Source organism: Medicago sativa, chromosome 5 (genome assembly GCF_051527215.1).
Source record: "Medicago sativa cultivar Bolivia chromosome 5, Bolivia_mono, whole genome shotgun sequence".
Classification (NCBI taxonomy): domain Eukaryota; kingdom Viridiplantae; phylum Streptophyta; class Magnoliopsida; order Fabales; family Fabaceae; genus Medicago; species Medicago sativa.
Window position 1 is genome coordinate 21,238,822 of NC_140753.1, and position 121,896 is coordinate 21,360,717.

Genomic DNA, 121,896 nt, shown 5'->3' on the forward strand with positions numbered 1-121,896 from the left:
ACAATTTGGTTTGGGGTTCGGAGAATTAGAGAATTTAATTAGGCTTTGTTAGGTAAATGGTGTTAGAGGATGCATCTGAACCAAAGGAGTTTGTGATATATGATATTAGTGGCGAGATATAAGCATGAAGGTTGTTGAAACAGGGAAGGTGGGAGGTTAGGATCATCTTGGTGGAAGGATATGATGGGTGTTCGTAGAGGCGTATGGTTGGTTGTGGGTAGTTAGATTTAAGATAATTTGGCAGGGGTAGTGGGTGATGGGGCCAAAACGCTTTTTTTTGGCATGATGGGTGGTTGGAGGACGGTCTATTATGTGTAAGGTTCAAATGTATTTTTGAGTTATCCAAAACATGTTTGATTTTAGTTGCTAATATACGTTCCTTAGGTTGTGGTGTATGGGGAGCTTGTAAATGGTGGTGTAGGTTATTAGCATGGGAGGAATAGCGGGTGGGGGAGTGTTGTGAATTGCCACATAATAATATTTTGTAGGAAAGAGGGGAAGATAGGTTGATCTAGTACCTCATATATAGAAAGCAAATTTATCATTTGCTATCAAATGTGGATGAGAATGTGTGTTCAAATGCTACCGAGATTATTTCAAACAAATCAGTTCCGTTAAAAGTTGTTTTATTTTTTCCTTGTAGTTGTTACGGAATTAGTTACCTACTATGGATAACTTGGTTAGGCATGGAGTTATTATGTCTGGTATTGGTTTGTATGTGGGTGGTTGCGAAATGGAGGAAAGCGTCAATCATCTATTCTTTGGTTGACCTTTCTTTGGAGCATTTGGTATTTGGTTCAACAATAGGTTGGCATTTCATCAGCTAATCCATTGTAGCTTGCGGATCATTTAATTCAATTTGGAAATTTAGGGGGTTCTTTTAAATATGTTCAGGCTTCTATTTGTACTATTTGGCTACTGAAAGCAAAAAATGTAAACTTTGCTTTTGGCTACTCCATTTTTGGTTTTGTTTGTGTTGTTTTGTATCGTTTGTAAATATTTCTTTGTTCTATCGTTGCATTCCTTGAGCGGGATAGGATCCTTTGTGGGCTAATAATATACCTCACTTCTGGTCTGGTTTTTAAAGAAAAATGTGTTTTGTGCGCATTAAAAAATTGCACTTTTTATTGCTTCAAATATAGTGTCTACACATTTAGTCCCTACTCCAAAGCCAATGGCTTGTTGGCTATCTGAAGTCCATATGGTGGTACTGTTACATGTATTTTTCGCCAAACATAACACCACGTACATAAGAAAAATATATTATATTTATGGTTAAATATATGTTTAGTCCTTAAAAAATTCGTGATTTTTGGATTCAATCCCTACAAAAATTGTAGTAAGTAGGGAGAGAGATTGAGAGAAAGAGAAAGAGAGAGAGGAGGGGGAGAGAGATTTCTCATTCTCACCTTATCTCTCTTGCTCTTTATCTCTCTCCTTATAACTCCTTCCCTCTCACTCTCTTGCTCTTTCTCTCGCTCTCTTTCACCATCCATCTTTATCGATCTAATGTTTTAATATTATGTTTCTATTTATAATCTTAAAGTTCTCATCACCCTCCTCATTCTTGAATAAATTCGAAGCTCCATTATACCCTAATAGTAGTATACGAAGAAAAAACTCAAACAAACTTCAAGTCCATCCTATCCTTCGGAGTCAAATGAAAAGTGAAAAAACTCAATGCATATTGCATGAGTAAATAATTTGTGTGGTATAGTAGGTATAAGCAATATTTGGAAATATTAAAGGGTAAATATTGAAAGGTAAACGATAAGAAATAGTATAAACCTTTTGAAATATAAATATACAACTAACTTTAACTTCTTTATTATAACTAGCGTTCATACATACCTTTCGTATCCATCTATCCGGTTTTTTTAATATGTATAAATTACTAATAATAGTTTTTAGAGAATTTTGGCTTTGATTCAAATTATAGGTGTGGATATTTTACACTTTCATACTATAACAAAGTATACTTATCTTATTCAAAATATCAAATTATACTTATCTTATTTAATGAAACCTACAATATAACAAATATAATATAAATTCTTATCTTTTTAATGATACATAAAGATTTTATATATAAAAAATCAGCACATATGTGTTTGCAAAGGTTTCAAAGCAAGTTGAGCCTCGTGGATATTCTCCTAATCATAGACAAATGATGATACTTTTTGTAATAAAACAAGTCTCTCAAACTTATTAGGAGTATTATATGGCAGCTTAAAAAGTTTGGAAAGAATATCTATAGTGTAATGAGATTTTTTTTTATTAAATGTAGAGTAAGGAGATGTGTAGTAGTGCCACCATAAACTAACTCTACATGCAAATAACTAATATTATTCAAAAAAAAAATCTAAAATGCTAACTTTATTTATTTTATTTTTTTGACAAATAAAATGCAATTTTTTTTTTTTAACAAAAGACTAGCCGTTCAAGTTACCAAACAAACGTTCCTTTGTAATCTCAACACATCCTCAAAATATTTGTTGTGAACTAAGTTAACATTAAAAAGCACGACATCATATTTATCAAGAAATACATTCAAGTCTTGGTTGAAAATTCTTAAAACAAGTGTCACCAGTGGAGTATCGTACTATCCTTAGATATCGTATTATGATTCCACTGTTTCCTATTGATGAGGTATGTCATGTTTGTCGTAAGGCGTGCCTGGATACTTTTGGGGAGCATGTCGTTCATTGTAAGGAGCTTTCCTGGCTTTAAGTACATACATGACTTTGTTAGGGATGTACTTTTTGATATTTTCAGATGGGCGGGAAATATTAGTGAAGAAGGAGGCGTCTGTGAATTTTCTAACTGACCCACTAGATAGAAGATCAACACTCAGGGCTGCGGACGTTAAGGTGTACGGATGGGTAGGTGGAAAACATGTTTGTGTAGACTTGACTGGGGTTTCACCACTTGTGGGATTAGGTGTCGGACCTTTTACCGTAGGACAGGCAGCCCTAAAAGTTGCGTCAAACAAAGTGGCCAAACATAAGAAAACGTGTTTTGACAATCAACATGTTTTTATACCATTTGCTTTTGACACTTTCAGTTTCCTAACACCAGAGGCTGTTGACCTTCTACATAGAGTTCAAAAGGTCATGCATAGCAATGTCATGTCTCCTAGGTTCATGAATGTTGTATTCACGATGATTGGTTTTGCCATCCAAAAAGGTCTAGCGGCGCAGCTTGTTGCCCGCTTGCCTTCTATTCAAGTGTAAATAATGGTTTTAATATATTAAATGTTGGAAAAGACACTTTCAGTGTAAAATCGTAGTAATTAGGCTTACATAGATAACATTAAGTTAGACATTTTATGTTAATTTCATGGTTTCAATAATGGTTTCAATACATAATTTCATGGTTAATTTCATGGTTTCAAAACTCAAATTAGGCTTACATAGATAACATTAAGTTAGACATTTTAACATACAAATTTGCAAACCTAGCAAACATTGAAGGACGAAACTTCACAAAAAAGATAATGAGATGCATCAATTAAAGTAGTAGAAGGATCAAAGTTGTTACGGTTCAAACATAGAATTTCCTTGCAAGCATTTTTTTAATGAACCTTTGAAGTTCCTTATTTTACGTGACTTTCATAAAGATATTTTACATGCTCCAAATGCAATACAAAACCTCTAAAAGATAAAACGAGAAGCATATAATTATATTTTACGTGACTTTCATAGATATCTTATATAAAACTTTAATTGGAAACAATGAGCACGCCCAAATAGATTATCATTGAAACAACTCAAGAAAGATTGGAACTAAAGTGCTATAAGTGATCAAACTTAAAGAAAAAAATATGTGTATGATACAAATATATGAGATGAGATATAAGGTGTAATAAAATCAAACTTAAATGTCTAATAGAGACCAAAAAAAAATATAGTGTAAAAATGATTGATGTATCCAAATAAACAATTCAACTTTTTTTTTTGGGATAAAATTTGTTTTTCTATAAGGGTTTTTGTGCATAATCATTTTTTTGCGGCACTTTTCTTTCGTATTTTCTCTGCACATTCAAATTCCTCTCATTTTTCAAATTAAGTTAGGCTTTAGATTTCCTAAATTGGGTCGAAGAATAACATAAAAAAATAAGTATAAAAACGAAATTCTGTATTAAAACAGTTGTGAGTGAAGAAAATGATAAAGTTGTAAACAAAAAAAATCTCAAAAGTAAACTCCAACAATCCCAGAATTTAAATTTCACCCGCGATGAATCAAGTAATTATCAAACTAAATTACTAAACCTTCTCACCAGGGGCGTAGCCCTCTCTTATAACATGAGGTAGCCAAGGCTACCCCAAAATAAAAATTATTCTTGAATGGGTTGGTATATTTTTATATTTAACTACCCCAAATAAAAAATATTTAGCTACCCCAAACAAATTTATTTGTTGAAAATTAGCATAAATAAAAAATAAAAATATTACTACATGATTGGTAGATTTATTTGTATTAATTCGACACTTTCAGTCTCAACAATAAATATAGAGAAAACTTTTTTTAAGCATAAAAATTTGATAAACAATAGTCAAAAACAAATTAAACACATAAGTTTCTTATAAATAACTTATTTATTTATATTGAAAAGGACATTATTAGTCTATTTTACACATATCAATTATAAATAACATTGAATTTTTTAAACACGTTGTGCCCAACTTTTCTAAATAGCTTGCCAATTTTTATTTTCTTTATTATTGCTTTAACTTACATTTCATGTAAGTACAAATTATTTTGATTTTTTGTTAACATGTTGGTTAAGTTTAGGATTAAATTTGGACTTAGTCTCTAGAACACTCACAATTTTTAAGTTAAGTTCTTAAGAGTTTATTTAATGTTAGTCTTTAACTTGTTGTTATCGAAATTAAATGCATAACTAAAAGCACTCTTTTGAATTGTAAAAATTTGCGACAAAATTGAATAATTTTTTTTAGTGACTAAACCTAAAAAATTATAATTTATTAGACTAAAATTATATTTTATCTTTAAATTTAATATGTTAGTTTTTTAAATATTTTATTTTTTAATTATTCTTTAAAGTTTTTTTAAGTTTCAAATAGGTCATTTAAGTTGTTAATTTAATACACTTATTTTTAAGTTTTTTAAGTTTTTAAATTTTAAATAAGTCTTTAAAAGAGTATCAAAGATCTATTTGAAACTTAAAAAACTTAAAAGATTAACATGATATTTGACATATTTTATAAATACTATGCATCAATGGAGAGAGGGAGAGAGAGAGAGTTAGCTGTCTCCTAAAAAAATGTATGTAGAATTTATTTATTTATCATAGAGAAAATATATATAGAATTTGGTCCTTTAGCCTTCTATGCAGTGTTCCACAAATCAAGTGTTAACTCATAAAGTTGGATAAGTTTACGTTTTTGTGTCAAAATCGTATAAACTTGGAGGTAAAATCGTTTTTTATTAAAATTAAAATGTTAGACAAATTTGAGCGAGTTAACACGTGGTAAACTCGGGTAGAATCGTCCGAGTTTACGAATTAACACTTGAAAAACAATTATTTATTTTTTTACTTTTGAGCCATTTTTTCCGAGCCCGTTTTCTCTTCAAATCCAATTTATATTCAAGCCACTAGCTTAAATTATTTGTCTTTCCTTTATAGTTAACACTTTTTTGGATTGTCTTGACTTACTTTCTTCTAAAACCTTACTTTCTTCAAAATCTTCTTAAACGAACAACAAAACATACAATATTTTTTATTTTGCGAGTTAATTTTATATTTTGATGTGAAATTGAGTATAACGCTTTATTATAGTGGTTGGGTATACATTTTTCTTTATAATTAAATCATATTTTGCACTATTGATGACAGTTCGTCATTCCACATTTTTAGAGTCTTTTTATGATATTTTAGAGTTCACAAGCAAGCTTAAGCAGCAAGAAAAACTGAAGAAACTGAAAAAGGGAATTGTGTCACGATTACTGAAAAACGTGTCACGATTTTAGGAGCAGTTGTTGCCTATTTAAGCTGAAGACTATTTTGAAAACAGGGGTTACGAATTGGAGAGAGCAAAGTGCGATTTGGAGACCTAAAGACGGCTAGGAGGGTGATTTCTTCAACCTTCTATCAGTTCATTTATGTTTTGATTCCTATATTGATTATGCTATTTGTAAACTCGATTATTAGTAGCTAAATCTCTTAGAAATTAGGTCTGAGATGATTCTGTGTAACCCTAATTGAAACATGTTGCTGTGAAACTCTATCTATTGTGAATGACTATCTAGTTTTTATTCAATTCAATTGTTCTTAATGCTTTTTATATATTGACACCATATAAACATGATTTTGTAAGAATGAATGACTACTGACCATAGCTTTCAACTTAGACCTAATTGAATTGTTCAAATAAACAGGGTTAGTCTAGGAATGGATAATCTTTTATTTGTGATATTAAGTTAACGTTCTTAAAATCTTCAAAGAGTATTAGACCACCTAAGGAATTAGGGGTTATACTCTGAGAAGAGGGTCCTAAGTCAAGGGATTGATTAGGGCTATTTTGCTAACTATCGTGAAACTATAGAATCATTCGTAAGAAATAGGTGCAGTATACCAATTAGGGGAACTCAGTGGATTCGAAAGACATGATCTCATCTCTCTCCTTATATTTTCCAAAACTATCTTTATTTTCTGTTTATTTAATTTCATGCAATCAAAACTACTGTCTCGGGCACTAAAATAATTTACGCATCCTAGATATTAACCTTATTGCTAAATTGAGATTAACACATTCCCTGTGGATACAAACTTATAAAGTTTATTACTTCGGTAGTTTTAGTACACTTGCTAAAAGTATATCAAGTTTTTGGCGCAGTTGCCGGGGACTATTGAATCATTTCAATTTGATAATTTCGTTATTATTTAGGATTTCTGTCATTTTCTTTTATTTATAAAAAAAAATACTTACTCTTGTTGCTTTTATTTTATCTTGTGCGGTGCTATGATGGTATCCTTTTCTTTTTGTTGTTTCTGCAAGGTCAAACAAAATACTATTTGATTTAGGATTGGAGATATGCCATCTAGACGCACCTTATGGGACTATGGTATAGGAACACACCGATGTCTTATCACTCCTGGGTTTCAACCGGCGAACCCAGTTGCCTTCAACATAAAAAATTTAATTCTTGTGGGTCTTAGAGAAAATCAATATGATGGAGGATCACTTCAAGACCCATACGAACACTTGAGTATATTTTATGAATCTTGTTTGTTATGCTGCCCAGATGGAGTGACTGAAGATCAAAAGAAGTTGCAATTGTTCGATTTAACATTAAATGGAAGAGCAAAAGATTGGTTACATGCTCTGCCTAATGGTACAATTCAAAAATGGGATGAGTTAGAAGAGAAGTTTTTGAATCGGTTCTTTCTATTATCGAAGTTGTTGAAGAAGAGAGCATAACTTAGTGGTTTCGAACAAGATGATACAGAATCTCTCTATGACGCTTGGAAGAGGTTCAGACTGTTATTGAAGAGGTGTCCACCACATGGTTTTGATATACTGGAACAAATGCAAATATTTACACACGGGATGAATGTTCAAACTAGGATGTTCCTTGATGCCTCAGATGGGGGTAGTATAAGAGAAAAAACAGACCTTGAGGTTCAAACCCTAATTGTGATCATGGCTCAAAATGAGTATTGTGTTGAGATTGAGCAAAGTGTGATAGGAGTGCTTGGAGTGAATGAGAATAGTATTATCCTGGCTAGTCAGGCCTTGATGAGTAAACAAATAAAAGTACTTTCGAAACAGGTACAAGTCATAAGTATAAGACAAGTTCAATTTCAACAGATTCAACGAGCACAAGTTTTGAGGTGCGAATTTTGTGGTGAAGGACATGCTAATGGTGACTGTGTACTCGAGGGAGTGAGTGAGGAAGCTAGTTATATGAGAAATTATCAAGAAGAGAACCCTTACTCAAACACATATAATATGGGGTGGACACAATATCCTAGCCGCAAATATTCAAACAACAACACCTTAAACCCAATTACCTACCCATCCCAACAACAACCACAAACAAAACCAACCGCACTTGAAGAAGCCTTGACTAGTTTCATCAAATTAACTGAAACCAACTTCCAAGAGATAAAGTCAAATCAAAAAAGTGTGAAAAGGAACAATGAAGCTTACTTTAAGAACCTTGAAACTCAAATTAGGCAGTTGTCAAAGCTAATGGCAGCACAATCAAGGGGAGGTTTTGGTGGCAATACTTCCAACAATCAAAAGAATAACGCATGTTGGCCACGAACCTTACAGTGTTTAGATTTCTGGGAGTTGTGACTACCTATTTTTAACCGCCGTACACTTCGCTTCTGAAACACAAGTCACTCCTCCTTTTGAACTTTTGGAATACCTCTTGAACAAACATTTGTTACTAAACTGGAAAAAGTCAACAAAACAAGCAAATTCATCAATAATAAACAAGTGCAAGAACAATTACATCACAGGGGGATACAACTGAGTTAAACCAAAATGAAAATTAAAGACAAATTGTTTGACTCAACAATAGAAATAAAATACTGAAAATAAAGACATAATAAAAAGGATGGGTTGCCTCCCACCAAGCGCTTTATTTTACGTCATTGAGCTTGACGCACCAACACCCAAGTCAGGGTGGATATTTCCATTTTGATTCCACAAGCATTCTCTTTTCATTTTTATTTTTTTCTTGTTGCTCATTTCCAACTTCATCCTCACTATCCATTTCATCAACCTTTCTGTTGGCACTCTCAAGATTCACCGGCTTGAGCACTTTTCTAGTTCTCAATTCAATGACTTTGATATTTTTATTCTTTGAATATTCAACATTCTCCTTATTTTTACTGAAATGAGGATAAGGTAACTTCACATAGTATGGAATCACTTGAGGCTTATCACCATCCTTGAGGAGCTGACTTTTAGACTTTCTAAAAATGGAGCTTGCATCTATGAGTTTCTCTATTTTATCTCACTCCTTCTTCCATTCACACTCAACTTTCGTTTTCTTACTCTTCTCCACTAAGGATAGCTGCTACTCTTATGCATTCGACATTGGTGAAAACGTGTCACGATGGCAAAAACATGACACGATTATGGAAACCCTAATTTTGGTGGTTTGTTACACAAAGTAGAAACGTGTCACGATTTACTTAAATCGTGCCACGATTTAAGGAGCAGCTATTGCCTATTTAAGCTGAAGTCTATTTTGAAAACAGGGGTTACGAATTGGGGAGAGCAAAGTGCGATTTGGAGACCTAAAGACGGCTAGGAGGGCGATTTCTTCAACCTTCTATCAGCTCATGTATGTTTTGATTCCTATATTGATTATGCTATTTGTAAACTCGATTATGAGTAGCTAAATCTCTTTGGCTTTGTTTGGATGCAAAAAGGAAAGAAAGTAAAAGGAAAGAATGTTTAAGGAATGAAAGTGAGTGGAAAGAGAGTAGAAAGTAAGATGATTTTTTGGTTGTTTGGTATGAGTGATAGTGAAAAGAAAGTGTAAGGAAAGAAAGATGAGAATGTTTGTAAAAAGACAAAAATAGCCAAAAAAAATTATAATAAAAGTGGGACCAAAATGATGGAGTTGGAAATAAAAAATATGGGTGTTTATGTCTTTTCACTGTAAAACACCCTTTCATCCCACTTTCTTCACAAAATGGAGGGGATTGTTTTTGCACGTGGGGCCCACCAAAAAGTAACTTTCTTTCCATGCTGACATTTTAATCCAAACTATGGAAAGAAACACTATCAGCCATCTTTCCATCCTCATACAATCTTTCCTTAATTTTTCTTTGATACCAAACAGCCCCTTAGAGATTAGGTCTGAGATGATTCTGTGTAACCCTAATTGAAACATGTTGATGTGAAACTCTATCTATTATGAATGACAATATAGTTTTTATTCAATTCAATTGTTCTTAATGCTTTTTATATATTGACACCATATAAACATGATTCTGTAAGAATGAATGACTACTGACCATAACTTTCAACTTAGACCTAATTGAATTGTTCAAATAAACAGGATTAGTCTTGGAATGGATAATTGTTTATTTGTGATATTAAATTAACGTTCATAAAACCTTCAAAGAGTATTAGACCACCTAAGGAATTAGGGGTTGTACTCTGAGAAGAGGGTCCTAAGTCAAGGGATTGATTAGGGCTATTTTGTTAACCATCGTGAAACTAGAGAATCATTCGTAAGAAATAGGTGCAGTATACCAATTAGGAGAACTCAGAGGATTCGAAAGACCTGATCTCATCTCTCTCCTTATATTTTCCAAAACTATCATTATTTTCTGTTTATTTAATTTCATGCAATCGAAAATACTGCCTCGGGCACTAAAATAATTTACGCATCCTAGATATTAACCTTATTGCTAAATTGAGATTAACACAGTCCGTGTGGATACGAACTTATAAATTTTAGGGTTAATATGTCTTTACCCCCCTGTAATTTAGGCGAGTTTCGGTTTTCCCCTGTAAAAAAGATTCTTTCGATTCCAACACTGAAATATGAAGATTCTTTCGAAAACCCCCTGATCCCATCTGCCACACTCCAGGTGCTGACATGGCATGACATGGCGTGCCACGTCACCTTTTTATGATGACGTGGCACCCTGACTGTATAATTATTTTTATTTTTTATAGGGTACACGTGGCATTTCTGATTTTTTAATAAAAAAATATTTTTTTAAATTTTTTTTAAAAAAATAAAAAACGAAAAAAAATTCTTAACAAATAAAAAAAAATTAAAAAATTGGAAAAATTAATAAAAATGAAAACAAAAATCTGGAAAATTTCAAAAATAAAAAACAAAATCTGGAAAAATAAAAAAAATGAAAACATTCTGAAAAAAATTAATAAATTTCAAAAAATTCATATTTCCAGATTTTTTTCAATACAGGAAAAATGAAAAAAATTCATATTTTTTTTTTCGGAAAGTACTTGTCATTCAACCATATAACATGATTTATATATCGGTGTCAATCAATATACATTGTATCCTGTTATTCGGACATGATTTTTATAAATATGATTAATCTTCAAATTTTTGAAAATGATCAATCTTGAAATTTTTGAAAAAAGATTAATCATATTTACAAAAACTAAATTTTCGAAAAAAAAAGATAAAAACAATATGAATTTTCGAAAAAAATATGAATTATGTTTGACTCAAATACCATTGAAACTAGTAGACACTAACATACAAAATGTTTTGAGCAGTTTGTATGTTTTTCGAAAAAAATATGAATTATGTTTGACTCAAATACCATATTTTTTTTTTATCTTTTTTTCCGAAAATTTAGTTATTGTAAATATGATTAATCTTTTTTCAAAAATTTCAAGATTGATCATTTTCAAAAATTTGAAGATTAATCATATTTATAAAAATCATGTCCGAATAACATGATACAATGTATATTGATTGACACCGGTATATAAATCATGTTATACGGTTAAATGACAAGTACTTTCCGAAAAAAAATATGAATTTTTTTCATTTTTTCGGGTATTGAAAAAAATCTGGAAATATGAATTTTTCGAAATTTATTAATTTTTTCCAGAATGTTTTCATTTTTTTAATTTTTCCAGATTTTATTTTTTATTTTTAAAATTTTCCAGATTTTTGTTTTCATTTTTATTAATTTTTCCAATTTTTTTAATTTTTTCGGTAATTTTTTATTTTTTCAGATTTTTTTTCATTTTTTTAATTTGTTAATAATTTTTTTCGTTTTTTTATTTTTTTTAAAATATTTTTTAATTAAAAAAATCAGAAATGTCACATGCACCCTATAAAAAAAATAAAAAAAAGTATACAGTCAGCGTGCCACGTTAGCACCTGGAGTGTGGCAGATGGGATTAGGGGGGTTTTCGAAAGAATCTTCATATTTCAGGGTTGGAATCGAAAGAATCTTTTTTACAGGGGAAAAACCGGAACTCGCCTAAATTACAGGGGGGTAAAGACATATTAACCATAAATTTTATTACTTCGATAGTTTTAGTACATTTGATAAAAGTCTATCAACTATTGACCTATTTATGATATTTATATTAGCTTACATATATCATGCATAGAATAAATTTTATATAATTTTAATTTTAGGTAAACTCGTACGAGTTTAAGAGTCGAGTTTATCTAGATAAAACGAGTTGAGATAAACTCTCAAGTTGTAAAACATTGTTTCTATATGTACGAATATTTGAATTTTAATCACTATCATTTACTATTTTTTTTAAGGAATCATTTACTACTTATTACATGTTAAGTTAACATATTTTTTTTAATAATATTAAGTTAACATTAAAGAATCAAGAGATAAAAGTATAAAGATAAATTCCCTAAAAAAGGTATTAATATGAATATGAAACTAAATCTTCTTTTTTACCCTCCGTCCCCGAATATCTGACCCATTTTCTAAAAAAAATGTCCCAAAATAACTGAGTCATTTCAATTTTCAATACAACTTTCATCATTCCCAATACAATATAACTCTAATTAATACTACTTTCATCATTCCCAATACAATATATTCCACTTTCCCCTTTATTTATACATTTTTCTTAATCTGTGTGAAAAACCAAACTGACTCAGATAAAACGGGACGGAGGAAGTCCTTGATATAAAACTAAATCCAAGGAAGGAATACACAAAAATAAAGACAAAAATCTTACTGAAACTTGTAAACTAAAAGTACAAAGGTAGTACTGGCTAGCTAGTAGGCACCAGGTAGCCACCACGCATTACACAAAGGAGTGATGACCAAAACAGTGAGTTTGTTTGGCAGAATGGTGAGATTTTGTTTCGTTGGGGAGGGTAGCAGAGATAGCATGATTTTAGAGTAGTAGGGGTGCTTGGTTATTTTTGGATCCTAGAAGAGGTGTATATGGCAAAGAAGGTAGGACGCAAACAAAAGATGCCACCTCAGCTACAACGATATATGATAGAGAAAGTTAAAGAAAATACAAACTAGAGCCTGTTTGAAACACTTCCAAAAAACTCTTTTTTAATTTTTAAAAACTTTAAAATTAAAAATTTGTTTGCTAAACTATTTTTAAAATTATAGTTTTGGAAAGTGTTTTGAATTTTTTAGTTTTAGGAACTAAAAAACTAAAATATATAAAAGGATAACTATTATGAGAAAAAGACTTGTATATTTCAAAAATTGAAAACAAAAACTATTTCAAACATGCCCTTAGGGTTTTCTCTTACTAAGACTTAATAAGAGTTTTCTCTTGTGAAAAAAAAAAAAGAGTTTTCTCTTACTTTCCGTTGTAGTTGCGAGCTACCGTATAAATTATAAGTGATCATGCTAACAAATGTTACTATGATATTAGTTTAAAAATTGTTGTCGAATTAAAGATTTAGTTTGGGTATATCGATTGATAGCTTTTATCTTTAATTTTATTTCTTCGAATGATTGTGTTGAGGGGGATAAGTTGTACCTCATATGAGTTTTTTAAGTATCTCAAATAGAGTTACATGTTTTTGAAATTTTTGAGCTCGCGAATTAAGAAATTAGAAAAAAATAAAGAGAAAGGCATATTAGTAAATGGATAAAAATGAGTAAATAACTTGAGTTTGAGTGATTGTATGTCTTCTAAATAAATATACAAAATAAGTATTTATAGTCAAATTTAGTTCTATTGGCTAAATAACATGACATACAATGGTTAGTCTTACTCCGCTATTTACACGGGTAGTGCATAAGTTTCCTTCATTGAGGGGGTCAGAACACCCTACGTTCGTCTAGAAGCTTTCTACTTCATGTGTTGTCCATTGACAAAGTTCAATGTGCACAACCTCCCTTAAAACGTGTCAATGTACAGTCTAGCCCTAGTTAGTGTTATGATTTTCAGTCTCTTACGCTTAGGTGTTACTTTGAATTTAAGCATTTATTTGTTTCGAAATGATTATGATTCTTGTGTGTTTATCCTTAATATAACGTGTGAAAGCATCATGATATGTGAAATATTTATGTTGTGTGAATTGTCTAATTTATATGCAATGCGATGAATTTTGAATTTAAGTGAAAGCCAATATAAATTTGTATGTGATTAAAAATTGAGTGGACTTCGATAGTCATCTAAATTTAAGTGAAATTCAATATAAATTTGTATGTGATTAAAAATCGAGTGGACTTCGAAAGTCATCTAAATTTAATGGCAAATGCTAACTTGTGCCCTCAAGGGCACATGATAAAGAACCCATTATAGAAATATACGTATAAAAAGACGTGCGTTCAACTTCTTAAAAATTGTCATATTATGTTTTTCAATGCAAAATTGCTTTTTTTTGGTTACTTAACATGTGCTCTAAGGGCACGAATTAGCATGACCCAAATTTAATTAGGGAATTCATATACTCCCTCCGTCTCACAATATTAGTCGTTTAAGGTTTGTGCACGATTATTAAGGAAATGATTAATTGTGTTGATTTCAATGGTAAAATTAGTAGCATTTACTAAAATATCCTTATTAATTGTAGTTAGTGGAGTAGTTAAGTTGAATGAAATTCAATAAATAAGGGTATAATAGTGGAAAAAAGTAATAAATGCTGCATTGATATTGTAAAATGACAATTATTTTGAGAAAAAGAAAAAGGCTAAAGTGACAAATACTAAAGTGACAATTACTGTGAGACGGAAGAAGTATCATTTGTAATGAGATTTTGAGTCGTTATATTTTTGAAATTCTAGAATGAGAATTTTTTCGAGAAAATAGATTGTCATGTGAGTAGGGATGGGAATAGGCTAGGCCGAGCTAGGCTTTGCAAGGCCTAAGCCTGGCCTGTCATATTTTTGTAAGGCCTAAGCCTGGCCTGCGGCCTATCATAGACTTACTTTTTAGGCCTGAGTCTGGCCTTATGAAAGCCTGATTAGGTCTGCTGGCCTGTTTAAAAGCTTATTTCATATGAACATCTTTAAATAAGTAATGTGATTCAAGTTTAAATAGACTAACGAGCTAATAGATCAATGATATTAAACTCTCTTTCGATATTTAACATGAAATTTTAGAAAACTTTACAATATATTATATCATATTTCAATTCTAATTTATATAATACATTTTAATATGCAAAAAAATAATGTAAACTAATAAGATTAAATTATTTTAAAGGTTGACAAATTTACAATTTAATTCAAAGTAGAGTATATAATATAATAATCAATAATATTATTCATATTTACATAAGTAGGCCGACCTAATAGACCTAAAAGGCTTTTCTAATAGCTTGTAGCCTGGCCTTTTAAGCTAAATAGACTTTTAAAAAAGCCTAGGTCTTGCCTATTTAAGAAAAAAGTCTGGCCTGGCCTGGCCTGTCGTAGGCTAGGTCGTAGGCCCCTGTAGGCCGGCCTGACCTATTCCCATCCCTACATGCGAGTAGTGGTGTTCGAGTGTTCATATAGTTTTAAAAAAATTTAAGAGGGTATTGTCGAAGAATAAGAATAAAACATTATGAGTAACGTATGTCTTGAACCATTAGTGAATCAAGTTTGGTTTAAATTTTTCCTCTATTTAAACTACAACCAACACCATCACTTTGTTCTTTCAAAAAAAAAACACCATCACTTTGTCTCTCATTTCTCAAGAGGGCCGCGTAAACTTGATATTGATATGAAGTCTGGGACAAATCGTCACTACCAACATGTGATCCATCAACAGATAATCCTCTCCCTTTTCTCTTTTTACCATGGGTTTGTGCCCTATTGAATGGGATGTGATTTTTCTTGCTTTGTTGTTTAAAGTTCTTTGTTAAAGTGTTCTTAATCGTCAATGTGAACATGAATATGAAGAAAAAAAAAATTGTAAGTGGCACACGGATCCTCTCCCGCAATGTTCTCTCCTTCAATCTCTCCTGCACTTTTCACAGGCCTTGGATCAATCTGATGGTTGAGGGACAAAACACGTAAAACAATTAAAAAAAGTGATACACTAGTTTGCTTTGACTTTGTTTTCACCGTCTCAGCTTTTGCTACATGAGCACTCCCTTTGGTCTCTCAATTTTAGATTTCTTTCTTTATCCCGTTACGTATGTGATTATGTGTATGTCGTGGATATCACAGGTAAACAAATGGTTTGCTGAATGCTATCAGTTGTCCTCCCTGCTCCCAAAATACAAACACACGAATATGCATCCAAAATAGTATTTTCCGTGCAATCAAGTTAACCATTAATTTGAAATAACTTGTAATGTTGGCCTCTTAACTCAAACGATTTATACATATTGGTGATATCACAAGACTATAGTTGTGTAAAATCAGTTGAAAGAGAAATTGCTTTGTGGGCAGCACAATTTAGATTTGCAGATATACATCGAAAGAAGACATAACAACTCATCAATAAAAATTAGAGAGAAGATACACACCGAAAAAGAAGAAAGGTTCTATGCGCTATTAGGATTGTATTCTATTTTGTGGAATGTGTTTGTTTTAATAATATAATTTGTTCCTTCAATTTTTCATCCGTTAGATTAAATTAATGTTTGGATTTTATTGTTGAGAGGATTGAGAGAAAATACAGATTGAGAGGATCCGGATCCTTGTAAGTGAATCATGATGAAAATTTTAGCGATTTTGAAATTATTTCAAAAATATATTTTAAACGGTTAGATATTGGTTTACTTGGTTTAGTTTTCAAAAAAAGTTAATTTTTGCGAGGTCCAAAAATAAAAGTGAAAAGTAGTAAATTTTCGTGGTGTTTCATGTTGATATGAGTTGATCAATGGATTCTCCTCGTCAAAATGTTGACCATTGACTTCATATTAGAGTCTTGTCTTACAATTTGATGAATATTTTATCATTGCTTTAACTTTTTGTTGATCATCTTGAAGGTGAGAAAAAACACAAGAAGGGGGGGTTGAATTGTGTTTTGAAAAATTCTTCGTTTCTCCTAAAAACTGAACACACTGATCAGAAGCTAAGTGAGACAGCTTCTGAAGTGATAATCAGAATCTAAATGCAGCGGAATAAAACAGAGAGAGAGAGAAGAAGAACGACACAAAGCAATTATACTGGTTCCTTCCACAAACCGGAAGTAGTCCAGTCCCCCTTGCACTTCCAAGGAGATTTCACTAAGAGTAATATCTGATTACAATTGCTCAAGCACACAAGCAAGAGACTTCCTTTGCTCAAGCACACAAGCTAGAGACTTCCTGCTCAAGCACAACTGCAAGAGACTTCCTAACTAAACAAAATTACACAGAAAATTGTTTAAGGTTGAACACTTGATATACAATCAGAGGTGCTCACAATACAAATCAGATACAGACTCAATGGACTTAAGAATTTCTAAGATATGACTTTAAGACACAGAAATTCTAAGTGAATGCAGAACAATTTCAGCAGAGATTTGGCACTTGTAAAAGTATTGAGAGTCTGTTGTTCAGCATTACCAAAATCTCTAGATCTTCACTCCTTTAAATAGAGGTGTGAAAGAGACGTTGTGAAATTGCCAGCACCCAAAGAGTCGTTGTTGAAGCTTGATATTTCACCTTTGATCTTTTGCCTGATTTGGTTGTTGTCCTATGAAGAACTAATTTGAAATCCATTCCTTATCCAAAGGAACATCTATGCAGGCGAAGCCGTATTCTGGAGTTGTTTTCTTGTCTTGTAGCGTGGACACAAAACAGAGTAGTGGAGAACGTGGTTGTACAATTCGTACAAATGTCAACGCTTTCGTCCAAATTGCAAGCACATGCCTTCAAACACCTTTGAAATGACCGTTGCAAAATTCCACTAATCCTTTGTAGCATTTTCGAATCCAATAGACAGCTTTTGCAGTGATAATTCTTCAATTCTTGAATCTTTGCAAATCCAGTTGATATTCAGCTTCTGGTGAAATAGCTTCTGATGAGGCAGCTTCTGATGATGCAGCTTCTGATGATATGACTTCTGCAGCTTCTGATGATGCAGCTTCTGATGATATGACTTCTGGACCTCTTGTCTTCAGGAGCACTATTCTTACTTCAGAAGCGACTTAACTTCAGGAGCACGTTGCCTTCAGGAGCGTCCAAGCTTCAATTATGTTGTTTCCTTTGCTCTATATTTGCTCATTCAGAACCAATGATGATGTACCTTTTTAATTATGGTCCTGTACACTTGAACAAATATTAGCTAGTCCAATTTACAATTTTTAATACCTTGTTATCATCAAAACTCTTTAAGGTTCATTGTTAAACACATTTTGTTCCAACAATCTCCCCCTTTTTGATGATGACAAACAAAAGTATTTAAAAATTGATCAATTGTTGTTAATCTAATTAACAAGTTGACTTTGGGGTTCTGAGGTTTGTAAGCTCAGAATCTGAGGTTTGTAAGCTCAAACTCCCCCTGAGTCTGATAGTCTTTAAGGTGAGGTTTGTAAGCTCCCCCTAAGTTCTATCCAGGTTAATTAAATTCATTTTTCGCACAATAAAATTATCAGAGCTTTAAAGAATGAATCATTGAAAGAATTAATTAGGAGATAAGAAGAATGGTTCAATTAATTTTACTTGAATTTTGATACTCCTTCTTTCGTTCATAGCTTATACCAATAAGGTAAAAAATGATAGAAGTTTTTCAAAAAATTTCAAATGCCATTAATGGGGCTCAGAGCCTTTAAATACTTGTCACATATACTCCCCCTTTTGTCATTATCAAAAAGATTAAAAAATAAGCATAAAAGACAAAAAGATTTGAGAAAAACTCAAACATGAAGAGAGTATAATAGGAAAATAACTAAGTCAATCAGTGCATTGTACATAAATCAGAAGTAGCTAAGCAGTCAGAACCATTAAGCATTCAGAAACATAGAAAAACAAGATGGTTTCAGAAGCAAGAACTAAGAATTTAAAACAAACAACAAACAAAAGATAACACTAAGGTGTGCAACTAAGGGTTGGTTTGTTGTTGTTTCTTCATCTTCTCCATTTCTTCAATTTTCTTCTGCAACTGTTCTTCAAGAAATTGTTGCCTTTGGAGAAGAGCCTGTTCCCTTTCTCTAGCCTCTTGCTGCTGCTGTGCCATCTGTTTCTTCAGAAGCTTACACAACCTTGCTTCTCTGGTCAAGTAGTCCATTTCTAAGAAGAAAGGCTGGTTTGCCAGGAGCAGTGTAGGATTTCTAACTCTGAGACTCTGATTCAGATTTTCCATAAGCCTTTTGACTGAAGCTTGCTTGACTCTGATGCACTTAGCCTTTATGTTTTCAATGAGCTCAGTTGCCCGGTTCTGAAGTGATACCCAGGAGTCTTCATATGCGTTGGTGAGATCAATTGTCCTCCTTTGATCCACCAGATTATGCATTTGAGAGAGAATAGAGAGTAGCTCAGCATTAATATATCCAGATTCCAGGATGTTTGTGGGTGGTTGTTCAAGAATTTCAGGATCAGAATCACTAAGTTCAAGGTCTTGAACATGGCTAGAAATTGGAATAGTGATGTGTTGAGTTGGGGTTGAGGTTGATGGCTGGTCAGAAGCAATGTGTGCGGTAGAGGTTAGGTCTTGGACATTGACTTGAGAGTTGTCAATATCCATGGGAGTTGGTTGGGGTTCAATGTGGTCTGGTTGGGTTTCAGTTTCAGTTGGTGGTTGTTGTGGTGAAGTTGATGTTTGAGTGTTGAGTTGGGGGTCAATGGTAGCTGTTGGTGATTGTGGGGGTGTTGTGGGTTTATGTGGTTCAGGTGTGTGTTGATGGGGGTTTTCTGAAACAACATTTTCAGAAGCAGCTGCTTCTGGAGTTGGTTCAGAGGCTTTTTCTGAGGTAGACTCAACATTTTCTGGAGGAATCATGTTGAGAGGTTGAATGTTAAGGGGTTGAGGGTTAAGGCGAAAGATAGTATCAATGACTCTTTCTCTCTGCTCAACCATGTCAGTCAACTTCTCATTAATTATGTGACCAACTGGTTCATAAGTAGTTGACTGAGAGGGCTTTTTGTTGGTTTTGGTTGATGTTGACTGGCTTTTTACTGGTTTTTGAAAAAGTTGAGCTAAGGGTATATCATCATCAGAATCATCAGAATCTGATAATGATGAGGATGCGGAATCTGATGATATATTGATTACCTTTTCTGGTTCATGATCAGAATCCTTTTTAGCAGACTCACTGGTCATCAGCATCAGTTGCTTGGCTTCTGAAACTACAGACTTTTGTAGCTCAGCAGCAATTTCCAAGACTTTTTCAGCTGTTGCCTTCTTCCCTTGTAAGTCCTTTAACTCCAAATCAGAAGCAGCTTGAGCCGTCATGGTGATATGAGGAAAATCCTTGGTCCTCCTCAAGGCTGGCTTCCTCTTCCTCTTTGGTATAGCTGGTTGTACAGGAGCAATACCAGAACTTAGGACTACACAAGAGTTGTTGTCTTCAGCTACCTCTTCAATTGATGGCATTGCAGAACCACCAATCTTAAGCTTGACAGAAGCAGGCCTTGCCTTCTTAGCAGATTCTTCAACCTTCAGATACTCTTCTTTGGTCATTTTCCTCTTCACACTTCTGTTTTTTGCCAGAGGCACAGTACCACCATACATTTCCTCAGGTACCTCATCCAACCTGATGACCTCTTTGGTTGCCACATAGTGTTCCTTGATGTACCTCATCTGTACTTCAATAGGATCCTGCTTGCAGGTGGGTGGAAAATCCCTCATAAGATCAGACACGACATGAGATTCACTTAGATCAGTTCTAAGTTTGGTGACCTTGCTGATCAGCTTCATGTTCTGGAGAGTTTGAGCATTTATGAATGCTCCAGTTTTTGTATCCAGCATCTGATCTGTGTAGCCTTGAGCTCTGCTTAAACTGTCCAAGACACCTCCTTGATAGAATATCTCTGATAAGAGTCTTCCATAAGGAACCCAGGGCCTTGGTTTATCTTGCAGCTGACTCTGTTTCAGACACTCTACCAAGTACTTGAACATGTATTTGGGCACATTCACCTTTTCCTTCTTGATGAGGTGCTGGAGAAAGACCTTCTCAGCCAAATTTGGTTTCTCATTATCACCACATGGAAACAAATCCTCATTCTGAATCTTCAGAAGCATCTTGGTTTCCATGTTTAATTCAGCATATTTCTTCTCCTTTTCAGAATTGTATATAACCAAGTTAGCTCTTTCCTTCCAAATGCGTTGTTCAGCAGCACTTGAAAGATCAATTCCAGAGTAATATCCAGACGCTTCAACCAAGAACAGCTTCTATCTGCCATTGAGTAATTCTTACTGGAATACCGCAGATACTTGATCTGATTTCATCCTCAACAAACGGCGCAAGACCCATTTCTTCTCTTGTTTTCCCTTCTAATTCAGGATACATTAACACCATCTGACTTTCCTCAGCAAGGGATGCCGCTCTGTTGTAAAATTTTGCTCTTACCCAGAAGTGTCTAACCAGAGCTTCGTATGTTGGTCCATTCAACATTTTGAAGTAATGCATGAGTCCTTGCTCTTCAAAGTAGCTTCTGATCCAACACTTATGAAAACCCAGAGAATCAAAATCTACTGGATTCTCTATCTGAACTTGTAAATCCCATTCTTCCAATTTCATGCTTCTTCCTCTGTAGTCATATTCAGGGATCATTCGTGAAGTAGATATTGAATTTTCTCGTTGCGAACTTGATGATGCCATTTGATGATTGACGAAGATTTGAAGAAGATGAAGATTTTAGGGTTCTAAGGTTGAGAGAATGCGCTTACTTAGCAAGAAGTTTGAGAGCAAATGTGTTTGTTGTGAGTGAGTAGTGTGTGAATTGACAAAGTGTTAAAAGTAAAACGATTGCAATTCAAAAGAGACAAACAAACATAACATTAATGACAAAATTGGGGGCGCGTGAAAAGTACTTTCAAAGCTAAAATCATCATTGCCCTTTTTAGTTATACACCAATACATACAGGCCACGTAAGAAGTTCACAGAGTAACTACCAAGTTAGTGGGCCAGAAGTTACTTTTAAAAAGTAACTCCCAACATTTCCACTAATTCAACTATTCAGACGTAACAAATCCAGCTTCTGGACTTCAGATGCTGACGTCATCATCAGAAGCGAGTTTTCCTCAGAACTTCAATAAAGAGCTTCTGATGGGCTACTGCTTCTGAACTAACTTCAGAACCTAAAATCCTATTCAGGAGCAAGCAAACATCTAGTCAGACACGTAGTGCAAGTTCAAATTTTTCTTTATAAAATCAAATCTTTCAATAGTTAAAGGCTTAGTAAATATATCAGCCCATTGATTTTCAGTATCAATGAATTGTATATCTAAAATCCCTTTTTGAACATAATCTCTGATAAAATGATGTTTGATTTCAATGTGCTTAGCTCTTGAATGCAAAATTGGATTTTTAGACAAACAAATAGCAGCAGTATTATCACAATAAATGGGAATACTGTTAGCAGTTATCTGATAATCTTCCAACTGATGTTTCATCCAAAGTAGTTGTGTACAACAACTTGCAGCTGAAATGTATTCTGCTTCTGCTGTAGACATAGCAATAGTTGTTTGTCTTTTGCTAGCCCAGGATATAAGATTATCACCCAGAAATTGACAATTGCCACTGGTTGACTTTCTTTCAATCCTATCACCAGCATAATCAGCATCACAGAATCCAATTAGCTTATAATCTAAGGATTTCCTATAAAGGAGTCCAAGATTAGTTGTTCCTTTCAAATACCTGAAAATTCTCTTGACAGCAGTCATATGAGATTCTCTAGGATCTGATTGGAATCTTGCACACAAGCATACACTGAATAAAATATCTGGCCTAGATGCAGTGAGGTATAACAAAGAACCAATCATACCTCTATACAGCTTCTGATCTACTTTAGCTCCTTCATCTTCTTTGCTTAAGGTGCACGTAGGATGCATTGGAGTGTTCATCACTTTACAATCTTCAAGTTTGAACTTCTTCAGAAGCTCCTTTGTGTACTTTGATTGATGAACATAGACTCCATCTTTGCATTAATTGATTTGAATGCCAAGGAAGAACTTCAGTTCTCCCATCATGCTCATTTCAAATTCATCCTGCATTAACTCAGAAAATTCCTTGCAAAGAGATGCATTAGTAGAACCAAATATTATATCATCAACATATATTTGCACAACAAGAATATCTTTCCCAAGGGTCCTTCTGAAGAGTGTAGTATCAACCTGTCCTCTTTTAAAATCATTCTTGATTAAGAAATTACTTAGTCTATCATACCAAGCTCTGGGAGCTTGTTTCAAGCCATATAGTGATTTCTTCAGTTTAAAAACATGGTCAGGATATTTAATATCCTCAAATCCAGGAGGTTGCTTGACATACACTTCTTCTTCTATGACACCATTTAGAAATGCACTCTTGACATCCATTTGATATAATATTATGCCATGATTAACTGCATAGGAAAGAAGTAACCTGATTGCTTCCAATCTTGCAACTGGAGCAAACGTTTCAGTGTAATCAATGCCTTCTTGTTGACTATACCCTTGTGCAACAAGCCTGGCTTTGTTTCTTGTTACTTCACCTTGCTCATTCAGCTTGTTTCTGAATACCCATTTTGTTCCAATAATGTTCTTGTGCTGAGGTTTGGGTACCAGATCCCACACATCATTTCTTTGAAATTGATTCAACTCTTCTTGCATAGCTAGGATCCATCCATCATCTGAAAGTGCTTCATCAACTGTTGTAGGTTCAATCATTGAGATTAGTCCAATCATTGACTCTACTTGTTTGAAATGTGATCTAGTTCTTCTTGGACTATCTTTGTTTCCAATGATTAGCTCCTCAGGATGTGAAGACTTGTGTTTGAATGTGTTTCTGGGAGGATCTTCTTGATGTGAGTCATCTTGTGCTTCATCAGAAGCAGCTTCATCCTGCGCTTCTGATGTGGGTTCAGCTTCTGGACTATCTTCAGATTCAGCTATCTGATCAGGTTCTGGAGTAACTTCAGGAACCTGTATCTCTGCAAAACTTTCATCTTGCTTTGAAGTTTTGTCTTCAAGCTCCTTGTCATCAAATTTAACGTGCATAGATTCTTCAACACAGAGTGTTTCTGAATTATACACTCTGTATGCCTTTGACCTTTCAGAGTAACCTAAAAAGATTCCTCTTTGGGCCTTGGCATCAAATTTCTTTAGGTAGAGCTTGTTGTTCAGAATGTAACATGTACATCCAAATTGATGAAAGTAAGAGATATTGGGTTTTCTTCCTTTAAAGAGTTCATATGTTGTTTTCTCCAAAATAGGTCTGATATAGATCCTGTTTTGAACATAGCATGCCGTATTCACTGCTTCTGCCCAAAAATGTTTTGGTAAATTGTTTTCATGAATCATGGTTCTGGCCATTTCTTGTAAAGTTCTATTCTTTCTCTCTACAACCCCATTTTGTTGTGGTGTTCTAGGAGAAGAGAATTCATGGAAAATTCCATGTTTTTCACAAAAAGCTTCAAATGGCTCATTTTCAAATTCTCCATCATGATCACTTCTGACTTTCAAAATTTTTGATTCTTTTTCAGATTAAATTTGAGTGCAGAAGCTACTGAATACATCACACGCAACATCTTTACTCTTTATGAATTTCACCCAAGTCCATCTGCTGTAATCATCAACAATGACTAATCCATATTTACTTCCATATAAGGATGCAGTACTCACTGGTCCAAATAAATCAATATGGAGTAATTCTAAAGGTCTTGAGGTTGAAACAATGTCTTTGGTTTTAAAAGATGATTTCACAATTTTCCCTCTCTGACATGCACCACAGAGTGCATCTGAATGATAGTCAATGTCTGGTAGCCCTTTCACAAGTTGTAACTTACTAAGCTTAGAGATTAACCTCCAGTTAGCATGTCCCAACCTTCTGTGCCACATCCATTTCTTATCATTCACTGATAGTAGGCAAAACACCTTCTGATCAGCCAGTTCAGAAAAATTGATTTTATAGACATTGTCAACTCTCTTTCCTTTGAACACAATGGATTTGTCTTCCTTGTTGATTACTGTACAGTTGGGTTTTTCAAAAAGCACATCATAACCATTATCACAGAATTGACTAATGCTCAAAAGGTTATGTTCAAGACCATCTACCAACCATACATTATTAATTGAGGTAGAGGAATTACCAATAGTTCCTGTACCTATGATCTTGCCTGACTGGTTGCCTCCAAATTTCACATTTCCTCCCTCTTTCATTGTTAGGCTGAGGAACATGGACTTGTCTCCTGTCATGTGTCTTGAGCAACCGCTGTCTAGGTACCATGATCTTTGCTTTGGCACTGCTCTTAGACATACCTGCATCATTGACATTTTTAGATTTAGGTACCCATTGTTCTATGGGTCCTGGAAGGTTAGTACTTAAGGCTTTACTCTTCACTTCTTGTACCTTGTGCTGTGAGTTGGGTTGCTTCTGATTAACCATCACCTTAGGTTTTGGTACTTTAGAAGCAGTAACTGTCTTCTTCTGAAACTTAGACTTCAGAACCCCAGATTTTGGTTTCACCAGACTCTGAGGAATAGGTTCTGATCTTTTCAGGATCCTAACCTTTGAAGTCTTGGAATCAGATTTGATCATAGCCTTTGACTTAGAGTTCTTTGGCTTTGAAGTAATCTTAGCCTTAGAACTAGAAGCTTCAGGTTCTGATTGAACAACAGTTTCCAACTCAGCCCCTTCTGGTACAAAGAAGGTTTTCAGTCCTTCCTTGATGCATTCACAACAAGATTTTAGATTGGTTTTCTCAAGTTTCACTTCTGGAAAACCAATTCCTCTGCCATTGTTCTTGTAAATGCTATAAATCATAGAAGCTACTCTGCTTCTGTCAATGCCAGATATAATAAAATCTTCAAGAGCAATTTCATGGTTATTTAAAGGTTTTTCATTACACTTTTCTTGTAGCTTCTGACATAAGAACCTGAGCTGATCTTCATATGTTTTACACATGAAGTCAAAGCCCCTAAGTCCTTGTTCAGAAGCTTTCAGATCCAATAGAGTTGATTTTTGCTGTTGTACCAACTCAGTATATTTTTCTTTTAAATCCTTCAACTCATTGGTTCTTACTTCAAAATGTGTAAGAAATTCTTTAAGTGACTCAACAAGTTCATCTCTGGGAATTTTGGAATATACCTCGTTTTCATCTTCTGAGTCTGAATCTGATCCAGCTTCTGAAGTTGCTGTTGCTACCAACCCAACAAGCTACCTTTGCATTTTCATCAGCTTCCTCTTTATCAGATCCAGATTCACTACCCAAATCATCCCAGGTTGCCATTAAACTCTGCTTAATCTGCTTCTTGAATTTGCTTGGTTTGAATGTAGACCTCTTTGACTTGTCCTTTGACTTTTCTCTTTGAAGATCAGGGCATTCAGCAATGAAGTGTTCCGGCTTCTTACAGTTGAAGCATCCCTTCTGATCTTCTTTCTTTGAGCTTCTGGAGTTACCCCTTCTGGAGAGAAACTTTCTGTTCTTCTTGGCCAGATATTGAAGTCTGTTTGAGAGCATGGCCATTTCAGCAGCATCTGGTTCAGAATCTGAACTTGACTGTTCTTCCTCTTCAGATTCAACCACTTTGAGAGCTTTCGATGACTTGCCTTTGGATGGAAGAGCTATTGATTTACTCTTCTTAGTAGACTCATGTTCATTAAGACTTAACTCATGAACTTTGAGAGAACTAACAAGATCTTCGACACTTAAAGTGTTTAAATCTTTAGCTTCCTCAATGGCAGTCACCTTTGGTCTCCATCTGGCAGGTAAGCTTCTGAGTATCTTGCTTACATGATCAGAAGCAACATAGCTCTTCTTTAGAATCTGTAGCCCAGAAACTAAGGTTTGAAACCTTGAGTACATCTCCTCAATAGTTTCATCATCCTTCATCTTGAATAACTCGTACTGATGTACAAGCAGGAGAGCCTTTGCTTCTTTGACCTTCTTGCTCCCTTCATAATTTGAACAGAGAGAAGCAAACATAGCTTTAGCAGTGGATTTGTCACTCATCTTCATGTATTCTGCTTTGGGTATGGCAGTGACAAGGGCTCCTCTGATAATATGATGCTTCTTGTAGAGTTTCCTCAGTTCTGGAGTATGTTTCTTTCTATCCACAGCAGCTCCTTCTTCATCAAGGACTAAATCACCAACACCATCTTCCAGAATATCCCATAATTCTTCATCTAGGCTCATGATGTAACTGTAAAAGTTGGTCTTCCACCAAGAGAACTCTTCAGCATCTCCATTGAATTTTGGAATCTTTCCAACACTGGATTTCTTACTATCACTATAATCATGTGAGACATGTTTATAGCTAGTATCACCAGAACCATTAGGAGGAGGAGTAGACATGTTTTTCTCAGATCTTTGACTGTTGCACGGTTAAGTGTTACACAACAGACCAAGGCTCTAGATACCAATTGAAGGTGAGAAAAAACACAAGAAGGGGGGGTTGAATTGTGTTTTGAAAAATTCTTCGTTTCTCCTAAAAACTGAACACACTGATCAGAAGCTAAGTGAGACAGCTTCTGAAGTGATAATCAGAATCTAAATGCAGCGGAATAAAACAGAGAGAGAGAAGAAGAACGACACAAAGCAATTATACTGGTTCCTTCCACAAACCGGAAGTAGTCCAGTCCCCCTTGCACTTCCAAGGAGATTTCACTAAGAGTAATATCTGATTACAATTGCTCAAGCACACAAGCAAGAGACTTCCTTTGCTCAAGCACACAAGCTAGAGACTTCCTGCTCAAGCACAACTGCAAGAGACTTCCTAACTAAACAAAATTACACAGAAAATTGTTTAAGGTTGAACACTTGATATACAATCAGAGGTGCTCACAATACAAATCAGATACAGACTCAATGGACTTAAGAATTTCTAAGATATGACTTTGAGACATAGAAATTCTAAGTGAATGCAGAAAAATTTCAGCAGAGATTTGACACTTGTAAAAGTATTGAGAGTCTGTTGTTCAGCATTACCAAAATCTCTAGATCTTCACTCCTTTATATAGAGGTGTGAAAGAGACGTTGTGAAATTGCCAGCACCCAAAGAGTCGTTGTTGAAGCTTGATCTTTCACCTTTGATCTTTTGCCTGATTTGGTTGTTGTCCTATGAAGAACTAATTTGAAATCCATTCCTTATCCAAAGGAACATCTATGCAGGCGAAGCCGTATTCTGGAGCTGTTTTCTTGTCTTGTAGCGTGGACACAAAACAGAGTAGTGGAGAACGTGGTTGTACAATTCGTACAAATGTCAACGCTTTCGTCCAAATTGCAAGCACATGCCTTCAAACACCTTTGAAATGACCGTTGCAAAATTCCACTAATCCTTTGTAGCATTTTCGAATCCAATAGACAGCTTTTGCAGTGATAATTCTTCAATTCTTGAATCTTTGCAAATCCAGTTGATATTCAGCTTCTGGTGAAATAGCTTCTGATGAGGCAGCTTCTGATGATGCAGCTTCTGATGATATGACTTCTGCAGCTTCTGATGATGCAGCTTTTGATGATATGACTTCTGGACCTCTTGTCTTCAGGAGCACTATTCTTACTTCAGAAGCGACTTAACTTCAGGAGCACGTTGCCTTCAGGAGCGTCCAAGCTTCAATTATGTTGTTTCCTTTGCTCTATATTTGCTCATTCAGAACCAATGATGATGTACCTTTTTAATTATGGTCCTGTACACTTGAACAAATATTAGCTAGTCCAATTTACAATTTTTAATACCTTGTTATCATCAAAACTCTTTAAGGTTCATTGTTAAACACATTTTGTTCCAACACATCTGCGTATCAAAGCTTTGCATCGACTTCTCTTGAGCATTATTTTTTTTCCTTTGCTTAGGTCGTTGACTTTCAAGGCCAGAATGTTGACTTCAGAGTCAAAATTTAATTCTATTGTTCTGCAAACTCGAACAAACTTTAGAGTACTCAATTGTTCTTCTATGCATTGTTATCAACAAAACCTTAGAGGTATTGTTCTAAAATTCATATTGATTCAACATCCCACCCATGCCCGACCTTGGGGAGTGCAAAGAGATCAACCAAGTCGAGCCTCCAAAAGCAATGAGCCTCAAAAAATAAATTAAGTCTAATATCCACACACCCCCCCCCCCCCCCCACTTAAATAAAAAAAAATATGTTACTTCTTTTTCTTTCTTCAGTACACGTTTGAGTTTTTTTTTCTAGACTCTAGTTCTCCTTTTGGGACATAAATCGGATGCTATCAAACCACCCCTAATTTGTACACCCTCCGGTCACTATTATAAGCAAAATTTCACTTTTTAGGTTTATTCAATAAATGATGCATGTGGTCTATTTAATGGACCAAATACATCATTTATTGAATGAATCTAAAAAGTAGATTTTTGCTTATAATACTTCATTGAAAGAATCACAACAATCATTTCTTTTTTCGCATAAACCATTCATTTTCCCTTTCCCACAACGAAGGAGTGACAAATCCAAATGACATCGTTAGGTAAATTTCACCTCTCTTTCACTTAATTTTTTTTTATTTCGTTTCATGTTTAGAAGTTATTTTGATTGTGATTTTTTAATGAAGCTTATCTATACAAAAAAAATTGCATTTTAATTGTACTGGAAGCATATTTTAAAAAGAGAGTCAGGCTTCCTATTTCATAGGAATGACCCTGATCCCACCCATCATTTCATGGATGTTGGGACGAATGCACAACCAAGAAAATGGGGTCAAAAAAAAAAACATTGTATGTATACATATATAATGACATCTACACGTACGATGTATCCTTTGAACCATCCAAAATCACATTTGTTCACCGTAATTCTGACGATCTCACGATCAATCCAAACATATTTATCTTATTGTTTCCTCCATTATATAAAAAATTTCAATCCGTTGTAAAATTAATTACTAACTTGACATATAACGACATCTATACGAACGATGTATTCTTGTCTCCATTTTTGTCTCTACTGCTTATGAATTTATTAATTTATGGAAATGCCCTCCAACAATTCCTCCCAAATGCGCATGCATGTGGACCAAACCCATTCTTCTACACTATCTCAATTATGAAGTATTCATTATGAGAATGTAAGATGATGTAATTATAAAATGTAGTTGTGACAGACAATTAGACAACTATTAGTCATAATATTGAAATCACCTGTGAGAATTGAATCTGGCGATCTTATTAGATCAAACTGCAATGAGAGCACTATCCGTTGGATTAATGGTTCCATGTGTGAAAATTTAATTGCTTTAATTTGATTTAAATGAATGTTTTGAAAATCAGATTGGCAAGACTTTTGTGTCACGTGCAATTATTTGAATAATGTCAACTACAGTTTCAATTTATGTAAAAAAAAAAAAAAAACTACGGCTGGTTAACTAATAAAGAAATAGAAAACTTGTTAAAACAACTACATGCATGGTTCAACCGATTTAATCTCGACTCGACCTAACCATAATTCAAATGAGTTTGAACCAATCTGCAAAATGGTCGGTTTTAATTCTTTTTGTCAGATAAACGAAATGATAATAGTTATTGGAAACTCAAACACACAAGTAGAGACCTATTAAGTATCCACGTTAAGACCCATTTAAGTACACAAAAATAAATGTATCTATTGTGGATTCCCTATAACAACAAATGCCGAACTTAGGCCTTCTAAAATCTAACATGTAATTATATTTGTTGCTTATACATAAAACTAGAGGAACTAATAAGGGACATATCTAACGAGTGCCTAGTACTACTTTGAAACATGAGGAGAATGGTGGTTGGATCATCTCATGGATGGTTACTTTGGAGAGTTGGACGTGAAAGCTGGCAAACAAACGTAAAAGAGGATATATATTTTCTGTAATTAAAAGAATAAGAACAAAGATGTGTGTTTTATAAATTTAATAGTAATAAATAATTCAGCATTCACAAGCAAGATTAAAAGTGTAGTATGAGTTTATGGTAATTAAATGAGAAACTAAATATTTTTTTTGCTTCTCACGTAACTTAAAATTGAAATGGGTGTCAGGTCAGGAGGTCAACTTAAAACCACTGCATAATACAATCACCTACCACATTACAAGTACAACACATTTTATATTTTTATTAATTTGAATAATAATATCAAAATTTATATATTTATCTATAGTAAAAGTAAAGAAAATTTGACTGATATATTTATCTATTGCAGAGTACAAAAGAATGCGGCAATTAGATTTATAGAAGAATCCGTAGAGAGCGTATCCTGAAAAGATATCTGAACCGGGATATGCTGGTGCATGCTTGATAAAACATGTCTCCAATGTTATTTCTTCTATTCCTATGTATGGGTCCCATTTTCACACGAATTGAAGCTGTGAGAAACATCAGTAGCAGAGGATTTTAATGAAAAGCTGCCTGATAGAAATTGTTGTAATAGAGACAGTAACACAGAGAAAGAGAGAAAAAAGGCATCATTATTGGGATGAGACACGGGGTGTACAATTGCAAATGAAATATTGCAGGGATATTTATGATACAATAAATTGGATCTTCTACAACAACTTCACTGGACAGTATAGTGTACACTGTGTGTGTGTACAGCTACTATTGGATTTGAGATGTGTTGGACTAACTTTCCATAATCATAACTCCAAATAAATTTTACTCCCTCCGTCCCGGAATAACTGACCCATTTTCTAAAAAAAAGTGTCTCAAAATAACCGACTCATTTCAATTTTCAATACAACTTTCATCATTCCCAATACAATATAACACTAAATAATACTACTTTTATCATTCCCAATACAATATATTCCACTTTCCCCTTTATTTATACATTTTTCTTAATCTGTGTGAAATGAGCCAAGAGGTCAAATAAATTGGGACGGAGGGAGTATTTGGCAAACACACATGGATAATAACAAAAAATTTAAAAGATTATATTAAGTGATGTGAACAAATTATTATTTTTTTAAAATTTTATTTGCTATGTGTGTTTAAATTTTAAGGTTGTGACTACAAAAAAGTTGACCGTTATTTAGACACATAAAAATAGAATATTGCATCACACACACTTGAAATTTTAGTGTCATAACCAATGAAAGATAAAAAATAATGTAGTAAAAGTCATAAAATGTATTCGATATCATATAAAATATAACTAAGATGTGTATATGATCATGTTTGAATTAATATAAAAGTAGGAAACCATATTTATTTATCGTATTGATATCGGATTTTGTGTTTAAAAAATTAACATTTCTCAATATATTTAGGATACAACACAGTTAGAATAGGGATCAATTTGTTTACGTGATTTTAACTGAGTTGGTAGGGACATTGCATAATACATGCAGGGGCTGGGGTTCGAACCACAGACATCGACTTCTTCATATTTAAAATGTGTGAACTCCAGCCATTAAACTATTACCAAAAGAATAGAGATCAATTTTGAATTTCTCTATTCAACGACTCAACAAAACATATATTGCATGATGTAGTTGCATGCTACGGAGAATACAAGTTTGTATTACTATGATTCAACAGCTCTGCGATGTGCTATGAGGATATTTTTCATGAAAAGTGAATTTACACTAGATTTTTGTTTATCAAGTGGTTAGAAATTCACCCTAAATATGAAGAATTTAAAGTTAAACTTCGACCTCTACATGTTTCCACAATTGAGTTATGCTAACGAAGACAATTTACACTAGTAGATTTTACTGCCTAGCTAACTCATTTTTGTATCAATATTTTGAAACATAAATTATTTTACCGTAAATAGAACTTTTACTAAAGTTAATTTGACAAAAATCAATATAATCCTAATCAATTTTTGCCATAAAATAAACCAAACACATGTAAGTCCCTTATACACACTACACAGGTATGTACACGAAATGTTATATATTCACCTGCGGCTGCACGCATTTACCTAGGTTTTTGGTGCCTTATTTGTATTGTGTGTAGTAAAATCTAAGGCCACAGTACAAAGTACATGGATCCGTTAAGCTGGAGCAATTAACACCGCACATTCATTCTATTCCATGCTCTGCACATATTCGCAACCACTTCTGTTCCCATTGCTTTTCTATTTTTGACAATAGTTGTTTTTCAATTGTTTTTGTATAGTACTATCATTGTTATTGGTTGAGTTCTATAAAGATAGTTTTGATTTTATTTTTCTAATATTGCTTTCCCATTTTTTGAAATTCATTATCTAGCGAAAATACCGGCTAATCTGAGGATCAATCCTATTATTCATTAACAAAAGTTCAATTGAAGTCAAAACAAAACTCTTTATGAACCGACCCACCACATGAATTATTGGCATTTGGGAGATTCGAAATCAAGAAATTCCATTTTTAATTTTTGATATGTTCTGATCAAAATGATGGTATCCGACAAACAGCAGAGATGTGAGTTGAGAGAAGTATTCACAATCACTCTTACATTCAAGTTAGCAAGAGAGAAAAGAATGACAAGTTAAATGATAAATTGTGTGTACCTTGAGTTATGGGCCAATTACATTTTTACACAATAGGCAATGTGGCTATCGAAGTAGCCATTGGCAAGTACTACCTCCGTCCCGTTTTATCTGAGCCAGTTTGGTTTTTCACACAGATTAAGAAAAATGTATAAATAAAGGGGAAAGTGGAATATATTGTATTGGGAATGATGAAAGTAGTATTAATTAGAGTTATATTGTATTGGGAATGATGAAAGTTGTATTGAAAATTGAAATGACTCAGTTATTTTGGGACACTTTTTTTTAGAAAATGAGTCAGATATTCCGGGACGGAGGGAGTAGTTATTAGTCGGTGACGTCAATGATTTTAGTCGTCAACGTTGTTATATCTGAATCATTGGGGATGTTACATATCCAATGGATCCTTTCTTTTTAGGTCGTTAATGGATGATGGGTCGGAGTGAGCCATCTGTTTTGGCCTTTTGTTCCGGCAATTATACGCAAAGCGAGATGACATATTTGGGCCATCTTACAATTAAGTGCATGTTCGATAGCGGATCTTCAAGCATGAGCTTGACGCAAGTCCAACGTAGCTTCCCTCCAAGTCTAAATGTCATACAATAACTTTCCTACATATGTTGCTTAATAAAGAAAACTATTAGAGAGAAATAAAAGGAGATAAAGCTGAACCCAAAGGTAAATTTAGATTATATTACATGGTCAAACATCCACTCCCTAAAAAATTGTAATATGTAGAACATGGGTTGATCCCACAATGATAGGGTGATGATAGACATGGTTACTGATACAACTCCGACAATAAGGCGGTTTTAGGTTGTAATTTAGCTTAGGGGACATTTACTTTTCATTAAACATCTTAGTCATGACTTTACATGATGTAATATGGTAGGCCAAAAATGTGGCAAACAATTTTAGTTGTGCTTAGTTGAAGATTTGATTTCCACTTGCCAAAGCTTTGCAGATTATAAAGCTTTGAAGACTTAACTTATTCTTGAGAGCCAATTGTTCAAACTATGCGATTAACTTGCTTCATACATTTACTGGTGTGTTCAACTATTTCAACTAGAAGGTTGTTGATTTCCTCTTGTCATTATTTGTATCTGTTGTGAATTCGTTGTGAAAACCACACCAATAAAAACTTGATGCGTGAAGCAAATTAATACCAAGCAATCAATCAAGCGGGTGACAAAATAATTCAAACAAAAATAAACAGCAAGAGATAAAGGAAGAAGGAGAACACAAGAATCTGTTTACCCAGTTCGGTCTAATGATGACCTACTCTGGGGGAGAGAGCAGCTCTCCGTTCCACTATAATGATATGAGTTTCTTTACAAAGAGATATTGAAGGTTACAAGAATTAGTCTTCAAACCTAACTCTACCCTCAGTCCCAGCCTCTTCCCGTGACCAAGAGACTCAATCCTAATAGTGCTTTGTTCAAGGTGAATCAAAACAATCCCAACCCTAGTGTTTGTTGCCAAGAGAAATTCTCTATAAACCCTAGTTTGTATGTTGGCTTCTAAACCCTGTTTTACTACACACATAATCATCTGATACAAGGCTTATATTTATAGTGGAAATCATCCCTCAAAAAATGGAACAAAGCAGGCCTACAAGTTGTTTTATTTTTCTCCTCCTGCGCGAAATCGGCCACCGAGCTTGCAAAATCGGCCACCGATTTTTCCAGAAACAAAAGTCTCCAAAAAACAGGTCAAAATCGGCCACCGATTTTGACAGACAGGATGCACATTTTTGAGTCAGTTTTCAACAATTCTCCTCCTTGACTCTAAAATAGTGATGATGCCAATTTAACCATCAATCACCTTGCTGCTCTCTCCAACCTTCATCTATTCTTCAATAAAGTTAATCAAGTCCAAGCAATGCTTGAACCTTAATCTCGGTAATGATTTGGTGAACATGTCTGCTGGATTTTCTTCCGATGCCACTTTCTCCACCATGATCTCCTTTGTCTCAATCATGTCTCTAACAAAGTGCAAACGAATGTCAATGTGCTTTGTTCTTTCATGATAGACCTGATGATTTGCCAAATGAATGGCACTTTGGCTATCACAATGTATCTTCACACACCCTTGACTAATCCCCATTTCTCCAATCATACCTTTCAACCATATGGCTTCCTTGACCCCTTCAACAAGGGTAATGTACTCTGCTTGAGTTGTTGAAAGAGCTACAACTGATTGTTGATTTGCCTTCCAAGTTACTGTTGTACCGAACAATGTAAACACAAATCCTGACAAAGATTTTCTAGTGTCTACATTACCTGCATAGTCCGCATCCACTTATCCCTCCAAAGCATCCCTTCCTGGTTGTGACCTTGTATACTTCAGACCACCTGTCAAAGTCCCATTCAAATATCTCATAACCCACTTCAAAGCTTGCCAGTGCACTTGACCCGGATTTGCCATAAACCTACTTATCACACTTATTGCATAGGATAAGTCCGGTCTACTACAAACCATACCATACATGATGCTTCCAACCCCACTTGCATAGGGAGTACCCTCCATCTTGCTTTTCTCTTCATCGGATTGAGGACACTGCTTTATTGACAACTTTGTGTGATGACCAAGAGGAGTGCCAACGACCTTAGAATTTTCATTCTGAACCGCTCCACCACTTTCCTCAAGTAACCTTGCTGAGATAAGAACAACTCACCTTTGTTTCGGTCCCTTATGATATCCATACCAAGTATCCTCTTTGCATTACCAAGATCCTTCATCTCAAATTCATCATTCAATCTTTTCTTGAGCTTCTGAATCTCTTGCATGTCAGAAATTGCCATAAGAATATCATCTACATCAAGGAGAAGGTAGAGAATGACTTTCTCATTCCTCCTCATCATGTACACACAACTATCATAGTTGCTTCTCACAAAACCAACCTTTACTAGGAACTCATCAAACCGACGATACCACTGCCTTGGACTTTGCTTTAACCCATACAAAGATTTCTTCAACAGACATACTTTTGAATCATCTTCTACGAAACCTTCTGGTTGTTGCATATAGATAGTTTCTTCCAACTCTCCATGTAGAAATGCGGTCTTCACATCCATTTGTTCTAACTCAAGATCATACATGTTAACAATCGCCATAAGTACCCTTATAGAACAATGTTTTACCACCGGTGAAAAGATTTCATTGTAATCAATCCCTTCCACCTGAGTAAAACCCTTTGCTACAAGTCTTGCCTTATACCTTGGTGCTTCGACCCCTGGTATACCTTCTTTCTTCTTAAACACCCACTTGCTACCCACTACCCTTTGATTCTTAGGTAATGAAACAAGTTTCCAAGTCTGGTTCTTTTCCAATGAAAGTATTTCCTCATTCATTGCCTTCAGTCAGTCCTTGCTTTCTTTGCTTTCTAATGCTTCCCTGAAGTTCTTTGGTTCCGAGTCTTGCAATTCTTCAGCTGCATTCAAAGCATAACATATGAGGTCAGCATAACCGTATCTAACAGGTGGATTAATTTGTCTCCTTGTCCTATCTCTTGCTAGCTGATAGTCAGGATCAATTGTTTCTTGGCCTTCACTCTCATCAGGTACTGGAGTCTGATCCTCCCCTTCCCTTTCATCAGTGGTAGGCTCCACCTCAAACTGAATTTTCTCTACCCCCGTTTCTGAGCTTGTATCCAGGTCTTTGCACTTCATCCCCATGCGGGTCTCATCAAAAGTAACATCCCTGCTTATAATAAATTTTAATCCTCCAGGTTCCATCTTCCACAGTTTGTAACCTTTCACACCTTCTGGATAACCCATGAAAATACACTTCACAGCTCTAGCATCAAGTTTGTCCTGTCTGACATGAGCAAATGCTAAAGCTCCAAAAACTTTCAAATTAGAGTAGTCTGCCGGTCTCCCACTCCAAACCTCCATAGGTGTCTTGAGATCTATCCCTGTTGATGGACATCTGTTAATCAAATATGCTGCAGTACTAACAGCTTCTCCCCAGAAACTCTTGGACAATCCAGCTCCCAACAGCATACACCTCACACGCTCCAACAAGGTCCTATTCATTCTTTCAGAAAGACCATTCTGTTGAGGTGTGTATGCCACGGTTCTATGCCTCTTTATACCTCTTTTCCTGCAAAACTCATTAAACTGCTCTGAAACAAACTCCAGGCCATTGTCAGTTCTCAACACTTTCAGTTTAGTTCCAATCTGATTTTCTACAAGTGTATGCCATTCTTTAAATTTTTTAAAAGCATCACTTTTATTCTTCAGAATGTAAACCCATACCCTTCTAGAATAATCATCAATAATAGACATGAAATATGAACCTCCCCCATGAGTTTTAACTGATGCTGGACCCCAAAGATCCGAATGAACATACTCAAAAGGCCTAGTAGATTTATGCACACCCACCCCAAACTTCACCTTGTGTTGTTTGCCTAATGTGCAATTATCACAGAAATCTAGTTTGTTCAATTTTTCATTCCCTAGCAAACCTTGTTTAGCTAGCTCAACCAAACCCCTCTCACTGACATGACCTAACCTCAAATGCCACAGTTTAGTTATGTCCAGAGTGTCTACACTAGCAACCAATGCATGACCTATAACAGTGGAACCTTCTAAAATATATAAACCATGTATTTTAGACCCTTTAGCTATAACTAATGCACCATGATAAATTCTCATCATACCACGTTCAATTCTAGTACAATATCCTAGACCATCAAACATGCTTATAGATATTAAATTTCTCTTAAGTTCAGGAATATACCTCACATCCTTCAAAAAGAAATCACGGTCATCAAACATTTTGAGACGGATAGTACCCATACCTTGAATTTTGCAAGCCTTATTATTACCAAGGCGAACAACTCCACCTTCTTTCAGCTCCAATGTTTCAAAGTACTCCTTTCTCGGACAGATGTGATAAGAGCACCCAGAGTCTAAGACCCAGCCCTTTTCAGGTTCCCAACTTGTCACAGTTAGTGCTCCAGCACTCTCATAACCTTCCTCTTCACTTGCAATCTGAACGGATGGATTACCACTTCCATTGCCCTTTCTCTCCGGACAATCTTTCTTGAAGTGACCATAGTTGTGACAAATAAAACATTTGTACTTTGTTTTATTATCACCACCCTTTGACCTAGACTTTGACCTGGAATTCTTGCCTTTCCCATTTCCTCTGTTTTGACTTCTCCCCCTTGAGACATTCAAGCCTTCTCCACTATCATCAACCTTCAACTCTTTGAACTTGGTTAACTCTTTGGTTCTCAAAGCTGCTTGAACTTCCTCCAAAGTGATAGTGCCCTCTTTGCCATAAAGCATAGTATCCTTGAAATTCTCAAAGGACTTAGGTAAAACACACAGTAGGTGCAAGGCTTTATCCTCGTCATCCAGATTTACATCTATGTTTGCTAAATCATCAATAATCTTATTGAACTCCGTCAGTTGCTCCATTATAGGTTTTGACTCCACCATTCGGTAAAAGTAGAGTTGTTGTTTCAGACATTGTCTATGTGCCAAGGGCTTGGTCATGTACAATGAATCAAGTTTATTCCACATAGACACAACAGTAGTCTCCCTTGCTACCTCTCTCAACACCTTATCCCCAAGACACAGAATGATAGCACTGACCGCTTTATCATTCATCTCCGCCTTCTCAACAGGTGTCAGATGCGCAGGCATCTGTGATTCTCCCTTCAATGCTTCAACACACTTTTGTTGAATTAGAATTGCCCTCATCTTTACCTTCCACAACCCGAAGTTGTTACTACCGGTAAACTTTTCAATATCCCACTTCGAACCCATGATACCGGGTTATTGATTTGACCTTTGCCCCACGGTGGGCGCCAATTGTTGTGAATTCGTTGTGAAAACCACACCAATAAAAACTTGATGCGTGAAGCAAATTAATACCAAGCAATCAATCAAGCGGGTGACAAAATAATTTAAACAAAAATAAACAACAAGAGATAAAGGAAGAAGGAGAACACAAGAATCTGTTTACCCAGTTCGGTCTAATGATGACCTACTCTGGGGGAGAGAGCAGCTGTAACACCCATACTAGACGTATCTAGAAAGTCTAGCACGTGCGTTATCTGTAGTACTGGATACATTAAAAATTTACAACAATAAAACTTACTATGAATGTTTATACAACAACGTGCATTCGTACAAGAAATTACATCTTAACTTTTCTAATATATCATGTATACATCCTTGAATATCAACGTCAATCTGCAGCGGGTACGAACCAACACTTGTCGTAACCACCATCCGGCTTCTAGCTTGCAAACCATCCAGATATCTGAAACAAATAAGGATTGGGATGAGACATAATGTCTCAGTGAGTCCCACCTAATCCTAGGCTATAGGCAACCTCCGGGAAAAACCTATAGTCGCCACGTGACTACAATACAACCTGACGGTTGATTATACGTGTGTGGAGTCTTGCTTTCCTAGACGGTAGTGCATGCTAGACCCGTCATAGGCTTATCTTGTTATAGGCTTCTCATCTTACACATGTCATGGCGGTTAAGGGAAAACTAAAACCGCAATGCCAAGATACGATTTACGCATCAATGCCTTCACTTGCTAAAGTCATGACACAACTCTAAACTGGACGATTAGGGGAAACCTATGATCGTCGTCGGTATAACTCTCTGAACTTGCTTACTTGCTTACTTGAATATGTTGCATCTAACAACACATCATCTCTTGCCACAAAGTGACTCTTCTAGCTTGCTAGCTCTTGACTATCTGCTTTTATATTCTTTCTAGTTCTTGACAGTCTATGCCAAGGCTCTATGACATAACACCTAAATGTATGATGAATATGCATAGTCAGCTTCTTAGATTATGTTAGCATGTAACAAACAATATTATCTGAGTTCATTTTATGGATTAGTCCCGAGTGGAGTAACCCCGGAAGATAATCCCTTACTACCGGTGAAATGCTTAGCAAGAGCGCACCGGACTCCCTTAGTGAACGTGCGGGTCCCTTACGGCTTACCCCATTCCCCTTGGAGAACCTTTTGTACCCAACCTTGGAAGGAATACAAAAGACACGACACCTTAACTTAGTGAAATGCGGCTCCCTTGCGGCTTAACCATTCCCCTTAGGGAACCCCTTGAATCCAACCTTGGAAGCATTACAAGAGATATAACACTCTTTCTTTCTTATATGTCTTAGTCTTATGCATGAAAATTAACTTAAACATGCTAACTCTTTTACCTCGGATCCCTAGACGATCCTACTAGAGGCAACTATACGCTTGATTAACTTACTTTGTGAATGGATATAAAATCGATTCACGTCTTACCATACTCGTATGGCACATGCTTCTAAGCGAAGATAATACTCACATTACCTCGCGTCTTATCAAGCATATTTACTAATGCATAACATTCTATTTCTTTCTAACTATTCTAGTTCTCGATAACTATACCGAGGCTCTAGTTCTTCCCTTTCCTTTAAGATTAACTTGGTACCCGATTCACAAATCAAACTCTCGTTTACCATGCTTTACCCTACTTGCCACGTACTTGTTTCATTTATAAGAAAGTCTCCTTTTAAAACCTTAACAATTAGGATCTTGGTTTGAGGGGTTCACATTTGTAAAAAGACATCTCGGAGAAAACCGCATCGCGAATCCCCACGCCTGCCAAAAGCAAGCAAAACAGTGAGATGTCTCACTGTCTTACTCGCCATGGCGAGTAGATTTACTGGGGAGTCGAGCAGCAGCTCGCAGCTGCGAGTTGGGGGCGAAAAGGACCCCCTGTTCGGCCCTCTAGCTCGCCTCGCGAGCCATTTGCTCGCCGTGGCGAGCTGTGACAGTCCTGCAACCTCAAAATTGATATTTTTGACTTAAAAACCTCAAACCAAGCATCTCCAAGTGCTATGTGACCCTTAGGATCATTAGAAACCTGTAAAACAGTCGTGGAACAAGTGTACACAAGTATGACAAGCATGGTAAGAAAAGGGCAACTAATCTTATACTTTAAAACCTTAGAATGCAAAAATATTCTTACAAGAGAATCACATAAACTCAAAGGGTGGTAAACTATCTAAGGAACTCACCTAAAAGATTACACTTGATTCCCACAAGCTTCCAATCAACTTCACTTCATGCCTCAAAACCCTAGCTTTGGTCCTTATTGCTTTCTTGTTCAAACCAACTCACTCTTGTTGTTCTCTTGCAATCCATATCATCTTTATCCTTGCTAGTTCATCTCAAATCCATCCCAAAGCTCTATTCAACAAATCCTAGTTCTTGATTGACCAATATCCAAGGCCTTTGCTCACCAATCAATCTTCAAATCATCTTTCTATTTGTTTCTTAACCATGAAGAACCCATAACTTGCACAAGATCATGCTTCAATCCCAACTTGACCAAAACCCTAACCTTAATCTCTTCTTAGGTGAAGAAATCGAGAACCCAAACAAGACCAAGCTTCCATAAACTTAAGAGACCAAGAGAAGCAAGAATCTAGAAGTTACCATGGAAGGAGGAAGTTTGGAAAGGATAGGTGTTGAGAGGAAAGAGATCGATGGAGAGGAGGGAGGAGAAGAGAGAGCAAAAACTCTTTCTCTAACTTAGAAAGAGAAAGAGATAAGAAGAATATGATATTTTGGCCAAACACCAAATAAATATCCTTCCTCCTGTGAAATTACCAAATTGCCCTTGCCTTAAGCGTGTTATATCCATCTCTGATACTTACTCCGTAATAAGCTGATACTTCGTAATAATATTCTCCATTAACCTTTCTTTCGAAATAAGTCCTCTGGGACGATCGACTAATACAGTTCTGATACTGACAGGCGGGATATTACAGCAGCTCTCCGTTCCACTATAATGATATGAGTTTCTTTACAAAGAGATATTGAAGGTTACAAGAATTAGTCTTCAAACCTAACTCTACCCTCAGTCCCAGCCTCTTCCCGTGACCAAGAGACTCAATCCTAATAGTGCTTTGTTCAAGGTGAATCAAAACAATCCCAACCCTAGTGTTTGTTGCCAAGAGAAATTCTCTATAAACCCTAGTTTGTATGTTGGCTTCTAAACCCTGTTTTTCTACACACATAATCATATGATACAAGGCTTATATTTATAGTGGAAAGCATCCCTCAATAAATGGAACAAAACAGGCCCACAAGCTGTTTTATTTTTCTCCTCCTGCGCGAAATCGGCCACCGAGCTTGCAAAATCGGCCACCGATTTTTCCAGAAACAAAAGTCTCCAAAAAAAAGGTCAAAATCGGCCACCGTGTGGTACAAATCGGCCACCGATTTTGACAGACAGGATGCACATTTTTGAGTCACTTTTCAACAGTATCCTACACAGTTGAACACGTTGTCGTTGGACAAATCGATCTTTAGATTTGTTATCATCAAAACATCAACTGTAAGATAATGTACTAAATTGGTTTTTACATCCAACACTTGACCAATAACAAAATCAAGAAACAAAAATAAATGTTAAATGTGATTAATTAAAGGAACGGAGTCTCATTCCTCACAAAAAAGCGACATTAAGTTTAATTTTGAGAAAGAAGTTGATGAGAAATTAAAAAAAAAATAAACGATGCAAGGATTTAAGAACGAAAAAAATCAAGTATTGATGACCTACAATAAGACATGTTAAGACATGTTGCATACCACGTAAGACTTGTTAGTTAAAACTTATGTTTAAAATCCCCTTTTTTGGTTTGGATTTAAGATGCAAATTTAGATACTAGTAAACTCTTTCATTCTTTTACACAAAAATAAAATCAAATATTTTTTTTTATTGGATTGCACATGTTAAGAAGTGAAAATGAAAATAAATTATGAATTCTTTGTAGAAAAATAATCAATTTTTAAAGTTTCAAATGGTTGAATGCATCTGCGAGCCGAATACCTTAAAGGTATTAGTAGCATTTTTCTTTTTTATTTATAGAAAAACCAAGTGAACTTTTTGAGTAGTACTCCCTCCGTCTCATATTACTTGACCTATTTAGAATATTTGCACTATTCATGTACCATGTTTTGACTCTATTTTTCTACTAATATATAAAAACAAAATATAGCATATAAGATGTTGTTAGATTCGTCTCGATTAATATTTTCAAAATATCAAATTTTCGTAATTTTTTCTACTAGATTATTAAAGAAATTTAAGTTTAAAATTGTGCATTGTCATACGTGACAGAGTCAACTAGGTCAAGTAATATGGGACGGAGGGAGTATGCAACAAGAAAAGTAACCGCCTTAATTTATAAAAAGGCATTAGTTTGAGAGAATTCAGTTGTAATGCAAAGATTAGTCAGTTAAAGGAGTAACAAATTTAGGCAAAATTTGAGGGTAAGAATGGGTGTGATCGTGTGAAGTCTTGCCAAGTTTTTCATTTTAGTCCTTTTTTCTGATTTGAAATAGTATAAGCAGTAATAACTTTTCAGTTTATAGCTATCAACAACAGGACCTAAATAATCTCACATATCTTCATATAAACCCCTTTTTATGAGACAAGTCCATGTGATATTTAAATTCTTGGTTTTCACAAAATCAACATCAGTAAGGCAAAGATAAATAAGCAAATCAGCAAATGTTTTGACACTTGCTTAATCAACCTCACTAAAATGGAAAATGAAATTGAAGTAAATAACACCAAAATAAACCAAAGTAGGAGGAACAATTTCTGAGCGCCGTCAGTGTAATCATTCAAAATGATAATCACAGGGGATTTTTGAAGACTTCTCCAACTTCCCATAAAAAAAAAAAAATTTGTTTAAATTTTAAATAAAAAAATCACCTATCACCAAGCTAAAAGCAGCTTTATCACTACACGTCTACACCATGCTGAACATGAAAATCTCCGGCCTTTATTAGTACTCCATCTGTATTTTACCAATATTTTACGATTTTTTCCTCAAATTATTATCTCTTTAATAATATTAATACAATGTTTATTACTAGTATTATTTTTTTCAACTAACATATTTCTATTTATTGTATTTTAATTATTTAACAACTCGACTAACTATAATTTTTTTTTGAACAAATCAAAATGATATTAATAACAACCTTCGATGTTTCTCCCCGCACAAGGTGTGCTAAAAAGAGGAACACCGACAATATTTACAGAGTCTAAAGGTACTCACGAAGAGCAACAACCAAAAACAAAAAATTACAGACGTAATCCCATACAAAGAAAGGGATTTTTCCACCAGTCATGGTAGCTATAAATGAACATCTGTTTGGCTTTCAACCATAAAAAAGAATTTAACTTTACTTTTTCTAACAAAAGAAGAGATGAAGAGACTATCTGTTGGAATACCCTGTTGTTTCTTTCCTTCCAGATAACCCAAACAGTTGCAAACCAAATAATGTTTAAGTATAAATGAATAAAACGAGGCATGCCCGCCATCTTAGTAAACTGAGTAAAATGATGTCGAAGCTCACCTGCAGGCACCGAATAAATACCTAACCAGTTCCAAACCTGATACCAAAGATCTTTCGAAATATTGCAATGAAGGAAAAGGTGTTGAACTGTTTCGATTTCACCACACCCTCCCAAACAAGACGTGTCATTTGAGGCCAAAACTCTACGATGCAACAAGTTATCTTTCGTAGGAATTTTGTTTTGAAGCAAACGCCAAACCAACACGGACACCTTTGTAGGAATTGTCTTATGCCAAACGTCTTCAACAAGAGTCCTATCTAACATGATACCATTATTAGTTATAAATCGATAAGACTCCCGCACCGTATAGCCATGAACAGGATCCAAAAGCCACCGCCATGAGTCGTGAACACCATCCTGCAACACAATGTTATTTAATAAAAGAGAACACTCCCTCACACTCTCTTCTTCCCATGCAAACAACCGACGCCGCCACACCCACGCCTCTCCATCAATCCCCCAACCGCGCCATGAGTCGACTAACTATAATTAATAAGGTATTTTAATAAATAAAATATATTTTACTATCAAAATCAACATTATTAATCATTTTCTGTAAAACACAAAATAAATATCGAATTTAAAGCGGAAGATCGTATCTTTTGTTGGCTTATATACATAAGTTACTTGTATCAAGATCAAAATACAAACATGCTTAAAAAGAATGTTAACAACACTTATTTTAATACAATTTTTTTTAACATTTACGGTCCTTTTTAATTGGGTTAAATACTCTACATGAGTTCCAATATTTTATGTGGGACCCGCTCTCAATTTTTTTGACTTACATGTAGTATTTCTTTCGATAAAAGAATGCGTGTTAATAGTGGTTAAGTTACTTGTTTAAGTTGTTTAACCACATTTAATAAATTTTGACTTTTGATTAAGTAATACTCCCTCCATCTCATATTACTTGACCTATTTAGAATATTTACACTATTTATGTAACATGCTTTGACTCTATTTTTCTACTAATATATAAAAACAAAATATCGCATATAAGATGTTGTTAGATTCGTCTCGATTAATATTTTCAAAATATCAAATTTTCGTAATTTTTTCTACTAGATTATTAAAGAAATTTAAGTTTAAAATTGTGCATTGGCATACGTGACAGAGTCAACTAGGTCAAGTAATATGGGACGGAGGGAGTAATTACACTACTTTTAACAAAATGTTTTGAGGGCACTGTTTAACATTCTCCTTAAAGAGTTGATACATGTGATTATATCATTTTTTTTTTCAACTATTATTTTTTCTTATATTTCATTATGAAAGATTTTACAACTTAAATGTATTTAAAAAATACAAATTAAAATGAAATGATATCATATTTTAACTTCATAATAACAAGTGAGTAACCAAAAATATATATTTAACTTCAAAATTTTGACGTCAAAGTATATCATTTTTCATAAAATAAGTACCTTTTTTAAAAAATAAAATAAAATAAGCAATTATAATTCATACTTTACCGTTTTGAATTGAATAATATTTCAAGTTCATTTATATATCTTTTTTTAAAAAATTTCTCAATAATAAAACTATGGTTAAAGATGAGTACATTATTTTCATATAAATGTACTACTACTTTTCCTTTTTTTTTTTTTTTTGTCCAGGATCCTACATTTTTTCCCCATCTTTCCTTAAACTTGTTCCTTGCATTTTCATGGAATAGTGGGAGTACTAGATAGGAGCAATGTTATATCTCTAGAAAAATAACATCAAGAATTCTTCAACAATAAAGAGCAGTCAATTACAATGCACTATTTGCTACAATTTAAGGATATGTGGCTGAAAAATAAAAAATGAACAAATAAATCAGGCAATTAAAACTTGTCAGCTGTGTCTTAAAAAAAATTTAGACATTAAAAAATTAACGGAGGTGACCAAATTGACTATCGGAGCAAAACAAGAGGGACCAAAATGTTTATTTTACGAGTTTTGAGACCAAAATGAAAACAACAATTTTCTTGGGAGACCAAAAATCCAATTAAGCCTTGGGAAATTCTTTTCAATCATAAACTTTTAGACGACCCAAAAAGGCATGGTTCATTCCCAAATCTCACCCCAAAATTGTATCCTTTCTTGCTCTCTTGGAAATAGGCGATGGCAATCAATTACTACTAGTGAAGTGTGCTTAGCTGTCACAAATCACCAACAATCAAATTGCCACTTCCATTAATTACTAACCATATTTTATTTTGTGTGAGTGATTCAATATTGTTAAGAATTTTAAATTGAAAAGGGTCATGATAACCGATATCCTTAGACACGGGTTAAAGAAGTCAAAAGAATTTTTTTTAAATTTCATAAAATATTTTTGAACATTTTAATGAAGTCAACTAAAGGTCGCTTCTTTATTTCGACCAATCATCTTTCTTGTTCCCATGACAACTTTGACCCCTAGGATATTAGTAATAACATTATGCAAATGTGTTGGGAAACTGCTACTATAGTACACCTCTGATTTTGGTGGGCTTATTGCTTGTCCAAAAGCGGCTTCATAAGTACACCCTCCGGTCACTATTATAAACAAACGTTTACTTTTTAGGTTCATTCATTAAATGATGTATGTGGTCTATATATAGACTACATACATCATTTATTGAATGAATCTAAAAAGTGAACTTTTGCTTATAATAGTGACCGAAGGGAATAGATGAGTTATTCTACATCACTTGTGCTTCATGCTCACCGCCCTGAAAAATAAGAAACAATCATATGCAAATAACAAATGAGAAATCGCAGGGGCATTATCACATCTTACGATGCCATGGAGGTCTCCTCGTTGTTCAGCTAGTCGAATAAGTGCAAATAAAGGATCTCCCTGTCGCAAACCTCTAACAAGTATAATAGGCCCTACGAGCTCATTGTTCACTAGAACTGAATAGTCTACAAATTCGACACACCATAATCCATCGCATCCATTGAGAAGAAAACCCCAACTTTAACATATATCTTTGAGGTACAACGAGTTAATACGACCATAAACCTTGCTTATATCCAGTTCCATAGCAACATTCTTATTTTTATCATGTTTACTGATCTCGAAGAGTTAATCTCAACTGTTTTTCTTTTTTATCAAAATATTTCCAATTTTGGACTTCCCAAAAAGCTATGTTCGACGATCCAATACTAAGCAAAAACCCAATCTGATCGAAAAGGCCGAAAACATATCTGTAGCTGAAAAAAAACCTTTACCGAACATAGGCCAAATTTTGTAAAGGCCCAACTTATGCATCTGTGCATCTGCACCGAATGATGATCCTCAACAATCAGAAGTTTAAGATTCCCGATAATCTATAACGCTCTCAACCATCAATGACCCAATACTAAGCAACAACCCAATCTGATCGAAAAGGCCGAAAACATATCTGTAGCTAAAAAAACCTTTACCGAACATAGGCCAAATTTTGTAAAGGCCCAACTTATGCATCTGTGCATCTTCACCGAATGATGATCCTCAACAATCAGAAGTTTAAGATTCCCGATAATCTATAACGCTCTCAACCATCAATGACCGCCAATGTTCGAAAGTTACAAACCCGCCGCTCGTAACAACTCTTACACGACTCTCGCCAACAACCATATCAACAACCTTACAAAGGGACCTCAAATCGTCTCTTAGGTATACAGTCATTATCAAAAACTTGTCACTCTATATTATTTGACTTAATTGTCACAATGTTATGTACCCTCAAATTCGTCAGGAACATCATTTCTACATGTCAGATATCGTTCTTTAGATAAGAACATATCACTTATAAGAGTATCCATATTTATCCGATTTACTAAAAAAAAGGGTTGAATTGAAATTTTAAAGTGGGCAATAGTAATATGGCATATATGATAACTCCTATGGTTATTAATTTGGGTTATTTGATGATAATATATGATGTATTACAATATTCATTGAGGTGACATATAGGACTTGAAAAAGCAGGAAGGAGACAAGTGGGGTTGGGCAACAGTTGCCTTTTAAAAGTCTTCGGATGTAGGACGATAGTGGTCCGGCAATACTAGCCCTAGTTAAGGTAGAGATGCGCAAAAAGTTCATTGGATAGTAATGTTTTTTTTGAAATTTGAGATCATCTAAGTAACCTATATCCACATAAATCAGAATAGAACACTGTAGAGTATAATGTGATGACAAATAAGAAATTGTCATCATGTCATGCATGCACAGTAGACAAAGTCGCTTCTTAAACTTACAGAATGTATTGTACTCTACAATACAAAATCAGTGATTATTAAACTCTAAAAACAGACAAAATGGGACATAAACGCGTTTTATATTAAACTTTGGATTTTAAGCAAAACTATGCATGGTACGTTAAGGTGCTGTCATTTTATTTTCAAAAAGTATGTTAATCAAAACAAGCACGGCCTCTATCTATATTACTCGGTCAGCCGAGTAAATTAATTGATACTCCCTCCGTCCCGGAATAACTGACCAATTTTCTAAAAAAAAGTGTTCCAAAATAACTGACCCATTTCAATTTTCAATACAACTTTCATCATTCCCAATACAATATAACACTAAATAATATTACTTTTATCATTCCCAATACAATATATTCCACTTTCCCCTTTATTTATACACTTTTCTTAATCTGTGTGAAAAACCAAAGTAGGTCAATTAAACTGGGACGGAGGGAGTACTAGAAAGAAAAAAAAAAAGGTAAAAAACACGTTTTTTAAAAGAGTCACGAGCAAGTAGTTTACAAGTATTCATTAGGAAATTAATTTAAAAATGTTGAATGCACTATTTTAAATTGAATTATATGATTTTTATATTTCTTAACAAATATCGTAACGACACTTAGGTATTGTTTACTAGTTTGAAGAAGTGAGAAGAGAGTTTAAAAAAAAGGAGTAAGTGAAAGAAATAAAAGACAATGGGAGGATATGATTTTGAGGGGTATTTTTTTTTTCTTGATAAAACAATATCTCTTCATTTGGAGGAATTCAAAAGTTGTATTAGAGGAGTGTTTTGGGGAGTTATATGAAATTTTAAATTTAATCTATGTTGTTATAATATTATTAAAATGATCTTGCTAACGAGTGTCATAAAGACATTGATTAATAAATCCTTAATAGAAAATTTGTCTTATAAATACAAATTTTTACTTTTGTCTTATCAATAATTACATCATTTATTGATGCAAACTTACTTATTTTACAACTCTAACCAATCATACATTAATTTATTATTCTAAAAAAATAATTTTTTTAAAAAAATATAAAAGATTCCTTCATTTTCTCTTATTTTTCCCACTCCCAAAATCCCTCAATTCCCTTCTCTATAAACTCTCAGACAAAGAGTTATAAGCATTTCGAAAATCAAAATTAGTACTAACCGTCAAGTACATTATTGCCATATTTTGTCTTATTGATTTGATCATTATGGATTATGAAAACTTTGAGTATAATTGGTTGTTTTGGTATCATCATCAAATCAGAAACAATAAACAACGGGTTGTTTCAAACAGATGGCTCCCTCTTTGATTTCCATCACAAGAGACAAGAGCTACCTATAAATAATGATTGTACAACAATCCATCACAAAAGTTTTGTTTGAGATATTACATAAAATAAAATCTTTTAACAAAACATTTCACACAAAAAAGATGAAAATAAAATAAAAGATTACTAATTGAAGTAACATTTATTTCACATGAGTTAAAGATGAAATTTGAAATTTATCCTATAAATTTAGGGTGTAACTAATAAATGTCCACGGACACTCTTCAAGCATTATAAATTAAAAACTTATTTCTTTAAGAAAATAAATATTTCAATTTTCAATACATTAATTATACACATTTTTATAAAATTGGGTCATGTTAACCAGTGCCCCCGGGGCACTAGTTAAGGAAACTAAAAAAAGGAAGTTTAAAAATGAAAGTAACATTTTTCATGCTTTCGAAAAGTTGACAACACAAGTTCCAATGTAATACTTACCACATTTGACTCCTTAACCAGTGCCCTGGGGGCACTGGTTAACATGGGCACTGGTTAACATTACCCTATAAAATTTTAACATCTAAGACCTTTATAAAGAAGCATTTTCTTTAAAGTTTTTTAATTTTATTTTAAAAAAGCATTTTCCTTAAATTTATAAGATCAAACCCATATGATTTTTTTGGAAACTTGTGACACTTTGATTAATGAATTGAGGAATGCTAGCAATACTCTCTTTTGAGCACTCTCTCTAGCACTCACTCTTTTATTGGGTGAAATCAATATATGTCCCACCACTTTATGTGGGTTCCATATCCAAAGTATAGGTCCCACATTGATTTCACCCAATAAAAGAGTGAGTGCTAGAGAGAGTGCTCAAAAGAAAGTGTCGTTAGCATTTCTCTAATGAATTTGTTTAGGGTCTTGCTAACAAGTGCCCTAAGGGCATTGTTTAAGGAACCCAAAAAAAGAAACTATGTCTTGAAAATACAAGTCAAACACTTTTTAAAGTCATAACCGTACAATTTCCAATGCAAAAATTGCTACTTTTAGATGCTTAAACAATGCCCTTAAAGTACTTGTTAGCATTTTCCATTTGTTTATCATTCCTCAAGCCTTTTTTTTAATAAATAAATAATAATTATAATTAAACACCAATAGTTCAAGATAGAAAATAAAATCTATAACAAAAGTAGTACTCAATTGTTTTTCTTCTCTTTTACACAAAAGTAGTATTCAATTGTTTTTCTTCTCTTTTACTCCATCCGTTTCAAAATGAGTGTCGCTTTAGCAAAAAAAATTGTTTTAAAATGAGTGTCGCTTTCAGTTTTCAATGCAATAATAACTTTTTCTTTTCAATTGTACCCTCCAATTAATACTCTGTACACTACTTCCAATGTATTACTTTTAAAACTAACAAATAGTTAATAAGGATAATTTGATAAAATAACCATTCTCTTTCTCTTAATCATTGCATTTCTTAATATGTGTGCAAACACTTAAAACGACATTCATTTTGAAACCGAGGGAGTATTTTGGTATTCTTCTCTTATGATTATGGTTATTGTGCAGGACATACTCCCTCCGTCCCAATTTATCTGAGCCCTTGGCTCATTTCACACAGATTAAGAAAAATGTATAAATAAAGGGGAAAGTGGAATATATTGTATTGGGAATGATAAAAGTAGTATTATTTAGTGTTATAACTGTATTGGGAATGATAAAAGTTGTATTGAAAATTGAAATGACTTGGTTATTTTGAGACACTTTTTTTTAAAAAATGGGTCAAATATTCCGGGACGAGTACTATACTCCATGATCAAATCAATCACTTTCCTAACATCCTCTCTCTTTATCACTCACAAGATAAAACAAAATAAAATGAAAAAAAATTATTTCCACAACAAATCTCTCTGTAGTTGCTGAGTGCAATAACTCTCCACATCACAAAACACCTCTATAAATACCACCCAAACCGCACCAAATTCAAGACACTAAAAAACCCATTTCCCCATTCTAACGTTCCCTTTCAAAACCAAGAAAAATTCTAACCTTTCATCAACTTCAACTTCACTCCTTCAACTAAAAAAAATGGAGGAAGCACTCAACCGTCTCAATGGAACAACACCTCCAACACTCCAAGAACCTGACACAAAAAAATCTACCAACAAAAGAACCTCACGTGATAACACCGCCTCCGCTGCTGGCGGAGGTGGTGCACTCCGCTACCGCGGAGTCCGCCGCCGACCATGGGGCCGCTATGCAGCTGAAATAAGAGACCCTCAGTCCAAAGAACGCCGCTGGCTTGGAACCTTTGACACTGCTGAAGAAGCAGCATGTGCCTATGACTGTGCTGCACGTGCCATGAGAGGTCTCAAAGCTCGTACCAACTTTGTTTACCCTACTTCTCCTCCTCCTAACACTACTTTTCCTTCTTTCAACTTCCCTAAACATTCTCAAGCTTTTGAAAAAACCTCTACACATAACCGCCACGTGGCTTCTTGTGGTTGGTCTGAACCACATAGTGTTGATTTTACTCATCAAAGAAACCCTTCAACTTCTTCACTTGACATGCTTCTGTTTCGTGAATTTATCAACTCTTCAAATTCCAACTCTTCTTTTGTTTCTTCTTCTACTCATAATCACTTTCATGACAACTTTCCCTATTCTCACAACAAAAGTAGTACTAGTTCTGGTTCTGGTTTTGTTGCTGGTTGTTGTATGGCGAATACTTGTGGTGGGGGTGCAAATAGCAATCATCACAACACCGGTGTAGATGGAAATAATGGTTCTAAAGTTTCTACTGATGAAGACTTTGAGTTTTTTCCTAAAGAATCATCTGATTCTGGATTGTTGGAAGAGATTGTGAATAGGTTTTTGCCAAAACCTAAGCAAGAGATTAAGACAGAATTGCCAAAGACAACTTTCTGCGACACTTTTGCTCCTTCTGCACCTGTGTTTGATCACACGTTTGGAAAAAGTGTTACCAAGAACGAATATTCAGGTGTTGGGTTTGATCAAAATGGTTTCAATATGCAGCAGTTTGAGAATTTTAATAATGGGTTTAATGGATCTTTTCAGTCTCTGCCTCTTGGGAATGAACAAATAATGGTGAATCATGCTGAGAATTCTGTTATTCAGTATCAAGAGCTTCTTAATGCTTTTGCACTTAGGATGCAAAATGCTTAATTAGTTAAGTAGTTAATTGGGATTAATTTTACAAGTTCAGTTTCTAATTTCTATAGTTAATTCTATATATATCTTGTTGATTCAGTTTCTTTTGAACTTTTTAGGGTTTTGATGTTTCTAGGTTAAACTATGTTACTACTATGTACTTTTGGTTCTAGCTACTATGTTCTGAAAAGCAATATTGGATAATCTTGTAACAGTCTTATTATAAATATTTTATGAATGCTTTTAGGCAAGCATGGTTTTTACCTTTTCTTCTACTTTATGCCTTTTTGTTTTCTGTTCTGAAAATGGACAGTTGATGAATAGGGATTAATGAGAAAGACAAACTCTGAGGGTAAAGTGAGTTTCTTGCTTTGTCTTCAGTTGCTAAAATAATCATGACTTATGTATGTGGTTGACCTTGGAACTAGAAGTACCACTTTTTTCTCATGCTTTGTTTAATTGGAGAATGTACATATTGGTCTGGTTTGAGTAATGCCTTGTTGTATTGTCGTTTTTTTTTTTTTTTGAAGAATTGTTGTATTGTCGTTTTCTTCTTTGAATTGTTGTGGAATTTATAAAGTTAGCAACAAAAAAAATAAGAGAACCAAATTGAAGTATATGGGGAAAAGTGTAGAATAGAAGCTGCAGGGTGAGGATTTTTAGTTAAACGACGAAAGAACATGCAGGGTGTGAGGATTTTTAGTTACTATACTTGTATGTATATTTGTGTTGTGGCTCAAAGAATAAAAAAATTCAATACTAAGAAGAATGAAAAATTGATTCTACTATTGGTTGTGCAAGTGCAAGCGTTTGTTTCGGAGTAGCAGAGGATTGTTTGGTTGATTTCATCATCAACTTGGTGCTACCTAGGCCTATCTATGCCCATATAGGCCAAGTTGTCTCATACTTTGATCACAAAGAATAATGGACCATAAACATTTATGTTGATCAACATTTATAACTAGTTTATGTGTATGTGTACCTTTTTACTTTGCATAAAAATGTGTCTTTGTTAATGGCACTTAATTGACTGATCACACTGGCTACTATGGTAGGGAGGATCAGAAACGAGGTTTATTTGGTTGATCTTAAGTTGGGACACTTGGATTTGGTGTGCAAGGAGGCATCAACTAGTCAGAGGAAGAAATAGATGAATATGTTTGGACTGGTGGTGAATTTGGCAAGACTACATTATATATATATATATATATATATATATATATATATATATATATATGGGGTTTGCTAGGATACACCCACTAGTTTTTATTAAGGTGTGTTTTAGCAAAGATATAACTAAAAAGTTGTTAAATACACCTTAAGGTGAATGTTGCTAAAACACACCTTCTAAAAAATAATTGGGTGTATGTTAGCAACTCCTATAGGCATTTGCTAGGATACACCCACTTATTTTTTAGAAGGTGTGTTTTAGCAAGTTATAACTAAAAAGTAGTTAAATACACCTTAAGGTGTAGCTTGCTAAAACACTCCCACATAAAAACTAGTGGGTGTGTTCTAGCAAATCCCTATATATATATATATATATATATATTTTTTTTTTTTTGAGGGAAGCAAGACTACATTATATTGATGACATGATTTTGTGAAGTTTCAAAGAATAGTTTTTATTAAAATTACAATGTCAATCCAAACATGTACATGTTTGGACTGTAGTGAAATCGGTAAAACTATATTATATTGATGCCATGGCTTTGTGAAGCTTCCTAGAATAGTTTTTATCAAAATTACAATCTCAATCCAAACATACATGTACATTGAGTTCAAAAATTAACGGTTTTCATCCCTAATCAAAAGTATAATGTGAGAAAGTAGAAATAATTTTGTTGGATTATAGGGTAATTAATGGCTAAATTGAATCTTGTTTACCGTACTACTTTCTCACATGCTTTGACTTGATTTAGATCACATGCTTTGACTTGATTTAGATTAGTATTGTATTGTTGAAGTAAAACGAGTTTAAGACGACGTTGTAATAATCTTAAAATGATTTATGTTTGAATGTATTAATGTAAAAATGTATTTAACAATAAATTTAAGACTAAAAATAAAGTGTAGAAGGCAAAAACTACAAAACAATTGTTTGGTTAAGCAATGGTATCATGCGATTAAGCAAAAGCTAGGATTTCGCCTCTTAAAATCACGGTGAGACCACATTAGGATGCAAAAAAACATACAAATTTTTTTAACTTCATAGAATCAATTCTATAAACCAAATCATTTCTCATGTAAATGCTTCCAACATGATAAATTCAATTTTACAACCTTTGAATAAATTTTGATCGCTCCAATATTAAAATGGAAAGTGAGCTGGAGTACTTTAAAACACAATTTAATTACTTGGGAGAAACTTAACGTAGCACCATGAAGAAGGCATATGTTTCCTCACGTAACATTGATATTGGCAGATGACAACTAATAATAATTGGCATTTCAAAATTGCGTATGCTAGAATTTGAAACTTGAAAGAACTTGGCTATATGTTGAACCTCCATTTATGATATATGAGCTACCTTAAATTCTCTCTGTAAAAGATATTTCCTACTTCCCACAATATATATAATTCTCAGCCTTAAATCTCATTTTAAAAGGGTCAAAGGTAAAAAGTGTCTCTAGACACTTGTTAAGTGTCATTTGTTAAAGAATTAAATCGAGAGCCGTCCCTGATAATTCGGAGGCTCCGTCCTTAATACTATTTATAGTTACAGACAACTAAGTAATAGTTAAATATATGAGTAATGGTTTAAATAGATCTTTTACCCACAACCAAATAGATATTTACTTATGAATAATGCATAATTGACACAATAAAATTGTTGTCTATCAGACTTTTATCTAAAAAAAAAAAGACAATTAGTGACAGGTTTTGACCATATGCACAAGTTTTTTTTTCTCGCTTTTTTCAAATTTTGAGACCAAGGTCCTTGATGCACTTGTATAGGGCCGGCCCTGATTAAATCTAGAAAGAAGTGACAATTTTGTATTGAAAACAACTCATTTTCAACTTTTAAAAAGTAGAATACATAAGTTTTGAAATATATATATATATATATATATATATATATATATATATATATATATATATTAAGACATAAACTTTTTTCTTTTTTAATTCTTTAACAGGTGTCAATGAGACATTTGCTAGCGTTCCCTCTAATAAAAAATGGTAAGGAACCTTTTCAAACCAATGTCTGAATTTCGTTTAGGGATACTCATATTTTTTGTCCGACACGTTTCAAATAAAATTATTCCAACAAAAAGGAATGAATGAGAACCTAAAAAAAATCCATAGTTATGCTTATTAATTTATTCATATAGAAACAACTGATTGATTAGCAGCTTTCCAATTTAGTCTTGTTAGCATTTAAAAATGACTCTCGTCTAATAAAAATGTGACTCAATCTCAAGTTTTTACATTTATCATAAATTATATCCATCAAGTAATCTATTAAAATCTTCACAAGAAAAAAGGTAACCTATTAAAGTACTCTTCATATATATTTTTTGGATAAACCGGAAGAGAGGACAGACATCAAGTGATAACACCGACATCCAAACTAGGTTGGCACCCTGGAAACCTTCATCCTATGTATGTATGTATGTATGTGTAGCAAGTAAAGTGGTATTTATATTTACCTCCTGAGTGGCCTTTTATTGATCATAATACATTCATATCAACAAAATAATATGTTTGTCCATTTTTGTTTGAGAAATGAAGAAGGCGTGTCATAAAAACATTGGTTAAAAACCAAATTTTTTTTGAAATATGTTTTTTTTTTCCTAAAGAAGAAGAAGTAACAAGGAAAATTATGCGCAAATTATCAAAAAAGAAAATAATGTGCAAATTAATACTTAAGTTCTCATGAAGATATTTTTTTTTAAGAGAAAATAAATGCAAGTTGATTAGTTTAACGTTTTCCTATTGTTTCACTTTCATCCTCCCTTTAAACAGATTCCAATCTCTATGACGACTATTAGTATTATGCATGTGTAATAAGGATGCGTATCAAAAGTCAAAACTATAATGTAAAAATAAAGTAATTGCTACTGCATAAACTATTTAGTATTGGGCAGAATTTGTTCCTACTACTTCCGGCAAAAACTAACAACGGAAGTCCTTAATTGAATTAAAGAGAAATAATTATGCATGGTTATATAGAGAGCATTAGAGCAAGTACACAAGAGTAAAGGACAATTAAGGTCCTAACTATCCTATACATAGATAGAGCATCCATCTTCATGATCATCGTATTCATGCATATGTACATATAAGGAGTATGTTCATGTTACCACGTACTCATTTTTAGCCTAATTAATTGATTCATAGTAGTGATTAGTAACATAGGCTATGGGTCCATCTCGAATCTGCATAATTTGTCTAATTTTGTCTCTTCTTACTTCCATCCATATTTTGTCTCTTCTTACTCATAAGTTCCTACTACTATTACTACCCAACTATATTTTAATGTCAACGCACGGTACTATACGTAATGTGCCGAAACTAAATTAAAGCTTGCATATGGGTTGCTAGAACAAATGTACGCATAAACGTGTGCTCATCTTATGACTTTTCTGGAAAAGTCGCTTATGTGGCTTAATGGGAGAGTGCCACGTGGATGTCTTTTTAAATCGGTTATTTGGAAAAACGATTTTAAAAAGCTTTTGTTTTATATAAAAAATATTTTTTAATTTCTTTTTTATTTTTATTTTCATGTTTATCCCTTAGGACTGTGTTTCCTGCTCTGATACCAGGTTTGGAGTGGGTTTTTCAGCGGAATTTTCTCGAACTTCTTTTAACATTTGTTCGATTATTAAATAATCCTTGAAAAGGTTTTAAGAGTGTTTTAGCTCTTTGTTTTTGTATATGAGTAAGATTTTCTAAATCTTCTGTATCTCTTAATAGATCTTCAATATATTCTATATGATATATAACAAATTCTCTAGAATTGTAAAGAGTTTGTTTAAAAACAATTTTTTCATAATACAATTCTATTTCAGAGACTATGTCTTCTAGCCTTTTCTTGAAGAGTCTTAATTCTGTTATAAAATCTAATCCAGGCATTTTGACTTTTTATAGTCTTTGATTAATCTTATTAACCTGTATCGATAGAGTTTTTATAGAATCATGCAGATCCTTAAGCTCTTTTTCTCTGCTTATTTCGAAATCCTTCCTAGGAGGTTCGAATGAAGTATTATTTGAGGATGAGGCATCATCTTCAAATATAGTTTGAGAACTTAATGATTTATTAAAATCCTTTTGATCTCTGTTTGGTGATGTTATTCGAAGACTTTGGCTTCTAAACAATGGTTTTTCTGTTTCTTCAAACATATTCTTTTCTGCTTCTATCAAAGAAAAACTATTTCTTGTGATATCTTTAAATATTGGTGTTTCCAAAGTAATTAATGGTGTAAATAATTCATCAATATGAATTGTTTCTTTTCCTATGAATTCTATGCTATGATGTGAATTACTCAAAGCATAATTAATTCTGTAGTAAATTGTAAACGGATGATTACCTTCTTTCATAAATGTTGAATCTTTTAGTTTATAATGAAAAACTATAGATTTATTCAAATCTATATCTTTTAGGGATAATCCCATTTGTAAATTTATATCAAATTTTATTTTTCCATATTTTAGATTGCATTTTCCTTTTGCAATTACTGCTTGTTTCTTATTTCTAATTCTAGAGTCTTCTAGAGCTATCTCTAAAGGTGAATCAATACCTTTCATGAAGGTACTTTTAATTAAAATTTGAATGGTTGATATATGAATATAACCAATCTTTTTTCTCTCGTTCTCAGAAAATTTTCCAAGTCTTTTATCGATTTGTTGTTTATCTATAGTTGATATAACTATTTTTCCATTAGTTGTTTCGATTGGAATTGCTTCCTCTCCTACCATTATTCCGAATTTTAGAATATTTTTTCTTGACAGAAATTCCTTAAGTTTACTAAACTTTCTTTTAAAATTTTCTTCAGCAGTTAAAGATAAATTTGCTTCTTCAATTTTATTATCTATTATGCTATCAGCATGATAACTAGATGTTCCTTCAAAATATGAAACTTCAGACATATTTTATAATAATTCTTGATAAATTCATACCTGATTTTTCTTCAGAAATATGGGTTGTTTTGCTTCAGCAATCTGATCTTCTTCAGCAGTTTTTTCTGCTTGTGTTGAGTTTATCCCAACTCAGGGCGAATTCCTCCAGAGTATTACCTCAAGAATTCTCAGCTATAGTGTTTTACCACTATAGGACCACTAGTTCTTAGAACTAAGAGGCAAGCTCATATCAAACGATATAACTTATATTGCTTCAATTCATGGTGAATACAAATGAGCTTCGAGGCCCTTATTTATAGGATGAGAGACTCACAAGTTGGCCTTCATAGTTGGTGTAACACCCCGTTTTCCCAACGTAAAAATTTCTTAAATAAAATCAGAGTTTTTCATCATAAAACGGAATGTCACATTTCTTAAAAAAAACGTAAATGGAATAATAATTTATCCTTCAAAAATATAACAACATAATCTTTAAAACTTCGCAGCGGAATAGTTTGACAACTTAAATAATCTTTGGCACAAGGGCCTCAATATAAAATTTCATAAAACTTAGTTCAACATCAATTCTTGAAAGATTCATAAAGTAATACGTAAGGAACAGAAAGTAAAGACATAATCCCATCCCGTTACGTATCAGAGCACCTAAGACACACTTGTGAGGAGTCCACTCACGACCGCAACTAATCCTGGTTACCTGCAAGTTACCCATACGAAGAGCAACATTTCCAAGCAGAGGGGTGAGATTTCTCAAACAATAATATAAAGCATATAAATCATATAAAGTACATTCAACAACTTAAACATCGTATAGTTCATTAATCATATCTAACAACTTAAACTTTCTTAACTAGTGTCACTATTCTTCCTATATTAGTCATATACTTCATCTTATATTATCAATAATATCACATACATCATCACATATCATCATTAGTAAACATGTAGCATCATATCATAAATCACATAGCATCATACCATAAATCACATAGCATCTTATCATAAATCACATAGCATCTTATCATAAACAACTTCATAATCAATCATCATAAGCAACTTCGTAATCAATCATCATACACATCATAATCATTCATCATCTTAAGCATCATAATCATTCATAAAGCACTTCATTAATAGCTCATCAACTTGACATCTTAACATCTTAACATCTCGATAACTTGACATCTTAACAACTTGACCTGACAATGCATCTAGACTCGACTATGCAACTCTTAACGTCTTAAACCATCTTTGATCATCATGAAAATGCAAATGCATGTGGTACCATTTTAGGGCATAAGCCCTCATCATCGTGGTTGAGCATAAATATACTCCTAGGGCATAAGCCCTCATCGTCGTGGTTGAGCAAAAGCTCCATCGTCGTGGTTGAGCAAAAAGCTCCATCGTCGTGGTTGAGCAAAAGCTCCATCGTCGTGGTTGAGCAAAAGCTCCAAGGCATGAGCCCTCATCTTTAAATGAGTATGCATGGACTCAACATCTTACGTCTTAGAAACTTTATGAACATCTATGACATCCTAACATCTTGATATCTTGACAACATAACATCTTAACAACTTGATGACTTCATAACGACTCGACGACTTAACAACTCTTATCATCTTAACGTCTTAACATCTTAACATCTTGACAACATATGGATCACATAAATAATTCATGTCATATCATAATATAAAAATATCAAATGATAATAAACAACATCTTAAAACATCATATTCATCAATCATAAACAACTTCATATAACATCGTATTTAAACATCGACAATAATTCACTATGTATCTTTGTAAAAACATAATAAATTATCCACAACATACTTTCATGTCAAACCAAAGCTACTGGAAAGATATCACAAATATCAACAACTTTCATGTTTAGAACAAAGATCAATTCAAAACAGAAACGTATGAACAAAACGCAAAAACATGAAACAGAGAATGCTGTCACCGTACAATTTCGCTAAGACCTCCCTGTAGTATTTTAATCATAACTCAAAGACCAAACATTATTTTCACGTAAAACCAAAGCCACTAGAAAGCTAACAAAATTATCTAAAACTTTCATGTCTACGCCTAAGACCAATTCTGTACCGATCAGTACCAGTTTTTATTTTAAATTCGGAAAAGTTGTGCTGAAAGTCCATAAAAATTCACTGTGACCTACGTGCAGTAATTTGACCATAACTCAAGTTCTATAAATCCTATTGACGTGAGACCAACGGCATTAGAAAGCTAACATCCATACCTACAACTTTTGTGTTTACACCTAAACCCAGTTCGGAACTTAAACTTGTCAAACTGAGACAATAAAAACGCGTTTTGCACATTGACAGCAAAATCGCAGTTCAGCTGCGATTTCGCTTTGGGAAAATCTTTTCCACTTCTTATTCGATCCAATACTCTCCAAACTTGATCCTAATCATTACTCTATGATTGCCCTATCATTAGAACACTAATTATTCATCAACTTACTGTATGTAAATTCAAAGGGTTCTCAAATCTATTAACAACCTATTACAATTATTAAACCCTAATTCTTAAACTCACCAACATCTCATCCAATTTCATGGTTTTAACCTCAAAACTACATCCAATAATCATCCTATGGGTTATCTAAGGACTGTATACAATTTCTACATCAATTCAACAAGTTTTCATCATCTAATCATCAAATCTCTCTCAAAACCCTAATTCTCAAATTCTCACAAACTTTCCCCAACTTGTTAGATGCAATCTAATGATTTAACAACTTAATATTAATGCAAGATAGTCTCACCCTCACCTTAGATTAATTCTTGAATCAGCGGCAGCGTTCTTCTTTCCTAAGGTCTTCTCCTCTTCTCTTGACTTTTCTCTCCTTTTCTCTTCTTTCTTGTTCTCCTCTTTTCCAAAAAGCGGTTTCCGGTAAACTCTTTCTAACCTAAGCTTCTCTATTTATAATACTAAACGCACTTCCTAAATCTATTTTGGCCCAACAACTTATTCTTCTTTCTATTCTAACCCCCTTCTTATTTCTCTTACACCTCAAAACTACTCTATTCCTCATAATCTTATTTATTTCTAAATTAAATATATCTCTCCCCCATTTAATAATAATAATACACCAATAACAAATATATCTCTAACAAATAACAAATATATTTCTACACCAAATAACAAATATATCTATAACAAAGAACAAATATATTTCTACACCAAATAACAAATATATCTATAACAAATAACAATATATTTCTACACCAAATAACAATTATATTATGCTAGTAAATACCAACATATAACATAAGAAAATATCACATAAATCATGTAAATCATACCAATCATATAAATATATTCTAAAACTAATTAAAATAATTAAATAAAAAGGAGGGTATTACAGTTGGCACAACGTCTCTTTCCTTTACAGCACACGGAAAAGAAATGACATGACAGAAAGAAGAAAACGACAAAGAAAATTATATTACATAATTGCCTTAGAGATAAGGCTTATCTCTAAATGGGTCCCATGCCCACTAATTTTCTACATTTTCTTCGTTGTTTGGTGAAACGTCACTGTCATACAACGATTCTTTGTCTGCCACGTTATTTATGTCTTTTGCACACCACTTGCATTGGTGTCCTATGTATTTTTGAAAGTGTCGGCAGCACTCCTGTTGGATTGGGTCGGGTAGACGGCCCAAGTCTGCTTCAAGCCCACTAAAGTTTTCTTCGAACTTTAGAATTTGCTGAAGGTGTTCTTCTCTTGCTTGCTTCCTTGAGTCACTATAGACTAGAAAGCTTTCCTTTGCAGTAATTACCCTGAAGTTTGGTAATTTTACTCCAAATCTGATGAGAGTATCATAGAATTTTTCCATTTGATGCAGAAAACATTCTGGTCTTGGATCTACATCTCTTCCATCATTTGTTGGATATGAATGATTTGAAATGCCAATCTTGATTAAGTGTCTGGCTTTAATAACTTCATCGTCTTCAAACCATGGATAAGTTGAAGTAAAAGATAAAAAGAACTCTTTACCTTTTGCGAAGCTATTGTTGAACTTATAAGCGATTTCGCCTATATCTTTTGGAAGAAGTTCTAGTTCATGAATTTTTCTTCCTGCATCTTCTTGAAGATACATTGTTTTAATCATTCCACAATCATAGAATGATCTGACTAATTCTTTTCCTACACCTGGGACTGTTACGGCTTTTACTTCTATCCCATTGTTGCTAGGATAAAAACATTCTGTTTTTAACTCTTCTGAGTAGTTTGTTAACCATCTCCAGTTTTTGTAGTAGTCTCCAATGGTGACTTCTTTAACAAATTTACTTTCTCCATAGATAATTCTATCTACAGATATTTTCTTCTTAGTCTCCATCTTTGATGGCTGGACTATATTGTTTGCTGTTGTGACTTCCTTGTAAACAGCGTTGTAGGCTGTTTTTGCTTCTTCAAGGGTCTCATACCCTTTGTATCTGACATTTTTGCCGTTTGTATGTAACTTTGTGGTTTCCCAGTTTTGGTAGATACCTTTCATAGGTCCATCAAAAATTACATAAGCTTTCTTTTTGCCTCCAAGTTGACTGTCAATCTTTTGACTTGTTTGTTGATCAATGGATTCTTTTTCTTTTCCATTTTTTCTTTCATCTTCTTCGACTTTATCAGCCCAAGATGTTTTTGGTAAATCTGCAAGGACAGTTGTTGAAGATTTCCATCCTTTTGGTTCTATTGACTCAATTGGGATGTTTGACTCTTTTGGAGCTGAGTATTTTACATAGTAGTTGAATTTTCCAGAATCTTGACCTAGCAGATCCCAGTTTTCAGTATTTTTGGATTCTGAAACTGTTGATGTTTCTTTTTTGCATAGTTTTTCAAGGTTTTGAATTGTTAATATCATCTCCCCCTCTTCAGAAAGAAGAGTTTCTAGACGATTTTTTGCAGAGGCAATTTGCTCATGCTTTTGCCTAAGAGAATTCTGTAATGTCTTTATAGCTGCTTCCATTCTCTTGTCAATGCATCTGCAAAGCAATTCTTTTCAGATTTTATATATTCAATATATGGGTGAAACGGTTGGAGTTTCATCTGCCATCTTACAAGTCTTCCATATTTATAATTGACGCGAAGGTCATATTTCCAAAATCCAGTTACATATTTGGAATCTGTTCTTAGTAAAAATCTGGTTGGAATTAATTCCATTTGCCATTTTGTTAAAACTTTAACACAACTCAATGTTTCTAATTCATGAATTGGATATCTTGTTTCGGTATCTGTAAATGATCCTGAAACATATTTACAAAGTAAAAGATCTTCATCTTTTATCTTATTTTTAATATTTTCATAAGAATAATCAATCTTAGTATCTTTTGATACTAATTTTTCTGATGAATCAGAGAGTTTGTCCAATTTCTCTTTCGAGCTACTAGACTTAGCGTACTGGGTTGCTCCAGTATCTTTCATTCCTTGTTGATGGGTTACATCACCAACATAGTTTCCCGAATCATCAAGATTCAGTATCGCTTTACCATTAGGTAGAGCTTTCATACAACCTGCCCAGGTTGTTTTATCAGCATCAATCTCAACAATTAAAAAATCGTTTTCTGTTGGATTGTATAAGCTGGGTAAAACTTTAATTTTTCTTTTAATAGTTTTTACAGTTAGAGTATCTTGTTCAGTCCATGACCATGGAACTTTCTCAGATATCTTTTTCTGTAAAATCTTTCTTTCAGTTGCCAAATTTTTGAAAAATCCTTCATTGGCAATATAATTCAAACATCCTAAAAATCTTTGAATTTGTTTTCGGTCTTTCAACTCATCAGGGAAAGCTTGGATCTTTTCCTGAACATGTGGAGATAAATCGAGGGTGCCATTTTCTTTAAAAATAAGGCCTAAATACTCGATTTCCTTTTTGGCTAATTGTGATTTCTTTTTTGAAATAACAATTCCCTTTTCTGAAATTCTATTTAAAACAATTTCTACATCTTTAAGATGTTGTTCTTTAGTTCCTTTTGTAAAAACTAAAATATCATCAATATATGTCAAACATATATGTTCTAATCCTCTAAGAGCATTATCCATAAATCTTTGGTATATAGATGGTGCTTGTTTTAGTCCAAACGGAAGGACATTCCATTGGTAATGACCTTGTGGACATGAAAAAGCTGTTAAAGGCTTAGTTTCTTCTGAAAGTCTGATTTGATAGTATCCTGATTTTGCATCAAAAGATGAAAACCAATCACATCCTTTTATTTTTTGCAAAATATAATCCTTTCGTGGTAATTTATAAGAATCTCCGATTGTAGCATCATTGAGTTTCTTATAATTTATCACCATTCTAGCTTTTCCTCTTTTTATTTCATTGTGATTTGTCACATAAAAAGCGGGTGCTGAATGTGGACTTGCAGATGGAGTAATTAACTTCTTTTCTTGAAGTTCTTTTATATCCTTTTGAAATTCTAATTTATCTTGTACTGAATAAGGCATTTTATATTTTACATTAATCTCCTTATTAGGATCTCGTAATTTGATGGTAACAAGTTCATGATTTGTATTTTTCAGATTATCCAAAGGATCTTCTGAACATACAGCATCAAGTTTTTGTTCTATTTCTTCAAGATTTAAAAATAATTTACCTTCTTCCCAAATACTCTTTAGGTTTATAAGATTTTCAGAAATTAATTGAATAATCTCATTTCTAGTTATAATTTTTGTTGTTATAACTTTTGTCTTTTCTTTGGGGTTTGCTAAATTCTTCCAAAGTAAAGAAATAGTTTTAACATTTTGCACAAACGGTGCATATAACTTTAAAAAGTTATTTCCAATGATTAAATCTAATCCTGAATCATGGAGATAAATTGTTGGTATGAAGAATTCATGACCTTCTATAGTAATTGAGATGTTTTTCAAAACAAACCATATTTGATGTTTTGACTTATCTGCAACAATTATTTCTTTGGGTTTTCCTAATCTTTCCCAATTTCTTGATATGTTTCGTTTTCCAAAACATAATGTTGCGCCTGTATCTAAATATGCTAAAATCTCCTTCTTACGAAGTTTTATTTTAATAAAGGTAGCACTAGGGTTTCCTTTACTCAAAATCTTGGTTTTGCTCATCTTCGGAATCTGTACAAAGTTCATAGAAACTTTGATGCTCCCAATCAGAATCTGAATCTGATTCTACTGGTTCATAACCTATTCTATAGATCATGTTTAAAACTTGTTTCTTTTCTTTAGAAACTTTCTTTGGACATTCATTAGCATAATGTCCTATTTCATGGCATAACCAACATGTACATGATTTTTTACCTTTAGGACAGGTTTTATTTTTCTTAGGGTATTCTCTTTTTCTTCTATAGAATTTTTTCTTCCTATGTTTCTTTTTATCATAGGAAAATCTTTTAAATTTCTTTCTTCTAGGATATTTTCTTCTTTTCCTAGTTTTTTCACAACCATATGCTCCAATTTTTCCTTGGATTCTATCGCAGCACAAACCTATTCGTGCATCTCGTTTTGATTGTTTCTTTAGGCATTGTTCTTGCATCCAATTTCTAAGAATAGAAATTCTAGCTCCTAAAGTATTTTTAACCGTTCCTGAGGATACTGCACTGTTAAATTCAGTTTGAATTATTTGGGACATTGACATAGGTAATTTTTGGTAAAATAATTCGACAACCTTTTGGTTTTCTCTAGTATCCTTATTTAAGTCATAATATAATTGTGAAAATTCGCAAATATAATTTTCTATGTAACAAGGATTACATATGGATAAATTCATTATTCTCCATAATTTTTCAGTGTTAAAGGCGGTATTTGAATCTACCGTATCTTGCCATCCTTTGAATTCATTTAAAAGCCATTCAAAGATTTTATTAATCATTCCCATACTGTTTTCTGCAGTTTGTTCTTCTTCTAGTTTTTCGGCCAGAAATTTATATGCATTACCTTCTGTTCTACACAAAAGATAATTAAAAATTTGTTTTGGACTTAGACCTTTTAAGTCACTATCTAACTGTATCTGGATAGTATTTTTAATATACCAACTTCTTATGGCTTGGACAAGATTGTCAACACAATCAATATTTAAAATTCCACTTCCATCGTTTACACTATGTTTGGGAATATAACTCATAGGAATTTTTTGGTATTTAGCTTGGGAAAATTCCCTATGGAATTCTGCATTCCAATTATAAGAGGGTCCTCTTTTTGTTCCTGAGCTTTCGCCCATTTCTAATTGTTCTATTTTAACGAAATTTCCATCGTCTTTTGAATCATCATCAGAACTAAAGTCGTAGACAAAATCTTCTAGATCTTTAGGTTCAGGTTCTTCCTTAATGGAATCTTTTTCACTTATGTCTAAAGTAGCCATAAGTTGATCTAATTTTTCGAGTTGATACTCTATGTTTTCTTCTATACTCATCTTTTATAATTAGCAAATAAGGTTTTTTCTTCGATTTCGATTTTTTCCTTATTCTTCCCCCCTTCTTGAAGAGAAAGATGTTGTTTACAACAGTTTTTTATTAGATAATTAATCATATCAGTGATATTGTTTATCTGAGGATTAAAAGAATGATATATATGAGGATATTTATTATTCTCATTTTTATTGTAACACGGAAAATCTTTTTCCATATTTACCCAAGTTTCATGGGATCTTTCTAATCCTTGCTCATAATCTTTTGTAAACAAATTATTTTGTTTATAGATTTGAGGTAAGGTTTCAAGAAAAGAAATTTGTTTTTCAAATCTCTCATTTAATTTCTTGGTTTCGTCAAGCAAAGCTTTGACTCTGGTTGTGAGGGTATTATTTTCTTCACTCATCTAGCTAATTCTTTAAGTTTATTTCTTAAATCTTGAGCTAATCCTTTATATTCATTATATAGAAAATGATCTATATTTTCAAAATATTCAGCCGTTGTATTACACCATCTAATTTGTGCTTTAACTAGTGTAATATCTTGATAGTTTGGACATAATATAAAGGGTTGTAAAATACATTTCCCTGTTGGTCCTTTAATAAATTCCATTATTAAATTTAAACTTTTAAGGCCGGTTTTTGAATAAATTGATTTAAAAATTTTGACTTTATTGGAAAAGCCATTTGGGTGACTGTACCGTAGAATTCACCATGAATTTATCATGTAGATTCGTAACATGATATACTTTTGAAGTGATTTGGAAGCATATTTTTAGGAGGAATGTTAGCAACACATTTTTAAACACTTTTTCTTTGATTGTTTAAAATTCATATGAGTCCACGAAATCATGTGGGGCGCATATAAATTTGGTGGGTCCCATGTTAATTTTAACCGATCAAAGAGAATATATTAAAAAATGCATGCTAAAATGTGTGTTGTTAGCATTTATCTACTTTTAGAGTGGTTGATCAACGGTTTTGTAAAGTATAGTTTATATTTTGACAACCGTGTTAAGATTTTTGAGTTTTCTTTATCTTTTATTTCCAATACTTTATGAGCAGATGTTTTTCATGTTACACAAAAATTTCTAGTTTCTTTTTTGGGGCTTTAGGTTCTCTTTTATTATTTATTAAAAAAATTAAAAACAACTTAATCACTAAAATGTAGATGTGAGATCAATTTTATATTTTTACCTACCTAACGTATGTTATGTTTTTGAGAGCTAAACTTATGTTAAGTTAATTTTTTTTTTCGGTGCAGTGAATTGTCTCAAAATCGGTTGAAATTTTAAAATGTAGAAATTATTTTGAACAGATAATTTGCTGAACACAATATAATTTTTTGTTTTAGTGTAAATCAGATACCTTCCGCGTCCACTAATACCCTGAGCTTGTATGATTCTAACAGACGAAAAATTCTCCCTAATAATTTAAAGCTACTACATGTTTAAGACGAATTTGAACTCAAATTCTTGATAAAACTAGAATATACTCGTATCATTTCATCTACGCATTCTTGAATAATACTACATAATTTTAGATCAGTCAATTCACTCAATAAACTACTGTATGAAAATACAGAGGATGTAAACTCTAAATCTAAGATTATTTTTCAAGACAGTAATATTAATAATTTTTTCTATTAATTTGAAATGAGATTTATATTTGTTGACAATAATAATAATTTTTTTTTTGTAAAATTACACTCGTGATGTCTGAACTTAATTTCATATAACGATTTAGTCCCTTTTTTTTTTGCATCATTTTGATCTTTTTGATATGTTTACATATCGATTTTAAGCTTTAAATCTAAGATTTATATGGAAACATAGATGAAAAATCATATATTTGAAGACTGGGAGCTAATAGGAAAATAAACCATAGCTGTGAAACTTAGAAAATTCATATGCAAATGGTCAAAAATGACCAAAAAGTTATTTGAAATTAAGTCAAGAGATCAAGGATAGTTAGGATAGTCTCTCAGAAAAAAAAAAGGATAGTTAGGATAAAAAATAGTTTTGCCTTATATTCTTTCTCTTCTTTCTAAAGTTTGCTATTGTTATAGTAATTAAGTTCAATTACTTTTTAAATCGGTTTAATCAATCTTAAGCAAATGGTCAAAAATGACCAAAAAGTTATTTGAAATTAAGTCAAGAGATCAAGGATAGTTAGGATAGTCTCTCAGAAAAAAAAAAAGGATAGTTAGGATAAAAAATAGTTTTGCCTTATATTCTTTCTCTTCTTTCTAAAGTTTGCTATTGTTATAGTAATTAAGTTCAATTACTTTTTAAATCGGTTTAATCAATCTTAAGAATGTTCAACCGCAATTAACTACCACTGAAAAAGCCGAGCGGCAGTTAACTGCAGCTGGTATAGTTTTTGAGTAATTTCAAAAATGAGATGAGAAATTTTCAACAAAGACAAGTAAGGGTATTCCATTTGAAAGAGTCATCAAAATCGACCCAATATAAGGACCCATTCAATGATAATTATTATACATATCTTCAAAGTTTGTATTCATACTCCCATAACTTCTCCTATTTTCAAACATACTTTCATCTCCCTTTTCCATCTCTCCTTACCTTTACCGAACATCTACAATTTTATCCTATAGATGACATTTCTTTGAAAAATGATATTCAAACATCTATTTTTCAATAACTATTTTGACAACCCTATATACATAGGGGTATTTTTATGAAAACAAAAGGAAAAAAGCTTCAAAACATTATCCGAATATAATATATTGAGATATTTTGACAACTAGTATTTCTAAATTGTTCAAAAACTTGTCACAAAAGTGATGTCAATATATCATAACTCCAAAACTCTATCTCTTTTGGTGGATATTGTAAAGCTGACATTTACAATTAATACATAATTTGTATAGTACTAATATTTTCAAAGAAGTATATTTTTTTTGATGGATTTTCAAAGAAGTATATTAAAGGTCAAAATTTGAAAGAAATATATAAATTGAAAACTATAAAATTTACGTTATTTATTTAAAAAAAGAATTAATTTTAGGTATCATTTATTTTAGAAAAGAAAACTAACACAAATATCAATAAATTTATGTATACGCAATAAATTTGAATATTACAAGTGAAAAAATTTACCCTAAGCATTTTTTTTCCAGGTTGGGAGAAGCTATATGAAAGTGAGGTGACAAGTGTAGAGGCGTAATCACAAGTTTTAAAGGGATGAATAATATTAGCCTTGTTGTATGCAAGTTTTAGATGGAGAGGGAGGACACAATATTTTTTTATTTTTATTTTATAATACTTTTTTCTTGATAAATGTTTAAATATGCTGCTCTCTTTCTATTTTAATAGTTACAATTAGTTTCTCCAAATGAACATGTTTATTTTTTTGCCAATTTTTTTTTTTTTTAGCTATGGTAAAATAAGTTAATACATTATCACACAATTTGTTGAAGTATAATTCAAACATGATAATTAGAGTTTGGTTACAAGTTGGTTAGATAAGTGACTAGTTCTGTTAGTTAGTTAACTTGTGTGGCAAGTTAATATGTTAGTTTTATTGTAACTATAAATAACATTGTGCTATGGAGTGTAAGGAGCAGTGTCTTTTTGTTACTCTGATTCTCAACTAGCACCTTAAATCTTTTTAACACATTTAAACACCTTATCTATTGATTTGATCAGATAGATCCATAACTTTCTGCTATATTCATTAACAAAGGAAGTGAAATGCTTGTTAATGGTTCATTCACATAAGAACGTACCACTTCCAAAATTGAAAATGAACTTATTGGCAAGTAGGATTTGAAGGTATTCCTAGGTTGCTTCTCAATGAAGCAACGTTCACACAACTTCTCAGGCATTAAAAATGTAGGCAAATTTATCACCATTTCTTGATAAACTAGCTAATTTAAAGATCTAAAGTTAAAGTGTCCAAACCTTAGATGCCATAACCAGCTATGCTTGTTGCCAACCACTATTTGCATGCATTGAAATTCAACTATATTGATATTTCTTTGGAAAGTTTTGTTCTTTGCCAATGGTGATCTCAACACCAACTTGTTTCCAGGTTCACTGAGAAACCCTTTTCAACCAATTAACCTACACTTGACATATTACAATGCAGCAAATAACACATCTTTAATGATAATTGTCTTGTCATCATTTCTTTTGATCACCATGTTCTTTGCACCTTCAGCTCTGATTGACCTACTAAATGTCAATCTCACCTTGCTTCTTCTTGTGCTATCAAATTCAACTAGTCAATCTTTATGACAGTCATATGCTTTGAGCACATTGTGTCAAGGAACCATGCTTCAGTTTGAGGACCATCATCAGATATTGTGGCCATCAATACCATATATAGGTTCATTATTTGAGTCGTCTTGTGCAGGATTTGGTTCATTATTTCACCGCAAGTTTTCATGGAATGCACCAATGTTTAAAGTCGTGAGACATATATACATTGCAATCTTCTCATTTTCCCCCGTCTACATCAATTCATATTGTCATCTTAGTGATTGAAGTTGAACCTTCTTAACCTTGCCACCTCTTGAATAATAATTCTCAAGAAGATCTAATGCTTCTTTAGAGATTGTAAAATGCTAAATCTTGTCAACTTGTCATCATCAACACTTTGATGAACGAAAATATTGCTTTTCAATCTTTCTTCTTTGAGAATTTGTACGCAGTTCTTTGAGCTTAAGTAGGATTGGCACCCAGTTCTTGAACCCGATTGGATACGACTTCAAGAACATATTCAAAGGCGAACAAAGATTCAATCTCAACTTTTCATATTTTCCAGAATTACCGGTCTACAACATCAAGCTTAATCCTCATATGCTTGTATGTTGATGATCTATTAGTGACTGGTAGCAACATAACATAGATTAAAATATTCAAGCAACTTATGATGTCTAAATTTGAAATGACAGATTTGGCAACTTTGTCCTCTTTTCTAGGAATGGAGTTTCTCAACGCATGAAAATAATTTTTTCTACATCAGAGAAAGTATATAAGCAAGATTGTTGGTACACCAATTGAAGCAAGTCTCAGGTTTGAAAAATGAGTTGAAGATGAGAAGGCGGACTCGACACTTTTTAACCAAATTGTTGGTTCACTTAGGTACCTTTGTAATAGCAGGCCAAGCATATCTTTTGCAGTAGGGCTAATAAGAATATTTATGGATGATCCTAGAAGGTCTCATATGAATGCAGCAAGAAATTTTTTATGGTAGTTGAAAGGCACATTGAGCTTTGTATTTTGTCCCCAATTCAATGAGTAAATTGCAATGGATAAATGGCTGAATTAAGGGAGCATGTTGAAGTATAATTCAACCATGATACTTATAGTTTAGTTAAAAGTTGGTTAAATAAGTAACTGACTTAGTTAGTTAGTTAACTTGTGTGACCAACTAATTTCTTAGTTTTGTTGTAACTATTAATACAATGTACATGTGCATATGAATGATAACCCTATCATTTTGAAAAAGTTTCTAAGCACAGATCATTACTTTTATCTATTAATTCATCTCTTTCTTAAAGTGCAAGTTACCCTTCTGCATTACAGAATTAAGAATTTCGGCTATGTCGGTGTTCATCATTGTATCATTAGCAGCTTAATCTATGATTATTAGATAATTGATTTAATTATTTATTGACGATAAGCATTCCTTTCATTTGGCTCAACATAAAAATACAACAGTAGGAGATACATTATTGAAAATGAAGCATTATTTAGAATTCAATTTTTATGCAATCATAGTGCAAAATAATTTTAGACATATATCCAAATAATTTTAGAAAATAACATAACATTTAAATGGTTAGATTTGATTGGATATATGAGCAAAACTTTTTTACATGGTTAATGCAACTCAAAGACTTCTTTCACCATCCTCCTTTTTCCTTCTTGGTTGAAGAATTCTGTAAGAAACTCAGAGAAACGATAATTTCTGTACTTTGGAGGGTGTTCTTCATCTATCAATTCATGAATTGGACCAATTATTGTGTCTGGGTTTGGTCCATAAAACATCGCCATCGACATTCGTGGATGCATATTGTTGGTAACAGCTCTATGAAGTACACTTTTGTATCTTCCATTGCTTAGAACCTACATATAAATAGATCATGAATTAATTGAGTTCAAGAACTATGTACCAAAAGTGTAAAACGTTGTAAGAATCATGCAATAAGATTTTACTATGATGTCAATTTGTTATTGTTTAAGGTATGAGCAACAAAGTTTGGTCGTTGTTTAATAAAAGTATGAGAAATACTAATGAGTGCCTCCAGACACTCTTTAAGGAACTTAAATAATAAGTTTTTATGAAAATTTGTGTATTTGTTGGATTGGAAATTGGAAATTATAATAGTTGATTTTTTGAATGAATAATTTTTAAATTTAGGATACTTAAAAAGTGTCCCAGAGACACTCGTTAACAAGACCCAAAAACTAATCTGATAGTTTTCATTTTCAAGCAACAATTCATTACAAAAATGTAATATAGAACCATATTCAGTAACATAATTGAGACAATTCCATTGATGCATCAACCACTAATTTGCAATCTACTTCAATGGTAATTCTTTGAATACCAAATTCTTGTACCCAAATGTGTGTTAAAAAGTGTTTGATAGCATTTTTTACATATTAATATGGTGTTTGCGCAAAAATAATCACGAATATTGTGGGACTTGGTTAGAGACTAGAGTTAAACATTAGAGCAGATTGTGTTTGTTTTTAACCAAAAAAGAAAAAGACAAAAAAGTGTTGGTACTTGGTATATCTAGAATTTTCCTTATAATTTTTCTTTTACCAAATCTATAATTTATAACCTGGTTGACCGGTGGATTTGACTAGTAGGACACACACATGACACACCAGCACATTTATATTTTCCTTGCACACAAATCCAATTTATTCTAATCTTCAAACAATTTCCCTAGTTTTAGATAAGCCAAAACTACATATTTATCTTACATGTGAAAATGGATAGGAAAAGGACACCAATGACACATACCTCAATTTGATCAGCTAGATTGATGACAAAAGCATTGGGAATACAAGGAACAGAAATCCATTTTCCATGTTTGTTAACTTGAAGACCACAAACTTCTGATTGCAAAAGAACTGTGAGAGCATTGAGATCAGTATGTTCAAGGAGTCCCATGGTCAATTCTGGATTTGGACATGGTGGATAGAAATTTGCTTGTGCTCTTTGTCTAGGCTGCTCACCCAACTTCTTCAACAAACAATCCTCCTCTAAGCCAAGCCCTATTGATATCAAACTCAAAAGCCTTCTCACCAATGAACCAACCTCTTTTGCATATTCAGTGAAAGCCTCTCTGTGAAAAGCAAAAGTATAAGTGTTTGTTTTTGCGGTGTAAAATTGATTTTGACATTTAAATCGATTCTGATTTAAAGTGAGTTAAATGTAAAAGGATTTATGTGTGGATACATTTATCGAAAACTACGTTTTTTTTTTGTTTTTTAAGTAAAATATGTTTGAAAGTGAGTAGAACTAACAAATTCAATGTTTAAAACCAATTCTAGTGACAAAAGTTCTAAATTATAGATTCAAATTACAAGCATACACCTCTAGAATCAATTTTAGAATCTTCAAAAGTAAAATCAAGCATAGACTAAATATATTAGCTTAAGATCAACTTTTTTCTAAAACATGTTCGTGACCAATATTTGGTTCTTTGAGATCAAAGTTTTTGATATGTTCGCTACCACAAAACAAACACAATTGAGATTGTGTCAACCACATTTGACTGCGATTCTTGCAATATAAAAGGATCCGATGCATTATATCAGTCACATTAATAGCAACTACCTTATCATTTTGTTCAACTAAATTTATAATGTCAAAGTCGATTGGGAATTTTTCTTACCTGTATTGGGTTCCAATTTTTTGTGGTAGAAGCTGAATGATATCATCAAGAGGATACCATTGATGAGCAAAACATTCACTCCACATCTTCACCTTTTCTCCACCATCCACTTGAAGGTAATAATTGAACAACCTTACATTCTTGGTATGATCTGTTGATGAAAGATGTTCTCTTTCCTCTGGTGCCAACTCAAAGAAGTTGGTAATTGCTTTCATCATTTTAGTGCAAACTTGGTCAGGAACACCATGGTTCACAATTTGGAAGAACCCAAATTCCTCACAAGCCTTTGAAATATTGTGAACTACTTCCATAGATGAAGGGTTGTTGTCATCACAATAATTCAAATCAATTATTGGTATTGAGTCTGAAAAAGTAACCTCTGAAAGGCGTGGTCTTTTGTGTTCAGGGAGGATAAAATTAGAAGTTAAGGATAGGGGAGAAGACTCATTGGCTAATTGGAAAGACTCCATCTTGTGTAAGAAAATTTGAGATTAAAGGGAATTGAACAAACAAAGGGAATGCATATATATATTTGCCATGGAATTAACCTTATTCTTTTTTATTAACAGTATGCACATTTTTACTAACAGATTAATGATCGAGTATTAATTATTCATATAGTTATTGATTGATTATTGGTCTTGATTAAGTTACATATGCCTATGAAAGATTATATCAATTATAATAATGTTTAGGCAGTATTTTTATATACATAGTCAACGAGAAGAAAACAACTAGGTTAAGTAAAATGGAGTAGCACTTTGGTGACATTAATGTCACCGTGACATTAAATCTGGGCCACACAACACACATTGTCATTGTATCTGGGCCACACAACACATCTATCTTAGCCTTTCTGTGGCCCAGATTTAATGTCACGGTGACATAAATGTCACCCAAGTATTTCCCAGTAAAATGCAAGACACAACCACCAGCCAACTAGAATTGACCAGAAGGAAAGAGAGAACTATATATTAGCTAGAGTAGACTTTTCACTCTTTCTAGTCTTCTTTATTTATTTATTGTTTGTGATAACTGAGTTATTTAAATTTGGTGGGGAGGATAAAAAAAGTTTTAACGTAAATATAAAATGTAATCGACCATTGACAACTGAATCTGCTAGCTGAAAAAAGTTCCCAATTCTTGTTATGTTCTAATCAAGTTTTTAATTTAACAGTTATGCAAAGAGTTGCACTTGCTACTCAAGCATCCTAATCATGTTTGAGGTTGATTTAATGGCTTTGAAAGGTGTATAGATCTAGCAACGAAAGAGTGCTTGTAGCTAATTATAAAATGGGGTCCTCGCAAGCAGGCGGTGTGATTTGTCCCCTCAGATTAGTAGGTTCTTAGATCGGATACCGGATTTAAAAAAAAAAACTAATGATGACGAGGACAACCAAAAGACTCATAACATTAGGTTCATTTTCTATAGCAATAGCCTTGCCTATATAATGCATCAATTTAATTTGTCTAGCCTCATGAGACTCTACTACTAATTTATTGGCATCCTGCGGTTTAGAAACTTGTTTAACTATTTCTTGTTCCTTAAGTGCCTCTTCAAGTCTCAGCACCACTGCCCAATCTCTCATAAATAAAGTTGTGGTGTACATGTGTATATGAATGACAACCCCTATCATTTTGAAATAGTTTCTAAGCACAAATCATTGTTTTTATCTCTTAACTTATCTCTTTCTTAAAGTGCAAGTTACCCCTTTGTATTATCACAATTAAGATTTTCGGCTATATTTGAAGCCAATATCTTTGATCATGTAGTATATACCGTCAACTAGAGTGGTTTCACTATGTCAGTGTTCATCATTGTCTCATTAGCAGCTTAATCTATGATTAGATAATTGATTTAATTATTTATTGCCGATAAACATTACGATCATTCTTTTGGAAAGGAAAACAGTCATTTTTATTTAGTTAACTGCCCCCGACTCAATTTTGTATATTAAACACAATCTGTTAGCCATAGTGGCCTGTGTTGTTAGTTTTGGGCATTAAATCTACCAAAAAAAAAAGCTGAGTTGCATTTTTTTGGAGACAAATAGGAGGTGAGGTGACCGTAGAGGGACCAATATGACAGAAACACATGTGTCTATTCTTTTTAAATCCCTAAAATCACAATTCTGAATATCCCAAATTATTCCGGTTCTCAGATTTCCATCAAAGAATATTAGGCAAATTAACATGCATATGAAAGTTATGTGAGCCAAATTCATTTTCTCAGTCTGAAAATTTCCAAAAAACAAACAGATGATGTTGATTGTCAAATGAAAACCAAAGCAGTTAACAAATAACAAGACACATTTAGATAGATGCAATACACTGTTGTGGTCATCAGTAATAGAGGAAGAATCAAAACTGCACTAATTTTTGAAGAGCAGTTTGTAAATTGTAACCATCTAGCAGAACCCAGGATTCACCAATCTGGATTGTGATTTGTGTTCTGAATGTATTCATATACTTCACCCAGTTTGTAATTTGTGTTCTGAATGTATAACTCCCATCAACATGAAAGCAATAAATCAAAACAAATAAAATTTATCTTCAAGGAGCATCAATAATTGCAAAGTAAAAAGACTACAATCTGATTTGAATAGACATGTATGTTTCTGTCATATTGATCCCTGATGCCACTTCACCTCTTAATTGTTTCCAAAAAAGAAATGCCAGCTAAGCTTTTATGTAGACTTAACGCCCAAAACAAACGTCGGGGGCCACAATGGCTAATGGATTTTGGAGTCTAGGTTTTTTTTGTGTTTTCTCGAGTCAGGGATTAGTATGGTAGCGAGGTGCATATCCAGGAACCAAAGTAATTTTTTGCCCTATTTATTTATTTTCTAACGTGGCAACTCAAAGGTTTCTTTCACCATCCTCCTTGTTCCTTTATGGTTGAAGATTTCTTCAAGAAACTTAGAGAAACGATAATTTCTGTACTTTGGAGGGTGTTCTTCATCTGTCAATTCATGAATTGGCCCAATTATTGTCTCTGGGTTCGGTCCAAAAAACATCGCCATCGACATTCGCGGATGCACATTGTTGGTGACAGCTCTGTGAAGTACACTTTTGTATCTTCCATTGCTTAGAACCTACATATAATGTTAAAAAAATTACATTTCACACTTTCTATTTGTTTCACGTTATCTCTCAAATTCGCATAAATTTTTACATAGTAATTTAAATAGATCAAGGCAAGTAAATGAATTATTTAGCTTTAAGAACTGTGTACCTAAAGTGTAAAACGTTTTTACAATCATCCAATTATATTTTACTAAGATGTCAATTTGTTATTGTTTAAGATATTGCCCTAAAGTGTAAAAGCGAGTGTGTTGAAAAAATATGTGTTTTTCTTTTGACATTAACAAACTTATTTCGTTTTCAAACTCAAAATGTTTGTACTAGAGGATAGGCTCAAATCAAAGATTTTGGGACTAGCATAAATCTTTGATGCCCTTCAAGGGTATGAGCAACAAAATTTGCTTGTTGCGTAGTAAACCTAGTCCTATAATTTTCATTTGGAACCATATTGAGTAACATGATTGAGACTTCTCATCGACCACTACTTTACAATCTAGTTCGATAAATGTGAGTTAAAAAGTGTTTGATGGCATTATTCAGTTGGCAATAACTATATACAAATTATACTGTCAGTATAAGAGTAAAAAATCGTGTGCATGATGCCAACTTACCGCTCTTACAATAATATGGTGTTTGTTAAAATAAACACTAATATTGTGAGACTTGATTAGAGAGTTGAACATTACAGAAAGTGTTGGTATATCTAGAATTTATGACTTGGTTCACCAATGACACATACCTCAATTTGATCAGCAAGATTGATGACAAAAGCATTGGGAATACAAGGAACAGAAATCCATTTTCCATCTTTGTTAACTTGAAGACCAGAAACTTCTGATTGCAATAGGACTGTGAGAGCATTGAGATCAGTATGTTCAAGGAGTCCCATGGTCAACTCTGGATCAGGACATGATGGATAGAAATTTGCTTGTGCTCTTTGTCTAGGCTGCTCACCCAACTTCTTCAACAAACAATCCTCCTCTAAGCCAAGCCCTATTGATATCAAACTCAAAAGCCTTCTCACCAATGAACCAACCTCCTTTGCATATTCATTGAAAGCCTCTCTGTGAAAAGCAAAAATATTAGTGTGTTCGGTTATACGGTGCAAAATTTAATTTGGATGGATGTATTTTAATTGATTCAGATTAAAAGTGAGTTAAATGAAAAATGATTTGTGTAGATATGTTTATATAAAATTGACTGTTCTTTTAAAGTAAAATATGGTTATACGTGAGTAGAACTAACAAATTCAATCTCTAAAATAAATAATAGTGACTAACAAATTCAAAATGAGTGGATACATCCAAACATGTCAAAATTAATCATACATATCTAGACTAAAATATACTAGCATCGGACTATTTCTAAAAAATGTTTGTGACCGCGAACAACATCGAGATTGTGTCAACCACATTTGATTGCGATTCTCCGCTAAATCAAAGGATGTGATGCATTATATTGGTCCCATTGACTGCAACTAGCTTATCATTTTGTTGAACTAAATTTATAATTTTCCTCACCTGTATTGATTCCCAATATTTTTTGGTAAAAGCTGAATGATATCATCAATAGGATACCATTGATGAGCAAAACATTCACTCCACAACTTCACTTTTTCCCCACCTTCAACTTGAAGGTAATAATTGATCAACCTTACATTCTTGGTATGATCTGTTGAAGACAGATGTTCTCTTTCTTCAGGTGGCAACTCAAAAAGGTTGGTAATTGCTTTCATCATTTTAGTGCAAACTTGGTCAGGAACACCATGGTTCACAATTTGGAAGAAACCAAATTCCTCACATGCCTTTGAAATCTTGTGAACCACTTCTAAGGATGTAGGGTTGTTGCCATCACAATAACTTAAATCAATTATGGGAATTGAGTCTAAATATTTAACCTCTGAAATGTGTGGTCTTTTATGTTCAGGAAGGATAAAATTAGGAGTTAAGGAAAGGGGAGAAGATTCATTGGCTAATTGGAAAGACTCCATCTTGTGTAGGAAAATTTTGAGATTGAAGGGAACTGAACAAACAAAGGGAATATTGTATATTTGACTAAAAATTTACATATTATTTGCATAAGTATATAATACTAATTATAATAATGTTTAAATGGTACTTTTATATACACAGTCAAAGAGAAGAAGAAAACTAGTTTGTAGTAACGTGCAGGGCGATATCACCAGCCCACCATAATTGATCAAATGAAAGGGAGAGTTACTGACGAATAGAATATTCATTCACTCTTTCTGTTCTTATTTATTTTAAGTAAAAAAGCTGTAAATGTCTCGAAATCAAAATTTTATAAAAAAATATTGCTATGTGATCTGTCTGGTGAAAACAGATGAGTAGCAACGGCAATAGAGAATGCTCCGGTGTGACGGTAACGGCTTCCGGTTCGGTGGCGATGAGTCTTCGCGGTGGAACGAAGGGTGCCTGCAGGCACGTTAGAACTCCAACGCTCAAGTCAGTAATAAGAACTGAGAAAGAGTGTGTAAGAAGTGTTGTGGAAAGTGATGTGTACCTTGAGGGTGAAGCAAGTTCACCCTTACATAGGCGCGCATGAGTCATAACGGTCTCCGAGTTATGCGGCGTATGATTAGGAGCGGGGAAAGACGTGTATGGCGATCCTCGCGCGAGAGCGCGCTCCTGTGTGGCACGGTGCACGCAAGCCGGCGTGCTCCTTGAGTGCGGAGCCTTAAGGCGGCGTATCTTAGACCACGTGTAAACGTGCGGTTGGTCTTGTGACCGGTCCAGAACACGTAAATGTATTTGTCATTATAATCGAAATCAAAATTTTATAAAAAATTATTGCTCTTTATTTACACACGCTAGAATAAAAGAGTTAGACGAACACATGCGTGCATGTCTGAACGTTGGTATATATAAAACACAGTTAACAATTGACAACTAAATCTACTAGTTCCTAAAAAAAAAACTGACTTTTCTAGTTAGAAAAATTGAGAATGATAATTAACACGTGAGAATCTTTTGCTCGGCGATGATAATTGATGATAATTAACGACAGACAATTGTCATCCAGACAAGCTGCTGTGTGGACGATTAAAACGAAGGATATCAAATTGGATTGAAAAGAATAGCCACAATAGCCTTTGAATGTATCGAATTTTTAAAATATCCGTTGATTATACACTCTGTTAATCAAAATGAACATTTGCTTATTATCATTCAATATACTCACTTATTGTAATTTCAATACCTATAAATATTTACTTAGACCATCCACAATGCAGCACCCCATTTGGGTGCTTAAACGGATCCCGACTGTATACGTCATTCGTTTTATAATTAATACGTAATAAGCACCAAATCTCTTCAACCCAGCACCTCAAAATAATTATTAATTGGCTCCCAGCAATAACTCTATATCATTACATTTTAACAATAATTTTTATACTCCTTCATAATTATATAATTTTAAAATATTGAAATAATTTTATTATAAATTATTAAAAAAAAAAAACAAATTCAAAGAAGGAAAAAATAAAGTAATTAAGTACAGATTTTTCTTTAAGGAGTAATTGAACACAAGAAATGTCAACTAAAATTTCCAACGGCTATGCTACAAGCAAATTCAAATTCAACTATTTTTTTTAGGTAATCAAATTCAACTATTATTTACAACTATTATATAATTATTTTTTAATATCAAAATAATACAATAATTAAATATATAAAAAAAAATAGAATTAATTATACATGTGGGACCCATGAGTAATAGGAGAGAGAGAGAGTGCCTATACAAGCACCCACCTTCATAAGCACCATATTCATTGGTGTCACGAAGGGGGTGCTTATTTACAACGGTGCTTAATAGAGGAAGGACTCCTCATTGTAGATGATCTTATTATCATATAATATAAAAGAGAGTTATTATTAAAATTAAGTGACTACTATTTTGACTAACCAATACATAAGTAAAAAACTTTTAAATTTTTTGATATATTGAAGCTCAACAAATTGGTCATTAAAATGATTTTAACTAATCATTTTTGTCAAAAATAAGTCCCTGTTCATTAATACGCCTTTCATAGGTGATTGGGCTCAACATATATCATCAATACAATACAACAATAGTAGATATATTTTTTTTTTTGAAATAATAGTAGATATATTATAAAAAATCCAACATAAATATGGATTTAATTTCTATGCAATCATAGTGCAAAATAATTTTACATATATATTCAAGTAATTTTAGAAAATAATTATACATTTAAATTAGATTTGATTGGGTATGTGCACCATCAAATACATACAATTTAAATTACATCATTTCCCTTTATTTTTTAATGTGGCAAGTCAAAGACTTATTTCATCATACTCTTTGTTCCGTGGCAGTAGAATTCTTCAACGAAATCAGAGAAGCGATAATTTCTATACTTTTGAGGGTGTTCTTCATCTATCAATTCATGAATTGGACCAATTATTGTGTCTGGGTTTGGTCCATAAAACATCGCCATCGACATTCGTGGATGCATATTGTTGGTAACAGCTCTATGAAGTACACTTTTGTATCTTCCATTGCTTAGAACCTGCATATAAAGTATAAAAATAATTACATTTCACACTTTTTGTATTTGTTTCACGTTACCTCTCAAATTTGTGTAAAAGTTTATATTGTTATTTAAAAGGTTAAATATGTTTTTAGTCACTATAAATATACAAATTTTTCGATTTAATCCTTCTAAAAAATTTCTTCGACTTTTAGTCGCTATAAAATTTTCAATCACCATTTTTGATCCCTATTTTTAAATTAACTCATATGTATCATTTGTATTTTTTAATGAAATTGTGCAGAAATGTGTAGAATATTGTAAAAATCTTTCTAAGAAAAAATTATAATTTTTTTAAACAAAACATAGATTAAATATGAATTTTTAACTGCTAAAAATATAATAATTCATGTTTTGTTAAAAAATTCTATTTTTTTTTGGAAAAGATTCTTATCACATTATAAACTTTTCTCAGGGATGGAACTGGAATACTACAATCAAGAAAGAGACAAGTGAAGAATTAGTTGATGATGAAGTGATAGAATTCACTGATGATGTACCAATGAATGAGGTAAACCTTGAGATCCTTGAGAACCTTGAAAATGGATCTAGAGTCATCTGATGAATCTAAGCTTCACCCTGAGATACTCTATCAGATCATGAAGAAGAAATGGATCTAGAGTTATCTGATGAATCTAAGCTTCCCCCTAGAGCAAGAAATCCTCTCAGTTATCTAACTAATTATGTGACAAGAAGAGAATCAGAAGAGGGAGAAGAGTAGTTGAATAATTTAGTTTTATTCAGTTCTTCATCTGATCCCAACACATTTGAAGAAGCCTTACTAAGCTAAAAGTATGAAGGGAAGCTATGAAAGATGAAATAGAGTCAATTTAAGCAATAACACTTGAATGCAAGAAAATTGGTGTTAAATGGATATACAAGACTAAATTAAATTAGAAAAGGGAAATTGAAAAGGATATACACAGAAGCTTGGGATAGACTACAATGAAGTTTTTGCTCCTATGTCTAGATGTGATACAATAAGAGCTATACTAGCTGTTGCAACATGCAAAGGATGGAATGTTTATGAGCTAGATGTTAAAAGTGTTTTTCTTCATCGAGAGCTGGTTGAAGATGTGTACGTGAAACAACCTTTAGGTTATCAAAATGATGATATAAGCAAGGTATACAAATTGAAGAAAGCTCTGTATGGTATGAGACAAGCACCTAGAGCCTGGTACAGTACGATAAAGTCTTACTTTATTTAAGAAAATTTTATGAAATGCTCTCCTGAACACACCTTATTTGTTAAGAATGAATTTGGAGGGAAAATGTTAATTGTTAGCTTGTATGTGGATGATCTCATATATACTGAAAATGATGTTACTATGTTTCAAACTTTAAAAGCATTCTATAAAGGGAAAGTTTTCTCTGACAAATTTGGGAAATATGAGATATTTTCTTGGAGTAGAAGTTAAGCAAGATGATCAAGGAATTTTCATCGGTCAAAGTATGCTACTGAATATTAACAAGGTTTGGTATGGAAATTGCAATATGGCGTGTAGTCCTATAGTCACCGGTAGCAAGCTAGTGAAGGATGAAACTGGGAAAGTTGTGGATGCAATCAAGTATAAGTACATGGTTGAATGCTTGATGTACTTACTTCACAAGATCAAGTGGCAGATATCATGACAAAGCCTCTGAAACTGGAAACTTTCTGCAAGCTGAGGGCAAGGCTGGGAGTTACTGATGGTTTAAGTTTAAAATGATGTATACTTGTGAAAACTTTTCTTTGAGAAAGTTCAATTTAAGGGAGAGTATGTTAGGGTTAGTACTTAGTATTGATTAGTTTTGTGTTTAACTCTAAGCTTGTAGTATTACTTGTAACGCATGTAAACTAGTTAGTACCAATTTGGTTCGGTTTGAACTGTCAGTTTCGTTGGTTTTGTCCAAACCACTTACACCCCTAAATCTCTATATACTTTGCTATAAATTAGTATCTCCCTCATGTATTTTGAATGCAATGAATATTAACAGAAACACTTTCTCCTATCAAGAATAACATGTCAAGGTTAGTAAATGAAAACAATACTTTAGCTTACAACTCGTGGTTGGACCTAATACAACCCCACAAAACCGGCTTGTGAGGTGAAGATTGCCCCCACTTATAAACACATTGTCATGTCATCTCCTATCCGATGTGAGACTCTTAACACACTCCCTCACGCTCAAGACTAGACATCTGAAGCGTGAACATAAATGATGGGTGACCCGATAGCGAAAACCTGATAGCAGGTGGTCCAATGGATCTTGGAGGAGGCTCTGATACCATCTTAGAACTCGTGATTGGGCCTAACACAACCCCACAAAGTGATTGGGCCTAAAACCCCACAAAGTGATTGGGCCTAACACAACCCGACAAAACTGGCTTGTGAGGTGAGGATTGCTCCCACTTATAAACACATTGTCATGTCATCTCCTATCCGATGTGAGAGGATTGCCCCCACTTATAAAAACATTGGCAGATCATCTCCTATCCGATGTGGGACTCTTAACACTTTATGGGTACAAGTATTTTGGACTGACTTTGCGCTACAATTTACACCAGGAAGTAGCAAACCATTTGATTAATTTTTATTTATAAAATGGATTAATTCTTTTTCTTTGGAAAGTAGATTTTCTCTCTTTTTCAAAATTTCTTTGGAAAGCCAATCTTCATATTTATCTTACACATTTCACCTTGATATACTGTAAACTAATTAACCAAGATTTGGAAATGGGTGGTAGATAGAAAATGAAAAAGAAATAGAAAACCCAATTTCAGGAGCTACTTTTGTGAGAGAAATCTTAATAGATCTTTGTTTACTTGTATGTTAACATCTTTCACTTCAATTGTGTTTTAAAAAACATTGTTGGAATGTCCATAAGGGTTGAAATTAAATTTATTTTAGGGACATGTAAGAGGCCATTATTGCCAGTAACTAGTAATATAACAAAAATTATATTATTGATTTAATTTTTACTATCAAAACATGTGAAAATGTATAGAAAAAACACACCAAAGGCACATATACCTCAATTTGATCAGCTAGATTGATGACAAAAGCATTGGGAATACAAGGAATAGAAATCCATTTTCCATCTTTGTTAACTTGAAGACCAGAAACTTCTGATTGCAATAGGACTGTCAGAGCATTGATATCAGAATGTTCAGTGAGACCCATAGTTAACTCTGGATTTGAACATGGTGGATAAAAATTTGCCTGTGCTCTTTGTCTAGGTTGCTCACCCAACTTCTTCAACAAGAAATCCTCTTCTAAGCCAAGCCCTATTGATATCAAACTTAAAAGCCTTCTCACCAATGAATCAATCTCCTTTGCATATTCGGTGAAAGCCTCCCTGTGAAAAGCACAAGAATAAATATGTATTTGGTTCCGTTTTTTATTATTTCAATTATACCATTAAACATATGATTTTCTATAATAATTATGTTATTTTGTTCGTGTTTTTAAAAAATATAAGAATTTTATGATATACGTTATAGTATTATTGATGTCATTGAAAAAAAAAATATGGTTTGTTGACTTTCTTACAATTTGAAAGTCACAAATATTTATGTTTATAATTTTAATTAAATTCAAAATTTCATTTAAAATACCATTTATATTTTATATTCTCACCTGTATTGTGTCCCAATATTTTCTGGTAGAAGAGAAATGATATCATCAATAGGATACCATGGATGAACAAAATTTTCACTCCAAAACTTCACCTTTTCTCCACCATCTACTCGAAGTAAATAATTGACCAATCTTACATTCTTGGTATGATCAGTTGATGAAAGATGTTTTCTTTCCTCTGGTGCCAACTCAAAGAAGTTGGTAATTGCTTTCATCATTTTAGTGCAAACTTGGTCAGGAACACCATGGTTCACAATTTGGAAGAAGCCAAATTCCTCACAAGCCTTTGAAATCTTGTGAACCACTTCCAAGGATGAAGGTTTGTTGTCATCACAATAACTCAAATCAATTATTGGTATAGAGTCTGAAAAAGTAACCTCTGAAAGGCGTGGTCTTTTGTGTTCTGGGAGGACAAAATCTGGAGTTAAGGAAAGTGGAGAAGACTCATTGGCAAATTGGAAAGATTTCATCTTGTAAGAAAAAGTGAGAATGAAGTTCAGTCAACATACAAAGGGAATACCAGAATACATACATATACTGGCATTTGCCCCATTTATGTTTATTAACCAATATGCACATTTTTGTATTGATCAATTATTAATATAGTTATTGATTGATTATTCTTGATTAAGTTACACGCTATTGACTTAAAATTTATATATCATTTGCTTAAGTAAGGTTATACCATTCTAATATTGTTTAAACAATTTTTTATATACATTGCCAGCGAGTTTATAGTAACATGCAGGACACCACCACCAACGCACTATAATTGATCAAAAGGAAAGGGAGAATTATTAGAGGAGTAGACCTATTCACACTTTCTAGTCTTATTTATTTACTTTATGTTTGTGATAATTAAGAGAGTTATTTAATTTTGGTGAGAGGATGAAAGAGGTTTCAATGTAAATATAAAACTCAATTGACCATTCACAACTGAATCTATTAGTTAAAAAGAGTTATGGGTTGGGTTTGAGCTAAGAGAGAAGTTAAAACCTAGATGAAAGAGTAAATAATAAGTTCATAGAGAAACTCAAAACAAAGAGTACATATATATCTCAGCCTTTGTAGCATCGACACTTATTAAAGGAAAGTCTAATGTCCCATACCGACATACGTGGTTACTTACATTCAATAATTCCATGTTCTCAAATTATTATTGGATGGTATCGGTGTATACATGTCAGTGATGTGTGCAGTATTCGTGTATGTGTCAGTATTTCATAGATCACAGCGGTTGATCCATCCATGTGTCTCTAGGAGCTTTTCTAATGCCGAGATACTCTGCAACATTTTCAGAAACCCCAGCAACATTATTCAACAATGAGGCTCCCCACACCAGCCAACCTGGCTGTGCTTGCTGATTTTGAGTTTCAGCCATGTTTTTCTGTCGCTCTTCATCAATGTGTTCAAGCCACCGCTTAGCCATGAACTCCTTCATCGCCTCAACTCCTTGATTTAAAACCTCTAAGGGCGGAACAATGATTGGATTCTGGTCCAGGTTCAGCTTTGTTAGCTTTTCAAGCCTGCAAAACGCGTAAGGCAAAGCTCGGATTTGGTTGTTGCTTAGGTCTAGCTCCCTTAAGTTAACCAGACCACCAACTGTTTCAGGAAGTTGCGTCATGTCATTGAAATTACTACTGATGTTTAGATATTCAAGATTTGTTAGCTTCCCAATAGACTGAGGTAGGCCATGAAGTTCATTGAAATGAACATCAAGATATCTGAGAGATTTCATTTCTCCAATGGACAGAGGAAGGAATCGTATCTTATTCAAATGGATCGAGAGCTTCTCGAGGTTAACGAGTCCATAGGCGATGTTTGTTGGCAAACACATTAAGTTGTTAAAGCTTACATCCAATTCAACTAGTGACCTACAATTTGCGTTGAAGATAAACTTAACAGAAGTAACAAAATAGGAGAAACAAAAGTGCTGCGAATATCAATATCAAGTCTAGGGAAATTCGGTTTTCGAAACTAAAAAGAACCTGCAAAGAGAAACGGATTCAGGAAGAGTGGTTAGCTTGTTCCCTGACAGATTAAGGACTTTTAGATTGACTAGCAATCCAAGACAGTCTGGTAGAGACGATAAAAGATTCGATGACATATCAAGCTCCGCAAGCTTTTGTAATCCTGTTATTGAATCAGGAATCACCTGTTTTGAGGGCAATGAAATTGTTCAGTTACAAGATACAATGAATAAAACTATAATCATTTTAAAATGAAATGCTCATGAATAAATGAATAATAGAGCCGGCGCAGTTCCATTTTTCCTTTCTTATTTCATATATGGAAATGTATTAAAGTTTGATGAAATGCAGATACTTCATTCGCATGGTTGTTCCAATTATACTACACTACGCTATAGAGCTATAGCATTGCTAAAATTGCTATCTGACGACGCTTTGTACTAAACAGCATATACAAATTTGTTTAAATTCAGCAACCGCGAACCAGTTCACGGTTCTTTCACGAACAGGTTCGCAGCGAACCAGCCTTTTTAAGTGCTAGAATAAATGAAAAATAAATAATTAAACTAATTTCTTATGTAATGGAACAGTAACTTTTCACACCGCATTACAAATTTATTTTTAGTCTTTCAAAAAAAAAAAAAAATTGTAATGGGCAGTGAAAGGTCAATGTCACCAATACTTATACACAGAAACCAAATGCGTTGCTTCTAGTACTTTGAAGTAAGAACAAATAGGTGTATGCTCCCTCTGTTTATAACTCCTTTTGCAACCAATGTTTTACTAAATAACCGATGTGGGACATTTTAAGCTACATTATTTCTATTTCTATCTTTATCTTTGAGAGATTGACAAATACTTTACATTTTCACTAGTATTACGAACCGACGCATACCGAAGCTCTATACCCCTATACCTACCAAATTCTTCTCATGTCGCGTACCACGAATGCGAACCCGTACCGCGTACCAACATGAATTGCGTATTATGTGACTAGGATTTGGATTGACTTATTTATATATATACTGACATAAGCAAGCAGTTGAAGACTATTCGTGAGAGCTTATAGAAACAGCTTACGACATGTGTCCATAAATTGTTTTCAACTTATTTTCATAAGCTCTCCGAATAACTTATGAAAACAGCTTATATAAAAATTAAAAATAGTTTTGCTATATTTTATTTTTGTTATATTTTTGCTATACTGATTAGCACTTATACTATAAGCACTTAATTAAGTTGTTGTGTATTCAAACAAGTCTATATGCTATCTGACAACACTGATCATACCCATACAAAACTCCAAAAAGTTTCAGCTAGATAGAACTTAGAAGAGAATGAATACCTGTAACTGATTATTAGCCAAATTAATCACAACCAAACTCTTCACCTTTCCAACCTCATCAGGAAAAACGGTCAACTTCATCCCAGAAAAATCAACTTTCTCAACAACCTCACCCTCTTCACCTTTCCTCAGCAACACACCAATCCCTTCATCCACATCCTCACCACCAACCTCTTCCTTCATCTTCTCCACAAAAGCACCATAACCCTCAACCAATTTCTCCTCAGCAACCCTTAACTGCTTCAAACACTCATCATGCATATCCTGCACCCTCAACAAAGCCTGGTAGACATGAACATCAACGTCACGAGAAGCGGCGATAGAAGAAGGGTTTGGACGAGGACCGAGGGTGGTGAGAAAAGAAAGAGTTTGTGTGATATTGAGGTTGGTGATGAGGTGTGTGAGTGAAGGTAAGAGTTTAGGGTTGGTGAAATGAGGGATGTTGGTTAGGAGGTTCTGGTGGAGTTGTGGTGGGAGAGGTGGGTGGGTTTGAGGGTGGAGATGGTTTAAGAGAAAGCATAGAATGGGAAAATCGTTTGGGTTGGGATTGGAATCCATTGAAGAAAGAGAGAAAGAATGAAGGTGTTGTTTTGTGAAGTGAAGTGGTGTTTGGTTTCGTTTGACTAATATGGAGGGAGAATTGAATTGGTCATTTGAAGTAGGTAGGGGGGCACTAGTCAACCTTGTTACATGACTAATTCTACATGGTTCAATATACAATTGAGTAATTATTTTTTGGAAAATCCTTGTCTAAAGAAAAAAATTGTATTTGGATAAGGAATTAATTTGTTTGTTTTTAATATAGGATAAATTTAGAGTGAAATAATGATGTTTAAGGTTCAAAAATATTTACAAATGTATTTATTTAAAAATAAATAAATAGTTTTAAGGGTTAATTGTTTAAATTGACCCTGTAATATACCTCATGTCTGAAAATTGACCTCGTAAAATAAAAAACACATATTATAACCTTTTAATATGAAATTCTTCTTATTTTTGACCCTATAATATACATGTATATATTCTAAAAATGTGACCTATATGTTGAATTTTTTCATGGTTTTTTCCAAGCATGTTTGGGACATTAAAATACGGCTTTACACAAAAAATTAGATTTTTTCGACTAGGGACAAATTAGTTATAAATTTTAGGCTAAATACCTTCCGCGGTCCTTTAAGTTATATGTTTATAACAGATTAGTCTTTTTAAGTTTTTTTTTGTTATTGATTGGTCCTTTAAGTTATTTTTTGTTACACATTGGTTTTAAGTCATAGAATGTTTACACTGTCATCCATTTTTTCAGCCAACTTCGTTAAAAAGTGCATATAGACACATTAAGATGGTAGGTCCGACAATGCTTATGACATCAAACATGATTACTTATACACATTTTCTTGTTGTTTTTGAGTTTCAAGCCTAATTTTACATACAAATATTTGACAACAATATTATAAATCAAGTAATCAATCAATTTTGTTTTGAATCAAGACCAAATAACACACCTATGAGCTCTAGTTTTGAGAGCAATGAATTTGGAGAAACCAACTTAAAATGAACATTCACATAAACACTTTTTGATTGAGGTTGATGAAATTAGGATAATGGTGCAAATATTTTATGGCATAAAGGACCAAGTTGTAACAAAAAAAAATTAAAGGACTAACTTGTTATAATCATGTAACTTAAAGGACCACAAATGATATTTAACCTAAATTTTAATTTCCCATAATTATGAATTTTTTTAAACAATTCATAATTAATCCGTCTCTCCTTTAAAAACTCCAAAATTTCAAAGTGAAGGTTCTTATAATGTTCTAACCATGCCTACAAAATTAGGGAACAAAATTTGACCCGTAAATATACGCTTACTCGGAACAAAATTGCAATTTTGCGCCCTTTGGTTGAAAAATAAAAATAAGTCGGAACGTCTTCAAAATACTATGAAACTTTGTAGATATTTTTTTATGTATTTTTATAGATGTCTCTGCAAACAATCATATCAAAATTCGATTTCAAAGTCAGAGATTTCCATTGTTTTGTTTTTGAGTTTTTGGCGCTTGAAAAATTCATAATTAATTCATCTCTAGTTGAAATCTTTTAATTTTTTTATGTAAACTTATATTTTAATATGCCTAGAAAAAATTCACGAAAAAATTCAACTTCTAGGTCACTTTTTTAGACTTAGTATATATTAAAAGGTCATACGTAATAAGAATCCCAACTTACAAGGTTAGAATATGTGTTTTTTATTTTACAGGGTTATTTTTTAGACTTCGCGTACAATTCAGGTCAATTTCAACAATTTACCCTAGTTTTAAAGTATATAAAAGTTTTTTGCATTGATCTATTCTAATGTATATTGACAAAGTATTTGACCTTTAGGAAACATTTTATTTTCACACACACACACACATATGTGTGTGTATATATATGTATATATATATATATATATATATATATTAAATGGGGAAAACTATATATTTAGAGCTTAATAGAAATCATATTTTATCGCATAAGTCCTAGCTCAACTGGCAAAATGCCGAAATTGTTAGGCCGGATGTCATGATCGGGGTTCGAACACCGATACCTTCACTTTTTGTGTGTGAGTTTATGATGGCTTTGCCATCTCGTCTATCTACCAAAACAAAAAAAAAACCATACTATAAAGCATTCAATTAGAGTTGAATTTAGCGAAAATTGTTAGACTCTCGTAATATAGTGAACTAAATTTAAATCTTGATGAAGAGATGTAGTCACATTTATTGTCTGAAACCCTTAAATGGAATACCTTTGGTAGAGAGAATTTATAAATAAAAAATAATTTAGAGTAGAACTTTTATTTTATGTTGTGTATTGGTGGATTTATGAGACAATATACAGTAGCTCTATTATTGGGCAATTGTATTTTTGAACACAATACATGCATGTTGGAATTTTGCAAGAGAACCCTTTGAAATTTTGGGTGAAAATAGCACGTTGTTGCTCTTAACAAAGTCTGATGATCGAACTCAATGATGCTTTCCTGAATGTCCCAACAAGACAGAAAGAAGTCTTCAAGAAAGTATTCCAAAAAAATTAAATATGCAAGGTGGGGTTTATTTTCCTATATGGGGAGTTGTGGACTTAACATTTGTCTACTTACTTAAAACCATAGTAAGTCAATAGAAATTCCTCACCAAAGGTGAGGTTTTTTCTATTTTCCTATTTTCGGAATTGAATTTAGATATTTACTCTTCTCCCATATGTTGTTGCTCATTTCTGTCAAATAGCCGAGCGTGAGTTGACTCATGCAGGTGTATTTTCAGTGTGAGTTGACTTAATAGAAGTTCTTCACTATAACCATTAAGTTGGATGGACGGTTGTTCTATGCGCCTATTGAACTGCTCAACTCTTAAAATAAGTTGATCGAAAGATAACTTTTCAGAAGAAAAAAAAGCCGTTATATCTCCCCATACATTTTGGGTTATATGAAGGATTTGTTTATTGCACTTGTCTACTTTTGTATGCACTGCAGCTACCCTCTTGTTTCTTAGCATTTCTTGAGCTTAATGTTGATTATTATATATAATCTTATTGGCACTTTAATATGCCTATGTAGGTGTATCACTATTTATGAAAGTTAATTTCTCAGCAACAACAATAAGTGATTCTTGTTGTGTATAGATTTAGCAATGAAAGAATACTTGTAGCTAATCATAAAGTTCTCAAAGCCATATTATGCCACTGATGACTAGGACAACCAAAAGCTCATAGCATTCGGTTCATTTTCTATGGCCATAACCTTTCCTATATGATACATCAATTTAATTTGATGCGTCACAAGACTCTCGTCGTATATAGGCGGAACACCTAAAATAAACACCATAATCAACACCCGAAACAGACATCATCTAACAAATAGCTACCTTCAACAACCACCAAAACCAACTTCAACACCCATGAGAAAAAAAACCCATCAAAACTAACTTCACCTCCTAAATCAAACTCCATCGAGAACAACCACTAAAAATGAAAATCATAAACACCCATCGCCAATTACTCTCCCCAACAAAAACCCCTCTAAATCTAGCATCCTTTTCTCATCACCAAAGTCGAGCCACGCCTGTAAATGTCATATTCCAACACTGATACGGCTTCCACCACCTCTCTGCCACTGGTCCACCAAAGAAAAACGCCATAATTATCCCAAAGCAAACTTGAATCAAAGAACTGACTCCCGATCTCAAATCAAAAGCGATCGGCCCACCAGACTCCAAAAAACAAATCAGTAAAGTACCCCTCATCTCCGATGCACCGGAAAGACACCATAACCAACCGAACAAACTTGTAACTAGACACTAATTCCCGATCTCGAAACAAAATTAATCGACCCACTAGAATCCAATATGGGCGGTGTAGCCAATATGAAACGTGATACCTATACTCAAAGCACCCAAACACAAAAGCAACAATAGCTAGCGACGGTGGATATGGATCCAAAACAGAGGCGGCCAATAACAAACACACCAAGCGCTCATCAACACCCATAAAACTCCATTAAAACATTCATCTCCATACCTAAAACAGCGGTTACCACCCCCTCTTACTCAACACCCTACCACCAAACGTTCAGAAGCCAAATTCGAGTCCAGATTATCCATGACCACCCCATCCACAATCACCCCACTACAACCACCACAAACCTACATCTGCATTACCTCCCCCAACCACCTCATAACACATCCACCACAACAACAACCAAGCAAAAACCAACATTAATGTGCAGCCATCCGGTGAGCCACCAGCACATCCACATAGCCACCACACAACCACCATGAAAACACTCCAAAAACCACCTTTCACCACCAACCCACCACGGACCGCCGCACCAACAACCATCTTTCACCACCATTTCTGCTGCACCACCGATAACGCTCTATCATCACCTACAATCCACCACTGCACCACCACCGCCACCTAACAAAAACCCCTACCCGAACCAGCCACATCACCACCTCGACACAAAACCTCCACCCTAACCACCACCACATCACACCCATAATTCGTGGAAGGGGTCAACCAAATCTGAAACAACCAAATCAATCGGCTCATGGCCGCTCGTCGGACGAAACCTTACAAACCTTTGACGACGACGATAGATGAGAAAGACGAAGGGAACGCCAGAGGGATGAGAAAGCGACGGTGAAGCGGAGAAGATCACAACGATTGAAAAACGAACTAACAACACCTAATAACAACACACCAGACCGCTGGAGAACAACAGTAACACTGCCGCCGGAAGATCTGACAAAAGGGGTGGTGCAAAGGACAACCCTCACTCGTCGCACCACCATCCTGAACAACTACATCTTGTAAAACGAGGATTTGGATTAGGGAGGAAGAAGATGCAAGCAGTGGATAATATTGCTTTTCTAGAGAGAGGCGAGAGGTTCTTTTTTAGAGAGAGAATGTAATTACTTATGATGTTTAGAAACTTGTTTAACTATTTCTTGTTCCTTAAGTGACTCTTAAAGTCTCAAAACCATAACCCAATCTCTCACAGATAAAATACTTCTCTTGTTTAATTTTTCTAGAATCAGAGATATATTTGTTCATGGATGATTGATATAATTGATAATTTTCACTTTATAATTTAGACTATGTTGGGATATTTTAAAATGAACAGATGAATTGAATAAAATGATATAGATCGTGGAATATAATCGAATGGAATTACTACAAAAAATAGTTACAAATACCCATGAAAATATACCTCAAGAGAGTATTGGCCAAGGGAAATTAAAACAAAGTTACACAAATGTTAAAAGGTTGCAGACATATTTGATATGATGAAGTGTGAATTCGAGTTCAGAATTTTCCATTTCTCCCCTTATATATGTGTTCTTGACCGGCCCAATGTCCAAGCTTGACACATACCAAACCCAAATACATATTTGGCCCAAACACCCACATTGAGAAAAGGCCCAATCATAAGAGGGTCCAAGCACAATATATGTTGTGCCTTCTTCAACATCTCACCGCCTCAGTCCACCAAGACTATCATGATAGCCACACCACTAGTTGTACAATCCTTGGACCACAATCAGGTATACACGATTTATCCAATTTTTTTTTACATATGGTATTGACTTGAACATCAGAGTGTTTGGAGTAGCCCTAGTTCTCATATGGACGGTTGCTGCTCAACAAAGAACATCATTTTAATCACCCATGAGAGTTTTGTCGCTAAATCCATTAAGATAAAAAGAAGTATAATATGAGTCATTTGATAATCAACAATTTTATAGGTTGGATTCCATTTTATACACTCCAAGTTGGAGGAGGGTCAATATAAGAAGATGATATATAGAATGAAGTCGAGTGAATCTCAACATGCTGCACTCCATTGCAGTCATTTATTAAAAGAATTCAAACAATAAAACCTCATTTCACTACATTCCATTCTACCAATAAAACCCCATTTAACTACATTCCATTCTACCAATAAAACCTCATTTCACTACATTCCGTTCTACCATATTCGCATCTGGATGGTTGCTGCTCAACAAAGAACATCATTTTAATCACCCATGAGAGTTTTGTCGCTAAATCCATTAAGATAAAAAGAAGTATAATATGAGTCATTTGATAATCATCAATTTTATAGGTTGGATTCCATTTTATACACTCCAAGTTGGAGGAGGGTCAATTTAAGAAGATGATATATAGTATGACGTCGAGTGAATCTCAACAAGTTGCACTCCATTGCAGTCATTTATTAATAGAATTCAAACAATGAAACCTCATTTCACTACATTCCATTCTACAAATAAAACCTCATTTCACTACATTCCATTCTACTATATTCGCATCTGGACGGTTGTTGTTCAACAAAGAACATCATTTTAATCACTCATGAGAGTTTTTTCGCTAAATCCATTAAGATAAAAAGAAGTATAATATGAGTCATTTGATAATTAACAGTTTTATAGGTTGGATTCCATTTTATACACTCCAAGTTGAAGGAGGGAGAAGGATAATATGAGAAGATGATACATAGAATGAAGTCGAGTGAATCTCATCTTACCGCACTCCATTGCAGTCATTTATTAAAAATCCAAACAATAAAACCTTGTTTCACTACATTCCATTCTACTATATTCAATCCTAACAAAACATAGAAGTGAATCACTCAAATTCCTTTATCCCATAATTAGCACAAAATCAAAATTTATGTGAACTCAATGATCAAAAGCAAAATAGTATGATTTGTGAACTCGTTACCGACACATGCACAATGTCGGTATAAAAATAAAACTTTGCACAATGTCGGTATAAAAAAAACATGTACATTTTGTCACTTTCCCGAGCAGATATTTTTTCTTCAATCAGGTTTCTTTTGTTTTTAGAAAATTCTTTGTTTTTGTAAGAGAAAATTATTTTATCAGGTTAAGTTTCACGATCCACAGTCAAATCTTTTACTGCAACAAATGTTGATATAGTCCAAAATTTCCACTCTTTTTTCTTAAATATCCTTAAATCTTCTTCCAAAAGTTCAAACTTTGTTTGGCATTATATTAATTAATTTTTTTTTTCACTACCAAAAAAAAATTAATTAATAAAGTTCATTAAATGATTCAGTGTGAACGGGTATGCGAATATATCTTACATTACATGTATCTCTCTTTCAAAATTTAGACAGATAGAGGAATTTTCTTTTGAATGTTACATGAGTGGAGGACATTTTGTTTCCATATCATTCTTGGCCATCTTTGCGGAAGGGATGGCCCTACTTTTATTAGATTTTCTTCACACTTTTATGTTACTTTTTCTTCTTTCTTGATAAGTATAACATCATTTTATTATATTTTCATTCTCATTCTCATTATAATGAGGTCATTATTTTTCTATATGTGGCATAAATGGACACTTCAGTGGTCCCCCATGGCCAATGATTTGCGTTTTCAGCCTCGCATCCATACGTGTTAATATGTAAGAACTAAGAAACCATAATGTCTACGGTGCTGGTAGTAGTTCTTAGTAGCACTTCCTTTGAGTCTGACCCTAAATTAGTTAGTTATTCAAAAGGAATGAAACCTGAAGAGACAAGAGGAAACCACAAACAACTAAAGCTTATAGTTCAAGCAACATATATATATATATATTTTTTGTGACATGTTCAAAACAACATAATTCTTTTTTTAAGGAAAATTAACAACATAATTCTTATTTCTTAGGTATACACCGGCGCCAAAAGCAATAAAATTGATCTAGTGAAAATGGACTATATATGTGCGTGTTTGGAATCACTATAGGTTTAAAGAGGAGCTACATTGATTTTGTTGTGATTTAGTTCAAACTTTAAAATGTAGTTTTTATCAAAATTACGATGACATGTAATTCTATGAAAGCCACTATGAATCAGGAAAAAATGAAATTGATTTTGTAAAATTGATATTAGAGAAAACCGACTATATATGTGTGTGTTTGGTATAAGTTTAAAAAGTACATTGATTTTGTTGTGATTTCGTTGAAACTTTAAAAAGTAGTTTTTATCAAAATTACATTGACATGTAATTCCATAAAACCCAATATTAATCAAAGCATGCACGTCATTGTAAAGTAATTTAGGATTAAATAAATTTCTATGAAAGTAAAAGTTACAATTTTAAAATTCATTCCACAAGTTAAAAAATTCTAGCAGAAAATCAATTTTATAAGTATAAAATCAATTTTTTTCTATTCCATAAAGATATATCCAAATATGCAAACTCTGTTTTGAAATGTAGGGCTAATGTTTGTATTTATCTCTCTAAATTGAGAGTGTCTAAACTTTTTATGGAAGATGGATTCATCAAAGATCAATGACTACACATAATCATCAAGCTTAAAGTCGTCTGATCATGATCAAACAATTAAGATTTTAAAATAAGAATTTTATATTAGACAAAAATATAAAAAAAAAAAAAAAACTCCTTAAACTTTGAATCATCTATCCTTATCCGACGATTCTGAGGTGCTAACTGCAGTTGGTGGTGTGCATTAACAACTATACCTAATCCAAATTCTTGGGAGAGGGGGTGGAGTGGGCAGCCAAATCTTTATGGAGTAGAAAAACTTACAAAAGATGCGCACCAAAACCATATTGTGTAACATTTTTCACTCTTCAATTAAACCTGAAATCAGAAGTGTAAAACTATTGATCAATCCAACTTATACAAATCCTTAAAAAAAAAATAAGTTGTAAAAACATAAAAATTTTAGGGGGAAAATTGCAACCGTGATTGAAAGGGGAAGAGGATAAGAGTGAGAATATAGGCCATAGCCAAAGCACAAGAAGACGAACATGTCCATAATGAAAAATATGTATCAAGGATTTTTTGGCCATGAAACTAAACCCATCCCCATAAATAAAAAAATCCACCAAGATGACAGAAAATAGAAAAGGACGAATGAACTCACCATCACTACAAAAATGGAGGCAAAAACGAAAAAGGAGACAAATTCATTAACAAGGATCACAAGCTAAAACCTCAATCCTTCTCAACCATTTTACATCACAAATATATCCTTCACAACTTTTTCTTTCTCCTCTTCTTTTTTCTTCATTTAATCTTATCTATATTATCGTAATTCGTATCCCTAATTAACATTATATGCTTCTTAATCTTAGTGCATGTTTGATATCGCAGTAGGGTCGCCAGAATCATAGTAATACAAAGATGTTACAGAAACTATAGAGCGTAGCTTTTGCAAAATCACGTAGTGAACACACTGTAATACCAAAGATGTACTTAATCTAGGTGGTTCCCTTGAAATTTAATTCAAATTCAAACGAGCGTAGCGTTATTGCCAGTGGTTGCCGTTGTGAATCAGATAATTTTGATCAGCGTTCCTCTGAGATTGGTAACCGCTGCGCGGTAGAGGAACATTCCTCCCAGACGATCTCTCCATGTTTCCATGATTCACAGTCTGCTGTGACATATGATGAACGCATCGGTAAACTACAGGCTGTTCCGTCGTGTACTTCTGGCTGGAACCTCCACCATTAAGGCTGCTATACGATGATGAAGACGACGTTGATGACACGGAGGATGATGAAGAGACAGATGCTGATTTTGACAGAGACGGTAACGGAGGTTTAGAAGCTTTGTTTGAAGATCTTGGTGGAGAAATGAAGGCTTTGATCTTTAACGGTGATTGTGGTGATGCTGTACGATCGTATTCTTCGATTAGATTGATGAGATCTTCGTCGGAGGTGATGGAAACCAAAGCGTCGAGGTCTTCAGCAGGTAACTGACAGCGAAGTTGCGTCACGGATGAACTGCAGAGCTCTTCCAGCTTCAATAGCAGTTCTGTAACAAAAACAGCTTCAAAATCAATTTCATATTCTGAATGAAAATTTGAACTTATTATTGTAACTAACTATTACATCTAATAATACTAACCGGAAAATTGGATAGAGCGATCGACGGAGAGAACGCGAGTATGGCCACCGAGGTAACGGAGTTTGCCATCGGGGTAGCGGGGGAGGATTTTGCCACCATAGCTACAGAGGAATTTGATGGTGGATTTGGGAGAACCCGAAGCGGGTTCGGAGAGTCCGATCATGATAGGTTTGGGTTCGGATTCGGTTTGAGAAAGGTTCAGTTTAGGTTTAGAGATGAATTGTGTCTATGGGTTGAGTGAACTGTATGAAGGAAAGAGAGGAAGGTGCTGTGGATTTTGGTATGGCGCCTTCAAATCTATTTGTGCTGCCATATGTCCCTTATTTATAGGGATATTTTTCTCTAGGGGGGATAGTACCCTACATGAGGTTGCTTATTGTAGAATCTTAAATTTTGAAGAAAGAAAAAGTAAATCTAATAAGTCAAAAAAGAAAATCATTTTGAAATTTCAAAAATTCAATAAACAAAATTAAATTCCATAATTAACGTACAATTTTTTTTAAAAAAATTATTATGGTTAGGAAAAATTATGATTGAATATTCTTTTCATTTTAGGTTGGCTAATATTCCTTTTCATTTTAGGTATACAAAGATACCTAAATTCAAAGCATACATGACTTTTTTGTCAAACAAAAAAAAATACATGACTTTGGTACCATTCCCAAAGCTTTGAGATTATTCTCAATAAAGCCGTTTTGAAAATTTATAAGAGCGTGTTTGAATTTTAATTAAAATGTTCAAACACTCTCTAATTGAAGAGTGTCATTGGTTGATTAATACTTTTTATATGACTAGACGGCAGCTTTGGGCTGAGCCCACTAATTTGCTAGGTTGCTTCTAGGGTCTTTGGTTGTTTATTGTTAATTTTAATGTTGTGTTCCAATCACATGAGAAAAGAGGGATGCGCGACCCTTCTCGCGACCTCTTGTCGTGATTTTTTAGCTTGGTCGGATGCAAATCTTTTCTCTCATCGACAACTATTGGTGTTCAGTTCACTTGGTTCTGTGGTAGATTGGATCCTGATAGCGTTGCAGTCCGGTTGGATAGGGTTATTTTTAATGAAGCTTGGGTTGACCGTTGGTGTAATGTCTCCTCTTCTGCTTTAACTTGTCATCAGTCTAATCACCACCATGTGCTTGTATATCAAGAATATTTTTTGGTTATTTATTCTCATGTGTTCAAAGAAGGTAATTGTTGTGCAGACAAACTTGTAAATCACAGTCATTCAAGTTAGGGTTCGAAATGGTGGGATTCTTTGCTGAGCTTTAATAGGCAAGACTTTTTACGGGATCGTTATGACCTTCCTAATTTTAGATTTATGTAATACTTTCTTTTGTCTCTTTGATTTTCTTTTCTTTTTCTATTCTCTTTCTATGAGGTTGTAGGCTTGGTCCCCATCTTGTAATTATATTTTTCTTTTTTTAATAATATTTTGATGAGTGGGCGGTTTAAGATGGTGGTACTTGGGAGATGTCAACCTAATTAGGATGTCTCCGATTTTGCTTTATGATCTCCATCTCTTAGTTCATCCAAAAAAGACATTTAAAAAAAAAGTTTGTTTTGATGAAATAATTATAAATTTTAAAAAATTTAGAGTTTCACACGATTCAAATGCTTCAATTGATTTTTTTTTCATTTCTAAATATTTTTGTTTGGATATAATAATAAAAAATTTCATTCTTTAAAATTGATAAATCAATTTAAAATATGAAAAATAGGTGGACCAATTTGCATATTTTGAAATATAGGGACTAATTTACAAAAAAAAATTAAATTCAAAGGCAATTTTTGAAAATTTAAAGTACGATAATTAAAACCCTAAATGTTTATGTAGGTATTTAAACATTCTAAATTCAATTTTGACAAAATACTTCATAAAATTCATTCATTTTTAAAACTCTAAAAAATTATTATCCAAATAATGGATTTTATTACAAAGAAAGATTTGAATTACCCTCTAAAATTACATTACCTCAAAAGATTATCCATCCAGACATATTATAAGTATTGACAGCATATTCCTTGAATGAAACATACTTTAAATAGAATCATGTACATATCCACGTAATTCTCACAACATTGTCTCACCTTTTTTTATACCCTTCATCTTTTATAGAGTATCTATGAAATATTTTATAAGTATCCGATGAATTTTTTAAAAAATTATAAAAAAAAAGGAATTCCTGATACTACTACGATACATATCCACGAAGTATTGATGTCATATATATATAGGTATGTTTCATTTTTGGAGTATTCAATCTTCGTATCTGAGAGTTTGAGAGACATATCAACTTGGCCGGAGAGGAAAAAGAATATCTCACTCACTACTAATTCGAGGATTAGTTTGAAAGAAAGCTCAAAAGACATAAAGTCATAGGGATATTTTAAACGTCTATTGGGGGTCAATAACTCTAATTTTGGTGGGTTAGTAAAAGAAACATGACTTAATTACAGTTTTGGTCTTCTTATTTTAACTCACTCACGAAACTGGCCCTTTTATTTTAAAATTACAAGGTGTTGGTCACTTTATCATGTTTTTGGACTCGAAGATGATGATGCGACATATTTTAATTGATGTGTCACAACTTGATGATGTGGAATGATCAACAACATGAAACATTTATTTATTTAGGGAAATGTTAACTTGTGCCCTTAGGGCACATGTGAAGAACTCCACTAATAGAAATTATGTATCGGAAATTGTGTTAATTTATTACTCAAAATGTTTAATATTAATCTTTTTTCAATAAATTCTTACCATTAATGGAATGACATTAATGCTTAATATGTGCCTTAATGGCACAATTTAACATGACCCATTTATTTATTATTGGCAGAAAGAGTTAGATTGATCAAATTCTTGATTGAAAAGAGAAGATTTAAAGGCCACATGAATTCCTCGAGTGAAAGCCAAGTATTTGAAGATCGATAAGGAGAGGATGGCAGAATATGAAAATTGTCATAAATATGGAATTTAACTGTAAATAATACCCCATCACAAGAGTTTATATGGTGTAACTATAAGGCCACGTCTTGCTTTGCAACAATATATAGCCACAATCCAATTCATACTTGGCAATTTAGATGGAACTATATATTGTGGGTTCCACATACAGTTGGTTTGAAGGGATAATAACATTGACCCGGCGCTGAGAGATTCTTCATGGGTCTATTTCCGAGATGGCATAATGCTCTTGGATGCCATCTTTCTTTTTTAATATAATACTCTCTCCGTCTCTATATCTAACCATCCATTTGATTTTATTTTTGTCCTTAAATCTAAACTCTTTTTCAAATTACTAGATGCATTTATTATTTTTTTCCTAAACATACCCCTAATTAATACTACTAACTTGTTTTGAAATTTAAAAAGTCAAATTTAATACATATATAAACAAAGGACAATATGGTAATATTAACACACAAAACAGACATAATAATTACATTGTCAGTTTTTCTTAAGAAATGTGAAAAAAGCAAAGGGAGGTTACATTAAGGGACGGAATGAGTAATATATTTCTATTATATGTTAAAACAAATCTTTAATGTATATATCCATATCCTTTGTAATCATTGCAAATGACGTTGGTAATGTTGTTATAAATAAAAAATAGAAAATGACTATTATAATTTTGATTGTATTCTTTAACCATATTATTATTATTAGTGTAAGGTATCTACTAATTTTAGGTGATTAATTCACGTCCAACTTATGGTGTATTGAACAAGGGAATGTGGGCTCCATTACTCATTCTGCCCAACCATGGTTTTGAATGTGGAGGGCAACATTTTAACAAATTCTAGTCAAACAGATTTTGGTACGTCCATTCTCAATTTCTCATGATCGACGTTCTGAGTTTGATTTCCATGGGAGTGTAGGTGTTTCTAATATGCTCCAAAAATACTTTAAGCTCTTTTGGTTGAGATAAAAAAAAAAAAAAAAATTAACCTCTTTTGATTAAGATCAAGTTGGTTGAGATAAAAAAATTAACCTCTTTTGATTAAGATCAAGTTGTGATTAGGATATTCTTATATAAAATAGAAATTAGTTTGCAATCTTACTATCGTTTATAAGTTGGCGCCAAGTTTAACACCGGCCTTTCCTAACTCATGCTTTAGGAGTATTTTTTTAAGGACTTAATCTTTTTTCCTTTCCAATTTTTTTCTTTTTCCTTCTTTTCTCATTTAACAAAAAAGCAAAATTACTAGTATATTGTAATCATTTTTTTTTAAGGAAGTAACGAAAAAAATCATTAGTATATTATTTGGCTTTTTTTTTTGTTACAGTATATTATTTGGCTTAATTTCAGATGATACACATAATTATATGCTATTATTATTTTTTCAAAGGAAAATATGAATCGTTTTCTAGTTTTATTTCTCTTTTTGTGATGCTGCTTTATTCTTTAAAAAACTATCTTCTATAAAATACCAAAAAAGGAAACGGAGGTAAACCAAAGATATGGTGCATAATGCCCGGAGATGATGAAGGGAGAGGATGCATGATTTAAACATATTTAGCGTTTTTTAATTGGAGAATGGATCATGTGGTCCTATCGATCAATGAGTGTGTAACATGGCATAGTTTTGAAACTCGGCTCAAACCGGCCGGTTGGACCGGTCGAACCGGGAACCGGTGGGTAGACCGGTTCGAGCATGCCTTCGGATCGGCCATGCAGTTGGCTCGACGAGAACCGGTCAAAACCGGTCAAACTCGGTAAAAACCGGTGACTCAGCCGAGTTATGGGTTGAACCGGTTCTTCTCTTTTTTTGTTTGTTTTGCTTTTAACTTAAATCATGTTACAAAAAATGCCACAGATGGGAGTTGAACTTGTGACCCACCCAATAAGAAACAACTTCCTAACCACTGAAGTGCTTGTTCATTTTGTTTTAAATTTTCTTTTAATAAGAATATATTAAGCAAATTTTTGGATAAGATTATAATTGTCAAAATATTGAATACTGTACAATGCAAATACCCATCAATTATTATTTATTTTCTTTTAATAAGAATATATTAAGCAAATTTTTGGATAAGATTATAATTGTCAAAATATTGAATACTGTACAATGCAAATACCCATCAATTATTATTTTTTAGTTGATTAAAATGCCTCACAAAATTAACGTTTAATACTTTACAAGGCAAATACCTATCGATTTTTTTTATAAAAATAACTCACAATATTAACGGACAAAATCATAGACATATATAATTATAAAGCTTCCCTAACAAAAATATAATTATAAAGCTCAAATATTTTATTTAAAGCTCATGAATAATTACTCTTCGCTTTTTTTATCGCATGAATAATTAGTCTATTAAATTATGTTTGTTGGATATTTATTTTTATTTTATATATATTATTATTTTAGTTGTTGGAGTAATCGAGTCACCGGTTCAATCCGATTTAATCTAATTAAATACCTATACAAATTTAATCTTAACACCGGGTTATCTAACCGAGTCATCCGATTCTGTCGTGCGGTTCAACCAATGACCAGATGGTTCAACCATCGACTCAGTGACTCAGTGCCTCTGCCGAGTCAATGACCGAGCCGAGTTTTAAAACTATGTAACATGGTGTATACTCTATGAACTACACAATAGACTTGGAGACTTACCATTAAACTATTAAAGCTAGTCAATGAAAATCTTAGAATTACCATTACAGCTTTATTTGAAAGTTTGGATGGGAGTGGAAGGAAGGACTTTTGTGCCCCCCCCGGTGTTTTCATCATACCAAACACCTTCATGTTTTCATTTTGCTTTTGAAGCTCAGAGTTCATATCATAATCAACACGAGACAACCAACTTTTAAGGCGTTATCTTGCTGCTTCTTATAAGAATCTCTTTCAACCCTAGGAGCCCCTTGAGAAATGAGATTTTTTTTTCCATTTTAGAGGACAATCCTTAAGTTTCGGTGTCAGTCCAGATAATTTGTTCCAAACTTCTTGTCTTTCTCAAAGATTGATTACAATATGTTATTTGACGTGTTTGTTGTCATGGTAGTCTACATTAAAAAATGTGAATAAAGTAAGTATCATGATTTAAACATATTTAGTTAATTCTTTAATTAAATAGGTTTCCCACTATTTTACTCGAATCAAATGATCCTCAATATTTGGTTTGAAAAATCCTGTAGGAAGATTTTTTAATGGGCTGAGATCCATATTTCACTTTATTTTAAGTCGACGTTGCCTGATCACCCAAATTTAGATAGAAACTCCTTTCAATTGTATCTCATACGACTCTTGAATATTATTCATTTTTGGAAGTAACTCTTTATAATCTTATCATATGAATTGTATCTCATACAATTCCTACTATCATATGAGTTTTCCCAACTCTTGCTTCTAAACTTTATAATCTTATTACATTTAGTTCAGTTAGCAGTTGGATATTACAATGATCCCATTGCATCTAATTATTGTATAGAAAACACACTTTGCATCATCAATCCTGATATTAAAACGTATTGCTATTTTCTATTTATGATCATTGAAAAACCAGCAGGAATTTAATTATTGTGACCTTTGGATATTTTATTCCACTACGGTGAATTTATCTAATGAAAGTACTTTATGACTCTTTGGTGATATAATGTTGATTTGTGTATCCTTGTTATTAAATATATTATCATTGTTTAAATTTACCTATGGGAAACACGGTGTTACCAAAACCACTATAATTCTTTGTGTCTTTTCTCTTCCACACTCTTTATTTTTCCGCAATTGTTCATACCTTCAACACTATTTTCCAAAAAAATAATAAGAACGCTAAACTCCGAAAAGTCAAAAACCTAATTCACACCTCATTGGTGACTCATGAAACTTCTTCCCCAATATTTGCTAGCAATGAACCCAAGCTCGTTCGATTGTATGACCCATACTAGAAGTCTTCTAGCGATGTAGTTTTGGCCTCCTACTCTAGAGCTGCATCTTCTTACGCCTTCACAGAAAATATGCAAAATGTCCATTCAACCAACCATAACAAGCATCAATGGTTCAAAATAATTAAATAACAACTAAAACTAATTAGACTCCTAAATATACAGATATTTGATTATTAAGGTCATGTAATCACTCGAGACACCATTAGATTATAACAATAAAGTAAAGGTAATAACCATATTTTCATGTTTATCAGCCTCCTACCTTTACTTCAATCCCCCATGGATTAAAATCTAAACTTTCACGAACTCATTTCATATTTCTTCCACTATATTTCAAACTGAGAGTTTTTTTTTTCCTTCAAAAAAGAGTAGATACAAAGGCTTTAATATCCCTTAGAATGAGTTTAAAAATATAGGTTAAACGACTAGGTCATGTTGAATTCTCTTCTCTGAATTATTTGGTAACTAAACACGATGAACACAATTGCATGAATAACTTGATTTTATCCCATTTGAACAAAATTGTTAGGCCAATGTCTTGCTCGTTTGGGATTTGGTTCAATCATCTGACAAACTATGGGTTAATCTCATCTCTAACAAATATGCAGCCGGTAATAATGTTCTTCAAGCAAATGCGAGTTCGAGTAGCTCTTCTATTTGGTCCTTTATCATCAAAGCTAAACATGTCCTTAAAGAAGGGTACTCTTGGTGTGCGGATTCCGAATCTTCGTCTTTTTGGACTCATAAGTAGCAGTTAAATTTAAACTCTGTAGAGGACTTAGATTGTTTCAAAAATTTAAAAGATCTTACTCCATGATAAGAGATATTAAAAAAAACACTGAGATGTAGAGATCTAACAACATTGAATAATAATCATACATAAAAATCAAAACGACACGTCAATCTCATTGGAGCTAGGCTCCACCAATTAATTCATTAATTGTTGTTTCTTAATTGATGATTAATTGATTATGATGATGATGAGGTGACCTTAGTTATCCAAAGCTAAGATAGATGTTCATCTTGTCAACTCCCACTACGTACAAACAGGGTCCTCCTCTTACGTTTGCTCTCCGTCTTTTAATTTGTTCTTTTGTATTTTTATTTTAGAAGGATAATGTTTTCAAGATAAAAGCTAAAAAAAAAAGTTTTCAAGATAATCTAAAAACAATAAATATAAATATACAAATACAAGGCTACTATTTAATTGAATATAATAATATAATATGATTTTGTTATTATTCGTGTTCCATTTTATAAAGACTGACCACAGCCACCTTCTTCTCCTTGGTCTGATGCATTACTTCATCAATCATCATGCAATTGCAATTTAGAAATAAAAGATTATCATCATCCAAACTTAGCAGTGTTACTCTATCTAAATTTTAATCATTGGGCAGGTTAGGTACCACACTTTTTGTCATGTACAAACATGGATAGAGTTAAATCTAGCTAACATAATAAAATTTTCATATAAAAAAATAATGTTATTCAATTATCTTTTTTTCTGTCAAAAAATTATATTCTTTTCTAGAATTTCTTAAACATTTATTTCCCATGGAGTCTCCAAAATCAATCCATTCACCATCGAGTTGGATTAGTTCGGATATGACATAAAAAATACGGATTTTTGACTCAACTCAAACTCATTAAACTTGATTGGGGTTCGGTTATAAGTTCGACCAAAACGACTCGACGTGTGAGCATTCATACTCTAAAGTTAAGAGTATATTCTATCTCAAGCTAAGAAAAAAAATGGCGCAAAAATTTCAAAAACTGTGTGTTATACCTGCGTGACCTAAGTCACGTGGGACTTACACCTGCGTGAGTTAACGTACGTTGGCCCAGCGTGAGTTAACTCATGTTCAACCTGCTTCCTAAATTGACGAGCCAAAACTACTCGACGTGTGAGCATTCATACTTTAAAGTTAAGAGTATATTCTATCTCAAGCTAAGAAAAAAAATGGGGCAAAAATTTCAAAAACTGTGTGTTATACCTGCGTGACCTAAGTCACGTGACTTACACCTGCGTGAGTTAACGTACGTTGGCCCAGCGTGAGTTAACTCATGTTCAACCTGCTTCCTAAATTGACGAGCCAAGCCCAACAACCAGCAAAATCAAATGAATTTAGATGATACATTACTTGATTTTTTTATGTTTGATGAGCGTAGAAACTTCCTGACGATTTGCAATAATTTGAAGTGAAGATTTCCACCCTAAAATTCACGTTTTTTGGGTTGTTGGAGGTGAAGAGGGAAATATAATGGTTGTTGGAGTGTGGGACTGATGAGTTTTGTACCAAAACGATGAGTTTTGTACCAAAACAATACATCCTTCCATGCGAGTTAAGTCACACTAAGTTACAACTTACACGAGTTAAGTCACGTTTATGAAATTACGAGCATGAATTAAGTCACGGAAGGGTACTTTCATCGAATCAATTGAGATTAAGCAATGTATGTAGTGAGAAGAACAATTTTTTAAATAGTAATTTCGCAACTGAAAAAATATGATCACCAATCTTTATTCATATTTAAAGCGATAATCATATTATATAGATCCTAGGATCAAAGGAGACGGCGCTACCCAATTCTTTGACACTGGAATATATAAAAGGTCTTGTTAATGAGTACACTGGAATATACTCCCTCAGTTTCAAAATGAGTGTCACTTTAGCAAGAAAAATTTGTTTCAAAATGAATGTCGCTTTACATTTCCAATACAACTTTAATTTTTTTCTTCCAACTTTACCCTCTCAAACTTTTCTCTCACACAATTTTCAATGCAACTTTAAGTTTGTCTTCTTCTAATAAAGTAAGGACAGTTTAGTAAAAGCGTTATATCCAATGATTATTTCATTCCATTTCTTAATCTATGTGTCAAAGCCTAAAGCGACATCATTTTAAAACAGATAGAGTATAAAAGGTCTTGTTAATGAGTACTCCAGACACTCTTTAAGCATTCCAAATTAGAAGATTATTTATTAAAAAAATCAAATAGTTCAATTTCCAAAGCATTCATTACACAACTTTTCATAAAAAGTTACTACTTTAGATGCTTAAAAAAAATACGCCGAGGCACTTGCTAACATTTCCCAATTAGATTTTCCGCTATTACTGTAACGCCCCATTTTTATTCTATTATTTTTAATAGATGTGTGAATATTTTTATATGACTTTATTTGTTATATATATATGATTTTGTGTGAAATATATATTTTATATGATTTTTGTGTGATAAATATTATGATGCTATTTTATTATATGATTTATGGAGTTGTATTTTATTTGAATGAATGTTGTTATTATTTGATAGAAATAATATGAGAAATAGAAATATTATAGAAATAGTATTTATTTTTGTTTAATGGGAATTAAGTGGAAATTAATAGAAATTAAGGGAGTTGGGTGAGAAAAGAAAAGAGAGATATTTTTGAGGTAAAAGAAAGAAAAGGGAGAGAAACATTTTTCACATAAAAACATTAGAAGAAAACTGGTTTTGGAGAGAAAACCTAGAAGAGGCCAAGAGAGAGCTAGGAAGGAATCGATTGCGGTAGCTTGTCGTTTGGTGTTGCTGAACTAAGGTAAGGGTGGGATTCCTTTCAATAATCATGGTATATAATTCTGATTTTTGATGATTGTGGTGTTTTGGGCATTAGGGTTAGAAAGTTTTAGGTTAATTGCTTAATATGATGAATTGTGTTGTTGATGCATGTTTCTATGTTATTTGATTGCTATATTGCCTAATTGAGCCTGAAAACTACTGTTGAAACGTATTTTGGGTAATCAGGGATCAAAAATTGGGATTTTGATTGAAACGTCGGTGTCTGAATGTTCTACAGACAAGTGATTATGTGAGGTTGGGAAAACGATTTTTTTTTGAGTGGTTTAAACTTGAATTTTCCTGTAGAATATGATAGAGCTTAGTATCATGAGCGCATGAGCGAAAACGGCATCGAAAACGGATTAACGGTTTAGGTTTTACGCACGAAAACGTGAGAGGTAGAAAATCTGATGTTGTCTGTCGAACTATGAACGTGCCACGATGGAATCCCAACGTGCCACGATTTTTCCAGGAACGAAACCATTTTTAGGCTGTCCAAACGTGCCACGATGGTACCTTAACGTGCCACGATGAAGTATTGACTTAGACTATTTTTGACCTATTTCTATGCCTCTAAAGGGGTCCTAAGATGTATAGTAAGACCCCAAATCAATAAACTTAAGTGTTAGGGATTTAGTTGAGGTGTTTTATGGATATTTGACTTATGTTCTATTGATCAAAACTTAATTGCTTTTGGGGGATGTTTTAGACTTTGAGATGAATGTAATTGATTTATAAATATATACTATGTTGTTGATTCCCGTTGTTGACGTTGTTGTAACGTCTAATGTCAAAGTTGGGGAGTGTGTCATAATTGTTGTAGGCACATATGTTGTTGTTGTAGTCGTTGTTGAAGTTGTATGTTGATATACACAAGTCGAGTCCATATGCATACTCATGTTCTGTTGGGGGCTTATGCCCTGGAATGTTTATCATTCAAATTGTTGGGGGCTTATGCCCTGGAATGTTATCATTCACCTGTTGGGGGCTTATGCCCTGGGATGCTTTAACCATCCAAATCGTTGGGGGCTTATGCCCTGGAATGCTTAGCATTCAACGCGCGTAGATTGGTACCACCCGCATGATGCATTAGTTGTTGTTGTCGTAGCATTGTCGAGTTGTTGTTGTCATTGTAGCATTGTCGAGTTGTCGTCGTTGTCGCATTGTCGAGTTGTCGGTGTCGTTGTGGATAACGTTGTTGTTGTTGTTGTTGTTGTTGCTGTACCTTGTTGCTGAAAATAATTATGTCGTTGCTTATGTGTTTATTTATATACATTATTAATGATGTCTGTTGTGATATGCTTGTTTGTTTTCATTAATTTGATGAATTATATATATTATTATTGGATAAATTTCTCACCCCTTCTGCGTATATGTTGCCTCGACCGTGGGTAATGTGCAGGTAATGATGGCTTGTAGGTTGATTGGCTCAAGTGTCTAGGGCTCTGATACATATTAGGATGGGGATCGTCGCGAGTGTCTTCTCATTTCTCTTATGTATCACATATTTTGGAAAAGACTTGCTATTAGAATAAAGCTGAATTATGTTGTGGCCTTTGTGCCAAGATTTTTATTGATGTTGAATTTGGTTGAATTTATATTTTAAAGAATTATTCCGCTGCAGTTTGTAAGATAATTTAAATGTTGGTATTTAAATAAATAGACAATTTTCTATTTATGAATTTTTGAAAAGTAGTGTGACACTCCGTTGTGTGATTACTTTGATTATAATAATTAATATTACGTTGTTGGGAGAACGGGGTGTTACAATTGGTATCAGAGCAAGTCGGTCCGTCCGGCCAATTAGTAGAGTCGTGTCGAGCCTAGTAGTGTTGTGTGACAATTTTGTATTGTCCTTGTTGTCCTGATTGTTGTTTGTTGTTTGTTGTGCAATCCCTAGTATGAACTGGTTGGAGTACAACCATGTTCATATTAATTGTTTTAGAAAGACGGTGTACTTTTCTTCTGCTGAAGAAGAGAGTGGAGCATAATTTTTATCTACCAAGCAGCTGAAGCAGTTAGAGTATGATGGAAACTTGATGGCGTATTTGTCTGTAGAGAATCAGTCGATAATTGATAGATTGCCGTTGTGAATGAATTTCCTGAAGTTTTTCCTGATGAGATTCCAGATGTGACACCGGAGAGGGAGGTTGAATTTTCGATTGAACTAGTGACGGGTACGAAGTCGGTGTCGATGGCTCCTTACCGTATGTCAGCTTCAGAGTTGGTAGAGTTGAAGAAACAGTTAGAAGACTTGCTTGATAAGAAGTTTATAAGACCAAGTGTGTCACCTTGGGGAGCGCCTGTGTTGCTAGTTAAGAAGAAGGATGGTAGCATGAGATTGTGCATAGATTACCGTCAGCTGAATAAAGTGATGATAAAGAATAGGTATCCACTTCCGAGAATTGACGACTTGATGGATCAATTAGTGGGTGCCCGAGTGTTTAGCAAGATTGACTTGAGGTCAGGTTATCATCAGATTAAGGTGAAGGATGAAGATATGCAGAAGACGGCCTTTAGGACACGGTATAGACACTATGAATATAAAGTGATGCCTTTCGGTGTTACTAATGCGCCTGGTGTGTTCATGGAGTATATGAACAAAATTTTTCATGCTTTTCTGGATAAGGTTGTTGTTGTATTTATTGATGATATCTTGATTTATTCTAAGACTGAAGAAGAGCATGCAGAACATTTGAAGATTGTGTTGCAGGTGCTGAAAGAAAAGAAGTTGTATGCAAAGTTGTCAAAGTGCGAGTTCTGGTTAAGGGAAGTAAGTTTCCTTGGCCATATTATTCCTGGTAGTGGTATTGCAGTTGACCCGTCGAAGGTTGAAGCGGTATCACGGTGGGAGACTCCTAAGTCAGTTACGGAGATTAGAAGTTTTCTTGGTTTGGCCGGCTATTACATCGAAGGATTTTCGAAGTTGGCACTTCCATTGACTCAGTTGACCTGTAAAGGTAAAGCTTTTGTGTGAGATGCTCAGTGTGAGAGTAATTTCAATGAGTTGAAGCGAAGATTGACGACGGATCCAATTTTGATTTTACCAGAGCCAGATAAACCTTTTGTTTTATATTGTGATGCGTCCAAGTTGGGCTTAGGTGGTGTGCTTATGCAAGATGGCAAGGTAGTGGCTTATGCTTCGAGACAATTGAGATTACATGAGAAGAACTATCCTACACATGATTTAGAGTTGGCTGCTGTGGTTTTTGTGTTGAAAATTTGGAGACACTATTTGTACGGTTCCAGATTTGAAGTGTTTAGTGATCATAAAAGTCTGAAATATTTATTTGATCAAAAAGAGTTGAATATGAGGCAGAGAAGGTGGCTAGAGTTGTTGAAAGATTATGATTTTGGCTTAAATTACCATCCGGGTAAAGCTAATGTGGTTGCAGATGCCTTGAGTAGGAAAACGTTGCACATGTCGGCTATGATGGTTAAAGAATTTGAATTGCTGGAACAGTTTAGAGACTTAAGTCTTGTTTGTGAATTGGCACCTCAGAGTGTACATTTGGGTATGTTAAAAATTAATAATGATTTCTTGAAGAGTATCAAAGAAGCCCAAGAAGTTGATTTGAAATTTGTAGACTTGACGGCTGCTAGTAATCAGAATGCAGATGATGATTTTCAGGTTGATGATCAAGGAGTGTTGAGATTCCGAGGCAGGATTTGTATCCCTGACAATGATGAATTGAAAAAGTTGATTTTAGAAGAGAGTCACAGAAGTAGCTTGAGTATCCATCCGGGAGCTACAAAGATGTACCATGACTTGAAGAAACTGTTTTGGTGGTCTGGATTGAAGCGTGATGTCGCACAATTTGTTTATGCATGTTTGACTTGTCAGAAATCGAAAGTTGAACATCAGAAGCCTGCTGGTTTGTTGACGCCTTTAGATGTGCCTGAATGGAAATGGGATAGCATCTCCATGGATTTTGTGACTAGCTTACCAAACACTCAAAGAGAGCATGATGCCATTTGGGTTGTTGTCGATAGATTGACGAAGTCGGCACACTTTATTCCGATTAATATCACCTATTCAGCAGCTCAGTTGGCGGAGATCTATATTCATAATATTGTGAAGTTGCATGGTGTCCCATCGAGTATTGTGTCGGATAGAGATCCGAGGTTCACTTCGAGATTTTGGAAGAGCTTGCAAGAAGCTTTGGGCTCTCAGTTGAAGTTGAGTTCAGCGTATCATCCGCAAACAGATGGTTAGTCAGAAAGAACGATTCAATCATTAGAAGACTTGTTGAGGGTGTGTGTACTTGAGCAAGGTGGAGCTTGGGACAGTCACCTACCATTGATAGAGTTGACGTACAACAATAGTTACCACTCGAGTATTGGTATGGCACCTTTTGAAGCTTTATATGGTCGAAGGTGTAGAACTCCTTTATGTTGGTTTGAGTCGGGTGAAAGTGTTGTGTTAGGGCCTGAAATAGTTCAGCAGACTACGGAGAAGGTCAAGATGATAAGAGAGCATATGAAAGCGTCGCAGAGTCGACAAAAGAGCTATCATGACAAGCGTAGGAAGGACCTTGAGTTTCAAGAGGGTGACCATGTGTTCTTGAGAGTCACTCCTATGACCGGTGTGGGTCGTGCATTGAAGTCCAAGAAGCTGACTCCAAAGTTTATTGGTCCTTATCAAATATCTGAGAGAATTGGCACGGTGGCTTATAGAGTCGGGTTGCCACCACATCTTTCGAACTTGCATGATGTGTTTCATGTGTCACAACTTCGGAGGTATGTAGCGGATCCTTCACATGTCATTCCTAGAGATGATGTGCAAGTTAGAGACAACCTTACGGTAGAAACTTTACCTTTGAGGATCGATGATCGTAAGGTGAAGACGTTGAGAGGCAAGGAGATACCTCTAGTGAGAGTTGTTTGGGGAGGAGCAGCTGGTGAAAGTCTTACTTGGGAGTTGGAGAGTAAGATGCAGGAGTCTTATCCTGAGTTGTTTACTTGAGGTAATATTTCGAGGACGAAATTCTATAAGTTGGGGAGAGTTGTAACGCCCCATTTTTGTTCTATTATTTTTAATAGATGTGTGAATATTTTTATATGACTTTATTTGTTATATATATATGATTTTGTGTGAAATATATATTTTATATGATTTTTGTGTGATAAATGTTATGATGCTATTTTATTATATGATTTATGGAGTTGTATTTTATTTGAATGAATGTTGTTATTATTTGATAGAAATAATATGAGAAATAGAAATATTATAGAAATAGTATTTATTTTTGGTTAATGGGAATTAAGTGGAAATTAATAGAAATTAAGGGAGTTGGGTGAGAAAAGAAAAGAGAGATATTTTTGAGGTAAAAGAAAGAAAAGGGAGAGAAACATTTTTCACGTAAAAACATTAGAAGAAAACTGGTTTTGGAGAGAAAACCTAGAAGAGGCCAAGAGAGAGCTAGGAAGGAATCGATTGCGGTAGCTTGTCGTTTGGTGTTGCTGAACTAAGGTAAGGGTGGGATTCCTTTCAATAATCATGGTATATAATTCTGATTTTTGATGATTGTGGTGTTTTGGGCATTAGGGTTAGAAAGTTTTAGGTTAATTGCTTAATATGATGAATTGTGTTGTTGATGCATGTTTCTATGTTATTTGATTGCTATATTGCCTAATTGAGCCTGAAAACTACTGTTGAAACATATTTTGGGTAATCAGGGATCAAAAATTGGGATTTTGATTGAAACGTCGGTGTCTGAATGTTCTACAGACAAGTGATTATGTGAGGTTGGGAAAACGATTTTTTTGAGTGGTTTAAACTTGAATTTTCCTGTAGAATATGATAGAGCTTAGTGTCATGAGCGCATGAGCGAAAACGGCATCGAAAACGGATTAACGGTTTAGGTTTTACGCACGAAAACGTGAGAGGTAGAAAATCTGATGTTGTCTGTCGAACTATGAACGTGCCACGATGGAATCCCAATGTGCCACGATTTTTCCAGGAACGAAACCATTTTTAGGCTGTCCAAACGTGCCACGATGGTACCTTAACGTGCCACGATGAAGTATTGACTTAGACTATTTTTGACCTATTTCTATGCCTCTAAAGGGGTCCTAAGATGTATAGTAAGACCCCAAATCAATAAACTTAAGTGTTAGGGATTTAGTTGAGGTGTTTTATGGATATTTGACTTATGTTCTATTGATCAAAACTTAATTGCTTTTGGGGGATGTTTTAGACTTTGAGATGAATGTAATTGATTTATAAATATATACTATGTTGTTGATTCCCGTTGTTGACGTTGTTGTAACATCTAATGTCAAAGTTGGGGAGTGTGTCATAATTGTTGTAGGCACATATGTTGTTGTTGTAGTCGTTGTTGAAGTTGTATGTTGATATACACAAGTCGAGTCCATATGCATACTCATGTTCTGTTGGGGGCTTATGCCCTGGAATGTTTATCATTCAAATTGTTGGGGGCTTATGCCCTGGAATGTTATCATTCACCTGTTGGGGGCTTATGCCCTGGGATGCTTTAACCATCCAAATCGTTGGGGGCTTATTCCCTGGAATGCTTAGCATTCAACGCGCGTAGATTGGTACCACCCGCATGATGCATTAGTTGTTGTTGTCGTAGCATTGTCGAGTTGTTGTTGTCGTTGTAGCATTGTCGAGTTGTCGTCGTTGTCGCATTGTCGAGTTGTCGATGTCGTTGTGGATAACGTTGTTGCTGTTGCTGTACCTTGTTGCTGAAAATAATTATGTCGTTGCTTATGTGTTTATTTATATACATTATTAATTGATGTCTGTTGTGATATGCTTGTTTGTTTTCATTAATTTGATGAATTATATATATTATTATTGGATAAGTTTCTCACCCCTTCTGCGTATATGTTGCCTCGACCGTGGGTAATGTGCAGGTAATGATGGCTTGTAGGTTGATTGGCTCAAGTGTCTAGGGCTCTGATACATATTAGGATGGGGATCGTCGCGAGTGTCTTCTCATTTCTCTTATGTATCACATATTTTGGAAAAGACTTGCTATTAGAATAAAGCTGAATTATGTTGTGGCCTTTGTGCCAAGATTTTTATTGATGTTGAATTTGGTTGAATTTATATTTTAAAGAATTATTCCGCTGCAGTTTGTAAGATAATTTAAATGTTGGTATTTAAATAAATAGACAATTTTCTATTTATGAATTTTTGAAAAGTAGTATGACACTCCGTTGTGTGATTACTCTGATTATAATAATTAATATTACGTTGTTGGGAGAACGAGGTGTTACAATTACAATGGAGATGGTATGTGAAAAACAGCTATGCATGTTTATATATAGCCTTAAGCCTCATCTCATCTCTCATACTAGCGATGTGGGACTAAATATGAGTGAGTTGTGAAACTCATAGTCATGTCGGCTCTGTTTGGTAAAAATAGCGGATAGCTTATAAGCTAGCTGATAAGCTAGCTGATAGCTTTTAGCTGATAGCTTTTAGCTGATAGCTTATAGCTGATAAGCTAATTAAAGTGTTTGGTAAAAATAGCGGTTGAACTAGCTGATAAATGTAAAATTACATAAAAGGACATTATTAATTCATATAAAATTTATACTACTATAAATTAATATTTAAGATATTTAATAATTTAAATTAATCAATTTAATATATATTCTACTAAACTAAAGAAGAAAATTAATGTCCGTAGAAATTACCATTTTGCCCTTTTGAAGGGCATTTTGGTAATCATATAATTTGAGAGAAGGGCATTTTGGTAAAATCAACGGGTATGTTTGTGATATGAGAAAAGAGAAAAGAGAGAAACGGGAACAGAGAAAGAGCTGAAAGAGAGGGGTCGACGGAGAGGAGAGGGGCAAAAGAGAGAAAGGGTCGCCGTCGTCGACCTCGCCGTCCAACACTCCGATCTGCACCGATTTGCATCAGAGGTATCCTCTTCATTGTTATTTTCCCCCTCTCCCTCTGTTCTGTACGCGTTTCTCCCTTTCCTCCTTCAACTCACCACCGTTGTCTACCAATTTTCCGGCCGGCTCCGATCTATTGTTCCGTTTTGTTTTGTTTTTCATGAATCTAAAGTCATGCATGTCCTCTATTGGTAATTGGAATAGGATTAAGAGCTGTTTGCAATCTAAAGTGATCCTCTTCAGGTTTATTTTTTTTATTGAATTTATGTTCTTGATGTTGAATTATTTTCTGGGTTATTATCAAAATTCAAACTTGCATGTGATTTATGTTTGGGGTTGAAATTTTGTTTCTGGTAGATTGTGTTCATCACAACAAATATTAGGTTTGAAATAGAAATCTTGGGGTTTTATGTTCTTGATGTTGATTGCTTTTCTGGGTTATCATCAAATATGAATTTGAATGTTGTATTGGTTCTGTTTGTGATGCAGGGATTGTGGAAAACAAGTGTATTTGGGTAAGTATTAATATTTTGATATAAGATCAGTTACATATGTGGTAGTTAAAAGTGGCTTTAAAAATTGTTTTATTATTAAAATTGGTATAGAAGCAGACATGATGTTTTTGTTATTGAATTGGTTTTTTATTTGATTTTGTTTGAAGATTTGTTTTTAAGTGTGTTAAAAAAGCATTGCCTGTTAAATTGAATGCTCAAATTTCTTCTGTTTCTGTATTTGCAGTCAATATGCTTCAATCATGAAAGATATGTCGTAGATCCAGTTAGAAATTTAGAACTCCATCATAAGTAATCTCTGTAGTCTCATTGCTTTCACGCTATATTCAGAGAAACTTGGATGTTAATATTATGATGTTAACTGGATTGGATCAGCTCTAATTTCCCTAACTTTCTTTGAATTTGATTCACACATCTCTGATATTATGTTAGACTTTCTTTCATTCATTCATATAGTAAAAAAAATGAATTTAGTAAAATTATAGTATCTTTTTTATTCAAAATTATGTCTGACATTATGTTACACAGAATTATAGTATCTTTTTTCTTTAAACAAGTGACCCTTTCACTCAATTGTCTCAATTATAGTACACCATATGTGATTGTCTCAATTGTTATATGAGTGTATGTTTTAAAGGTTGATTAATGTTTTCTTTTGAGTTATTTGTTTTAGAGGTTCTTTTGATTTATTATGTAAAATAAATTATTTACTTCTTATTGCAAAATTATGAATCTGACCTCATCATTACCATTGAGGATAACTAAAGCCATGTATATACTTCCTTCTTTATGCTCCAAAATTTCTGATAAAAAATAGCCTCAGGTTTCATGTTTTTTTATGGCTTGGTTGATTTCTTCCTCTGGAAACTCCATCTTTAATAATTTCTTCAAATTATCAGTGATTTTCCCTTGAACACTTGAGTAGACTCCTCAGTGTTATTTAGATTGCTTGAAGTGAAGATGTCTTGAAAATGTCTGATTAGCATGTTCCTAATTTCTGCGACATTAGTAGCAACACCATTAGCATCATTGTGAATCTCAATTTTACTTTTATTATGTCTTTGACATGACTTTGATCAGTATTTTTAACACCATTTTGAAGCCAAGATGATTTTGCTCTTTGACTCCACCATCTTCGTTATCCAAAATATTGTCCAGATGAGTTTCTAACTCTCTGGCTCTATCAATTACCTTTTCAGTTTGGATTTTAGTGTGAAGATTAGTAAGTTGTTTTGAGTCCTTCTGATGTTACTTGGGATGTACTAAAAGCATAGTGGGTTCTGCTTCTATAAGTTTAGGACTTGAGGATATATAGGATTAAATTGTATGATTCTTCCCCATTTTTCTTGCTTTAATTACATTCTTATTTGCATTTCATTAATTGAAATTCTAAATTATGTTTTTCTCTAATATTACTTGGCAGGCTTATAGAGTTGTTGATGAAGGTTAGGAATGAGGTAAGTCTTTTGATCAGCCTACAAAATGTTAGTCTATGTATAGTTCTAAGAGAATTCAAAATTCAGTTTTGCTTATATGTTGCTTGATTTTATGTGTTTCTGAAGGTTAGGTTGAAAAAAATTGTTGGTTGTTATTTTAGTTCCTATTTTTTTTGGTGACAGGAGATGGAGTAGAGAAAGTTGAAGAAGGTACTGAACAAAGTAATGAAAAGAAACAATCTAACTTTAGACATAATTATCATGATATGGTAAATATTACTTTATATGTTATCTGAATTTGAATAATCATTGTTTTTAGCTTCTATTCTTTGGGTGCAGGATTAAGATCTAATATTCAAATATGGAGGCTATATTTGTTATACTTTGCTATGACACTTAAAAATTATTTTAGCGTGATTTATTTGAATTATTTTAGAGTGATTTTCTTATTGCATAAAGTTTCAACTTTGAAGGCAAGCACTTTCCAATGCTCAATGTTGTTTGGTTTGCGCCTCTTCAAAATTGATTGGTTTGACTATAAATATTTGTTATAAGAATATTTTTTACAAATTATTGCAAATTGATCATGGCTGCATCAAATTTATGATCATTTCGTACAAGATATTTTTGTGGCCTTGGCGCAGATATAGCTTTTTCTCTGAATTTGGTTCATTTGACTGAGGTCAGTAGAAACACAATGTATTGAGGTTTGGTTGATGGATA

General features: G+C 33.5%; 6 protein-coding genes across 7 annotated transcripts; 1 reads left to right on the top strand and 5 right to left on the bottom strand.

Annotated features, from left to right (window-relative positions):
• Positions 1-52,257: 52,257 nt before the first annotated feature.
• On the top strand, positions 52,258-53,704 carry LOC146920963 (ethylene-responsive transcription factor ESR1-like). The gene has a single exon (XM_085714371.1). It carries the CDS (start codon positions 52,371-52,373, stop codon positions 53,466-53,468), a length of 1,098 nt encoding a protein of 365 aa, XP_085570497.1. The 5' UTR covers positions 52,258-52,370; the 3' UTR covers positions 53,469-53,704.
• Positions 53,705-73,634: 19,930 nt separating this feature from the next.
• Positions 73,635-76,398, bottom strand: LOC146920964 (protein DMR6-LIKE OXYGENASE 1-like). 2 transcript variants are annotated; one of them, XM_085714372.1, is made up of 3 exons: positions 75,823-76,398; positions 74,946-75,270; positions 73,635-74,035 (listed from the first exon to the last, which is right to left on the bottom strand). In XM_085714372.1, the coding sequence occupies exons 1-3, from the start codon at positions 76,290-76,292 to the stop codon at positions 73,790-73,792; spliced, it is 1,041 nt and encodes a 346-aa protein (XP_085570498.1). In that variant the 5' UTR covers positions 76,293-76,398; the 3' UTR covers positions 73,635-73,789. The 2 variants fall into 2 exon arrangements, with proteins under 2 accessions (XP_085570498.1, XP_085570499.1); XM_085714373.1 differs by having other exon boundaries at positions 73,635-73,997; positions 75,823-76,329.
• Positions 76,399-78,319: 1,921 nt separating this feature from the next.
• On the bottom strand, positions 78,320-81,032 carry LOC146920965 (protein DMR6-LIKE OXYGENASE 1-like). Its single transcript, XM_085714374.1, has 3 exons — positions 80,427-81,032; positions 79,646-79,970; positions 78,320-78,917 (listed from the first exon to the last, which is right to left on the bottom strand). The coding sequence occupies exons 1-3, from the start codon at positions 80,894-80,896 to the stop codon at positions 78,669-78,671; spliced, it is 1,044 nt and encodes a 347-aa protein (XP_085570500.1). The 5' UTR covers positions 80,897-81,032; the 3' UTR covers positions 78,320-78,668.
• Positions 81,033-83,046: 2,014 nt separating this feature from the next.
• Positions 83,047-88,012, bottom strand: LOC146920966 (protein DMR6-LIKE OXYGENASE 1-like). Its single transcript, XM_085714378.1, has 3 exons — positions 87,103-88,012; positions 86,497-86,821; positions 83,047-83,461 (listed from the first exon to the last, which is right to left on the bottom strand). The coding sequence occupies exons 1-3, from the start codon at positions 87,570-87,572 to the stop codon at positions 83,237-83,239; spliced, it is 1,020 nt and encodes a 339-aa protein (XP_085570504.1). The 5' UTR covers positions 87,573-88,012; the 3' UTR covers positions 83,047-83,236.
• A 91-nt stretch (positions 88,013-88,103) lies between these two features.
• Positions 88,104-91,016, bottom strand: LOC146920967 (plant intracellular Ras-group-related LRR protein 3-like). The gene is made up of 3 exons (XM_085714376.1): positions 90,418-91,016; positions 89,091-89,257; positions 88,104-88,976 (listed from the first exon to the last, which is right to left on the bottom strand). The coding sequence occupies exons 1-3, from the start codon at positions 90,973-90,975 to the stop codon at positions 88,331-88,333; spliced, it is 1,371 nt and encodes a 456-aa protein (XP_085570502.1). The 5' UTR covers positions 90,976-91,016; the 3' UTR covers positions 88,104-88,330.
• An 8,856-nt stretch (positions 91,017-99,872) lies between these two features.
• Positions 99,873-101,137, bottom strand: LOC146920968 (Octicosapeptide/Phox/Bem1p family protein). Its single transcript, XM_085714375.1, has 2 exons — positions 100,845-101,137; positions 99,873-100,751 (listed from the first exon to the last, which is right to left on the bottom strand). The coding sequence occupies exons 1-2, from the start codon at positions 101,005-101,007 to the stop codon at positions 100,243-100,245; spliced, it is 672 nt and encodes a 223-aa protein (XP_085570501.1). The 5' UTR covers positions 101,008-101,137; the 3' UTR covers positions 99,873-100,242.
• Positions 101,138-121,896: the final 20,759 nt, after the last annotated feature.

Bases quoted from the DNA above. Each gene is read 5' to 3' on its own strand.
- LOC146920968 (XM_085714375.1), bottom strand. From the start codon at position 101,007: ATGATCGGACTCTCCGAACCCGCTTCGGGTTCTCCCAAATCCACCATC. The intron at 100,752-100,844 runs GTTAGTATTATT...TTTTTGTTACAG, and splicing joins TCGCTCTATCCAATTTTCCG to AACTGCTATTGAAGCTGGAA.
- LOC146920964 (XM_085714372.1), bottom strand. From the start codon at position 76,292: ATGGAGTCTTTCCAATTAGCCAATGAGTCTTCTCCCCTATCCTTAACT. The intron at 75,271-75,822 runs GTAAGAAAAATT...TGCTTTTCACAG, and splicing joins AAAATTGGAACCCAATACAG to AGAGGCTTTCACTGAATATG. The intron at 74,036-74,945 runs GTATGTGTCATT...ATTTATATGTAG, and splicing joins ATCTAGCTGATCAAATTGAG to GTTCTAAGCAATGGAAGATA.
- LOC146920966 (XM_085714378.1), bottom strand. From the start codon at position 87,572: ATGAAATCTTTCCAATTTGCCAATGAGTCTTCTCCACTTTCCTTAACT. The intron at 86,822-87,102 runs GTGAGAATATAA...TGCTTTTCACAG, and splicing joins AATATTGGGACACAATACAG to GGAGGCTTTCACCGAATATG. The intron at 83,462-86,496 runs GTATATGTGCCT...CTTTATATGCAG, and splicing joins ATCTAGCTGATCAAATTGAG to GTTCTAAGCAATGGAAGATA.
- LOC146920963 (XM_085714371.1), top strand. From the start codon at position 52,371: ATGGAGGAAGCACTCAACCGTCTCAATGGAACAACACCTCCAACACTC.
- LOC146920965 (XM_085714374.1), bottom strand. From the start codon at position 80,896: ATGGAGTCTTTCCAATTAGCCAATGAATCTTCTCCCCTTTCCTTAACT. The intron at 79,971-80,426 runs GTGAGGAAAATT...TGCTTTTCACAG, and splicing joins AATATTGGGAATCAATACAG to AGAGGCTTTCAATGAATATG. The intron at 78,918-79,645 runs GTATGTGTCATT...CATTATATGTAG, and splicing joins ATCTTGCTGATCAAATTGAG to GTTCTAAGCAATGGAAGATA.
- LOC146920967 (XM_085714376.1), bottom strand. From the start codon at position 90,975: ATGGATTCCAATCCCAACCCAAACGATTTTCCCATTCTATGCTTTCTC. The intron at 89,258-90,417 runs GTATTCATTCTC...CCCTCAAAACAG, and splicing joins TGGCTAATAATCAGTTACAG to GTGATTCCTGATTCAATAAC. The intron at 88,977-89,090 runs GTTCTTTTTAGT...CGCAAATTGTAG, and splicing joins GAATCCGTTTCTCTTTGCAG to GTCACTAGTTGAATTGGATG.